General features: G+C 51.7%; 6 protein-coding genes and 1 long non-coding RNA gene across 11 annotated transcripts; 5 read left to right on the top strand and 2 right to left on the bottom strand.

Annotated features, from left to right (window-relative positions):
* The first annotated feature begins 1,742 nt into the window (after positions 1–1,742).
* RPE65 (retinoid isomerohydrolase RPE65) lies at positions 1,743–8,811 on the top strand. 2 transcript variants are annotated; one of them, XM_053984477.1, is made up of 14 exons: positions 1,743–1,774; positions 2,570–2,652; positions 2,991–3,141; positions 3,418–3,525; positions 3,618–3,759; positions 4,341–4,488; positions 4,742–4,823; positions 5,021–5,153; positions 5,271–5,410; positions 6,257–6,386; positions 7,237–7,351; positions 7,456–7,550; positions 7,641–7,752; positions 8,244–8,811. In XM_053984477.1, the coding sequence occupies exons 1-14, from the start codon at positions 1,764–1,766 to the stop codon at positions 8,393–8,395; spliced, it is 1,602 nt and encodes a 533-aa protein (XP_053840452.1). In that variant the 5' UTR covers positions 1,743–1,763; the 3' UTR covers positions 8,396–8,811. The 2 variants fall into 2 exon arrangements, with proteins under 2 accessions (XP_053840452.1, XP_053840453.1); XM_053984478.1 differs by lacking the exons at positions 4,742–4,823; positions 5,271–5,410; positions 6,257–6,386; ... (2 more) ...; positions 7,641–7,752; positions 8,244–8,811 and having other exon boundaries at positions 5,021–5,111.
* Positions 8,812–9,143: 332 nt separating this feature from the next.
* Positions 9,144–19,892, bottom strand: LOC128811151 (biotin-dependent 3-methylcrotonyl-coenzyme A carboxylase beta1 subunit-like). Its single transcript, XM_053984486.1, has 13 exons — positions 19,148–19,892; positions 18,768–18,949; positions 16,447–16,643; positions 15,378–15,556; positions 14,505–14,585; positions 14,143–14,321; positions 13,231–13,423; positions 12,199–12,290; positions 11,869–12,025; positions 11,231–11,353; positions 10,716–10,858; positions 10,298–10,379; positions 9,144–9,360 (listed from the first exon to the last, which is right to left on the bottom strand). Exons 1-13 carry the CDS (start codon positions 19,577–19,579, stop codon positions 9,277–9,279), a joined length of 2,124 nt encoding a protein of 707 aa, XP_053840461.1. The 5' UTR covers positions 19,580–19,892; the 3' UTR covers positions 9,144–9,276.
* Positions 19,893–23,179: 3,287 nt separating this feature from the next.
* LOC128811152 (uncharacterized) lies at positions 23,180–31,193 on the top strand. Its single transcript, XR_008438252.1, has 3 exons — positions 23,180–23,240; positions 24,749–24,850; positions 30,882–31,193. It is a non-coding gene; the product is annotated as an uncharacterized LOC128811152 (long non-coding RNA).
* Positions 31,194–41,520: 10,327 nt separating this feature from the next.
* WLS (Wnt ligand secretion mediator) lies at positions 41,521–67,160 on the top strand. Its single transcript, XM_053984476.1, has 12 exons — positions 41,521–41,695; positions 52,740–53,012; positions 58,125–58,249; positions 58,696–58,857; positions 59,583–59,719; positions 60,038–60,206; positions 60,365–60,462; positions 60,965–61,028; positions 61,239–61,382; positions 62,667–62,750; positions 64,241–64,394; positions 65,011–67,160. Exons 1-12 carry the CDS (start codon positions 41,590–41,592, stop codon positions 65,118–65,120), a joined length of 1,626 nt encoding a protein of 541 aa, XP_053840451.1. The 5' UTR covers positions 41,521–41,589; the 3' UTR covers positions 65,121–67,160.
* A 4,565-nt stretch (positions 67,161–71,725) lies between these two features.
* On the top strand, positions 71,726–73,057 carry DIRAS3 (DIRAS family GTPase 3). Its single transcript, XM_053984479.1, has 2 exons — positions 71,726–72,011; positions 72,166–73,057. The coding sequence occupies exon 2, from the start codon at positions 72,251–72,253 to the stop codon at positions 72,845–72,847; it is 597 nt and encodes a 198-aa protein (XP_053840454.1). The 5' UTR covers positions 71,726–72,011; positions 72,166–72,250; the 3' UTR covers positions 72,848–73,057.
* A 9,382-nt stretch (positions 73,058–82,439) lies between these two features.
* On the top strand, positions 82,440–102,028 carry GNG12 (G protein subunit gamma 12). Of its 4 annotated transcripts, XM_053984483.1 has the most exons (5): positions 82,440–82,514; positions 89,964–90,021; positions 97,935–98,051; positions 98,863–99,033; positions 101,844–102,028. In XM_053984483.1, exons 3-4 carry the CDS (start codon positions 97,956–97,958, stop codon positions 98,986–98,988), a joined length of 222 nt encoding a protein of 73 aa, XP_053840458.1. In that variant the 5' UTR covers positions 82,440–82,514; positions 89,964–90,021; positions 97,935–97,955; the 3' UTR covers positions 98,989–99,033; positions 101,844–102,028. The 4 variants fall into 4 exon arrangements, with proteins under 4 accessions (XP_053840458.1, XP_053840456.1, XP_053840457.1 ...); XM_053984481.1 differs by lacking the exon at positions 101,844–102,028 and having other exon boundaries at positions 98,863–99,887; XM_053984482.1 differs by lacking the exon at positions 101,844–102,028 and having other exon boundaries at positions 97,932–98,051; positions 98,863–99,887.
* Positions 102,029–102,092: 64 nt separating this feature from the next.
* GADD45A (growth arrest and DNA damage inducible alpha) lies at positions 102,093–104,093 on the bottom strand. The gene is made up of 4 exons (XM_053984480.1): positions 103,985–104,093; positions 103,800–103,901; positions 103,500–103,713; positions 102,093–102,799 (listed from the first exon to the last, which is right to left on the bottom strand). Exons 1-4 carry the CDS (start codon positions 104,026–104,028, stop codon positions 102,686–102,688), a joined length of 474 nt encoding a protein of 157 aa, XP_053840455.1. The 5' UTR covers positions 104,029–104,093; the 3' UTR covers positions 102,093–102,685.
* Positions 104,094–109,552: the final 5,459 nt, after the last annotated feature.

The following is a 109,552-nucleotide window of genomic DNA, read 5'->3' as shown; positions in this document are numbered from 1 at the left end:
GGGACCTTAAAGCCCCTCCAGTGCCACCCCTGCCATGGCAGGGACACCTCCCACTGTCCCAGGCTGCTCCAAGCCCTGTCCAGCCTGGCCTTGGGCACTGCCAGGGATCCAGGGGCAGCCACAGCTGCTCTGGGCACCCTGTGCCAGGGGCTGCCCACCCTGCCAGCCTGGAATTCCTTGGTACGTCTGTGATCCTGAGCCTGTCAGTTCTCTCCCGAAAAAGTATCATTTTTCTCCTTTTTTAAAAAAGATTTTGTAAATGAGAAACCGAAATTAGCCTCATTTTACCCTGTATTAATGATGCCTTAACGTCCTGTGGGTAACTTTGTGCTTTCAGGGCAGGGGGCAGCTGTTCCTCCCCTGGAACATCTGTAACCAGCCTCCTCCAGCACTCAGCACCTGCCTGAACTCGCTTCCAGTGCTTCCTACCCCATTCCATGTTGCATAAATGCTTTGTTTATGTAGTGTTCCAGTTAAGTAACTTATTAGGTGAGAAGCTCACATTTCCCAGGATTTGGCTTTCAAAGGCCTGCCCTCATTACTCCCAGTTCTTGATCCAGGTTATTTAATGTTCCCTTCTAAGGTTTTGACAGAACTTAACCAAAATGGGAATAAATAGAGAAATTATAATTATAGTTCTTCAATGCAAAGGGTTAATGGGAGGCCTCAATCAAGATCTCAGTGCAGTATCCTGGTTTTCCTGTGAGAAGGCTTAAATTAGCCCTTGTCCAAGTGGAAATGCTGCCTGGAAAGAGGGAGCAAGCAAACAACACCAGGGAAAGAAGCCAACCCTCACGTGCTGGTTGTGGCAGCGAATGGAGCAGGGGATATTTAATGTCTTTTTGTCCCTTCACCTCAGTTTGGGTCCCTGGAGCTGTTTCTGCATGGAAGCAGCATGTGAATGCATGTGGTGATAAAACACCTTCATCCTCTGCCTGTGAGGGGACAGCAGGAACCTCGGACCTTGTTAATCTTTGAAATTGCTCTTTACAGCACTGTTGTTTTTGTAAATGCTGACTCTTACTAGAGGTGGTTCCTAATGATGAGTCTGGAGGAGACTGAGGGAGACCACAAGGGGCTGAGGGACAGCTCCAATCCCTGCTCCTGTGATAGGGACAGGACCCAGGGAACGGCTGGAGCTGGGTCAGGGGAGGTTTAGCTTGGATTTTGGGAAAGATTTCTCATCCAGAGGGTGCTGGGCAGTGCCCAGATCCCCAAGGAATGGACACAGCCCTGAGGCTGCCAGAGCTCCAGGAGGGCTTGGAATTGTTGGGGGGTCTGTGCAGGGCCAGGGGCTGGATCAATGATCCCTGTGGGTCCTTCCAGCTCAGGAGCTTCCTTGATGTTTGCCACTGGCATTTTCTCCTCTCTTGGTGTCTCTGCTGTCACACCACTCCCGGGTGAGGCTCTGGAGGAGCCGGGATGGTCCCTGCAGAGCCGAGTGCCAGCTCCCGGCACGGCTCCAGCGCGCTCGGTCTCACTCCTCCCTGGGCTTTTTTTCTTTGTAATCACTTCTGCTTGGGAAGAATTTAGGTCTCAGAAAAACAGTGAAAGCCCCTTTTTGTATGAACAGCAGGACAAAAGCTCCCATAGCCCGGGGAGGATTTTGGTGCTGAAAGCCGGCTCTGTTCCCAGGGTGCTCTCATTGGTGGGGGCTGTTTTGGGATGGGGCTGCCCTGGGCAGGGCTCAGCACCCCATAAATACCCAGCACGGCTCTGGCTCCGTGCTTGGCTCTGGAGGCTCGGGCCCTTCATCAGGGAGGATGTACAGCCAGTGAGTATTGCTGCAGCTCCTCTCTGTGGGATCACAGCCCAGGTGGAGCATTGGCTGGGGCTGGGGGGCAGCAGGGTTTGGAGGGGAGGAGAAGTGGGGACATCTTCATGTCTTCATCTCACATCCCGTGCCAAGGTGCAGTTCTGGTCTGGAGGAACAGGCTCACCTCCAGGTTCCAGAGGATTGACCAGAATTTGGAGTAGAATAATGGAATCCTGGGATGGTTTGGGCTGGGAGGGATCTCAAAGCCCCTCCAGTGCCACCCCTGCCATGGCAGGGACACCTCCCACTGTCCCAGGCTGCTCCAAGCCCTGTCCAGCCTGGCCTTGGGCACTGCCAGGGATCCAGGGGCAGCCACAGCTGCTCTGGGCAGAGTTCACCAGCCTGTGCCTGGTGTGTCTTCATGGGCTTTGCAGCAGATAAAATTGGAACCCAACAAATTATTCTTTGCTTAAAAAAAAAAAAAGGCAAAAAAGAAAAAAGAAAAAAAAAAAAAAAAAACAAAAAGAGCTGGGAGAAACAAGCTGGATTTTGCTTTCTGATGATTTGGGTGTCCTGGTTTGTTGGGCTGCAGTATGGGCTGTCCCCTCAGTGTCCCTGTCCCTTCTCGTGCTCAGGACAGTTCTCAGCAGCTGTTTGGAGCCTCAGAGCCTTTCCCCATGGAAAGGTGCTTCTCCTTCCTCCCTCAAGTTCTTTGTAAATCATGGATCATTCCGTGCAGAAGGATCCATCCGTCCCTGGGAGGGGGCTCCCAGCTGTGCCCTGCCCCGGGCTCACCCAGCTGTGCCCTTTCAGGGTGGAGCATCCTGCTGGAGGCTACAAGAAGCTCTTTGAGACAGTGGAGGAGCTGTCCTCTCCAGTGACTGCCCACGTCACAGGTCGGTCTGGGCCCTCACCTCCTCCTGCTCTCCTTTGCTCCTGCAGCTCAGGGGCTTCCAGGGCTCAGAGGCTTTACAAGGCTGGATGTGAAGGAGCTCACAGGGCTGGTGATTTGGGGTAGAGAAAGGTCAGACTGGGTGGGGAGACCTTTAGATATTTCAATACTGAATGTCTTGGTCCACAGCAGGTGTGAAGAAATCAGAGCTTGAAGAGCTCATGTGTGTTGAAACACTAAATTTAACTAGAAAATGAGTTGAAGTTTTGATTTTCTTGCTGTCACAATAAAGATTCCTTGCTCTGATTTGCCGTGCCCATCCCAATGCTGGGTCTCCCACAGGCAGGATTCCCACCTGGCTGCGAGGAAGCCTCCTGAGATGTGGTCCTGGCTTGTTCGAGGTGGGCTCAGAGCCCTTCTACCACCTCTTTGATGGCCAGGCACTGCTCCACAAGTTCGACTTCAAGGAGGGGCACGTCACCTACCACCGAAGGTATGTGCCAGTTTTCCAAGAAAAAGGAATAAATACAGAAGCATTTGCTTGTCTGAAATGCTGGGAACAGGCTGTGCCTGTGGGAGATCCTGGTTATTTTTGACTCCATGTGGTTATTGGAAGAGCTCTAGCAGTGATATCATTAAAGCCAGCTCCAGATGCAGCGTGAGCTTCTGGAGAGCTCCCAGAGCTCTCATGAGGCTCCTCGATGAATATTTGTATTTATTGCATGGCCTGGTGTCACGTGTCACAGACTTTCCCCTCCTGGCCCCCCAGGTTTGTCCGGACTGACGCCTACGTGCGAGCCATGACGGAGAAGAGGATCGTGATAACGGAGTTTGGCACCTACGCCTACCCAGACCCCTGCAAGAACATCTTCTCCAGGTACCTCGGGGTGGTGCAGACATTGCTGGGATGTCCTACGGAATTTCTGCTTCCCAGGAGCCCCTGACTGCCTGTTGGTTTTCTCTGCTCAGGTTTTTCTCCTACTTCAAAGGTGTGGAGGTGACAGATAACGCCCTGGTGAATGTTTACCCTGTGGGTGAGGATTACTATGCCTGTACTGAGACCAACTTCATCACCAGGATTAACCCAGACACCCTGGAGACCATCAAGCAGGTGGGTCTTTGTCCTGGGCAGACAGAGGTGTGGGGAAGTAAAACTAAAATGAAAATCACGGAGTCACAGAATGGGTTGGGTTGGCAGGGATCTTAAAGCCCATCCAGTGCCACCCCTGCCATGGGCAGGGACACCTTCTACTGTCACAGGTGGCTCCTCCAAGGTGTCCAGCCTGGCCTTGGGCACTTTCAGGGATCCAGGGGCAGCCACAGCTGCTCTGGGCACCCTGTGCCAAGGCCTGCCCACCCTCACAGATATTCTTCCCAATATCCCATCTAACTCTGCCTCCTGTCCCTCCATCCCTTGTTCCAAGTCTCTCTCCAGCTCTCCTGGAGGCCCTTTAGGCACTGGAAAGGTCCTCCCTGAACCTTCTCCTCTCCAGGCTGAACGCCCCCAGCTCTCCCATGGCAGAGGGATCTTCAGGTTAGGGTTGGAGTTTGCAAATCAGAGCTCAACTGCAGACTTTGAGAGGATCTTCCCACATGCAGGGCAAGGATGTATTGGCTCACAACACCTTGCAGAGCTTGTGCCTTCCCACCTCCTGCCAGGGAAGCTCCTGACTCTGTCCCTGCTTTCTCCAGGTGGATCTCTGTAAATACGTGTCCGTCAATGGGGCGACGGCTCATCCCCACATTGAGAATGATGGCACGGTTTACAACATTGGGAATTGCTTCGGGAAAAACTTTTCCCTGGCCTACAACATCATCCGGATTCCTCCTCTGCAGGCAGGTCAGTCAATCCCACCTCTGAGCCAGCTGGGAAACTTTTCCCTTATGAGTCATTTCTTTATCCTTTAAATGAACTTTGTTATCGATAGAGTTAGGTTTTTTCCTAAGCTCCTTTAATTTTTTTTTTAATATTGTATTTAAGCCACTTGCAGGTGGCTTCTAAATGTTAAAGGCAGAAATTTGCTGGGTAGATGCTGTAAGTACAGACCAAGTGTGGGTGAGACCTCCATAACCTCTCACCTGTCCCATTCCAGACAAGGAAGACCCCATAAACAAGTCGGAAGTGGTGGTGCAGTTCCCCTGCAGTGACAGGTTTAAGCCTTCCTATGTCCACAGGTAACACTCCATGGGGTCAGCAGGTCAGCTGGAACCAGGGACTAGTTTTCACATGTAATCAGCAATGAAAATTAGGTGATTAACCAAAATCAGGGTCATTTTGAGCGATGATCCATGTGTTTAAGACGAGCGATTCCATGTTTTTTGTCCAAACTGACCCCAGTGAGCCTCATGTGCTCCCCTGCCTTTCCCAACAGCTTTGGGCTGACCCCAAACTACATCGTGTTTGTGGAGACACCAGTGAAAATCAACCTCTTCAAGTTCCTCTCCTCCTGGAGCCTTTGGGGAGCCAACTACATGGACTGCTTCGAGTCCAACGAGACCATGGGGGTAAGCATGGGGTCATCCCAAACTGGGCTGGACTGGGCAGCCAGACCTGGGTTGGGAGGTCTGTTGGCTTCACCTTCATTTCCCTGAGCCTAAGCCCAGCTGCTGTGTGGTTTCCAGGTGTGGCTTCACGTGGCAGAGAAGAAGAAAGGCAGGCTCCTCAACCTCAAGTACCGCACCTCGGCCTTCAACCTCTTCCACCACATCAACACCTACGAGGACAATGGGTTCCTGATTGTGGACCTGTGCACCTGGAAGGGGTGAGGCCAAGGGTCCCTGGGCATCACAACTGCCCCTTGCACCACACACGCCACTCCCTGCCCTGCCATATCCCTGCTGGGGCCTCTGGCCCTTCCACCAACCCATTTTACACGTGGTGACATGTAGACTATACAGCACTGACCTCTCCAGAGGTGCAGGGAGCCTGTTTGGCACTCATAATCCAGGAGAAAAATATTTTTATCTTTTATTTACTTTTATCTTTAAGAAATGTTAGTGACTGGTGATGGGTTGATGCTATGCTGGCTCCTGGGGCTGCAATGAGCAGGGTGTGTGTGAGGCTTGAACGCTGCTCTTCATGTAAACACAGAAATGTGGCACTGAAATGATGAAGCTCAATCCTGTGTTGGCTGCATACCCAGGACACCCTGAGCTGAGCTGATTCTGGCATAGGATCATAGAATTCCAGACTGCTCTGTGTTGGAAGGGACCATAAAACTCATCTTGTTCCACCCCCTGCCATGAGCAAGGTTGCTCCAAGCCCCTTCCTGTGCTTGTGCTGAATACCAGCAGTTGCTGGGTTTTCCTGACAGGGGCTGTGGTGCACACACAGCTCAGCTCTGCTGATGAGCTGGACTGCAGCTTCTGTCACTCTGTTTTGCCCCATCCCTGGCAGTATCCAAGACCAGGTTGGACAGGGCTTGGAGCACCCTGGGACAGTGGAAGGTGTCCCTGCCCATGGCAGGGGCTGGGATGAGATAAACATTAAGGCCCCTCCCACCCCAAACCATTCTACACTTCCATGAATTTTGGTCAAAAACCACCTACACTTCCCCCACACTTGCAAAGCCCAGCTGTGTTTCTCTCTGTGGTGCTGTTTGGAGCAGGTTTGAGTTTGTCTACAATTACCTGTACCTGGCCAACCTTCGGGCCAACTGGGACGAGGTGAAGCGGCAGGCGGAGAAGGCACCGCAGCCCGAGGCCCGCAGATACGTCCTGCCCCTGAACATCGACAAGGTACTGGAGCCTGCTCCTCTCCCTGCCAGGCCTCCTGCCCCACTTACTTCAAATTCAACCTTTTCATTATGAGGGAAAACTTCAAGTATGGGCTTTCAGAGAAACTTTGCATTTTCTTTAGCTGATCAATGTTTTTCTAGTTTATTTCTATGGTTGCCAAGAGAGGTTGTGGCTGCCCCATGCCTGGAAGTGTCTAAGCTTGGGCTGGGTAGAGCTCTGGGCAACTGGTCTAGTGGAAGGTGTCCCTGCCCATGGCGAGGAAAATGAGATGAGCTTTAAGGTCCCTTCCAACCCAACCTCTTTGATGACTCCATGTGTCACTGTTCATGGCAGAGCCTGTGGGGCAGCAGTTAATACTGGATCTGCTCATAGCACAGAAGGGAGCAGCCACAGCCCAAGCATGTGTGGTTAAATCCTCCAGCCCTCGGTGTGAGGTCCCTGGAGCTGCCAGCCTGGCACAGACAGAGCTCTCTGGCTGGCAGCTGCTGGGTTCCTTTCCATGACGCCGCTGGTGGTGGCTGGCGGGTGGGCCAAGGGCTGCAGGGCACCGGTCAGCAGAGCCTCTCACGGAGCTCACTGGGCTGTGGATCAAGTGAGAAGTGCAAGCCCACGTGGCAGTGCTTAATGAAACCTCTGAATGCCTTCAGCAGGGAGGGAAATTGTGTTTAGGCTGAGGAACAGGACAGCTCTTGCAGCACTGCCAAGCACACGGCAGCAGTCGCCTCCTGCCGCTCCTGAGGCTCTGCCACACGTCACTGCCTTCCCTGTTCAGTGCTGTTTGCTACAGTTCTGTGCAAATAAACCAAAACTTTTCTCCAATCTCTTGGGTATTTATTTCTCTTTGTCACAGGCTGACACGGGGAAGAACCTGGTCACCCTGCCCTACACGACAGCCACAGCGACGCTGCGCAGTGACGAGACCATCTGGCTGGAGCCAGAGGTGATTTTCTCAGGGCCACGTCACGGTATGGGGACACCCCAGCTCCCCCAGGCCACAGCAGCCAAGTGCTGCCCTCACCCCGTGTCCCACTAACCCTCAGCATTTATACATAGTTATTTTTCCTTGTAGCCTTTGAATTCCCCCAGATCAACTACAGCAAGTACGGAGGGAAGCCGTACACGTACACCTACGGGCTGGGGCTGAACCACTTTGTCCCAGACAGGGTAACTATCAGCCAACGGGGGATGGCTTCAGTTTGGGGACAACAAGGAGTATTCCTGAGCTCTGTGGTTGTGTGTTGTCCCCACCTTTAGCTTTGCAAGCTGAACGTGAAAACCAAGGAGACCTGGGTGTGGCAGGAGCCGGATGCGTACCCATCGGAGCCGATCTTCGTTTCCCACCCAGATGCGCTGGAGGAAGATGATGGTAATGCTGGGGGGGTTGGTGGCATTGGCATTGAGATTGGGATTGGGAAGGGCTGTGCCAGGCTGGCTGCAGGGCTGTGCCACAGCTGGGCAGGGCAGAGCCTGCAGGCAGCTCCCGGACAGGAGATGGGACAGGTGCTAACACTGGTGGGAAATTTCTGAGGAAACACGGGAAAACTAAAACTAGAATAATAAAATTTTGGGGTTGGGAGGGACCTTAAAACTCATCCTGTTCCATCCCCTGCCATGGGCATGGACACCTTCCACTGCCCCGGGTTGCTCTAAGCCTTGAACCTGGCCTTGGACACTTGCAGGGCTGGGGCAGCCACAGCTTCCCAGGGCAGCCTGTGCTGCGTCCCTGCCCGTGCCCCTCAGCATCGATGACACTCCCGGGATTTCTGGTGCAGCCAGGGCTGCTCTCGCCTCGCCCAGCCGGGGTCAGACACAGCCCACAGCCACCTGGGCCACAGCCACCGTGTTCTCACCTTGCAGGGGTGGTGCTGAGCATCGTGATCAGCCCGGGGGCGGGGCCCAAGCCCGCCTTCCTCCTCATCCTCAGCGCCAAAGACATGAGCGAGGTGGCCAGGGCCGAGGTGGAGGTGAACATTCCCGTGACATTCCATGGGTGCTTCAAGAGAGCGTGAGCACAAACAGCAACACCTGACCCAGGCTTCTTGCAGCTCCCAAAAGGTGCAGTCTCCGTCTACAGGCGACCCAAATTCCTTCCACAGCCCTTTGCATTTGTGGGGCTGCTTAACTCAGATCAGGCAGTTCAGTCTTGTCAATGATTCTTCAAAATGGTTAATCAGGTATTTTTTAAATGCACCCTTTGGTACCATTTCCAGTTAAACCACAAGTTGGGGGTGGTGGAGAGACTCTGTTTATGCAAAATTAAACTTTGTAGCTGCAGCAGAGTGAAGAGGCTGAAAGAGCAGAGAGTAACCTCAACACTTTTACATGTGGTAACCTTGTGTACAACCGGCTGTGCTCTGTTACACGGTTGAGATTTTTTAGCCTATACTGAAGGATTCTGGATTTAAACATCATCCTGGCCATTGCTGTAGTATCCTCAGAGCAATCCCAGTGGAGCTTTGCCACAGCTGCTTTGGGAATCCCAAGAGGGTGGCAGGTAGAGTTTTGTTCTTCACCCAGGCTGCAAACTGCACACCTTCCCTTGTGTGTTTGCTCTTTTCCCTTTCTTTTGTCCAAGTGCAGCTCCTTGATTTCTGGATTTCATGTTAAAACATGGACATGAAAAAAGCAAGCAATTGTTACCCCCTGGGCTGACTTTGCTTCCTTAGAGTGCTACAGATGTTCAGCTTAATCCTTCCTTCTCCCAAAATAAACTTTCAGCTCATGTTAAAAAAGGCTATTGTTGAGAATAAAAACTTCCTGCCAGCAGATTTAAAATCTGGGATTCTTGTTTGTCTTCAGTTGTTCAACACTTTTATTAATGGTATCAAAGAATTAGAAAATGTTAATACTCAGAGTTCTGGTAGAGGGCTCTGGTTTGAGGGGGCTGCAGTTACATCCTGATGATGGGTTGGGGACGGGGAGACACAGCCTGGTACTTCTTCTGTTCCATGATCTCCAAGCACTGGGCAATCACCTAATTAAAAACAAAAAAACAGTATAAACAATGAGCCTCAAACAAACAAACAAACAAACAAAACAAAAAAAAAGTCACCAAAAAAACAGTACAACTCAGTTCTGTGCTTATTTATTTGTTCCTTCTGTTTGTGAAATGCTGAACACAGTAAAATGAACAGTTCAACTCTCACTTATTTTCATGTGTAGCTCATAAAGTGGGAATTTCAGGGCTCTAGGACTAAAAAAATTTCTTGGTGCTCTCCCATTATCAAAGTTCCCATAAACTCCATGAAAATATTTACCATCCACATAGTTCCACAAATATGCACCATATTTAGAAGGGTTGTGTTGTGATTTAGCCCCAGCTGAAGCCAGGACAGATTGAGATCTTCAAGTAAACAAACTTCAGAACTGCAGAGAAGATTTTTATTGCTAATAAACAATCTAACAAGGAAAAATAAAAGAACAAAGGCAGCAGCTTTCAGAAAGAACCTAATGGAGGGAGGGATGTCTGCCAATTTTAAATCAATAAAAAGGCAGGGGAGCATCCCAAATGTACACAGCAAATTTAAAGCAGGAAGAGAAAATTGCAACACGCAACATCCCAGGATAAATGGAATGTTTTGGAAACAAAAGGAATTCTGAGGAGCTTGAACTCCAAAGAGTGAAGATACAGGTAATTATATGGAAAAAAAGGGATTCAGATGCAGATTCAAATTATGGTAAAGTCAAAGGAGAGGCTCAGTGTGGAAATGCTGTGGTCAAGTAACCAGAATTCAAGAGAAACTTTTTTGATAAACTAATGGGGAAGAGACAGGCTGAGAATTACAGAGAGAAATTCCATGGAGTGAGGAGTGGGAGCCCCAGGTCTGGAATCAGCACATTGGCAACCCTGAGTGAGTCATGTTTGCCCACTGTGAGACTGGAGAATGAAATGGCCTAAAAGGAAAACCCACCTTCCTGGTGTCTTGAGGTAGAATGATCCCATCATCCCAGAGCCTGGCAGAGGAGTAAAAGGCACTGCTTTCTTCCTCTAGCCTGGAGAGGGCAGAGAATTGAACAAGCTTGAAAGCACAATACAAACAGCAGAGCAGTGAAAAGAAATTACAGATGAAACAGGCAAATCCATAGATCTGAAGAGAATGGGCAGCACTGCTGTTAAAATTGGTCAGAAACCAGCAAATAACAGAGCTGACCATTCTGCAGTAATGGGAAGACCCTAACACAAAGACATCGAACAACGCAGAAATTTAAAATATTTTTGCAGTAGATCCATGTTTGTTTCATTAGTTGGGATGTGTTGCTTTGTAAGATGAACAAAAGTAGGTAATTTAACAATGAAATCCCTGTCAGGTCTATACTGAATGTCCTTACTTTGCCTTCAGCTGTTTTAGCTCCAGTTCCTCTCCTGTCCAGTCCCCAGCTGGTGGAACTGTGGGGAAATGCTGAGAATCAACAAGACCAACTCTTGCATTAGGCCACAGGAAAAGAAAGTTTGGACTGAATGATCTCCCACACTACAAGGAAAAAAGCAAAGAACAGAACAAACTCACTGAGAGGAATCATAAAGAGGTGTCTGTGGGATGAAACAACCAAGGGCAAGGCAGGATGGAACACAGGTGGATTTGCATGAGAACAGACACCCTGTGCTAGGAACCACCACCTCCCCACTGCCTTCAGTATTTCTATTTTAATATTTCATTTTGAATTCCAAGCACTTCCATGTTTAATTCTTCCCTGTTAACTTTTCAGCAATCACATGCAGTGTTGCATTTCTTACTCAGATATGAGTTCAGAGCTCGAGTTCCCCAGCTGTGTTTTAGAAATGCACTGACACTTGAGCAGTGTGACAGGTGTGTCCCCAAGCCCTGGGCTGGTGCCACCCGTACCATGATGTAGCTGTCACTCCCAAAACAGCCTCCAATGACAATGGTTATTTTGGGAACAGCAGCACAAGCAACTGCAGCCATCATGGAGGCCTGGGCCTTCAGCCTGTTGGAATGAGCCTCTGCCTGGAATAAAAATAGATATTTTAGATCCTTTCAGAATTTATTTTAGATTCTCTCCACCCCCAACAAACTTGTATTTCTAAATTATCTATTTATTTATTTACAATTCTGCAGAATCAGATCTGGGATCTAATGGAGGTTTTACTTTCCTTAGCCCAGGAGAAATCCTACTGGGCTCTAAAACCTTCACTTTCAAAAGAGAAATTGCCAATTTTCTGGAGTGCAGAGTTAGCAGAGGAATCAATAAGCTGTATTTCAATGTCAAAAGCACTGCAAATCCCAAACTTCCCAGCCTGCCTTGCTAACTGAACAGTATAATTTTATATCAGCATCCAGCCCTGCTTAAAATTCAAGTGAGAACATTCTTAAATCTTTCAGTTAGCAAAGTCATTACGAAGCTTCATCAAGAGTGGTTAAAAAAACTAGTTTTCCTAACAGTTAACAATTCTGAAAATGTAACTTTAGGCACAACAAGAACTAAGAGTTGTTTGAAATACACTGAAGCAAACACGCCATACCTGTGAGATGCTTGCAGGCCCTGCTGGCTGTGGAGCAGTGTTTTGGAGGAAGAGGATGGGAATTCCTCTCTGGCCACAGAGCTGGACAAAGTGGCTGCCCTTGAGAGCAGCATCGTGAGCCAGCTCCCCATTGTTGGCCACTATCCCCACCAAGTGCCTACAGAACAAACATGGACAGTTGGACTCCATGATCTCAGAGGTTCTTTCCAACCTCAGCAATTCCATGATTCTCCCTTTTGAGCCCTAGGAATGATTGGAATGGTGTGGAACCTAAAAGCTGTTGAGAAATGCACGTCCACCCATTTGGATGGGGACTGTTCCCAGCCATACCCTTCCACGTGGCCAAATCCTGTCACTAGTGTTGTTCCATAAGTAGCCTTGAATTCCTGGAATCTGCTTCCATCCACCAGCCGGCTCAGAACCTGCAAAGAAATACACAGACTTGACTTTACTAGAGAAATAGAGGTGAAAATAGGAGAGCTCTGCTAAAAGAAATGCTCTGTTCAAACAGTACCTGAGTTATGCAAGATGGATAGAGGGTCTTTGGGTGACTTGCTAAATGCTCAATATGCACAAACCTTCCAATATGTGTTCACTTTAATTCCCAACTGTGTATTTTAAGACAAAGGCCAACTCCAAAATTATTTTAGTTTTACAAAGCACAGCTGTTCCTGTGCATAAAAATGCAAAATAGCAAAAACCAAACCCCAGTGTGTGCAGTTTCAGATTTTGTGCAGAAGAAATGCTTGGTTCATTTGTCTCATACTTTTTTCTAACATAGTTAAAAGCGGCTTTCAAAGCTTTCTACAGTCAATTCCCTCAAGTGCAGGGATTTACCACTGGAAAAGATACTGCATTCACATCCATGGAGACAAAATCTCATGCAGAACACAATGGAAACAGCGTGGGCAGCTCTGCATGTCTCTGCTTAAGCTTTAGTGTCTGTCCCAACCTCAAACAAGTTTGATTTGAGCTGTGTTGTTCTTTCAGTCAGTAATGTCACCATTTCTTTTACATCATCTTGAACACTTGGGGAGAAGAAACAAAAAGGCAGGGGAAGGGAAACACAGACATTAAAGGGCTGTATGTTCTCAAGGCAGCTATCACAGTGAAAGACAGAAAGAAAGCATCCCAACAGTGCATGGAAACAGCAGGGCAGCACTGGCACAAGCTGGGATTATTATATCTCCAGCAGGATTTCAGGTAAAATATTTTCTATAATCCCACAGAACTGTTGCCATCCTGCTTTGTTTCAGGCTTAAGACAGGCTGGCAACAGATGAGGTAATAATTCAGAATAACACCTGGAGCTGTGGGATGGAGCAGAGTGAAGGATGCAGGAATGAAATCCCTGTCCCCTTACCAGTTTGACAGGAAGAGTGCAGCTGTAACCCAGTGGTGCCAGGCCCAGGAGCTCCTCAGGGCTGTACAAGGGACTGTCAGGCTCCCTGTCCTGCTCTGGCACTGGCTCACAGTTTAAGGTAGAGACAACATTACGAATGCACTCATAGGCCTCCTCTTCTGAGGGTGCAAAATGGTCACTGCAGCCACTGACTCTAGGAGACAGAGACATTAATTAGCATCGAATTAATGAGTTCTGAATGCTGAGGGAAAACCCAAACTCTAGGGAAAAAGCTGAGACTGCCCTGTGGAAATACTGTGTGATTTGTTTCTGCATGAATGGGCTGAAAGCAGTCACTCAGTGGAATTTTTGTGCAGTCCAATCCCAAATTAAATTCACAGTAAGGAGTTCTTCCCCATGACTTTTGTGTTTATCTGGATTAAAGAAACACCTTGGCATTTATTTTTGTGATGCTGTTGTTGCAGACAGTATCAAAAAGGGAAAAGAGGAAAGCAAACTTCAGGAGTTATTTCAAAATAAGTGGTTGCAGCCAAGATACGAAGACAGGAATGTATTCCATGTAGCATAACTGGGTTAAATATGTGTATTCTGGAAAACACTTGGAAAAGAGGAGATAGCATCCCTCCTCTGTAGCTGCTCCCTGTGAGGCACAGAGGAAATTACTTGCCTGAAGTTGTTCAAGAAGTATGTGGAACAATAGAGATCCAAATCCAACCTGTCCAGTCCCTGCTTCACCCCATCAATAATTTCATTTTACTTCCATTTGGCTGATTTAACCCAAACCCCTGAACCTGAGAAGGCAAGCCAGTGTAACCACAGGTTCCACTCCTAGCCCTGCTCTGAAATGCCAATGCCACATTCCTTTCAGGCTGAGCATGCTGAATTCCCTGGTTTTGAGAATACTCCACATACTGTGAGTGAAGCCTGGCTCCTCCAAGGTCCTCAGGAGAGACATCTTCTCCCGTGGCAGCTTTCACCAGGGGTGGCCCAGCAAGGAACAGCGTCCCAATTTTATCAATGATCACGGATTCCTCAGCCATGGTGGGCACGTAGGCACCTCCAGCCACACAGGAGCCACACACCACGGCCACCTGAGGGGACACAGACACAGCAGTGCTGGAGAGGGGACAGGAAAGGCAAAGCCAAGGCCAAAGTTGTTTCAGAAATGCAGGAAGTGCTAAATCACAGCTTGGGGAAGAAACCAGAGACAGAACAAAATTTACTACACATTTACACCTCTCCTACACCCCCGTGCACTCCCCATGCCTCTGTACCTGAGGGATTCCCATGGCAGACATGATTGCCTCGTTGTAGAAAATCCTGCCACCGTGCAGCTTGTCAGGAAACAGCTCTGACTGAGGGAAAAGAGAAAGAGATTTTTAATGTTAACTATGGAAGTTGATGCTTCCTCTTCCCTCCCTTCATTCCCAAACACACCAAAACCAACCCTGGAAATGTCCCTATTAATAATCACTCCTGAACCTTTCATTAACAGCATTCATTATGTTCCTTCATACATAGTTAAATCCCCCAAAAATACCCATTTGCTTTGAAAACTTAATCTGAAACAGGTTAAGTTTTGTGATTTTTTTCTGAAATCAATATATTCTACACAAACTGACTGCAAATGTGGAGAAGGGAAGGGTGGTAGCTCTATTTCATCTGTGAAATGCCTTCAGTGGTTTCCTTTTTTTACTTAGTTTTGGATACAATTCCACGTAAACTTCCAGGTAACTTTTAAAGTTTGATATCTTTAAATAACTTTAAAATTCCAGGTAACTTTTCCTGTGTGCTTTCCCTCAGTGTGGATAGAGAACACCTACTGTCTCTATGACAGAATGATTTCTGTATTTCACCAAAGAACTTGTTCAAATTCCTATTTTGCAGTCAGAATTGAAAAAACTCAATTTTTAAAGGCCCACAGAGCTTAGTGCACCACTGGCACAAACAGGACAATAAAATACAAACACTCTAGAGATTCTGGAGTGAAAATAGACACCTCCCACTATGTACTCATTTATCAGACACAAAAGCAGTTCAGCACACTCACTGGAGTTTCCAGCCTCTGATCAGGTGGGAGGTGCAGGACTAGCCCAGGTGATGAAATAAATACTGATATTTTCTGCTCTGCAGAGTGCCAGCAGTACCTGCAGGGGCAGGAAGGCTCCCCCACTGTCCACCAGGTGCACAGAGAGCAGCCTGTTCTCCATGGCAATTTCCTGGGCTCTCAATTGCTTTTTCACTCCAATTGGGTAGATGGTTCCTCCTTTCACAGTGGCATCACTTGCAATGAAGACACACCAGACCCCACAGATTCTGCCAATTCCTGCAAGCAGTACCACACATATTTATCAGGACTCTCTAAAGCAACAGGCAAAGCAAGGGGGGAAAACTTTTAAACTTTTTCAGGAGTTTTTCTCAGTAATGCTACATCAAGAAGGTCCAAATTAACGTGAAAATACCACACAAGGAAGAAATCTACACTCTTCTCTGGAATTACAGTATTTAAAAAATTAATGTAAATGACAGAAGAACCTCAAATAAATTTACTTACATCTGTTGACAATGTAACAGAAAAAATACACTGTGACTCCCAACCCTTGAGATAAAAAGGAAGGCAATTAAAAATTACCCCTGTAAAACTGAAAAATATAACAATCTGTGATGAAAAAAGGGTTTTCCTACCGTTCTTCTGCTTACTTTTTAAACTGGAACCACTCTTCTAAATGCAATTTCGCTGATAGTGAATGAAATTGAATTTCATTGAATTTCAATGAAATTTCATTTTGAAGAGCTGTCCCAGTTTAAACTGTTCCAGTTTAAAGAGACAATGTCTGCAAAGAAAATGCAATTGTCTGTGATTTGAAAAGCACTTCAAAATGTATGTCACAGCTCCTGTTTCTCACAGTAACTTTGTCCTCTCTCCGTTAGGAGGCAACAGCTGATTTGACACATTTTTTTGAGACAAAAATTAGTAAGTGGTAAGTAGAATTACTAAATCTAGAAGAAATGAAAAACCATTTTTTTCAAAAGTTTCTCCCATTATAGTAATACAGAAGTGGCTGAACTCTTCCCTTTTGGGAATAAGAACTTGATAAAACCAGCGTTAACTTTTCCTAGGAAAGCACTTCAGCTACTAAAATACCCCATAAACTTTATTCCACGCATCCTTTCCCCCCCCGTTTCCCTTTCCCAGTGCCCCCAGCATCCCAGTACCCGTGAGGCAGCCGGCAGCAGGGACATCCCCGTAGGGCATGTCCAGCCCTGCCAGCGGGGACAGCTCCAGGAAATCCGCACCGTCCAGCAGCAGCCTCAGGCGCTCCCGCACGAACACCTTCTTGTTGCGCTGCGTGTGCCGCAGGATGGCGTGTTCTCCCCCTCCTTTCTTCACCCTCTCCAGCAATTCCGAGTACCTGATGGGGAAAAAAAAAAAATCCCAAAGTCGATGGGAACAAAGCTGTGGGGTGCGGTCACACGCTGGAGGGGAGGGGTGGATTCCGGAGGGACACGGACAGGGGGAGAGGTGGGGCTGGAGGAACCTCACGAGTCCAACACGGCCAAGGGCAGGTCCTGCCTTGGGCCGGGAAAATCCCAGGGACAAACACGGGCTGTGGGAGAAGGGATGGAGAGGAGCCCTGGGAGGATTTGGGGTGTTGGTGGATGAGAAGCTCACCCTGCCCTGTCCAGAGGAGGCCCCGGGGCTGCTGCAGGGCTGGAGCCCCTCTGGAGCCAGGCTGGGAGAGCTGGGGGTGCTCCCCTGGAGAGGAGAAGGATCCAGGGAGAGCTGGGGGTGCTCACCTGGAGAGGAGAAGGATCCAGGGAGAGCTGGGGGTGCTCACCTGGAGAGGAGAAGGATCCAGGGAGAGCTGGGGGTGCTCACCTGGAGAGGAGAAGGATCCAGGGAGAGCTGGGGGTGCTCACCTGGAGAGGAGAAGGATCCAGGGAGAGCTCAGAGCCCCTGGCAGGGCCTGAAGGGGCTCCAGGAGAGCTGCAGAGGGACTGGGGACAAGGCAGGGAGGGACAGGACACAGGGAATGGCTCCCAGTGCCAGAGGGCAGGGATGGATGGGACATTGGGAATTGGGAATTGTTCCCTGGGAGGGTGGGCAGGGGCTGGGATGGAATTCCCAGAGCAGCTGTGGCTGCCCCTGGATCCCTGCAGTGCCCAAGGCCAGGCTGGAGCAGCCTGGGACAGTGGGAGGTGTCCCTGCCATGGCAGGGGTGGCACTGGATGGGCTTTGAGAGCCCTCCTGACCCAAACCATTTTCCTTACAAGTTACCCTTTAGCAGATTGAGCTTAAATATATTGCAGTTTTCACACAAATGGCATGAAAATTAAGATAAATTCACATTTTCAGATTATTGTTTTTCCAAGGTGTAATAAAAAGCAAAGGTCTGTTATTTAAAGCAATAATTTCACTTTAGTTAGCCAAAAACTGTTTAATAAAGCCAATAATATAATATATAATAATGAGGCTATCATAATGTGCCTGTCCTAATTCAGGATGAACCTCCATGTTTCGTCTACTCTAAGGAATAATCCAGCCAAGAGCTTCCTCTGTCAAGTTTATCTGACAAAAATCAGTAACTGTGAAGTGGAATAAATTATTAAATCTGGAAGATATACTAAAAGCAGGGAACACTGCAGTGTCACAAGGAGGAGGTGATTACCCAATGGTATTGTCAGGGCAACACCAAGTATAGGTAAAAAACTGAGTAAACTGTAAACAAACACGGTGTCTCAACTTTGGTCTTAAATAAACCAAGTTCTTCCTTTATTTCAGACATTTTTCTCCCCCGGTGCATCACCTTTAACTGTAAATGTTTTTTGACACAAAGACTCACACAGCCCTTTGGGTGTGACTCTGTGATCTGAGTGCGGCTCCCTGCACACTCTGGAGGCTGGAAAAACTTCGGAGGAAAAGGATTTTAATCATGTCCTCGATGCCACCACAGGAGGGCACAGTGTGTTTTCCAAAGCTTTGCTTCCAGCTCGTGGATCACTCCCCTGAACAAAGGCCTTTGCAATTGTGCCGTCTGATCTTTCGGGACAAACACATAAAACACATTTTGTCGTTTTATCTGTAAATGATGACGGGACTGCAGCACCCATCCCCTACTCCATCAGGAGTGTGCGAGTCACCATTTACGTCTTTGCATTCGAAATGCAACACGAAACAAACGTTACGTAGGTCTGGAAAAAGTATTTCTTGGCAATATATGCAAAACAACACATGGCACTGCTTTAAAATAGTTTGCACCTCGATTTGGGTGTTTCAGTCAACATTTCACGGACTGGTTTGTGTTGGAAGGGACCTCAAAGCTCATCCAGTGCCACCCACTGCCACGGGCAGGGACACCAGGCTGCTCCAAACCCCGTCTAACCTGGCCTTGGACACTTCCAGGGACTGGGCAGCTGCATTGCTCCATGGGGCAAATATTGTCCCATGTTAAAAGTCCCTAAAGTGCCCATAAGTGACTCTTACACCATGTCACAAATAGCAATGCTCTAAAAACCCCACGAAACCGCTTTATTACCTTTTAATCACAGCCTCGCTGTTCCTTAAATTCTCTTCGAACACGTGTCGGTACACGGCTGGGACATGTCCATCTAGAACCGGGAATGTTTTGGGATGGCGCTTGGATTTGGGTTTTTTACTTAAAAACCGGCGGGGAGGCAGGTGCTGTATCCTTCCCCAGCCCTGCCCCGGCAGCGTCGGCTCTCGATATTCCCTCTGGAGCAGGCAGAAAGCGGTTTTTGCCTCATATTCCCTCTGGAGCAGGCAGAAAGGGGTTTTCACCTCATATTCCCTCTGGAGCAGGCGGGTCGGGGTTTTCGCCTCATATTCCCTCTGGAGCAGGCAGAAAGCGGTTTTTGCCTCATATTCCTTCTGGAGCAGGCAGAAAGGGGTTTTCACCTCATATTCCCTCTGGAGCAGGCGGGTCGGGGTTTTCGCCTCATATTCCCTCTGGAGCAGGCGGGTCGGGGTTTTCTGCCGATATTCCTTCTGGAGCAGGCAGAAAGGGGTTTTCGCCTCATATTCCCTCTGGAGCAGGCGGGTCGGGGTTTTCTGCCGATATTCCCTCTGGAGCAGGCGGGTCAGGGGCTGCAGCGGCGCGGAGGGGCCGGGGCGCCGCCGGCCCAGGGCGCACAGCGGGGCCGGGCTCCACATCGCCCCGAGAGCTGAGGGACAACGAGCGACAGGAATTACAGAGCGGGTTCCCTCGGCTGAGTGGCAGCGCGGGTCATGAGGGGACACCCTGACTCCATTCTGCCGTGAGGGGACACCGCCGGTGCCTGGCCTGCCGCGGGGGCCGTGAGGGGACACCCTTGTTCTCGCAGGGGACATGAGGGGACGCCCTGACTCCAGCCCTGCATCGCGGGTGGAGAGGCGACATTCCCGACTCCCGTCTTCCCGCAGGGGTCGTGAGGCGACACCACTGGTTCCCGCTTTGATACGGGGGTCGTGAGGAGCGACTTTTACTCCAGCCGGTCGTGAGGGGACCGTGAGGGATCCTGCGGGATCCGTGAGGGGACACCCCGGTTCCCGCGAGGTTCGTGAGGGGACACCCCCGGTTCCTGCGGGAGCCGTGAGGGGACACCCCCGGTTCCTGCGGGATCCGTGAGGGGACACCCCAGTTCCTGCGGGAGCTGTGAGGGGACACCCCCGGTTCCTGCGGGATCCGTGAGGGGACACCCCAGTTCCTGTGGGATCTGTGAGGGGACACTCCTGTTCCTGCGGGATCCGTGAGGGGACACCCCCGGTTCCTGCGGGAGCCGTGAGGGGACACCCTTGTTCCCGCGAGGTTCGTGAGGGGACACCCCTGTTCCTGCGGGGTTCCTGAAGGAGACACCGGTGTTCCTGCGGGATCCTTGAGGGGACACCGCCGGTTCCTGCGGGAGCCGTGAGGGGACACCCCTGTTCCTGCGGGGTTCCTGAAGGAGACACCGGTGTTCCTGCGGGATCCGTGAGGGGACACCCCTGTTCCTGCGGGGTTCCTGAAGGAGACACCGGTGTTCCTGCGGGATCCGTGAGGGGACACCCCTGTTCCTGCGGGGTTCCTGAAGGAGACACCGGTGTTCCTGCGGGATCCGTGAGGGGACACCCCTGTTCCTGCGGGGGCCATGAGGGGACACCCCGGTTCCCGCGAGGTTCGTGAGGGGACACCCCTGTTCCCCGGGGTTCCTGAGGGGACACCCCCTGTTCCTGCGGGGTTCCTGAGGGGACACCCCCGGTCCCTGCCGTGCCACGGCGGCCGCGAGGGGACAGCCCCGCTCCGAGCCGAGCCGAGCCGGGCCGGGCGGGCCCAGCCGGGCCTGCGGAGCGCGGCGGGGCCGGGACCGGGGTGGCCCGGGCCGGGTAGGGAGCGCGGGGCCGCGGCCTCTCCGCCGGAGCTCCCCGGCCCCCGCTAGCCCCGCTCCCCGCCCGCCCCGTGCCCGCCTCGGCCCGGCCGGACCCTGCCGCCACCGCCCCTTCCTTACCCCGTCCGGTCCCCGCCCGCCTCTCGGGGCGGCTCCGCAAGGCGGCCCGCCCCCGGTGTCCTGTGCCCTCAGTGTCCTGTGCCCCGTGCCATGTGTGTCCTCTGTCCCCGGTGTCCCATGCCCTCTGTGTCCTGTGCCCCGTGCCATGTGTGTCCTCTGTCCCCGGTGTCCTGTGCCCTCAGTGTCCTGTGCCCCGTGCCATGTGTGTCCTCTGTCCCTTGTGTCCCGTGCCCTCTGTGTCCTGTGCCCCGTGCCATGTGTGCCCTCTGTCCCCGGTGTCCTGTGCCCTCTGTGTCCTGTGCCCCGTGCCATGTGTGTCCTCTGTCCCTTGTGTCCCGTGCCCTCTGTGTCCTGTGCCCCGAGTGTCTTATGCCATGTGCATCCTTTGTCCCTGCCATCCCATGCCCCGAGTGTCCTGTGCCCTGGGTGTCCCCTTCCTTGTGTGTCCTGTGCCCCAGGTGTCCTCTCTGAAATTAAGTTTATCGTTAGAATATTAAAACGAATTTGGTTTTTCTCCTTCCACGCCTCATCCCATCCCTGGGCTGCTTTGGTTTGCTTTTGTCAACCATGGCACAACCTTCTAGAAATTACTGTGTGTTGCCTTTCAGTGCCTTCATTAAAATGCATCCCTGCCAGCGTGCTCTTTATCCGTAGTATACATATTAATAAGGCTGGGTAGCAATAATTAAGGGATGACTAATATGTTCGTGAGTGAAAGTATCCAGCATGGGCTGGAATTCGTAGGCAAATACGTTATATATGTTATTAAAAAAATCTTGAGGGTAATAATTAAAATTTCCCGAGATATAATAATTTAAAATAATATTTGCTGTCCTTTTACACTTCTAGCAGACAGGGCACTTTTCAGTACTGTGCTCCCTTGTAGAAGCTGAGTTCAGGTGGAGCTGTGGGAGGTGGTGCCGCTGCCCTGGGCGGCTTCAGCTGTCCCAGGGGAGGTGCCTGAGTCCCTGTGGCTGTCCCAAACCCTGTGACAGGGAGAAGTGCTGGACCAGGGAGAGCCCCGGGAGCAGCGGGCAGAGGTGCTCTGCCAGATCAAAGGTAGCACTCAAGGGCAGCACAGACACTGCAGAGTCACCACTGCCAGCCCCTCCCCACCCTCCCAGGGAACAATTCCCAATTCCCAATGTCCCATCCAGCCCTGCCCTCTGGCACTGGGAGTCATTCCCTGTGTCCTGTCCCTCCCTGCCTTGTCCCCAGTCCCTCTGCAGCTCTCCTGGAGCCCCTTCAGGCCCTGCCAGGGGCTCTGAGCTCTCCCTGGATCCTTCTCCTCTCCAGGTGAGCACCCCCAGCTCTCCCAGCCTGGCTCCAGCCCTGCAGCAGCCCCGGGGCCTCCTCTGCACTGAACAATGACATTTAACAAAACCACTGATCCAGACTTGTTATGGGGTCTGATACACCCACAAGAGGTTCCCGTGCATGAATTCAGCAGCTGTTGCACCATTCAGGCTGCTTTGGGGCATTTTTGGGGACAGCTGATGCTCGCTCCTTCCCTGGTGTAGCCAGGGCTCTTTTCTCCCAACACTTTGAGAAACTTGTGAAGAGCTGAAGAGGAGACAGAGTCACTGTGCAGCTTTACAGAGATCTTTTGCATTTCCTGTGGGATATCATGTGAATTCTTGTGCTCTCTGTGGTGCAGGTGATAATGGGGAAGGAAGAAGTGGTGACAGAAATCCATGTAAAGCAGAATACATTTGAAGAAGTCTGAATTTCAGAGACTTGGTGGTGCTGCTCAGCTTTCTGGAGGAGGAATTGCAGATGCAAACACTTGGATATGTGTTTGAAGAGAGATTTGGGCTCCCTGGTGTTTCTGGGCTCCTTTTAAACTTGACCCACATATAATTTCCCTGGATTCATAAGATTTTTGAGTTCTCTGTTCTGTGAATATATCAGTGACTCTTGTCCAATTATATTTTCATGCTTATTTCATTTTCCATAGTTGTTAGGCTTCCATAGGAGACATTATTTCTGAAACACTGGTGTTGCATAGCAATTTCATTATACGTGATTTTAATGAGCAGATTTTCTATAAATACCATTTGCTGTTAATTTCTTGGCTTATATTGGTGATGGCTTTGGCAGTGCTGGTTTAACAGTTGGGCTTGATGACCTCAAAGCTCTTTTCCAGCCTAAATGATTCACTGATTCTTTATTATTTTACAGGTTTTCCAGTAGATAGAATCAGTGGTCACAGGCAGAATTTGCTGTAAGTAGGAGAAGGGTTTTTCACTCAGGCTTAAAAGAGTAACTTAATTTCATTCCTCATGAAAGTTAAATGCTGTTTGCTCAGATTAAAGGAGTAAGAAACAGCCCCCACATTTCTGAGTGCCTGTTTATTCCAGAGAGAAGGCGTCAGCCACCAGTTTGTACTGGGAGGCAGCCTGGGATAAATAACAAATCCTCTAATTAAGAGCCAACGGATCCTAATTGACTTATGTTCGTCCTCCAGCTGGGCTCAGCCTTCCTCTCCTGTCATGGCATGGAGCATCCTTTGTTTAAGGCACCCTGAGGTAAGAAAACCCAGCCCCTGTGAGAGGCTGCAGCCTTGTGAAGTGTTTGAAGTTGTTATTTTAGGAGCTTATTTTAGCAACTCCTGAGCTGAGCATTGAGAATATATAGAGCAGCATTTAGGGAAAACGTTCATGTGGTGGTGGCTTCCTTTACCATGAGCTGCAGCTCTGCCAGCCAAGCTGAGCTGTGCCATTTAAGGAACACTGAAGCTTTGAGTGAAGCTTAAACTTAGAAACTTTGCTGGAGTGCACCGGATGCTGGGGGAAACCAGAACACACTTTTTGGATTGTCAGACCAAAGGCAGGAGGGTTCCCACAGAGCCCTCCTCCTTGTGGAGCTTCTGTTTCATATTTAGATTTTGTTTTTTAGTGCCCAAAGAGCTTTTAGTTGGGTTCTGACCATGGTGGCCTGGAAATTGGGCTAAATTAAAGCAGGGGTTTTTTGTTTACTTAGAAGTGCTAGCAGACTTGGACAGTCCTGCAGCGTTTTTTCAGGACTTACATCATTCTAAAATAGATTTGACTCAAACCAAATTTGATAAGAAAGTAATTCTATCTTGATGTGTGTGAGAATCTCACTTGTTTGCATCTACCCCAAAGGAAGAGCTAAGCCTGGGCAGGTGTGCTGAGGGAGAGTCTGGATTTGATAAGAAATATTTTAAAAATTATTTATTTTAATTGCTGGAAGATCCAAGAGAACACAAGGAGTTAAATGAAGTAGTTGGAAGATACAGGAGAAGTTGGGAGCCTGACCCTCAATAAGTAAATGCCATTCCCACTGAGGGTTTTATCAGATGCTCCCATACTACTCCACTTCTTCTTTTGGGTAGTTTGAGATTTTATGAATCCCCAGACAGAGATCCAGGGATGTCTTCCCGAACTGTGCCAAAAGATGAGGGTGATCCATTGAGTCATGGAAGTTTTGTGCACATTTGTTCATCACAGCTGTATGAGACAGCAGCTGTATTACAACACCTCTAAAAAACTGTGTATTAGCATCAAACCCTTAACCACAACTATTTTCCACATCATTTACCAGTATCACAGTATTTTTAACTCCAGTTTAGCCTTCCCTGCTTCTCAGCCTGCTGCCACAAAGAGTTGACAATCCCAAGGAAAATCCCGTAATAACTCCAATTGTGGAATCCCAGCTGACTTGGAGAAGACACAGAATGTGTCCTCTTGCATCCATCACAGAGAAATGTGAGGTTCTGGTTTGCCTTACTCCTGCAAAAAAATGCATAGAGCAAAAAGGGAAGAATTATCTTGGAGGAACAGAATTATCTTCTGATTAAGGCGTAATTAATAATGTGTACACAACTAACAGTGTGTACGTAATTAACAGGGTGTACAATTCCCTGTTGCAGGGCCAGTCTGTCCTAAATTGCACTGGTAAGAACTGAAAAGAACAGAACTTTACTCTGAGAATGCAGGTAACTGGTGATGATACCCAAATCAGAAGAAAAATAACTTTCATGGGCCAAAACCTGTTGGTTTTACCTGCACAGGTGTGTGAAACCTCTGAGCGGCTGCTCTTGTACAGCTTGAAATGCAACAACTGTGTGAAGATCTCCTTCCTGTTTCAAAGGCCTAACCAAGAGTGTTCTGAGGTAATCCAAAAGCTCTTTGTGGGTGAGAGGAGATGCAGATTCAGTTGCAAACTCCAGGAAAGTGCTGATGGATTTATTCCCCTGTGCAAAGCCCTGGCACCGAGCGCTGACACCAAAGCCTCAGCCTGTGCCCGAGTGTTTGGAGTGCCTTGCCCATGGGTTTGTAAGGCCATTCCCAGCTAGTAATTGGTGACTGGATGTGGTCAGGGCAGGCAGATAAACACTGGAGGAAGGGGGTGAATCACTGAGTAAATATCCTATCGATGCTGTAGGAGCTGCTGTTACTCACAGCACCTTTGGGGGGATGTGACGTGTTTGTTTTCAGGAAAATGTTACTTGAAAGAAGAATTGAGGTTAGATGTGTCCCAAATCTGCAGCTCAGCACCTTCCTCATGCACCTCTTGTCTCCTTCAGAGCAGTTTAACACCCCCCTCCTTCCTTCCCGTCCCCTTAGAGCTTATCCCCCACTCTGAGGTCACAGCAGAGAAGTTCTCATTCTGTAAATGCCAGCGTGGTTGCATCATTAAAAGCCCCCAAAGCAGATGGTCTGGGTTAAAGCAAAAAGGCTTTTTTTTTTTTTTTTTTTTTTGCCAGTGAAGCAGCATTATAGTGATTAAAGCAGCCTGTTGGCAGTTTCTGTCAGCAATTTTTGCAAGCATGTAATATATAAAAGGATAAAAATACCATTTACTGTGATTTGCTCACCACAGAAAGAGGCCAGAGCGATACAGTACCAAAATCAGGAAAAAATGCCCTGCAAGTAGTTTTCTATCCTCTCTCCTGCACTTTTCCAGGATCCTGGTGAATAAATAAGACTGCTTGAAGAGTCTTACCCTCCTTGTGGATGCTGGGGCACCCCATTAGCCAGCAGCCCCACTCTGTGTCAGCGAAGTCCTCAGCAAAGCTGGATAGTTTTGAAATCATGGAGCACATTTTTAAAGACAAAAACCTCATTTCTGAGCTTTGAACTCCATGAAATTTGCCATGATTTGTAAAATATCTCTACCATGAGTTATGGCGCAAAGTTTCAGCAATAAAACTGAACATTAAGGAACAATACATAGAAAATCACAGACAAGATGCTGCAGTGATACCAGAAAATCCTCCTCCAATTCCTGCTTTCCTGATCCACTTGGCATGAAATGTTTTCTTGACTTCTACTTACTATTCTCATAAAAACCACAGGGGTTTCTTCTCACTGCTACTTGTTTTGTCCAAGATCCAGTAATTGGTACCATGTGAATTCACACTTTGCAGGGACAGAACAAAAATGGGGTTCCAAAAAATCACTACAGCGTCTCAGCCTTTGGCAAAGATCAGGGCTAGAACCCCCCCAGCCTCTAAGAATCCATAGATTTACACATCAATTAGCTTATTTTACTCCTGCTGGTAACCCCTATGTGAATATTTATGGCTCAAATGGAATCATGATTAAAAATTAGTAGTTGTTAGATTTTTGTGACAACTCTGTTGCCTCTTCAGACTGGAATTGTTTTACTCTTGGTTTGCCTGCACTCCCTTGATATATGAGTAATAATTTTAGGTTTTGGTAACATATAAGTTTGGTGCACTAAAAATTATGTCTGTGGTATGAACCAGTGAACAATTAATGATGCCAGAAAAAGAGAGAAAAATTAAAATCAGAGGTAGAGCACCTTGTGAAGTGTTAAGGTGCACTTTAAAGGTTTGGTGGGAGGATCTGATTTCTCCAGCCCCCTGTGGGTCACCTCTCCTCTCCAGGACACTTGGATCATCTTCTCCCTGGTTTAACTGAGCTTTGTGTGAGAAACATTTGCTCAGCAGGGAGCTCTTCAGCTGGGCTAGAGAGGGAGGGGTGGGATTCTCAAGGGAAAGGCCTCCTTGGAGCCCCTAATGCACAGGAGAAATCCTTTGATTCAAAATCTTTCTGAGCTGGGCTCACTATTGCAGCTCTCAGCCTTGTTGGTGCATAAAAGAGGCTTCAAATTTCCCCTGTTTTTTTTTTGACCAGAGCCTTTTTCCAGCATTCAGCCTTGATGGCCACAACTGAATCATTTCAGGTGACAAAACCCCCTAGCAGTGGGTTATCCATTCTGATGGAGACATTTTTAGCTGGTATTGTTAGAAATGAAGAAAAAAAAAAAAAAATGAACACAGGCTTTCAAATAGGAAGCACAGCAATACTTCTAAGGAGCTGTTCTGGATAACTGGAAAGAAATGGAAGGAAATTTCAGTGTGCTGGCAAGTGACTTTAATCCAGTAAAATCAGGACTGTGAGAGCAGGAGCTGGATGTGGAAATTCACTGGTTCCAGACCTGGCCCATCACTTGATTACCTTGTCCTGGTGTAGATGCTGGATGAGGAATTTCTGTGAGTAAGGCAGAACACATCCATAGGATGGGAAAAAGGGATGGAGAAACAGTTCTCCTGCTGGCAGGTGTCACTGAGAGCTTCCTGTGGCACATGGAACTGGCACTTTGGATGTGCAGCTCTCTTTGCCCCCCCAGTAAATCCAGTCTTGATCACCCAGGCAACAAACAGGGAACTTTGGAATATTCACAGAGATGATGCTACAGAAATTCCAGAAACCACAGTGGGATTAGCAGTTAGCAGAGGGAACTTTTCCACAAAAACTTCCAAGAGATTTCCAGCTGTAACATTTTAAACTTTGAAAATATAACCAAAATTTTCATTTTTAGTATCTGAGCATTATCTTCTAGTCTCAGCAGAAGAGCAGTGGTGTAATTAACAGCTTCATTAATGCCAGAGTAATTATGAACTGCAGGAATGGCTATTGCAGCAGGAATTCTTCTTGTAGAAGTGCAGCAGTTTTTTGATTCTTCAGAACTCAGGAGAAACATAAAGGTAAAAGAAATAGTGAAAAACATTATTTAATCTAAATCTATTTAATCTAAATCTATTGAATCTAAATTTATTTAATCTATTATTGAATCTATTTAATCTGAATCTACAAATACCAATATGTTAAAAAAGAGGAAATGATGCAGGTGGATTACACAGTGTCTGTACATAAATTTCAATTATAACAGTGTTTAAAATTATTAATTTTCATTTATTTCCTTGCTACAGTATGATCAAAATGTGTCTGCTGTGAATTTTTTCAGTGCAAAATTCAGAATTGTTCTTCGTATTTATAATTGGCCAAATAATCCAGATGCCAGATGCTATTTGCTCTGTTTATTGCATTTATACTTATGGATGTATTGTGTAAATATTCTCAGAGTCACTCCACTAGATTTCAGGATTAAAATCCTCACAGAATCATGGAATAGAATCCTGGAATGGTTTGGATTGGAAGGGACCTTAAAGCTCATCCAGTTCCAAGGGCAGAAGCCCCTTCCATAGACCAGGTTGCTCCAAGCTGATTCCAACCTGGCCTTGAATAATTAGAATTTCCATGCACATTTGCACAGAGTACCGAGGTACCTGGTTAATCAGATTCCTGAGTGACTTTCCAAGTCTGGGATGAGTTTCTGGGAAGTTTAACACCTCCAGAGCTTTCCCACCACTCCTACATTTGCTCTCATTTTAAAAAGAGTGCTATAATTTGATATTTAATTATTGTCCAGCCTGGAGAGGAGGGAGCTGGGGAGGAGGGTTTGGGGCAGCTGCTGAGGGGTTGGAGCAGCCACGGGGCCTGGAATTTCCCTGTTTCTCCAGAGCCCACCTGGGAGAAGGAGTGATGCCCTGAGAAGGCTGACCCAGAACAGAGGCTAGATGGAGATAAAGAATAAAGCAGGGATTCATTCAAAGGATCTCCTCCATGGATCCACCTTGGGCAGCACCAGAGCCCAGCCAGGGCTGCAGCCAAGAGGAACCAAAATGGTCCCAAAATGCACGAGCGCTCCCGGGGGCTCTCACTGGGATCAGCTCTGCTCCATTTGCACCTTGCAGTTCATTGTCCCATTCCAGCTTTAGCCCAGGCACTCCCATCCTGCTTGTTTTTCTCTCTCCAGCCCACGCTGTTTGTGCTCCTGGGCCTGAGATTTGGGTCATTTGTCCTTGGTGCCCAGCTGGAGCAGGAATTGTTTTGTGTCCCTGCTCTGTGCAGAGAGCTCAGCATCCCCTGATGTGAAGCCCAGACCCACACACTGAAGCAGCTCAGAATGGGAAAATAGAAAAGCCAAAACCTGAGGCATCAGGGGCAGGGCAGCAATGGGACTGAGCTGAGGGGCTCTGTACCCCGACCCTTCTTTGCTCTCTGTGTCACTTCTCCCCAGCAGCTCAGAGGAATCAGCAGCTCTCCCTCCCCAGCAGAGCTCCGACTCCCAGCCCAGCTCAATGAGGCGCAGCGGGACCTCCGGGATTAATCCGAGCGGGAATGCTGCGAATTCCTGCCTGCTCTTCCTTTGCCGGGCACGGCTGGTGCTGGGACACTGCCAGAGGAGAGCAGGGCTGGCAGCTCCCGGCATTCCAGGACATGGATTGGCCCCAGCAGGTCGCTCAGGTGCTGCTCCCTCTGCCAGGTTAGGCACAGGAGCAATCCAAGTTCAATGCACCTCCCTCGTGCAGCTTTTGGGTGATTTTTTGGAGTTGTCAAATTCTCCGAGGCAAAATGAGAATGGAGATATTTTGGAATGTTGGGCCTCAGCATCACAGAACCCAGGGGCTGGGAGAATTCACTGACAGCCCATTGTCTTGCCACTTGGGAGCTGCTCTTTTCCTGATCTTAAGGAGATTTTCATGGGGAATTCTGTTTTCTTTAAATTGTTTATTTACTGAGACCCTAGCACAGGGTGCCCAGAGCAGCTGAGGCTGCCCCTGGATCCCTGGAATGTCCAAGGCCAGGTTGGACACTGGGGCTGGAGCAGCCTGGGACAGTGGGAGGTGTCCCTGCCATGGCAGGGGTGGCACTGGGTGGGCTTTAAGGTCAGTTCCATCCCAAACCATTCCATGATTCCATGAGAACTGCTACTCATGCAGCAGAAAGAAAGAATTGGTCATGAACTCCACCTGATAGAAAAGTCACAGAAATAAATGCTTCTTCTTGTGCAATGATATTTCCAATGAATTTGGCTTTTTTTCTCCAGGTATATTCACCACTGGTGATGCTGAATGTTTCAGCACAGTGTCTACCACAGTTAATTAATTAAATCTTAAACTCAGCACTAATCTTTAACCCAAATCTCTTAATTTTTACCGTTCTTGGTGTGTGCAAAAGAAATAGGAATAGGGAAATTTATTTTTTTACAAACATTTTTAAAGCTTATGATACTTAGTTCTGAAGGCTTCATCTTCTGGGTCTTATAAATACCTCTCTCAATCGAGAGGAAGAAGGAAAATGAATTTTTACAGTGGACATTCATCACCTTTAAATCAGAACTGTTACTAAGACAGACCCCTGCCAAGAGAGGTCCATTAAATGTACTTAAGATTCATAAAACTTTCACAAGGAAAGAGATCTAATAAACCCAAAGAGGTCTCTTAGACAAGGAGAAAAATCAGAGCTCTCCTGGTCCATTTGCACCCCCAGCTGAGTTTCTGGGGTTGTTTAACTTGCTGGTCCCTCCCTGAGTTTGAAAGCCTGTTCAGTTGTAATTAACCTGTTGTCTATTCAAATTTGGAACAAGGTGGGAGGTTCAGGGTGAAGTTACAGAGATGGAGCAACCTGATCTGATAGATCCTTACTGGGGGAGGAACTGTTCCTCCTCCTCCCTGCATTCCTGGAGTTTATCCTGTGCTGGCTCTGCTTGGGCCCCTCCAGCTGCAAACCAAGCAGAAAACACAATTTTTATCTGGCACAGCTGAGAGCTCCTTGCCAGACAGGGAATTTTATCAGCTCACTGAAAACTCTAATGAGTGCCATCCTTGGAATATCAGAGTGGAAGCAGAGCCACACTGGAGCACAGGGGAGCCCCAGGCAGAGGAGATTGCAGGGCTTTCCACATACCTCTGCTCCTGCAACAAGGAATTCAGGATGGGCACAAATCCCTTCTGTGAGATTTGCTGGACTGGGAAAGCTCCTGGTACAATTGGTATTCCCCAGTGGTGGTTCCCACCCAGTGCAAAACCCAGCTGGTTTTGATTGCAGGACGTTTTGTTTGTGCCAGAGGTCTCCTCCATCCCTCTGCCCTCAGGAATGGGAGCTGAGCACACCAGGGCTGGGACATCCCTGGGCCCTCAGGCATCAAACAGCGCTGAGCAGGGAAAAAAACTCCCAGCTGGCACAACCTTTACAGCAAAGAGGAGAGAAAAAAAAGCACAGTAAGTGTCGCCTGTTGAACAAAGCAGGGATTTCTGACTGATCCCCAAAACCCTCCCCAAAGAGCCCCCACAGCTCCTGCCAAGGGCTGAGAGGGCTGATGGGACAGCCCCTGACTGCAGCCTGCCTGAGCAGCCAAACCAACCTGCTCTGCATCTTTTCCACCATTTCTTATCAAAACACTGCCCTGATACAGGGAGGCTCTTACAAAACATAATAAAGCCTGCTGGTGCCAAGGAATGATTGCTGCTAGCATTTATTTTTCCACAATTATTTTCAGGGTTGTCCTTTCGAGGCAGACCAGATCAAGGAGTGGTGCGTGCAGTACCTCATCCCAGGATAAATCCAGGGAGGCTCTATGACTCAGGAATGACTCACTGCTCCTCCTCTGTTCCTTCCAGACTCTTGGGGGTGTGCTAATTTATTGTCAGTCTGTATCTGCGGTCAATTATTCCCCCCAGCTCAGCTCTCCTGTGCAGGAGGAATTCAGGCACGTTCTGCTCATTGCTCACCTCTCCAGAGAGGCAAACAGGTGAGCAGACAGTGTCACCTTCACTCTGGCATTCAGAGAAAAAGGGGAGGGATTTTTCCTTCCTTGAATAACATGTCCAGGTTAATGATTTGGAACTAGAGTGTTCCTACCAAACCCCCCAAATCCCAATTACTAAACTAAGATTGACCTTTCAGGGAGTTATTTCGAAAAACTTGGATAAAATAAGGTGGGTATGACTCAAACAACAGGAGGAAAGTGTCTGCATCACAGCTGAGGCCCACAAATTGCTTTCACTGTCAGAATCAAGCATTCAGAATAAAAAACACAAAACAAGAATGATTAATCTCTTCTTTCTCTTTAGCAAGACAGATTGAAGCATCCCAGTGGAGCTGCAGGGGAAGTGTTTAAACAATGCCTGCTTAGTGTCCAGCAAGTCCTCACTGGTAGGAATATAAGAAAAGAAAAAATAACTAAAATATGAGATTTTGACATATGCATGTACAAGATACATAAGCCCAGAGAATCAAAGAAGCATGAAAAATACTGAGTACAAATAGGCCTTTTCAGCTCTTACCAGCCAAGTTTTGTGAGCCTGAGGACACAACAGATACAGTAGAAATGCATAAAAAATATTTTTCCAGTGGCAATGCTGATTTAAAAATCCCTTCCCCCATGTCATTCAGCTCACCCCCATCTGATTTTTCCAACTCCCTCCTCCCAGGTTGTTTTGTGAGACATTTTTCAGTGGCAGCACTGGCTCAAGATACATCACCTTTATCACTTCCAACTGCTCATTCCCTACATTGTGTTATCCTGGCATGAGGGGCTGTGTGGTAAATTCTTGTTCTGCACAGACTGGGGCTGAAGTGGTCCTGAACTGGCCTTGCAAATCAAAGAGAGATTGAAAACAAAAGTGCAGAATGGCAAAATAGCAATGAAATATAATTTTGGAATTATATACTTTAAAATGTAAACAATTCCCCACGTCCTAAATTCATGGAATTACAGAATCCTGGAATGGTTTGGGGTTGGGAGGGACTTTAGTGATCTTGTCCCAGCCCTCTGCCAAACACTTCTCATTAAATGTTCTAATCAGCCAAACCTTCTGAGGCAGTGACAAGCTCTCAGAAACCACACGATGCTGCAACTTGACATTGTTATATATTCAAATAATTTTATTAAGCACAGTGTGGGAAGCTTGGCTGTTTTTCAAAATATCTGCATCCAAAAGAAGTCCCTACACCTACAAAAATAGCAGTTGCAGACAGACTCCAGATCAGAGTGTTATTCACAACATCAGACTTGTGATCAATAGCTGGGAGAGTGTTGCCAGAAATAGTCCTGCCCTGGGAAACGCTTCCTGCTGCCTCAGAACAGGTTGTGCTCCTGTCCTACTGCAGTTTCTCCTGGTTTTATCTCCGAGTACACAGAGAAGAAGCAAAGCTGCCTGACTCTGGTGTAGCCGTGCTGTGAATCAGGCCAGAGGCACCAAAATCACCAACACCCAGCACCCCCTGTGTATTTCTGACAGGGATGAATCCCTCATCCCGTTCCCCCACTTGCACAAGAATTCACACAGCCTCTTGATGAACCGGATGGGAAATCGATCCAGCTGGAAAAGCAAAGACCCACATCCCCATTCCAACACAAAAAAGGCTCTCCCAGCCAGATTGCTGCTCAGTCCATGCTGTGTGCAGACAGGACAAAGTGCTGAGTTCTGCCTGAAGCAACCCAGCCTGGGAATGCGACACAGTCTGAGGCTCCACCTGGAAACAATTTTCCTCCCATCTTTTTCCCTCTCTCTTTCCCTGCAGCCTTGGTTCCCCTGTGGAGCACCACAAACAGCTTCACAAGCACGGAGCAGGGACCACTCCTGTGCCCAGGGCTGGGGAGATCTGGGGCTGCTGCCAAGGAAAAGTCTTTGCAACTGCTGCCAACTAATCAGGTAAATGCTTCCAGCCTGCCCAGGCCAAGCTGTGTCCTTTGCTATTCTCCAAATATTTATGTCTTTGTTAAACACATAAACATTTCATCAGAGGTCTCTTATTCCCAGCATTTCATGTGAAGTTTTTGTTTCCATGCTCCTAAACCCCCTTCAATATGACTAAATCACACCGGGGGAGTTCTTGACTTGCCTTACCAGAGTCACGGAGCCCCAGAACCCAATCCAGAGATCCAAATCCCCAGAATCCAAGCCCCAGATCCACATCCAGGCAGGGAAAGAATGGGAAGTGGTGACAGAAACTTCTGCACTGTTGTGTGTTCCCTACCTGCAGCTGAAGATTCTGATTCCTGTTTTTCCTTCTTTTTTCCCCCCTCTATCCATCAAAAAGTGCTTGCCTCTGAACTTTCCGAAAGGAACAAAAACACAGGAGCAGTTTGGGAAGTTCATGTAAATCAGCTGGTGAATGTAAATTTAGTCATTCACTTCATGTAAATTCAGCTGGTAAAAGGCAGTTTGGTGTTTCCTCTACTAATTACTAAGAATTTACACACTTAGTATATCTCATCTTAAAATTCTGAGCTCCCCACTGATCTACACCAGCAAACACATCAGAATCTTCCCCGTTAGGATGAGTAATTGAGGAGCTGAATTATTCAGCATTGTGTGGTCTGTGGCAGCCGGGAGATAAAATTCCCAAGTCTCTGTTCCTTCATTTACTTTCTGCAAAAAGCCTTCCCGTGGTAATTTTAGAGCTCAGAGCATGGCAGAACATAGCAAGTTCCAGCTAAATAGCACACTCCCCAAAAGTTTGCTGTTTCCTTAATGTTCATGAATATTTCAGGAACTCTGCTGAGAGGTTTCGGTGCATTCCAGGACAGTGATTCTGGGTTTCTCTTCTGCCTGCACAGGAAACGTGGCTGGACTGTGCCACACTCTGCATTATTCTTTTAGCCAGGATTTATTGCTATAACAGAATCAGATCCCCTGAAAATATATGAAAATATAATCCTTGACATGAGATGGGTGCAATTTGTGACTGTTGTGAGAGCAGAGTTCTCTCTAGAAATTCATTCATTCCCTTAAACCATGAGCAGTGCTGGAGTTAAGAAACAGAGTTTGCTTTTCTTACCCTTTCAGCTCATTGTTTTCCATTGCTTGAGCTGGTAAAAACACTCCGACAAAAATCTGAAATAACAGCAACACACAAGATCAGCAAATCAGTCTTTTCCAGCTGAAATTTGATTTCTTGTAAAAAAACTACAGTGATTTACATCAGCATGTGTATAATTTGGGAAATACTCAATTGTGGTAAAAGTGAATTTAAGTATTTTAATGTGTTGTTTCATTTATCTTTTTTTTGCTTATATTGGAGCATTTTTAATATGCTATAAGAAGTCTTAAAAATAATGTCCTGTTTAACAAATAGATTTTCAGGTCTGTGTTCTGAGAAAGCTGAATGAGCACTTAAATGACATAAAAAATTCGTGTCAGGGTATACAACACATGCTTATCCTGAGTGCTTTGCCTTTAAAGAAATGCTGACAGCAAACCAAGGAAATTATTCAAATTTTAAAAACCCAGAATGTGAGAGAAGCCAATAATAAAAATTATCTGGGTCATTTCCTTCTGCAGTTAGAGCAGAGAGCTCACAGAACCTGAGCTCTGGTGAACCCCCACATGGGACTGTGACCTTACAGCTGCTGTGAGTGGGTTTGCACAAAACCCATGGAATTTTCAGGCTGGAAAAGACCCTAAATAGGGAGCTGGGAGTTGAGTGCAGTGGGAGCAGCGAGGCTGAGGGCTCACCAACCACCCAGACTGCTGGGCAAGAGCAGGAATCCCTGTCTGGAACTGGAGACCACAGGTTATTCCCCCTAAACTCTCCCTCTGCCTCATTACCTGCCTCAGCCTGGGTAAAACGAGGATGGCAGGACCTGCAAATGCAGAGTTCTTTCAGCACCCGGTGTTTGTGTCCCAGCTGAGTGAAATGCTGCTGGAACAGTCACAGGGACAGCAATTTACTGCTGTAAACCCACGGAATTCTCAGGCTGGAAAAGACTCTAAATAGGGAGCTGGGAGTTGAGTGCAGTGGGAGCAGTGAGGCACTTCCCTGCCCAGGGACACGGAGCTGTGGAACTCCTGATTACAGGTGGATTCTTCTGTGCCAGCTGCACCCTGCTGCTGCCAGGGATCCCCCCTCGAGGTCTGGGATGTGTCTGTGCCTCCTGGCCAGTCTGAAATCTGTGAATTCAGGGACTGTGGTGCCCGGGGGAACAGGAGGTTCCCTGACTGGGATGTGTCTCCAGGGATGGAAAGCTCCAAGGAACACAGCTTAGTAACTGCTTCAGCCACCCCACCTCCAACCAGCTGCTCTTGGAGTACAAGCCCACACTTGGGCTCAGATGGAAAATGCCTAATAAGAAAACCATTCTTATTTCTATTTTCTTTCCTGTTTGAGACACACACTTTTATTTAAGAAGACAAAAGCCCTGACTTGCTAATTTTAATTGAGTCCCCAGTCTGTGGGGCAGCTTGCCTTCATTACATTGTACTAAATTACTCATCCTGGACAGATCCTTCTCTTTATTTTCTCCTCCAAGAGCCAAAATATGATATTGCTTGGCAAGAGGAATGTGCATCTAAAATGTCAAATTACAGCTCGTAACTATTACGGGATAGTTTTGGCCGTAACCCTTTGTGAGTGTTCCAAAAGAGATTTCTCTTTCTAGGAGATCCTAAAACCTAATCCATGCTTCGTGTTTGGGTTTAGGTGGCATTTTGGGCATGTGTTGCTTTGAAATTTGAACTTGAACTTGAAATTTCTAATTTCTGCAGACTTCCAAAGTTTCAGTTTACATGAACTGATAACTCTGTGTGTACACACACAGTGCAGACATTGAGAACTGAAGAGAATTTCTTCCCAAATCCAAAATAGCCACCTACTAAATGCACATTATTTAACATAACAGAAGAATAAAATGAGGTTCATATTGGTCAGCTTTTCATCTGAAGACAGCACAGGAACTTGATTAAATCTCTGCCATTAATTAACTGATATCAGCGTTCACTGAAATTTAATGAGAGCCTGTTCCTTGGTGTTATAATTCTAAACCAGGTGCCACTCAGACCTCTGGAGTTCACTTTTCATGGGAACATGAAGAAATTGCTTTAATTTAATTTAATTTTATTTTATTTTTAGTTTAGCATCTGCTAGTTTGTTCTTCAGTACTAAATTTCCAATAGATTGGAGTCATGGAAATATAAAGGCTTAACAGAGAAATGGAATTCAGTCTTTGTATTCTGAACATGGACAGGAGTGATGGAATCATGAAGATTTTGCTATAAATGTTTGTGCAATTCAGATTTTACTTTTGCTGTGCTAAGACAGGATGCTGGACATCATTTTAAATATTAACATGCCCATATCTGTTAGCAGTACCAGTTTCACTGCTTGCTTTTGATGAGGTCACACTGCAGGGAAAGGCAGATTCCAGCCTGGAGGGATGCCTGAAGCCATCCTGATATCCCATGTTCCTGCCTGTGGAGCCTGCTGGGAGACCTGGCTTTTTACAAACGGATTTTGTGGAGGTGAGAGGCACTGATGGGTGGAGGGGGAATGTTAGGAGTGGTTTTGATGAGACAAAACTTACAGGCCTCCAGATGATTGCTCAATCAAACTGAAGGATTCAAGCAGAGCTGCTCCTACTGCCAGATGATCATTATGTTATGGAAGAGGTTTGGATGGAAGAACTTGGGAATTCAGTGATAGAGTAATGATGAATCCTCCCCAGACTTGTCAGATATCCCATGGCAGGAACTCTGCCTTTTTGCTGATGATTGAAAAAGACATCTTGGCAGACCCAAATCAAAGACTTCCACAGCTTTGGAGGGCTTGAGCCTTTTAACCACATGGTAATTATAAAGACTATAAATAACACTGAAAAATCCAGTTCAAACAGTCCTCAATAAATTATTTTAATGTGCTGTTATTGGCCCCCTCCTTCAGGATATCACAAGTCTGCACAGTCAGTCTGACAGGCTGAAATGTGCTCTATCAAATCAACAGCTCAGCTGTCTTACAGACTGAGGGAAGCCTTGCTTCCCTGTTTGTAGATGTGGCATTTGGGGACATGGGGCAGTTCTGGGGGAGCAGCTAGACTCGATGGTCTCAGAGATTTTCCAACCGAAACCATTCTGTGATTCCATCGAAGCTTCACCCAGTGTGAGGAAAGTTTTGTCACCTGAAAGGATATTAGGGAAGAGCCATCAAAAGAGTTGTCTGGACTGTTCTCTCCATGTTTGTCAGATGAAAATGACTCCAGGAACCCAGGAATAGTGGCTTTTCTTGCCTGGTTCCTTGCTGAGGGAGCCCAGGACAGCTGAGTGCAGACAGTGGCTCTGAAGGACCTAAGCTGGGCAGTGTCACCCACCCAGAGCTGCTCTGGTGGGCACAGCTTGGACTCAGTGCTCTTGGAGGTATTTTCCAGCCTCAGTTAATGTGGCATTCTGTGAAATATTATGTCCAGATCCAAGTTCCCAGATGTAGGAACAGTGGCAAAATTCAGCTTTCCTGCCTCCTAATCAGTGATGAATGTTTGCCTTGGAAGCCTCTCCAAGTATTTACACTCTGGAGCGGGGCTGCTTCAGCTGGAACACTGCAGACCTGGGGATTTTCTTCCTACTCCCAGCTGCTGTGGTCATTACCAGCTGTAAGTCTCTGTCTGCTCACCAGTCTCAACCCTCCATGCTTGTTTTGATGTGTGCCACATTTGAGTATCTTTCCAAACCACAGGAAAGGTTTTTCCATGTTCCAAAGAGAAAATGTCCCCCACTATCTGTGTGCTGGAAATGACGAAAAACACTATTTTCCTGTTCAGGGAGAAAATGTTCCATGTTATCAGTATTTGCAGGAGAACAGAACTAAGAATTTACCTTTCAAAGCAGTCCATACTGAGAAGTAAGAAGGGCCTTTGAACACTTTTAATCTTCTTTAAACTGCACATTGGAGCATCTTTGTAATGTTTTAGGTGTACAAAACAAACAAGAACCTGCATCAAGTAACACCACCCTGAAAACAGAGCTCACAGAACCAAAACTTAGGAGGGTGTGGAAACCCTGCTGAGCTCTTACTGCACCTTTAGGCAGCAAAATCCCTTTGAAAATCTGGGCTTTAGGCCCAACCCTGCCAAGAGTTCTCTGTGGAAAGCTCCTCCTCCTGCCCGGGGCTGACCCTGGCACAGCTCTTGTAAAGGCTCGGCTTTCCAAACAGCCTAAAGCAGGCAGGAGAAAATCATGTCAGAAGTGGCAAATAGATGAGTTCCCAGATGATTGATTCAGATCCTTTCAGAGACAGGAATTCTGACTGTGAATAGCTGGAAAGCACTGCTGGCTCCTCTCTGGTGCCAGTCTGTGTGTGGTCACTGTGGAATGTGCTCCATATGCCCTTTGGACACGTGTCAAAAGTCACATATCATTAATTTCTCCAGACTTTGCAGTATTAAAGGTGTAGGAAGGTCACAGAAATGGAAAGTGCCTTATAAATGTGAAGAATTGCTTCCTGTGGTTTAGTTATTTTACTTTTTTCAATCCAGAATCTTTTCCTGATGGAATGATTTGATCTCTACCTCAGAGATTCTTGTCCCAGAAATAAATGTCTTGGAACAAAAGGGACATATAACAGAAGATTGCACCGTGTAACTTTTGTAGAGTCATTAAAGGCAGATTTGATTTAGTGGCACTCGTGGCTCCAAAGTTGCTGCCCAGAGAAGCTGTGGCTGCCCTGGATCCCTGGAAGTGTCCAAGGCCAGGTTGGAGGGGGATTGGAGCACCCTGGGACAGTGGAAGGTGTCTCTGCCCATGGCAGAGGGTGGCACTGGGTGAATTTAAGGTCCCTTCCACCCCAAACCATTCCAGGATTCTGCTTGGTCACACAGGTCCCTGCATTTGGATAAGCAGGACCTCAAAGAGTGGCTGGGACTTGTCTGACTCCTCATCAGCAGTGCTTACAGACTATGAGGGAACAAACACAGTTCCAAGGCTTGTTCCATTCCCAACAGAGAAAAGAACAAAATCATCACTCAGAATCAACACTGTGTCAGACAGACATCCAAAAAATTATTATTAGATATTTCAAAAGAAGCATTTTTAATAGCAATTGTTCTATGTGGGATTTTTTTTTCTTTTTTTAATTTCAGTATGAAGTATTTGGTATTTGAAGTCTTTAACTGTGCTGGAAAAAAGCCCCTAAGAGGCTTTGATTTTTGGAAGCAAACCCATGTGACTGATCCGAGTGGGATCATAATGGCTACAAGGACCCGTCCATTAGGAGCTATTTTTAACAATGAAGTCAGAACTGGATAATGTGAAAGTAAAGCTAAGACTAAACTACAAAAAGGTAAAACTCGCATTATTCTTAAAGATGAAACTGTCCTGCAGTTACAAACTAGCTAAAGTTGTTCCTGGTGCCTATATCCCAACCTATATTATCCCAAGTTATATTACTCCTAAACATCTACCAACAAAACCCCGAGTACGGACAGTGCTCCTGCACTGAATGGGCAAGGTGTGTTGGAGTCCTTCCCAACTTTTTTTCCTGACCCTTTTTGCTTTAGTTCATTATTGGTTTGTGTTTCTACATCTTTGACCTGTCTTTCATTTTGTTCCTGTCTGTGTTTTTGTTATCAGTTGTCTCCTTTCATGGCTTATTTGTCCTCAAGTGTTTCTGGCAACTCCCTGCCTAGTTTCAGCTGTACAGGATGATGTTCTGCATCCATCACTCCATGTGCAACAGGGAGCAGAGCATGGATCCTTGAGGTACCCAGTAAACAAAAACCAGAGACGGAATCCCAGACTGGTTTGGGTTGGGAGTGATCTTCAATCCCATCCAGTGCCACCCCCTGCCATGGGGGGACACCTTCCACCATCCCAGGCTGCTCCAATCCCCCTCCAGCCTGGCCTTGGGCACTGCCAGGGATCCAGGGGCAGCCACAGCTTCTCTGGGCACCCTGTGCCAGGGCCTGCCCACCCTCAATGTAAAAGTCTGTCTAACATCTGATCTAAATCTCCCCCTCCTTCAGTTTAAATCCACTTCCCCTTGTCCTGCTGCTAAAATGTGATGGCAGGGGGTGATGAGCTCTTTCTGGAACATACAAAGGACTCTGTGAGCAGACAGAGCTCAGGGCAGGAGGCCGGCAGCTTCCAGAGGGTGGGATGGGTACACAGCATCCTCCTCTGGGAAATGGGGATAGATGGAGGGGAGCAGAGCTGGGAAAACTGCTTGGTGTGAGCAACTGGTGTGAATCAAAGTAGGGCTGGGGGAAGGACAAAGCATTGCCCAGAGCCATGGGGATGGGAGAGCAGTGGGGAAAACGTGATGGTGAGCTCAGGCTGGAAAGGAGAAGGCTCCAGGGAGAGCTCAGAGCCCCTGGCAGGGCCTGAAGGGGCTCCAGGAGAGCTGCAGAGGGACTGGGGACAAGGCAGGGAGGGACAGGACACAGGGAATGGCTCCCAGTGCCAGAGGGCAGGGATGGATGGGACATTGGGAATTGGGAATTGTTCCCTGGGATGTGGGCAGGGGCTGGGATGGAATTCCCAGAGCAGCTGTGGCTGCCCCTGGACCCCTGGCAGTGCCCAAGGCCAAGGACAGTGGAAGGTGTCCCTGCCCATGGCCGGTGCCGGCCGGGCTGATCCCCGTGCCGGGCTGATCCCCGGGCTGGTGCCGGGCTGATCCCCGGGCCGGTGCCGGGCTGATCCCTGTGCCGGTGCCGGGCTGCTCCCCGGGCTGGTACCGGGCTGATCCCCGGGCCGGTGCCGGGCTGATCCCCGGGCCGGTGCCGGGCTGCGGCGAGCGCACGGCGGTGCCGGTGCCGGTGCCGGTGCCGTTCCCGATCCCAGCGCCGCTCCCATCGCCGCCGCCGGCGCTGTGGCGGCCCGGGCGGGGCGCGGGGAGGGAGGGGCGGCGGTCACGTGTGGCCGCCCGGTTAAAGCGGCCGCGGGCGGCGGGAGCGGCACAATCACGGCTGGGGCGGCGAGCGGGGCCCGCCCGCTGCCCGCGGCCCCCGCTCCGTCCGCAGCGCCCCGGCCCGCACCGCCCCGCCAGCATGGCCGGGGCCATCATCGAGAACATGAGCACCCGCAAGCTCTGCATCGTCGGGGGCATCCTGCTCGTGCTCCAAGTCATCGCCTTCCTGGTGGGAGGGCTGATCGGTGAGTGCCGGGGGCCGCTGCCTTCCTCCTCCTCCTCCTCCTCCTCCCGCCGCTGCCCGCTTGTTTAGTGCTGGTTACAGTATCGCTGACTCGCTCCCATGATCTCATTATCCGCTTTTGTAGCCGAGCGATCCCGGCTCCGGGCCCTTTGTGCCCGTCCCGCGGCTGCTGCGGGGGGAGCCGGCCAAGGAAAAGTTTTTGTGTTGCTTTTTTTTCTTTTTTTTTTTTTTTTTTTTTTTTTTGGCCTGGTTTCAGCCTGGACTTAAAGAAAGAGGGAAGTGGGAAAGCTTCAGTATGGCGACGGAACGCGCAGGGAGCCTCGCGTTTCAAAGTTGGCTTAGAAAATAATAATAATTTATTTTTTTAAAAGGATTTTTCCTCCCTTCTTGGCGCTGCACCTCCCCGTGCCTCGGCCTCCGAATCAGCCGCGGGAGGAAACCTCCCCCCCTTGCCAGAATGAGAACAGAAAAAAAAATATTAATAAAAAATCTAAAGCGGGGGGGGGGAGGAAGAAAAAGGGGAATGACTGGTGGGAGGGAGGGTCCCGGCTCTGGGTTTATTTTGGGACTCGCTTTGTCCGGGCTCGTTTTTGCGGGGGATCCCCCCACTCCCTCCCGACCTCTGTCAGGACGGGTCCCCTCCGTTCCACCTCCCGCTCCCGCTGCAGGAGCTTCCCCCACTCCCGATCTCCTTCCAGGAGAAGCTCAAACCCGCGTGGGCTCGGCCTGGGTTTGTTCCTGCCCGTGCAAAACCCTCGTGGCCGCCCAGGGAGGGATTTCATCCCCGTCCCCGGCTCCCCTCGGCTCTGGGGCCCCAGCTCCGCACCGGGCACTCCGAAGCTCAGATTGTGTTTGTTTATCCCTGAGCATTCCCAAAGACAGGGAGATGGGAACTGGGACACAGCCCTGCGCGTGTTTTCCCTGGGGATGGAAAGAGGAAGATGGAGGAGAGCGAGTTTGGGGCGAGCCCTGGGATTTTTTTAAATTTTTTTTTTTTTTTTTTTTTTTTTTTTTTTTACTAGAAAGCAGCTGAGTTCTGCGCCGGCTCCTTGGAATGATGGGCGCATGGATGTGGCTGCTTTGGCCATTTCCAGGGTGGGAATGTTGCCCTTCTGTCCGGGAAGGACCTGCGGGGCATCCCCCGCTGCCTGGGGCAGGGCCGGCTCCTCCGGGCCCATCCCTTCCTCCCGGGCAGGATCCCTGCGGAGCTCGGGGGGTTTTCAGGAAGAATCGGGGTCAAATTCACTCTAAAACTTTGTTGCACTTCGTTGGGAGAATAAAGTCGAGCTGTTCTCTCTGTTTGAGAGGGATTGAGGGAATAGCTCTGGCCGTTCCTCAGGAAGCAGGCTCTGTGCTCCTGGTGCCCATCACTGCTTTGCCTTCGTGGCTTTGAATTATCAGCCTCTAATAACCATAAAATTCCACTAAACATAATTTTGGAAAACTTCAGTTTCCCTCATTCTCTTACTTCCTCACCTCTGTCACAAGGGAGTTGCTGGCACATATTGACTAAAACTCATTTTTCCTGCTCTTGCAGGCCTGAAACCACATGAAGTTTATCAGGATTAGCTTTTTTCCTTCCTTTTTTTTTTCTCTCTTTAAGAGCTGGTTCAAGAGCAGGTTACTGAACCCACTGCTGATTCCTGAGATAAAATGTCTTGGCCTGTGCTGTGCAGAGAAGCCAGACTTCATCTTAAAAGGGTTCTAGCAGTTTCTTTCTGGTAAATTGAAATAGCTGTGTTTTCCAAAGGTTGGTGTGGCTCAGAAAGCCTTGTTTGTGCTGGCATCCGGGGACAGATGTGACAATCAGATGTTTATGGCTGGCTTTACAGGGAAAAGACAAATGTTTCTGCTCAGTTTTGAACAGATTCAGAGACTAAAGAATTTAAATTATGTTAGTTCAGTTTTCCAGCTGGTTTATGCCCTGCTTTATTGGCTGGTGCTGCTGCTGGGCATCCAGCTCAGGCCCTCTCATCCTGGATGGGTCTCCCAGGTGGGGCTGGAAAGCTGCAGGGACAGGCTGGATGGGCTGGGGCCAGCAGGGACAGGGATTTGGGGCTGAGTTCAATGCCCTGCTCGAGCTCAGTCACTGCATCCTGCTGAATTCCTGCACAAGCTCAGTCACTGCATCCTGCTGGAGTAAATGCATCTTCTGTCTGAGGTGGAGTTCTAGGGGGTGCTGCCCCAAAAGTTCTTTAATTCCTGGAAATCCCCACTTTGATCTTCCCTCAGATCAAACTGCTCTAATCAATCATCCAAACTGTTCTTTCCTCTGCAGCATTTACCCCTTCTGATGCATTTAAGGAGTTTAGAGGCTCATCCCTGAGGCAGCAGCTCCCAGCCAGCCCTCCTTAGGAGCTGGAAATCCAGGGATATCTGGTGCTTGTGAAACACTAAATTCCATGTGTTACCTAGGTGTGGTCCCCAACATCTGGCAGGGTGACACACAGCCTGGGAGGCTGAGCAGCTCTTCCCAGGAACCTGCCTTGTTCTGGGCTCCCTTTATCCCTGGAAACTCTGATCCAGGGGCTTGGGACCGACCCCTTTAGTGATTCCCAGGCGTGTGGTGTTTCCCACAAGGAGACTCCTCGTGGTGAGCAGCGGGTCGGTGGCCGGCGTTCCAGAGGGATCCGAGCCGTGCTAGGAGAGCTGCCAGTGCCACCCCCCAGCTGCTCCCAGGGGTGACACCAGGTGGGCTGGGAGCAGAGGTGGCACTGACACCGTGGCCCTGCTCTGGTTTGATCCAGCGCACCCAACAGACACCAAAATCCGGTTATTTTGGTGTGCCCAGGTCTAGACAACCCAAAATACGTACACGAGTGGGACAGGGCTGCACAGCCCAGCCAGCCTTTCCCCTCGCAGGCACTTAGGTCATGTTTCAAAACAATGACTAAGTGCTCTATTTTAACAGATCCCTCGTGCCAGTCCAAAATACCCAAATGCAGCACGTTGGTACCTGATACAACCACCACAAAGCTGGTTTTCCTCACATCAGGGGGTTTCTGCCACTGCTGGTTCCCAGCTCGCTTTTGGGCAGTCAGTGTGTGATGCCAGAGTTTTAATGCAGCTTCCACATTTCCAGCAGCTCTTTTATTTAGCAGCAGGAACCTTATCAGCTCTCAGGTGGGATTTGCTCAGAGCTGTCTGTTGGCAAAGCACCAGATGCACACGGATGGGAGAAATTCCTGTGCAGGAGGAAGCTCCTGTGCCAACAACTCCCTGACAGGAGCATGCAGCCAGGTGGGGGTCAGGCTCTGCTCCCAGGGAACAAGGGACAGGATGAGGGGAAACAGCCTCAAGCTATGCCAAGGGAGCTTTAGGTTGGATATTTGGGAAAACTTCTTCATGGAAAAGGCTGTCCAGCCCTGCTGCAGGCTCTCCAGGGCAGTGGTGGAGTCCCCGTGCTTGGAGGGAGCCTTGCAGAGCTCAAAAGGGAGCAAACACACAAAAGAGAATTTTATTGGGCTGTTTCTTTGCCGTGCTTTGGTAATGAGCTGTTGGCTCCAGAAAGTGGGGCTGTCACTACTTGAAACCCCACAGGATTCCTGGTGTCTGCTCCCTTCGTGGAGAACATCTTGTTTAAAGGTCACGCTTCTGGGCTGTGTGTGATGTGTTCAGTTGGGATGCAGCAGTGGGAGATAGAACATGATCCACAAAATTAATCCTAATGCAGCCTTGTCTCCACTATCCTGCTGTAAATGATGGCACGTGTGGATTACAGGAGAATGGGATCGCCAGGAATGGTTTGTGTTATCGTTTGTGAGGAATGGGGCTGATGATAATTTACAGGCATGCCGGCATTCCCGGGAGCCCCTGCCTGCTCTGCCTTCCCTGGATCCAGCGTGGCTGTCCTGGGATGCCACCAGGCTTGTGACAGCCCTGGACAAGGCACGAGGACAAACCTTGCACCTCCAGTGCTGGGACAGTGTTGGGTCTCTCAGGACAAGGGAGAGGGACTGGGGCGAGTCCAGGGCAGGGAACAGAGCTGGGGCAGGGTCTGGAGCCCCAGGAGAGGCTGAGGGAGCTGGGAAGGGGCTCAGCCTGGAGCAAAGGAGGCTCAGGGGGCCCTTGTGGCTCTGCACAGCTCCTGACAGGAGGGGACAGCCGGGGGGGTCGGGCTCTGCTCCAGGGAACAGGGACAGGAGGAGAGGGAACGGCCCCAGGCTGGGCCAGGGCAGGATCAGGGTGGATATTGGGAAAATTTCTTCATGGAAAAGGTTCTCCAGCCCTGGCACAGCTGCCCAGGGCAGGGGTGGAGTCCCCATGCCTGGAGGGATTTAAAATCCCTGTGGATGTGGCACTTGGGGACATGGGACAGTGCTGGCCTTGGCAGTGCTGGGAACAGTTCAATTCCTGGCCTAAAAGGGCTTTTCCAACCTAAACAATTCCATGATTCCACAGCTGGACCAGCTGCAGCATCCACTTGGCTGTGCCTGCTGCTGGGAATTTTGGCTGGGATGTTCCAGTGGAGGTCACCACAACTGCTCCAGGCCAAAGCTGAGCTGGGACACACCGGTGTCCTCCTGGCAGCTGCCGGGGTGGAAGCTGTGTGTGCAGAGTCTGACTGGATTTATGTGGGTTTGATGCCTCTTGGTTGTTTTGAAAGCAAAGCTTTTGATTACAAATTATCTTTCTCTGTGGGAAGCTGTTGGTGTCCCTTTCTAGTTGCCTTTTCATCCTGGAATTTATATATATATACAAAAAGGAAAAAAAAAAAAAAAAACCCACATCTCTGTGCAGCAACATCCCAGCTTCAAAAACTTTTTGAAAGGGAATTTTCAATGATTTATTTTATATGAGTTACTTTAAAGGTCCCTTCCAACTCAAACTTCTGTGATTCCAAGGATGCCTTACCCCAGATCACAGATCCTTGGTTCAAACAAGCCCAGGGAGTGCAGGAGAGCTCTCTGTGCTCTGGGCAAACCCAGAGCAGGCTCACACCCAGAGAAGTGCTGTTAGTCCAGTGCCCACCCATACACTGTACAAATTCAACTGATTGGAAAAGTGGAGGGATTTATTTAGCACATGAGTCCTCTGGGCTGAGGGGATGGATTAAGGAGGTGCAGGTTCACTGCTCCCTTCCCTGGCTGAGGCTGGAAAAAACAGAATTGTTGTGACTGGAGGAGCTCAAACTTCCTTGTGTGTCTGGCCTGGAGAGATAATGAGTCATGTGTGGCCATGGCTGAGCAGCTCTCCACAATCCCAGCTCATTATCTAAATGTCTGATTTGGCTCCTGAGCCCCGAGTTTCCAGGATTTCATTTTCTTTCCTGGGATTTCATTACCTTCCTTGGGCTGAGCTGATCTTTTGACAGAGAAAGCACTCAGATTTCCAAGGTGTGGATAGGAAAGAGTGTTTCAGGCTGGGGATAAAGAACATTTTTGTGTGCCTGACTTCCTTTCATGCAGGGCCTCTCCAGGAGCTGGTCGGTGCTCCGTGGCCATGAATGCCAATGGATCCTGTGTATAGACACATTCCTGCAGTGCTGCAGCCTTGGCAGAGGCGCTGGGAGCCCAGGAGAAAGCAGACACGAAAGGTCATGTCTGTTTAGTTTAGGTCTGCTCAGTTCTTCTTTTGAAGAGCTGTAACTGTAGCTGAATGGGCAAAAGTGCCAGAAATGGAGAGTTCCCAGGCAGGGATGGCAGCGCTGGGGCCTGAGGAGCTGGGAATCCTCGGAGGTGCTGGGTTTTTCTCTTTGCACAGCTGCATCACTTCCAAACCCAAACCTGGCAGAGCTCAGGTGACAAGGTCAGTCCTCCTGCTGCTCCCCCTCTGTTGATTTAAATGTGACCCGAGCACTTCCCAAGCACTGCTCCTGCTGCCTCCCTGCCCTTTGAGAGGGAAAATCTCTACACAGGAAGCCTTTTCCTTGGTAAATAACATTTGTGGCCTTTGAAGTCGCTGATAGCCTGGGAAAGCCTTTGAAGGCTGGAGGTGTCCAGTGGGGAAGGGCCTGGACCAGCCCATTCACATGGAGATGAAATTCCTCACATATCTGAGCACGGGCAGTTTCCAAGGTATCTTATCTTGGGGAGTGTCAGGCTCAGGAGAAAAGCAGCTGGATAACAACAGCTCTTCCTGCTCCTTGGGATCTGCGTGCAGGATTTCATACCTTGGCTGGGATCTACAGGAAATGCATCTCATTCCACTGGAAAACTGACTTGGAAGAAGATCAGGCTCTCTGTGGCAATTAGTAAATCAATCTTACCTCTTTTTTTTTTTTTTTTTTTTTTTTTTTTCCTCTGTTTTCTTTTAAAGTTTGAATATCCATTTCTGCATTTAGGGAGCTCTACTCATGCTCACCTCATTTGTATTCGTTGCTGCTGTTGAATATGGATGTGAATTATGGAGATCATTCATTCAGTTCTCCCAGCAAGTTGTGCCTCATATGATTTCCCTGCTTTGTGACTTGCCTGGGGCTGAGGGAATAATTCCTTATCTCTGTTCCCCAGGAGCCCTTCGCCTGCTTATCAGGGAGCTGGGAATCTCCTGCTCCCTCAGTCCTAAGGGCTCTGGGCATGCTGCTCCTGCAGCTCCTTGGGAACTGATTTACTGGGAAAAACCTTCAGTTTGAGCTGCTCTGAAGAGGCTTTGCTGGTACCAAAGCTGCAAAAGTAGCACTGGAGAACAAACCTTGAGGAAAAACACAGCCCCTGGGACATGAGAGTACCTGGCAATACGTGCCTGGATTGTAGAGTCACAGAACCCCAGGATGGTTTGGGTTGGATGGACCTTAAATCTCATTTTATCCCACCCCTTTCATGGCAGGGACACTTCCACTGTCCCAGGCTGCTCCAAGCCTGTCCCTGTTCCAGGGATCCAGGGGCAGTCACAGAGTTTCTGTTCTGATCAAGCAAACTTGGGTTTGATGGTTCAGACAGGTTCATTTTTATGCTCTGAAAAAAAAAAAAATAAAAAAGAGAAATCCATAGTACTGAAAAAATGTCTCTGAAACAACAGAAATATTGGTGTTCAGCTGCAACAGGATATCTGGAAACTCCCACTGTAAATCAGGATGGAATTGGGGCCCCGGGGCTTTAAAGGATTTTATTCTGGATAAAGCTTGAAGTCAAATATAAGAAAGAAAAACCTTTCCCAAGGGGAGTGGGCTTCCAGTAGGCAGTGGGGTTATTTAAATATACAATTATTCTGCATATAAAAGCAGCTGCAATGTTCCAGAAAGTTATGTGAAATAAGAACTATCAAAGAAATAGTCATTAAAAGTCTCTGTGTCACTGAAATTTATTAAACTGGTGCCATCGAGGTCAGGAAAGAGGGAGACAGAAAAAAATCATGCTGCAATAAATATATATTTTTATAATCCTGAGTGCATAGATGGTGTTATCCAGGTTCTGGCTGTTCCAGTTGGAAAAGCTGGGTCTGTCCATGATAAATTAGCTTGTTTATTCCTACCCTGCAGTCGCTTAGGGTAATGAAGCAGAAGCCCTTTGTGTGTGCTCGCTGGGAAGTGCTGGCTGGCTCCGAAGGGGGTAATTGAGTAGAAAAGCAGAATGCTCCCGGTGCCGGGAGAAGTTAAATCCCCCCGAGGTCAGGGGGATTCAGGCTTTAATCAGTGTGGACACAATGCAATTGAGAGTTTCCAAAGGGCTTGTTTATGGTGCTGGAGCAGGGGTCGGTGGTTAATGGGAGTGCTGGAGGTGCTGGGATGAGAAGGTGCAGGATGTGATTCCCAAGGTGAGGGCTGGTGGGGAGCTGAGAGGGGGTGGAAATCCTGGAACCGGAGGGCAGGAGGAAGGAGGTGTTTGAGGCTTCATCACAGGAACTTTTTGAAGATCTGCTTAATTTATTGAAACTGAAATACCGAGTGATGGTGGCTCTTGCCCAAACCTAGGTGTATGTAATAGCCCCCCCCAAAATGCTAAAAAATTGAGCTCGCTTGTCTCAGTAATTTTTTTCCCTAAAGATTTAAGTCTAAAACCAGAGAAGCAGTGTGGTGTTTATGTCTTGGAGGACTAGCTCCTGAGGGAAGCCCCTTGGACCTTGTTTTCTGCTGTCCTGGTGGGATCAGGCCCTAAGCACCCTGCCCTGACCTCCTGGCTGAATGGAAAGGATGAAATTCTGCACAGGAGTTGTTTCAGTCAGTGAGGCACAGCTGAGGTGGCCCTGGCAGTCCATGGGAAGCCCTCCCTGGGCAGTGGTGGCCACACTGGTGAAGGTGTCCAGCTTCCCAAGTATTTGCTGCCTAAAACCATCGCAGGGAGCAGCAGGATCTGCTCTGCCCCTGTAATTTGGGATTTCTGCAGCAAGCTGGGCACTTTGGAGGCCCAGCTGGAGGAGATGCAGAGGCAGAAATTTAGGGGAAATACAGATAAATAGATAGTGGGAAGGAATTGTTCCTGGGAGGGTGGGCAGGCCCTGGCACAGAGTGCCCAGAGCAGCTGTGGCTGCCCCTGGATCCCTGGCAGTACCCAAGGCCAGGCTGGACACTGGGGCTTGTGGAAGGTGTCCCTGCCATGGCAGGAGTCTGGAATGAGACAAACTTTAAGGTCTCTTTCAGTCTGGGATCCTGTGGCAGTGCTGGCAGCTCCAGCACCTCCTGCCCATGGCTTTTGGCACTTGGCACTGCTGGTGTCCAACCCCCTGGCACAAGGGGTCTCTGCCCCATGGCTGCTGCCAGCCCCTGGGGCAAGGACTCCCTCCTGGGGGCTCCTGGCTGAGCTGGCTCCCAGAGAGCTGCACTCCCCTGGCTCCTGCCAAGCCTTCCTCTGGAAGCTCTGCTCCCCTCTTACTCCAAGTGGTACCTGCATTCCTGCAGCTCTCATGGCAGCGAGCAGCACAAGGCTGCTGCACTGTGCTGTGCACACAGAGCTGTTCAATTATTCAATTATTTACAGGCTGACAGAGATCCTGGGATCTGTGGGGCTGCTGCCCCCCCCGGGCTGGGGGCAGAGGGGCTGGGGCAGCCCTTGGCACCACAGCGCAGCCCAAATCCCTGGGTGCGAGCTTTGTTTTGCATAGCACTTTGTAATGCTCTTGGCTGAGTTGGCTGCAGCTCCACAAAGCATTTTTTTTCCACTTGGTTCAACGCTCACTTGGATTTAATGGGCCAGGAGCCAAATCAGTAATGGAAGCCAAGTGCCGACGTTTGTTTGGTGCGCGATTCCCGACGAGGAATATGTATAGTAATTGTCTCATGCTCCTCAAAGCTGTAACTTTGGCAGAGGGGAGGCTGCAGGGAGCGTGCCAAGTGTTTAAAATCATAATCAGGCAGTGATGAAAACATGTATTTATGGCTATAATGAGTTGCATCAAAGCAAGAAACGTTCGGCTTCTCTGTAGAGGGAACGCTGTCTCTTAATTCAGAAATGCCTTCGAAATCACCCAGAATGTGTCAGAGTTAAAGAGCTCAGAGAGCTCGGCTGAAATGCCTGGTTTACTTCACAGCAATATTCCTGATACTCCCTTCCAGCTGCAGTTTTAGCTCTGGTTACTGGGCTCTGCATCGAGGCACGGCGGAGGAATCGACATTTATTGCAGTGTTTTATGCACTGTGGGCATGTCGTGAGTGTCCTGCAACCTGGGCTTGCAGCTTCATTTGTGTTTGTTTGTTGAATGCTTTGTTTCATTCTTCTTTGCTGTTTCTTGATGCAGTATTTAGGGTAGTTATTGGGAAAGGTTCTTCCCCCAGAGGGTGCTGGCACTGCCCAGATCCCCAGGGAATGGGCACGGCCTCAAGGCTGCCGGAGCTCCAGGAGGGTTTGGATGCTGCCAGGGATGCCCAGGGTGGGATTTTGGGGTGTCTGTGCAGGGATAGGGGCTGGATCAATGATCCTTGTGAGTCCCTTCCAACTCAGGATATGTCCTGATTCTGACATCAAGAACTTGTTGAGTTTTGGGGTTGTTTTAATATCTGAGTATTCTGTGGTTCCTGCATGCAGCAAGGGTTTGGGATGCAGCAGTGCAACAATGCATCCCAGAGAGCTGGGACCAATCTGGGAGTGCTTCTGGCTCCTTTCAGTGGGAAAAGCTCTCTAAGGTCAGCGAGTCCAACCATTAACCCACCTGCTCATGCCAGTCCCCTGGAGCCCACCCTTATCCCAGCATCCCTGTGCCTTTGGAGCTGGAAGAAACTCAGTGCTGTGAAAAAATGGAAAAAATGCAGTTCATAAACATTTGGCTTTTGAGTAACTTCCTCCCGCCTGGCGTTGAGTCACCGCTCCGTGCCCGTGGGAAGCCGTGTGGATGTCACCCTGTGCCGAGGTGGCACGCTGGGCAAGGTGCTCCACAGGGCTCCTGGCTGCCATCCCAAACGGCTCCAGAGCTGCTGGGATGATCCTGCTGTGCCCAAATTACAAAGGAGCCAGGGCTGAATCATCTGGGTGTAGCAGTGCGGGGCTGGGGGCAGCCAGGAGCCCTGGCTGGGAGGGTGAAGCTCACTCTGGGGTTGTTTTCCTCCTTGGAATATTGGGAGTTTGTAGGGTGGTGTTATTGCTGCTGGGGTTTTGGGGGGGGTCTGTGATCTGTAAGGGAAGTCCTGGATGATCAGAATGAGGATGGTGACAACATGACAATCACTTTCTGCAGAGTCTCACTTCCCATGCCACTCACTGCCCTGGAAGAAAATCTTCCTGCCCGAGGAGATGTGTGGCCTTGCATGGTGCAGATCCCCGTGGTAAATCCTGCCCTGCCCTGCAGGACCACGAGGTTTGGGATTAGTTTATCCATCCAGGTTTCTCTGGGCACATGCTTTCTGTGTGGATTTGCTTGAGTGAGCACAGGGAAAGGAAAAGATTTCAGTAAATCAGGCTGATTTTGTGTGACCAAGGTATCTGAGACTGAACCAGCAGATCCCAGCTCTTCAATTAATCCTAATTTGATCCCACTACAAAGTCAGTAATACATCTGTGGATGTAATAAACTTAATTACTTGACTGTGAGATCAAAGAGCTGTGAAGGAGCAGCACTGGGTGCATTTGTTTTAAATTGCCTTCAAAGAGTCGAGCGGGGAGCTGCGAGTTTTGGTGGGGAAACCGCTGTATCAGATGTCTGCAGATGCTACAAGTGTGGTTCTCTTGCACTGCCAGCTCCCAGCCCCACGACAGCTGTTCCCTACATGTCAGTGAAGTGCATTGACGTGAGGAAGAACCACCACAAAACCAAGTGGCTGATGCCCTGGGGACCCAACCACTGCAAGAAGCTGAAGGACTTCGACGAGGCCGTGAGCCGGCAGATCGAGGCCAACGACATCGTGTTCGCCGTGCACATCCCGCTGCCCAGCAAGGAGATGAGCCCCTGGTTCCAGTTCATGCTCTTCATCATGCAGCTGGACATCGCCTTCAAGATGGACAACGACCTCAGTAAGTGCCTGGCAGAGGGAGCTGCTGCCTGGCTCTCATTTCCCAGTGTGCCTCCCCTAAAGGGGTTTTCACCTCGTGAGTTGTGCTGGTGCCGCACAGTGAGGTGCTGCTGGAGCACTTCCTGAATCTGGTTTGGGTTGGGAGGGACCTCAAAATCCATCCTGTGCCATCCTGGCCATGCCAGGGACGCCTTCCACTGTCCCAGGCTGCTCCAAGCTGGCCTTGGACACTGCAGGGATCCAGGGGTAGCCACAGCTGCTCTGGGCACCTGTGCCAGGGCCTCCCCACCCTCCCAGCCAGGGATTCCTTCCCAATATCTAACTTTAATTTCCCTTCTCTCCGTATGAAGCTATTATATAAATACTAAATAAATATGTAACACACAACTCCACCCCCAAACTCAGAAGTAATCCTGCACTAAAACCTGCAAAATTACGTTGAGAACAGCAAGGGCAGGACTGCTCTGGCCCTCCCTGGAAGGGAAGTTGTCCATGTGTTTGCATGTTTTAAAGTGTTTGGGGAAAATCCCTCTCTAACTGTAAGCTACAGTGAATATATAATTTGCTTTCCAGACTGGTTGAGCTGGGTGTGTGGAGCTCCTGCCCTGGCTCCAGCCTGGCTGTGGGGCTGGCTCCATGCTCAGGGATCCACGGGGTGGAATCAGTTCAGGGAGTTAGTTTGGGTTAAGAGCTTTTTTAGCCATCTCTGTGTCCTTGGCCCCTTCCTGCTCAGTCTGGAAGTGTTACTCCAGCTATTTATCCTAAAATCCCAGACTGGTTTGGGTTGGGAAGGATCTCAGAGCTCCATTTCCACCCCCTGCCATGGGCAGGGACACCTTCCACTATCCCAGGCTGCTCCAAGCCCTGTCTAACCTTCAGCACTTGCAGAGATGGAGCAGGGATGATTTAATGCATTATCATTAAGATAAGTTAGAAATCAGATTGTAGAAAGCTTTCACCTGTGTCCTTATCCCTATAATTATCTCTGAAATACAGAGAGAGCAGCTTTGTGCCTTTATTAAGGCCTCACCTCCTTCCACTTGGACAGATGATTGCATTAGGGAAACAGCTCTTTATCCCAAGGATTTTCAAGCTGAAGCACCGTGCTGGAGTCAGGAGCTGGCCGAGCCCTTGGAGCAGGCTGCTGGAATGCTAAGCCAGCCTCTGGCAGCATTTCTGCTGCAAGAGCACAGCCTTTGCTTCGGCTTTGTGCCCTTCAGTGACTGAGTCCTGCAAAGGTGGGAGGTTTTTTTGAGATCTCCAAGCAGAACAGCTCATCTAGGGCCACCCCCTGGGTAATAAAAAGGGGGTTTGGGGATTGTCCAACACTTTGTACCAAACTGAAGGCAGGTGTAAATTCAGTGCAGAATCTCAGGACCTAGTAACACATTTCTTGCTTGCTAGGTTGTGTTATGACACCTCTTGAAGAAACAAACAGCAGACTTGTTAAGCTGAATTAATGGCACTTGTGTGTCTGTCCCTTGCTGTTAAATGAAAGGGCCTCACTGATCAGGTGATTTGGGATCAGCTCCTCGAAAGGGACAGTGATAAGGATGTGAAGTAACCTCAGTTCTTCCTTTAAAGCAACCATTCAAGTTTCTTCTCTCTGGGGCTCTGAGCCCTCCAGGCCTCCTCCTGCTGTGACTGATGCCAGCAGGGGCTGGTGCCAAACCAGGGCCACTCCTGGAAGGCACCACAGCTGCTGAAGCCTCAGGTCACTGTCCTGAAAACTGTTGTGGAGCTGCCTCAGATCATCCAGGAAAGCAGCACTGCTGGGAACTGCACAAGCTTTATCCTCCTGAAGAAGCTGCTGCCTGGGACACATCCTGCCCTCCTGGCTCCTGTAGCTCCACTGCAGGGTCTGAAGGTGCTGTGCAGGGTCCTGGGCTCTGCCAGTTCCCCTCGGCCTTCACCAGGGAGGTTTCTGAGCCACATCAAACTGTCCCCTGCTTTTTTCCTCCAATGCCCTTGCTTGTCCTCTTCCCCTGCAATTCCTAAGCAAGGCCAAGGCACAGAGTAAACCTGCATTCAGTTTTTTCAGGGTGCTGGGTGCCAAAACCCTCCTGGGGCAGGGGCAGCTGGGCTGTGCCTGTTGGGAACTGTTGGTGACTCATGGCTGACTCCTCATCCACAGCGAGCTGGAGTCAGTCCTGTGTCAGCTCTCCCCATCCAGGACCTGTCAGCTCTCCTCATCCAGCCAGAAAGGGTTTTTCTGGGACAGAGGGGAAGCACAGCCCTGGTAAGGTTCCCTGAGAGAACCTGGCAGGGGCTGAGCCTCCTGGAATACCCAGTGGGATCTCACCTTTCAGAGGAGCAACCAGCCCTAATCACCTTCACCTTGGGAACTCCCTCTGCACTTGCAGTGGTTTTGAAACACAGATTTTTTTGGAATGCAGATGTTTAGAAGCTGAGTTTATCCTTCCCAGAAAGCTGGGAGAGACTCAGGCTGTTCCTCTGAGGAAGAGGCTATTTCTGTGCTGTCCCTTTCCTCTCTTGATGCATTGTGCACTCAATTATTAAAACCCTTCCCAGAACTGGGAAAGGAGGGAGCCAGAGGAAGGAGATGGAGTTTCTTTGCAGCTGGAAAGCAACTGTGTACAGTGAGAGGGCAGAGTGCTGCAGCCTCCTTTTCTAATTTATCCAGCCTTGGGCTTTTTGGTAGGTTTTGTAATTTTAGGGAGCTAGTGAAGCATGGAAGTGTATGGAAATAATTCCAGCATTTCAGCTTGCCTGCCATAGGCTTCTCCCCAGCCAGCTGTGTTAGTGTGCAGCTGGCACAGAGCCCCCTCCTGAAACAACTCCACTATTTTTAGGTCATTGTAATGTAAGTGAAGATATCCTGGGCAAGTATTGTCCTATAAAGTGATTCATGGAAAAGCTCCTGGGCAGTAAAATGCCAGTGGGAAAAATGACACTGGTGGTGCTTGGAGCATGAGCAGGGGGTCCTTCAGTTGGGGGGGGGGGGTGGTCACAGAGCTCAGGGCTGGGAAACCTCCAGGAGCGTGTCTTGTCCTCATTTGGGTTGGAATGGACCTCAAAACCCACCCAGTGCCACCCCTGCCATGGCAGGGACACCTCCCACTGTCCCAGGCTGCTCCAAACCCATCCAGCCTGGCCTTGGGCACTGCCAGGGATCCAGGGGCAGCCCCAGCTGCTCTGGGCACCTGTGCCAGGGCCTGCCCACCCTGCCAGGGAAGGATTTGTCCCTGATAAATCTGATCCTGCTCCCTCTCAGTTTAATGCTGTGCAGGAAAAGGACACCTTCCCCTCTCCAGAAAATTGTCTATTCACCATCTGATTAATGGGAATAAGGCACGAATCTTCTAAAGATTTGGTTCTCTGTCAGTGTCCTCATTTGTTCCTCAGGGACAATGGGAGTTGCTGATGCAAGGCTGGTGTAGGGTTATCATGGAATCATTTTGGTTGGAAAAGACCTTTAAGATGGAGTCCAACCACTAACACAGCTCTGCCATCAGTCTGCTGTGCTGAAATATATGGATATATCTGTGTTTTATGTTGACAGCCCTGAAGGGTCTTTGCACAAAACTCATTTCCAAGGGGAGGTGTCACCCCAGCAGAGAGACTGATGGAATTCCAGAGGGAGCCTCTAATCCATTGGCCTGGAAAGGCACGCAGCAGTTCATCTTCTGCCTTCTGGTTTTCATACTCCATGGCAGCAGCAACATTTGGACTGCAAAAATGAAATACTGAAAGCTGTTTTTCTTGGATTTAATCCCAAGCATTCCAGTTGGTTTTATGGCTTCTGAAATGGAGTTCATGGTTCTTTCTAGCCGGGCCAAGTTCAACCTTATGTTCCCATTTATCTGTTTTGCTGGTCTCCTAAACAGCGGATCTGAGATGGCAAATTCGTGTTTCATGGAAACCCAGCTCCTGGCAGCTCTGGAAAGGGCCTGCATATGGATCTGGATGGCAGAGATCACGTGCACCAGAAAATGCTCAGAAAAATCCCGAAGTGTCCACATCAGATGCACAACCCGGCCACCTCCGAAGGGTGTAAAAATAGAACTGCCAACCACAGATCCCATCCACGCCCCTTCCCATCCGGTGGGATGAGTGTGCCACCACGTATTCCCAACAAAAATATAGCTGAAAAGATGGGCTCTGGAGCCATCTCCCCACACTTCTCCAGGGTGGATGGTTCTGGAGACATCTCCCCACACTTCTCCAGGGTGGATGGTTCTGGAGCCATCTCCCCACACTTCTCCACAGTGGATGGTTCTGGAGCCATCTCCCCACACTTCTCCAGGGTGGATGGTTCTGGAGCCATCTCCCCACACTTCTCCAGGGTGGATGGTTCTGGAGCCATCTCCCCACACTTCTCCACAGTGGATGGTTCTGGAGCTTTTCCAGCAGCTGTGGCTGTTAAGGGTTTGGTGCCCTGCAAAAGGAGGCTGGGCTGTAACATGCACATGCTCATTTTGGAGCATGTTCCTCGTTCAGAGCCTTCCCTGGGATCTGTGCCTGGTAAACAGGAGGATTTTCCAGCTGGTGGAGCTGGTACAGACTTGCCTCAGGTTTTTAAACGTGTTGATGCTCCTTGGCAGCCTCAGCTGCAGCTCCAGTGCATGAACTCGCTCAGTTGGGGCTCCTCAGTGAGCCTGTTCCAGCCTGAATGAGCCTGATCCAGCCTCATTCCCTCCTGGCAGTGTCCTGCCAGGAGCACCTTTCCCTGCCAGCAGCTGCATCCCAGACTGTCACTGTGCACCCAGCCAGGAGGGGACGAGCTGCTGGTCCCACAGGGATGTGTGACCTTGCCAGGCCATGAGCTCTGTGTGTGTCACTGGCGTGCGAGCTGGGCCATCTGCAGAGGCAGGAACAAGTCAGGGCAGGTGTGGAGCAGCAGGGGAGGGCTCTAAAATGTTCTGTAGGTGAGGAAGGGAGAGCTCCAAAACCCTTCTGTAGAACAACTGAAGCTAAACAAGATGTATAGAAAACATCAATGCTGTTGTGTGTGACTGGTTCTGAGTTTTTTTCCAGCTAGGCCAGCATAGCTCAACTTCAGTTTGTTAATTATCTTCGTAAAGGAACTTTGTGTCATGTTTTTTAATAACTCTGGGAACCTTCTGAGCCTCCTGTCTCCTTGCTGTTGCAGAGGAAAACGCAGAGATCACCCTGGATGTGTCGCTGGCCTATCGTGATGACATGTTCGATGACTGGGAGGAAATAGCACATGCCATAGAGATCAGGAAGCTGAAGTGCACCTTTGGCTCTCCAAAAGTAAGGAATCTGAATGACACTGGTGGTGAGGGTGAGTGGGAGTTGTCCTCTTCCAATCACAGAACCACGGAATCGCCCTTTCCATGAAAAAATTTTCCCCAATATCCAAGCTAAACCTCCCCTGGCATGACCTGAGGCTGTTTTCTCTTGTCCTGTCACTTTTTATCTGGGAGACAAGGCCAATCCCCACCTGGCTTCCACCTCTGTTAGGGAGCTGTAGAGGGTTCGTCTTGGAAAATTCCCATTAAAGCCTGAAATGTGAACCTGTTTGAGGTCAAACCTTACCTACTCAGTGATCCTAAACAATCAAAACCACGAGGAGAAGCGTCCCTCAGCCACTGTCTCCCGCTCAGGCTCTGGGTGCTCCCAGTGCTCCCAGCTGGAGGGCTCTGTGCTGTGCTGGTGCCGGGGGCTGAGGGCCGTGGTTCTGCTCCTGCCCTTTGCAGACCGTGGAGTCCGAGGGCCGGCACTACGACTGCGACTTCCTGCCCTTCATGGAGATCGGCAGCGTGGCACACAAGTACTACCTCATCAACATCCGCCTGCCCGTCAACGACAGGAAGGGCATCAACGTGGGCATCGGCGAGATCAAGGACATCCGCCTCGTGGTGAGCGTCCTGTCCCCCCTCTGCCACCCGGCATCTGTGCCCGGGCTGCCCCAGCTCCTCTGCCTCCAGGGGGACTGTCCTCCTCCCTGGGAATGCCCTGCTCTCCAGGCCTCCAGAGCTGGCCTCTTCCCAAGGCTCCGAGCTCCCCGTGTCCTCTGCTTCCCACCACAGCCTGCCTGGGATGCAGAGTCCTTCTTACGGACAGGAGCTAAGGAGGAACAGGAGGGTTCAGAGGGAGCCTGGTCTGTCCTGGAGTTGGCTGTGGCCATGTGTGGGAAGGCTGTCAGTGATCCTTGCTCTGCCCACCCTCGAGGCTGGGTGAGCAGAGATGCTTTTCCCTCCCACCGCGGCTGTGGTGGCTGCAGACAGCGGTGGGAGGACGCGTGGCTGGAGAAACACGTTAATGAGCCAATGCTCTTCCCACCAGGGGTGACTTGGCTCCATGAGGATCTTGTTACTTGTCTGGGAGTAATTCTGCCAGCTTTTTCCATGCTGTGTCAGAATTCCCTCTCCCCCTCGCCATGGAAGCTGTGTCTGCTGGCCTTTGTTCTCAGACTTTCTGGAACCTGCCCAGGTGGCCTTGGGGAATCAGTGGGCACCCCTTCTTTGTCCATCATTGGCCAAACCATCATTGGGAAGCACTTCCACGTGTGTGCCTCTCCTGACACTCCATGAGGAGAAGCACAGGATGATGGTGTCAAACCCTGTACCCTGGTTTTCCTCAGGGCATCCATCAAAACGGAGGCTTCACCAAGGTGTGGTTTGCCATGAAGACCTTCCTGACGCCCAGCATTCTGATCATCATGGTGTGGTACTGGAGGAGGATCACGCTGATGACGCGCGCCCCTGTCCTGCTGGAGAAGTGAGTAGGGGCCCGTGGTGGCCCAGGTGGTCATTGCTCCCAGGCAGAGCCCATGGTTGGGAGATAGGAATTGTCTCTTCTCCATCCCCTCCCTCCACCCAGGCACACTGGGCGCTGGAGACCTCCACAGCTTCTCTCTTCTTTCCTGTTAAACCCCTGGAGAAAAAAGAGTCCTAGGTGGTTTGGTGGCAGTAGGTGACACTTCCCAAAAAGTGCTGGATTTCCTTCTGTTGCTCTCCACGCACAGCTTTGGCTTTTGGGGCTCTGTCCTTCCCTCGCACACTGGGATGTGCAGAGATGGTGTTTGTGCCTCTCCAGGGTCATCTTTGCTCTGGGAATTTCCATGACGTTCATTAACATCCCCGTGGAGTGGTTTTCCATCGGATTTGACTGGACTTGGATGCTGCTCTTCGGAGACATTCGACAGGGCATCTTCTATGCCATGCTGCTCTCGTTTTGGATCATCTTCTGCGGGGAGCACATGATGGTGGGTACCACACCCATGGGAAGGTGGTTTCCAGCCCCGCTTCCAAGAAAACCTGGCAGCTGATGGTTGGAAATGATGCTGGGGGGACTTGCACCAGCTGAGGGGATTCCAGGCTAACTTGCTTTTCCTTTTCCTCCTCCTCCCCGCCTGGTGACCAGGACCAGAACGAGCGGAATCGGCTCTCGGGCTACTGGAAGCAGGTTGGCCCCATCGCTGTGGGCTCCTTCTGCCTCTTCATCTTCGACATGTGCGAGAGGTGGGTGCAGCTGCGCTGCCCAGGCTCGGCCATCCCCGAGCAGAGCTTCCTGGCCACCTCCTGCAGCAGGGACCAGTTCAACCCCATGGCTGGGTGCACAGCCCCATGTCCCAGAGCCAGGAGAGGCTCCTGTGGATGCTCCCAAGTGTGCTGCCTGTGGAAACACTTCCCACCTTCTCCTGACCCACATGGGAAAGCAGCACAGCTGGCTTTTCCCCTGCAGAACCCTGGGGAAAGGTTCTTCCTCCAGAGGGTGCTGGGCACTGAACAGATCCCCAGGGAATGGGCACGGCCCCGAGGCTGCCAGAGCTCCAGGAAGATTGGGACAACGCTCTCAGCCACAGGGTGGGATTGTTGGGGTGTCTGTGCAGGGCAGGAGCTGGATCAGTGATTCCTGTGGGTCCTTCCAACTCAGGATGTTCCCTGATTCTGTGATTCCCAGGCTGCAGAGTGGTCAAGGGCCCCTCTGAGCCCTCTGACAGTTGGTGTTTTCTCTCTGCAGGGGAGTGCAGCTCAAGAACCCCTTCTACAGCATCTGGACCACCGAGGTGGGCACGGAGCTGGCTGTATCCTTCCCCTGGTCTGTGGGAGAGGGAGGTGCTCCCTCCTGCCAGGTCCCTGGGGGGGTGTGGGCAAACTCCCTGCTTTTGGGGGGCAGGGGCTGGCTCAGGCACTGCAGGAGATCACTGGGGAACTGAATATGGCAATTACCTGGATAGGGTTTTCTAGGATTTCCTGTTAGTTTGTAGCATGTTCCCTTAACTTCCTCTGCACAGATGGCCTTTATTATAGTCGCAGGGATCTGCCTGTGCCTCTATTTTCTCTTCCTGTGTTTTATGGTCTTCCAAGTGTTCAGAAACATCAGTGGGAAGCAGTCGAGCCTCCCTGCCATGAGCAAGGCTCGCCGCCTTCACTACGAGGTAAGGGTCCTCCTTGGGGCACAGATTCCTTGTTTTTAAAAGACATTTTGGACCTCAGAGTCTGTTCTGAGACCCCTTTTATCCATAATCTCCTCATACTTCCATTTCTCCTCCTCTAATATTAGTTTTTGCGTTTAGTAGGAGGTCTTGCTAAGACCATCTGGTTTTTCACAGTATAAATTTGGATTTTTGGGGTCATCGTTTCCTTATGAAGTTGCTGGAGGGTCAAAGCACAACACATTTCCTCCATTGTCCCCATTTTTAGCCCATGATTTTATACGTTTTTCTGTCCTACCTGATTTGCCTGCTGCCAAACCCGAGGAGCTCACTCTCAGTGCTTAACCTGCTTCTATAGGGCTACAAATATTTATCCCCAAAGTCGTTCTGTTAAATTATGGTCACTTCTTCTTTAAACAAGTCGTTATCACCCATCAGGAATGCACATAAAAAATTAGAAAATTGGATATGAAAGAATTGGAAGCAGATACTGAGTGTTTTTCCCTCTAGCAGGAGGCACAGGGGTTCAGCTTGTGGTGCAGAGCTGCTGCTGCCACACTCCCACACCCAGACATCTGGGGAGCACGGATCTGGTGTGGAAGAGTTAAATTAATAGTCCTTTGTTGTCGTGGTGTGGCAGGGTAATTACGCAGACACTGACATTTCCACCTAAATTCCAGAACCAGGTTAAAAAAACCCACGCACTCACCCAAAGCCAAAAGAATTTGTAAGTAAAAATGTAGAACCAGTGAAAGCAGGGGCGGTGGGCAGTGGGATTGCCAGCCAAGGAGTTTGTCTCGGAATCTCCGTTCCGTGCTAGCCAGCCAGGTTTTGCAGACGTGGGAATCGCTGCAGCCGGGCTGGGGGTGAGGATGAGTGTGGTGAGACCCCGAGCCCACGCTGGGGCACCGACCCCGCCACGTGTTTGTTTTACAAGAGCCGTGAGCCGTCGGGCCGTGCTCCCTGCAGCCCGCCGTGCCACCTCTTCCACTTAATTAACTGCTGCTCAATCAGTCACCGGGCAAATGTCATGGAAAGGCAGCGCTGGCCAGACGTGCCCACCCCGCGCGGAGCTTCCGGCAGGAGCGCAGACGTGTGGGGAGCGGAGGATATGGGCTGTGCTGGGCACGGCACAGGAGTGGGTGGAGGTTGTTTTGCTTTGGGGTTTCGTGGGTTGGACCCTTGCTTTATTTTTTATTTTTTATCCTCGTGTCTTGTCTATCCTAAAACCAAAAATGGGTTTTGTGGATTCTGTTAATGTGACCAGTGACATTTCTCTCTAAACAGGGGCTGATTTTTAGGTTCAAGTTCCTGATGCTCATCACCCTGGCCTGCGCAGCCATGACCGTCATCTTCTTCATCGTGAGCCAGGTGAGGGGTGGCTCTGGGCTCCCCGGGAGAGCATCAGCCGCCGCTTCCCAGCCGCTCCCGACGCCGCTCATCGCTGGTCAGACCGGACTGGCCTGTTCTGAGCACGTTCGATAACAAGTTGCTTTTGAAGAAGTTGTTTTGGTTTATTTGAAGCTCTGCCACGCAGTTGCTGAGGCTGGAGCCGGCACAAAGGCCCTTGGCTCCCAGGGAGCGTTGGGGCCGCGCCGTGCGGAAATCGGCCAACGGGCTTTAGTCATTTCTGAGAACTCAGCGAGAGGAAAATGTTCTGTTCACACTGAAACACCCGGGTGGCTTTGTGTGCCCACGGAGTCGTGACAGCATCCAGCCTTCCCTGGGCTGACTGCAGCCCTGCTGTGCCCAGCAGTAGCTGTACCTGTTTGTCCTGAGCTCCGATGTCACCTCTGCACCAATGCGCTTTTATCACTGCTTCAGTCATGGAGTCACAGACTGGCTTGGGCTGGAAGGGACCTCAAAGCCCATCTCATGGGCAGGGACACCTCCCACTGTCCCAGGCTGCTCTGAGTCCCAGTGTCCAGCCTGGCCTTGGGCACTGCCAGGGATCCAGGGGCAGCCACAGCTGCTCTGGGAATTCCATCCCAGTCCCTCCCCACCCTCCCAGGGAACAATTCCCAATTCCCAATGTCCCATCCATCCCTGCCCTCTGGCAGTGGGAGCCATTCCCTGTGTCCTGTCCCTCCCTGCCTTGTCCCAAGTCCCTCTGCAGCTCTCCTGGAGCCCCTTTAGGCCCTGGAAGGGCTCTGAGCTCTCCCTGGAGCTTCTCCTCCCCAGGTGAGCACCCCCAGCTCTCCCAGCCTGGCTCCATGGCAGAGGGGTTCCAGCCCTCAGAGCATCTCCATGGCTCTCTTTTTAAGCTACTGTAGTTTTCTTCTTGGTCTTTATGCTGTTCTTTAGCAGAAAGCAACAGTGCAGCCTGAGCAGTCTGTGTATCTTCAAGGAATATTAATATTGATGATATTTTCATGGATGTTGACAGCCCTCAGCGTGTGGCAGGTTGGTGCTGTCAGCCTGGCCCCTCCTCAGGCAGCCGTGCTCAGCACATCAATTCCCCCATTATTCACGCTGGTTTTCCTGCTATAAAAGGTCTATTTTTAGCAGGTGGATGTTTTGGGATGTCAGTGGTGTCCCCAGGTAGTGCCCTTTGTGTGCCAATCTGTGCTGAGCACATGCTTGTGGCGGGGGTATCGCAGAGCGCAGCGGTCCGGTCACAGTAAATGAGACATCAGAGCTGAAGAAGTCCTGAGGGAATCACTCTGTCAGGAGCATTTTCTCCCTGCAGACTGAGTCTGAAGAGGAGAATCCCAGCCTGACTTCTGCCTCACTGAACCTGTTACACTCCATTTCCTCCGTCCTGTTGAACTGATGCTGTTCTCGCTGATTTACTCCAAGGCCGTGTCTTTACGGAATTTGCTCTTCCTGATGGCCTGTCCGTGTCTGTTTTCCCTGGACAGGTGACAGAAGGCCACTGGAAGTGGGGGGACATCACAATCGAGGTGAACAGCGCCTTCTTCACCGGCATCTACGGGATGTGGAATCTCTACGTGTTCGCCCTCATGTTCCTCTACGCGCCATCCCACAAGAACTACGGCGAAGACCAGTCCAATGGTAAATGTCTCCAGATGACCTGAGGGCTCTCATGGGGACAAAGAGGTACAAAGTAGGGGCTGCCTTCTGTGCCTTTCTTTTTGGCCCAAGTGCACACTCAGCGCCTTGAAAAGTTTTGCAGATGATGGTTTGGGTTTCCAAGCAGGCACTTGAATTAATAGCTGGGTTAGACAGGTTTGACTTTTAGCCAAGGCTGGCTGGAACCTTTGGGGTGGTTTTTGTGCCTTTTAGCGTTGCCCAGATGGAACTGCTTAGCTCAGACGGAGGGATGAGGAGTGGAGAAAACAGACCCTCCTGTCAGGGAGTTGTGGAGAGCCAGATGGTTCCACCTGAGCCTCCTTTTCTCCAGCCTGAGCCCCTTTCCCAGCTCCCTCAGCCTCTCCTGTGTCTCCAGCCCCTTCCCCAGCTCTGTTCCCTTCTCTGAACATGCTACGGCCCCTCAATGTGTTTCTTGTGCTTATATTTAAATAACTCTAAATAAAATAACTTATAGGAAAGTCACTGGCCCGTGGCTTAGGCAGCTGAGCGGCTGGAGGGAACAAACTGGATCTTTTCCTTTGGAATAGTCCCATATTTTATTGTGAGGCCACACTGATGGAACACCTTTGTTTCTCAGGTGACCTGGGGGTGAACAGCGGGGAGGAGCTGCAGCTCACCACCACCATCACCCACGTGGACGGGCCCACGGAGGTGTACAAGCTGGCTCGGAAGGAGGCTCAGGAGTGACACGGAGGTGCCTCAGCAGGGACCGGCCTGGGGTGGGGAGCAGAGGACACACGAGTCCCTCTGGCTGGAGACCCCTCCGGCCGCATCCGCTCCTCGAGCACCCCGTCCCTGGTGCATTCACAGGGCAGCGACAGCGAGCAGAACATTTGTAACTCTTTACTATGGTGTAGTTATTCCTGGGGGGAGGGCTGTGTATATTGTGTTACACTCGGGCACGTAAAACCCTGCTGGAAGGGCGCTGAGGTTGCAAAGTCGCAGGTCCGGACGTGGGGCCGGGGCAGAGCTGCCGTGGGGCTGGTTTGATTTTGCTGGGTGTGCTGGTGCATAAAGGTGCTGCAGGGAGCTGAGGCAGGAGCACGTGCTCAGTACTCTGTGTTTGCTCCTGTGTGCAACTTGCTCAAGGTGTTGGTTGCAGGGGGGAGCCTTGTTGTAAAAGCATTTCATTCCACCACTGTAGCTGTACTGACCCTTGTCTGAGTCTTTGGGGCAGCCCTGCAGCCACCCCCTGTTGCTGGATGAAGCACAGCTGGGAGAGGAGTAGGCTGTTAGTAAGGCTTTAGTAGAAGCAGCGACTGCTTTCTCAGCAGGTTTTACAGCTGTTTGCTGGATACAGGGAACGGCCAGCCTGGATGCTGAGCTGAGTTGGAGGAGAACAGAGCACTCCTGACCCAAGTTCCCAGCTGGCTGATCCCACAGCCAGCTCCTCCCTGTTCTCAGTCCCTTTGGCTTGCCGTGCTTTTGTGGCTTCCTCCACCTTCCCCTTTTGTTACAGTGCATCCCTGGGAGCTGGGCAGCCTCGCTCTGTGCGCTGCCAGGCTGGAGCAGAGCTGGATTCTTCCAGGGATTATCGGACTTGAAAGGATCCGCTGGTCACGCACTAATGTGGATCTTTGCTTTCCCAGAGCAGACGCGGGCGCCGGGCTCACTCAGCCCCGTGCTGGGAGGCCTTTGGCAAAGAGAGGGGAGTGGGAACTGATCCGGGCTGGAGGCTTGAGCTGAACCCTGCTGGGCCCAGTTCAGAGAAGCGAATGGTGGGGAAGGGTCTGTGCTGCCCAGGGCACACCTTCCACGGCCTGGAGCGTGCAGAGAGCCCCGTGAGCGGGCAGGAGTAAACGTCTGTGTTAACTGCTGGTGACATGTAACTCACCCTCCCTGTTCTGGCCCCACAAGATAACAATCTGCTGCTGCTGTGTGTTGCTGAAGCATTACAGGGGAGGCAGAGAAGGGAAACTCATTTCCATCAGCCCAGGTACCATAACAATCCCCACCCCAGAATTTATTCGTTTACCCTCATCCATTTATTAAAGCTCAATGCTATGAAGAAAGAGAGGGTGGCACCACAAGATCACCTTGCATGGGTTTGATTGCTGGGCACCACCACATGGGGCTCCTCCAGTCAGGACGTGTCACACCGGGCAGACCCCTCTGCCAAAGGCCTGCTCCCTGTGTATTAATTGCAGCTCCTACTGGATTTTCTTAAAGCAATTCCGTTCGTTGTGTTTGCCCTCCCCGGGATCCCCAGCTTCCCCTGCCCCTGGAGGCAAAGCAGGTCCAAGCAGTGTTCCTACTTGTAGTAGCTACTCCATTAGGAGTGAATTAAATCGACGCACATCCCTGTAACCCCGGAACGTTCCCAGCTGAACACTCGACTTTGCAACTTTACCATCCCTTTTCCCTTGGGTTCTTACGTGATATTTATGTTGTTCCCATAGCTGTGTCCGTGGGTTCTTTTCCAGCTTAGACTATAGCATTGCGTTTTGTAAAGGCCCCCACGAGCAGGGAGCTGCAGCTTTCAAACCAAATTTTGTGTCAAACACTAACAATTTGTTTACGGGGCGTGTGTGCGTGCGTGTGTGGGTTTTTTATTTCTTCATTCCTCAGCCCAACTCATATGTCTTGGAAATAGTCCCTGGGTCTTATTAAAATATATCCTTTTGGGGTTTTTTTTGTTTAGGTTGAGTTCAGTTTTTACAGAATGCTTTAAGCAACCTGGAAAACATGTAGGTTTGTTAATTTAAATAAAATATACAATATTGTGGATTTGTTGTAGGAATTTCTCCTCATCTCCAATCTCCTCTGGCAGTGGGAAGCCATTCCCCCTTGTCCCGTCCTTCCAGACCCTCATCCAAAGTCCCTCTCCAGCTCTCCTGGAGCCCCTTTAATTATGGGAAGGGGCTCTTAAGGTCTCCCTGGAGCATTCTCTTCTGAGGCTGAACAGCCCTGCAGGGTTTTCCTTCCTGTCCCTGCCTGCCAGCCCTGGAGTTGTCACAGCTGTGCTGTGACCTTTGTGTGTTGGCCATCACCCCGCTGCAGTGTTGATTTGGGCCTCGCCCTCCATCTGCTGCCATATTTCAAGGTGCTGCTGCCCACTGCTTGGAGCCTGCTCTCCCCATGTTGTCTTGCTGTCTATAATCCAGGGAAAGTAAATTTCAAAAAAGTGTTGGTGTCTTCTTCCCAGGGAACAAGTAACAGGACAACAGGAAACAGGGGAGGTTTAGACTGAATATTTGGGAAAATTTTTTCATGGAAAGAGTTGCCCAGCCCTAGCACAGCTGCCCAGGGCAGGGGTGGAGTTCCTATCCCTGGAGAGATTTGAAAGGCGTGCGGATGTGGCATTTGGGGACACGGGGCAGTGGTGGCCTTAGCAGTGCTGGGGGAATGACTGGACACAGTGGTCTGAGAGGGCTTTTCCAACCTAAATAATTCTTCGACTTGCACTCAGGAAGTAGTGGAAAATTTGATGAAAACAGACGAAGTTCAGCATCAAGAGCCTGAAGTCCCCTTGCAGGAGGGGCTGCCCTGGTGAAACAGCACCTGAGAGTGGGCCCGGGTGTGAGCTTTAGGCAGAGCCCGTGGCTCCGTTCCCGCTGCAGCTTGTGCTGGCTGCAGCCAGGCAGTGCAGCTCTTTGGGACCTAAGGAGTGTCAAAAGAGCAAATAAATGAGATTTCAGTGCCTGTAGAACCGCCACCCCCTCGCACACGCTCCTCTCCCGGGCACACCCTGCCCTGGCAGGGCTCTGCTGCCACCTGCTGCCCCCAGAACCCGGCTCCGGGCTGGACTGAGCACACACCGGCGATCCCTGGGCAATGAAACGTGGGAATTCGGTGATGTGAGGGAGCCACAGCTGCCTGTAAGGTGCTGCTCGGGGTCCGGGCTGTCCCTGGAGCTTGGTGTGTCCGCGCCGCTGCGCAGGGACACAGTGAGAACAGGCAGGGATGGGAAAAGCCACCGGAGACTGTCAGCACTGGCTGGGCAGAGGGAGCTGCCGGGGTTTAAACCCGCTCCCAGCAGCCCCCAGGCTGTGGTAAGCACACTGTTCTCTCTCTCAGGATTTTTCATAGAGGTGCACAGAGAGAAAGAAAGAGAAAACGATTTCTATTTCTGCTCCTTGTTTTGCCCATGTGGAATGTGCTTGGAGAATTGTTTACCTGGGGTGATTGCTTGGCTGGATTCTGGTGAGGATTGTTTGAGCCTGATTGCCAATCCAACCCACCTGTGGCTGGACTCTCAGAGAGAAGGTCACGAGTTGTGCGTTAGATTTAGTAGTTAGAAAAAGTAAGTATGTAGTTTTAGTACCTTCCTTTATATAGTATATTAATGTATTATAACATAGTTATAATAAAGAAATCATTCAGCATTCTGAACTAGAGTCAGACATCAGCATTTCTTCCCACTGGGTTTGCCTGCATTTTACAGTACCAGACAATTCCAGTGTTGTGGGACACTGAAAGATGTCCCCTCTCCCAGCCCAAATCCTGCAGCCCAAAGCTGTTTTCTGGGATTTTGTTAGGATGCCAGTGAAGGGCTGGGGACAGAATGGCAGGAGATGGAGCTGCAGGAGCTCCAGTTCTGGTTATAATGACAGTCACCTGCTCTCGATGACGGGACAGCGTCAGAGCACTTTTTGGGGTAAAATAAGCAATGAGCAGCAACAGATTTATTTTTGGAAGGTTTTGATCCGTGGTGGGCACATGGACGTGTCACGGGTCTGCTTCCCACTTAGCACCTGACACCACACTGTGCAAGAGCTCTTAGAGTTCTTCCCTTGTCAGAGCCTATTATGGGAAATCAATCCCAGCTTCAGGCTTTGGATCTGGAGGTTTAAATAAAACACCTCTTAGAAAGAACCATTGGAAAATGTCTGAAAATAGGATAACTGAGCAAAAATGGCTAGCACAGAGAGAGAATTAGCTACTCATTCCTAGCCAGCATTTCATTGTGGCTAATAAATACCTCATAAACACCAGGAATGATGGTTTAGAAATACCCCATAAACACCAGAAATGACGGTTTGTAAATCTGCTTTGAAAATCCCCAATAATGATGGGATTCAGGCAAAGTGAATGGCTCGCAGGTTATGAGCCTTGCCACAGGCAAGTCACCCTGCCTGGAGAGACAGGAACCGTAAAAGCAGATGTAAGATGAACAGGATTTTTTTCCAGCAAAAGGAAGGTGAGGGGTGATCCCTGACTCCATGTTAACCCCACTAATGTTGATTAGTGGACTTTCACAGTTCTGCTTTATCCCCCTATTTTCATTATTATCATTCAGACAGGAACTGTCAAAGCATCTCAGTACAAATGGGCACCTGGTTTTAAAGAGGCCATTTCTTTTTTAAGGTCTCAGGTTTAGCTCCCCTTGCATGGGGATGGACTTGGTCCACGTTCTGTCCCAGGTATTTTGGCCTCATGTCAAGATTGAAACTCCTCTGGGGTTTTTTTTTTTGTGTTATACAAAAAAAACTCCACAGCAGTATGAAATAGATCTAAAGAGATACTTTTTGTTGGTCTGGGATAGAAGCATTACAAGGCTGATAGAAGTGGATTTAAAATAGGAGAATACCACAGCGTTAGAAACGCAACAAGGATCAGAGAAAAAAAGAAATGATAACCCGGAAAACCACAAATGGTTTGGGAAGAATGAGCTTGGGGAAGGACTGGGAAGTGTTCCTCCACAAGTGCTGATTTCAGCACAGTTACTGAGTTGTTTTTATGAATTTCTTCCTCATCTTGGGAGTTCTGCCAAATGTCCTTGTGGCCCATAAATCCTGCATTCCCTGTGCCCACTGTCAATGGTTCATCTTTTTTCCCAAGCTTTGTTCAACTCCCCCAGGTCTGAGAGCAGAGAAACATGTCCAGCCCTAACCTTAACAATTCTACCGACAATTCATTTGCTTTTTTAATACCGGGGTATCACTTAGAGCTTGTTAGAGCGTGAGGGCAGGCTGCTGTTTCACAGATTCAATCTCACTTTTTGTTGATTAGGCTTGAAAGCATGCATAGTTCAAACATCAGAAAAAAAATCCTTTCTTAAGGAAATTTTACATATCCCACATTTTGCAACGTAGATGACCCACAAACAGAAATACTTCCAAAAATGCATTGATTTCGGACCGATCCCCTCAGAGGCCGACGGCCATTTTGGGGCGTGAGGGCGGGCGGTGCCTGGGCGGGAAGGCGCGGGCGGGAAGGGGCGGGAAGGGGCCGTGAGGGCAGAGCTGAACCCGGGGCGGGAACCCATGGACGGGAAGGGGCCGTCAGGGCAGAGCCGAGCCCGGGGCGAGAAGGGGCCATGAGGGTAGAGCCGAGCCCAGGATGGGAAGGGGCCGTGAAGGCAGAGCCGAGCCCGGGGCGAGAAGGGGCCATGAGGGCAGAGCCGAGCCGAGCCCGGGGCGAGAAGGGGCCATGAGGGCAGAGCCGAGCCCGGGGCGAGAAGGGGCCATGAGGGCAGAGCCGAGCCCGGGGCGAGAAGGGGCCGTGAGGGCAGAGCCGAGCCCGGGGTGGGAAGGGGCCATGAGGGCAGAGCCGAGCCGAGCCCGGGGCGAGAAGGGGCCATGAAGGCATAGCCAAGCCTGGGGCGAGAAGGGGCCATGAAGGCATAGCCAAGCCCCGGGGCGAGAAGGGGCCATGAAGGCAGAGCCGAGCCGAGCCCAGGGCGAGAAGGGGCCATGAGGGCAGAGCTGAGCCCGGGAGGGAGCGGGGCAAGGAGGAGCCGGAGGTAGCTCTCCTCCGGGCGAGGAGGAGCCGGGGGTAGCTCTCCTCCCCGACCGTGCCGGAGGTGGAACGGCGGGGACACACGGCCGCCTGCCCCTGTCAGGCACCGGGTGGTGCGAGCTCCGGTGTCCCCGCGTGAGGGCGTTTGGAGAGACTGCGTCGGGGGAAATGCCTAATAAACGAGGAGAAATACTGCTTGTGATTGTGACACACAACTACTCTTATTTCACCCCGCGGTGTGAGGGAGACAAACCAAACAGTGGAATCACAGGATGTCCCGAGCTGGAAGGGATTACAGGGATAAGGTCCTGAGCGGACCTTGCTAGCCATGGCCCCAGGGCTCGGTGGCTTGCCCGGGGAGGGCTGAGAAGCTGCACAGGGCAGCTCTGCCCCGCTTAATCCCAGTGGGGGCGAAAATCTGACCCGGATTTGAAGTTTTTTAAATTAAATCAGCCCTAAATTTAAGCTGAGAGATGCGCAGGGTGGATGAAGGACGGCAGAGCCCGGCAGTTCCTGGGGGTCTGCGGTGCGGGGGGCTGAGGGAGGGCGAGACTCCCCTTTGTGCACGGAGTGAGGGATGGAGCGGCAGAGCTCGGCTGCAGCGGCTTTAATTCAGGCGGCTGTGTTGAGTATTTCTTTATTTTCACGGGGCGGTTGAGTGGAAGGCTGGGTTTACGAAGGCACGGAGCCTCCCCGCCCCTCCCTTGGCGGCGGCGGCGGCGGCGCTCCGGGCGAGGGTGGTACCGCTTCCCGGGGGCTGGAACACGCCTTCCCGGGGGCTGAGCGCGGCTTTCCCGGGGCTGGAGCACGGCTTCCCTGGAGCCGGAATACCTCTTCCCCGCGGCTGCCAGGAGATTTCAGCCCCGTTTCGCTGCTCGGTGGAGCTGATGGCTGCAGGTGAATTCTTATTCTCTTCTCGTAGCGTTAAACGTGTCATGGGCTGCATGGCTGGGGTAGGGAGGAATAGTGGTTTATTTCAAGGGAAAAGGATGGGAGCGATTTATTAACTGCTGATTTCAATAACGCACCCTTTCCCCCTCCCTCTCCGCAGCCCACCTCTGCATAGGGGTGTGTAAACTTGGTGGAACTCGGGCTTTTTGTGTGAAAACCTCCCCTCACGTCTCGGCGCAGCCAGCATGCCTGAGCAGAGCAATGATTACAGGGTGGTGGTGTTCGGAGCAGCGGGGGTCGGCAAAAGCTCCCTGGTCCTGCGCTTTGTGAGGGGCACTTTCAGGGAAACCTACATCCCCACCATCGAGGATACGTACCGGCAGGTGATCAGCTGCGACAAGAGCATCTGCACCCTGCAGATCACGGACACCACGGGCAGCCATCAGTTCCCTGCCATGCAGCGGCTCTCCATATCCAAAGGGCATGCCTTCATCTTGGTGTACTCCGTCACCAGCAGGCAATCCATGGAAGATCTTCACCCCATCTTCGATGAGATTTGTCAGATCAAAGGCGACATCCAGAAAATCCCGATAATGTTGGTGGGGAACAAAAGTGACGACACGCAGAGGGAGCTGGATGCCAGCGAGGGGCAAGCGCTGGCCAGCAAGTGGAAGTGTGCCTTCATGGAGACCTCAGCCAAAATGAACTACAACGTGCAGGAGCTCTTCCAGGAGCTCTTGAATCTGGAGCAGAGGAGAACTATCAGTCTCCAGGTGGATGGAAAGAAATCCAAACAGCAGAAAAAGAAAGATAAACTGCAAGGCAAATGCTCTGTTATGTGATTGCCTTTGGCTGGACTTGCTGCACGGCACAGCTGGAGCGTGGACTCCCACAGAAAATACATTCCTGCTGGAGATTTTGGAGGAATCCACGCCTTGCAGGGTGGTTGCTTTCCTCTAAAATCCCCACTGGGTAATTGTATGTGTTGTTTTTAAGGAGGATGGCTTCTGCATGTTTATTTTTTTAAACCAATAAATGTTCCATGTTAGCAATTACCTGTAACTAGAAGTTTTTTAATGTAAGAAGTTTTCCAGAGGGAAACAATGTCTGTCAAAACAAACCTCTCTATTCTTGTGAGTACATGCCAGTTTTTAAATATCTCCAGCCTGTTAACTCAGAGGAAATCATCTATAATGTGTCGAGTTAAATTGTTTTCAGGAACCTATTGACCAGAGCAAATCTCTAACAAAGTGAGGCATTTGCTCTAAAAATGAACATGTGTGTGGCCCTGCTTGCCTAAATTTTTGATGGACAGACTGGGTTGCCCACCAAAGCTGCAGTTTTTTGCATGACGGAAGTGGAGTTTTCCTGTGTGCTGTGCAGTTCCCGAGACTTGTGCAGTTCTGGGAGTGATTACAGCTGTATAAAATCAGGCTTTCGTTCCTGCTTTACTTTTTCATTCCCGACTTCCTCTGTTCACTGAGGCAGGACTTTCCACGTGCTCTCACTCCCAGTCCAGGAGTGATCCCTGGTGTCCTTGAGCAGGAGCTGCCTGCTGATGAAGGTAACTGGGAGATTCTGAGTGCCCGCTGACGTAGAAGCTGGTTATCTTCTCCTTGCCCAACCATCACCCTGGTTTTGCTGTCCGAAGCTCCTTTTCCCAGCCTTCCTGGAATTCTATCAGATATCTATTTTCCTCCCTCCATCCAAGTGACCCAGCTGGCACCTGGGATGAGTCAGTTCAGATGACACTGCCTGGGGAAGGAGCAGCTACACCTGGAAGCAAACCCCTCTCTGATGAGAAATTTTGGCAGACACTTCATGTGAATGAAGGGACTGGAGGGATTTAAAAGCTATGTGGATGTGGCACTTGGGGATGTGGGTCAGTGCTGGGGAGCAGTTGAACTCCACGGTCTTAGAGGGCTTTTCAAAGCTAAATAATTCCATGATTCTGTCTCCTGGTTTGGGTGTGTTTTAGCCCAAGCAGACGACTGCAAGACTTCAGTGTTCCACCGTAGGCTTGATTTTTACACAGCAACGTGGTCTTGACACATGAGACATGGGAGGAGAGGAATTGCTACTTTTTATAGCACTTTTCTGGTGAAGTGATTTCATTGCTGAGGGTGAACACGATGTGGAACAGGAGGTGCTGGAGGCTTTCAGGCTCTTTCTGTGGATGTATTCGTGTCAAGAATGACCTGAGGGGAGCCTGTGAGAAATAGGGGGTCACTGCCAGAGGGCAGGCATGGATGGGACATTGGGAAGAAATTCCTCCCTCTGAGGGTGGGGAGGCCCTGGCACAGGAATTCCCACAGAGGCTGTGGCTGCCCCTGGATCCCTGGAAGTGCCCAAGGCCAGGTTGGACAGGGCTTGGAGCACCTGGGGTAGTAGAAGGTGTCCCTGCCCATGGCAGGGGTGACACTGGATGGGCTTTAAGGTCCTTCCCATCCCAGACCAGTCTGGGTTTCAGTGGAAGGTGCTGTAGAAGGGCCTTTTCTCCCAGACCTCTTTGTTCATGTTGCAGGCTAATACGCAAACCATGACATTTGCATCCATGTGAATACATGACATTTGAACGACTCTTGGCACCTGGTGCTCCCCTGTCTCCTGTGCTGTCCTGAGCTGCTTTTCCAGTCTCCTTAGGCTGTCCCTACACACTCCTGGGGTCAGATGGCTCCATGTGAGCCAGGGGAGTTTGCCCCAGTTTCATCTGGAGCCCTCACACCATTTGATTCAGCAGAAAAATGTATTACTTATGATTTCAGAAACCATCTGCTGCAGGAGGGTTTGGAGCTGTCCAAAAGTTAATGCTCACTTGCCAAAATCAGCCCAGAGGCTCTGCTCCTGATTTTCCCTATTGGAGAAGGGACCCCCCCAGGCTCCCAATGCTGGACCTGTGGTGCTGGCTGGTGCTGTCCCCTGTGTGTGACATCTCCTGAGGCAGTCAGTCAGGGGGCTGTGGGAGCAGCCCTGATGGCTTTGCTTGGACATAACTCTTCCTTTCTCCTCTCTGGCTTTGTGCATGGATTTTCTGTCTCTGATCACTCGTGTCCAAGCAGTTACACAAAGCTCCTCGTGGGTTGTTTGGTTATTATTACAAAAACTATTTCTGTTCCATTGCAGCCTTTGAAACCCCTCAAAGACGTTTTCTGTCTAAGCCTTTTTAAAATGTCAGGAGACCTAATAATGTCTCTACAACTCCCACTGCCTTCATGGAGATGCCTGTGCAAAGGATCTGCAATTACTCACACAGCCAGGATGTTCTGGAATGTGTCATTAGCACTGCTGTGTGTTCCCTGTGCGGGGTGTGGAGGTCTCCGAGGGCTGGGATCTGTCAGAGCAACAATCCATTGGAACAAAACAGGCTCAGGCATTCCTGCACCCGGGAGAATCCCTGAGGGAGCTGGGAAGGGGCTCAGCCTGGAGCAAAGGAGGCTCAGGGGGCCCTTGTGGCTCTGCACAGCTCCTGACAGGAGGGGACAGCCGGGGGGGTCGGGCTCTGCTCCAGGGAACAGGGACAGGAGGAGAGGGAACGGCCCCAGGCTGGGCCAGGGCAGGCTCAGGGTGGACAGCAGCAGGAATTTCCCCATGGAAAACGTGGTTAGACATTGGAAGGGGCTGCCCAGGGAGTCCCCATCCCTGGAGGGGTTTAAAATCCCTGTGGATGTGGCACTTGGGGACACGGGGCAGGGGTGGCCTTGGCAGTGCTGGGGGAATGATTCAGCTGGATCATCTAAGTGGACTTTTCCAACCTAAACAATTCCACGATTCAAAGCTTCTTTGGTTGCCATGAGACCAAGACTGTGTGGCAATGGAGATGCTGGGGTGCTCCTGGGGGTGCCCCAGTTTAGAAACCCAAACCAGCTGGGGAACAAGGGACACCTGCTGTGTCTGCCTTTCATGCTCTGTAAATAATCTATGTCTTGGGTGTGCAGCTCAATTGTGCTGTAAATGAAAACTGTATTAATAAATAAATTACATAATTGGCTGTTTCCATATGAACTGAACTAGCTTGGCTTTTGTGTGTGCACTCTATTGTTATAGGATGGGAAATCCATTTCATCGGGGTGGATGCTGTGTTTTGGAGTGAGGGTATATATTGGAAGGACTGGAAGGATTGAATAAGTGCAGGTTAGAAAAGTAACAGACCTGTAGCTTTTCAGTTGTTTTTTTTTTGATGAAGGACATTCAGGTGAAGCCATCTGTCAGCAATGAAGAAGCAGCTCTGCTGTCTGATGGAGCTGTTCTGGCCTTACCTGCTGTTTCCAGCAGTGCTTTTCCAGGAGCTGGTGACAACATGTTTTTTTATGGAGCTTTTTATGCATCCTGTAAACCTTTCAGCTTGGAGACATGCCCTGACACATTGTCCGTGCCTGGAGAGCTGCATGGGAACTCACTAATAATTCTCAAGTTGGTTGTTTTATTCTCTTCTTCATTTTGTTCTACCCCAGAACTCTCTGGTTTTCTGGAAGGTTCTTCATGAGGTTAGATGGGGTAAGAAAAGGTCACAGAAGATGCTGACACAACTTGTTGAGTTGCTTTTAATGCCTCCATAGTGCTTCTCGGGATGACGAGTTGAACACTCTGAAAATTCCCTCTGGGATATCCTGAAGGAATCCCCAGACCCGCTGTTGCCTGGGTGGCTGGTGAAGGCTGAGACTGTGAGGGCAGTGAGTGACTTTGAACTGAACCACAGAATCGTGGAATCATTGAGGTTGGAAAAGCCCTCCAAGACCATGAAGTCCAATCTGTGCCCAGTCCCCCCCTTGTCACCCAGCCCAGAGCACTGAGTGCCACCTTCCTTGGATGGGGACTCCACCACCTCCCTGGGCAGCCCATTCCGACGTCCAGCCTGACCCCCCCCTTCCATGATGGAAAATAAATCCTTTTCCTCTCTGGGATGCTGAATTTCAAGCGTTTCTCAGTCACTACTCCTTATTTCCATACAACACTCGTTGACAGGCTTGAGGCAGTTCCCTTCCCGAGTTCGATGAACAAAATCAGTGTCAGAAGAAAACACTGGGGAGGAGAATCACGAACAGCTCTTCTTGCGAGAGAAAAATGTGAGCAGTAGCTGGAGTGTCCACCCACACATGTATTTTAAAAACAAGCAGACAGAATATTGCTGTATTCCAATTCCTCTTCCCAGAGCAAAGCAGGCTCATGATTAATGGAACGAACAGCTCGGAATAATAAGCAATATTGCTTTATATGCAGGGTCCGTAGCCACGAGGTACCCGGCGCACTCCAGAAGAGTAAAAGCTCGTCTTAATCATTGCCTGCCTCCTCTGCAGCGTCTGTGTCGTAAATAAGGGACATCAAAAGCTTTGGAGAGCTAATGAAAATGCTAAAGAGGCTCCAGACCAACGGCAGCATAGCAGCCTCCTGCTTAATGGTGTTGCTGTGTGCCAGGCTAGACCTGCCACCCCTAATTATTTCCTTTTTTCCCACTTTGGGGAAAAACGATGGCATAAAATCCTATTAGACAGGAGCACATTTAATAATGCAAAAAGGATGGAGGAGCAGAGGAAGGAGGGGAGCCCAGCACTGCCGTGGCTCGGCTGGGTTTGTTCACAGTCCCGTGGTGGTGGAGCCAAACCTCGCTGGCACAGCTGGGCACTGGAACTGGGTCTGGCTTGGGCGGCTGCCTCCATCCTCATCTTTGTCCTCTTCACACTTCCAGCAAGCCTGGAAATTAGAGGGAAAGGAATGATTGTGTTTTCCTGGATTAGCACAGAACCAGAGTCTTCCAGCCCAACCATCCCAACTGCCCCTCCCGCTGCCCTCAGCTCCTATCCGGGTGGGAAGGGGGGTGTGGGGTCCCACCAGAGCCCATCTCTTCTTGGCAGCCTGTGTTGAGAACTTGCTCCAAGCCTTGAGCAGAGGGCAAATGCAGCTGATTTGCCGTGAGAGGGGCTTTTCACGAGGGGGATTGGACTTAAACTGAAGAAGAGCAGGTTTACATGGGATTTTGGGAAGGAAATTCTTCCCTCTGAGGGTGGTGAGACCCTGGCACAGGGTGCCCAGAGAAGCTGTGGCTGCCCCTGGATCCTGGCAGTGTTCAAGACCTGGATGGGGCTTGGAGCAGCCTGGGCTAGGGGAAGGTATCCCTGCCAGTGATGTCTCCTCCAGCTAAAGGCACGTGGCTTTCCCACACCTGGATATAGGTGCCCACAGGTACCTCCTCCAAAGCAGGCAGAGCACTGCTCTGAAGCCTCTGACATGGAGAGCAGCAGGGAGCTTTCCTTTCATAGCTCAGTGATGCACTTGTGCCTTTCAGACTAAAAATATCTAAGGATGGAGATGTGAAAACTCTTCTCTCCTACGCTGTGGTGTTCCTTTGTTCCTACATGTTTTCCTCCAACCCCTGCATGCCATTATCTGCCTCAGGCTGCCCGTGGGTGAAGGATGAGCAGCTCACACCCAGGCAGTGAAAATCCCTCCTGGGAGGGAAAAAACCCACCCATCACATGGAGTCCTTGGATCAAGACCAAGGTCTCATCTGGGATGGGAGTGAGGAAAAGGCTTCTTCTGCCAGCGCTGGCTGCCCACAGCCTGCTGCCCACATCCTCCTGACTGCTTGGAGCGTCCCTCGAGCAGGGATGGAGCAGATCCCAGCCTGCACCCACGTCCAGCCCTGTACGGGCCCATAGGGACCTGCTGGGATCGATATGGAGGTGAGGGAACAACTCCTTGCACCCCCGAGGAAGAGCACACCTGAGCTGCAGCACTCAGGTCTGTCCCTGGGCGGTTCTGACGTGTCATTTCAACAACAAAAAGCCCAAAAATAGGGAAGAAAATTAACAAACAAGGGAATGCTCATGCTCAGATTGTTTTAGCCATTTCTGCTGTCAGATGCTTTACCAGCTGGCCAAGCTGGAACTAGGGGAGAGTGGCTGGTTTTGTGATTATCTGGAAAGATGAGCCAGAATATGGCTCAAAAATGGGAAATATTTGTATGAACTGTAAGAAATTACTCATTCCCACAGGCATAATTCCAGACATTGATTCATTTGATTAATTTGTAGTGGAAAAAAATAAGTCTTTACGTCCAAGAAAGAGGACGCTGAAGGGTGGCTGGTGTTTGCTATGTGGAACACAAGGACATTTGGTGTTTAATAATTTTTGTTGCATTAATGATTGCTCCAAACAGCCTTAGCAAGGCTCTTCCCAGGGGTGTCCAGCGTGGACACCCAGAACGGGACCGTTTATCACACTTGCTCCTTTTGGACAGCCTTTTCCAGGGAAGGCTGGGTCCGGCTGCCCAGGGATGGGGATTTAAGGGATTCCTTTGTGGAAGGAATACATGATAAATAGTAAGGGAAAATAAGCATTGGGTGGGTTCAGACCATATCCCTGTGGGCTGCTTCTTTGGGACAAGGGTGGGAAAAGCCAAGGGAGCCTGGGCTCCCGTTCCTTCTCGATGACACTGGAGGGAGAGAGGGAATGGCAGCTGTTGATGCAGCAGGGATGGAGATGGGAGAGCGGGAGCTGCTCCTGGCCAGGCGCACGGGGACAGGCACAGGCTGTGCCCTGCAGAGAGGAGAGGTGAGGGATGGCTGTCCTGGAAATCACATTGTGCTGTCTCCTGCACCTCCGCTTCTCCCACGCGGAATTCGATTACGCTCCTGCTCCAGAGAAAGCCTTCCTTGGCTGCTGGCTGTGCCTTGTTTGTGAAGTCCCTTTCTGTCACTGCCACTCCGGATTCCATGCCCAGGGATAATCCCAGGGTTGCTGGGAGCACCCCCTTCCTGAAAGGCAGGACAAGGACCTCCACCCCACACCGGCCTCTAACCAGGAGCGAGCCCCTGCCTGCTCCCAGCTCATTTCAGGATTGTGTTTCTCTGCATTTCTGGTCAAATACAAGCTCAGTGAAACCACCAAACCAAAATTCCTCCATTCTGCAAAGATCCTGGGAAAACCGAGTCAAAATCCCCGTTCTGCACAGATCCTGGGGGAAAATCACTGATTTTGAGGGGTTTTTGAGGGGGAACGTGGTATAATCTTGATGATTTTATCCAAGAATTAAGATTTTCTGCTCTGCCTGCTCTTGCCAGGATTGCTGGGGCCAGGAGCAGTGTGGCTCATTTTCTGCAGCATCAGAGATTTCCATGATCCCTGTGGGAAAGCCCCCTGAGTTCATTCAGTGAATCCCTCATCTCCCTGGAAGGGGATACGGAACATCCAAGGTGGGAAGGAGCAGCAGTGCCAAACAGGCAGAAGAAATCTGGCTTTTTTTTCTCTGGCCAAAGCTCACCCTGAGAGCAGAGCTGCTGCAAACCCTCCCGGGCTGAGCAGTGCAGGCAGCCCTCGGCTGAACTCTGAACCTCGCTGTGCAGGAAATAACGAGAGTTCACAGAGAGAAATGGTGGTGGGGGACGGGATTCCACCCTGGATACTGCTCCAAGGCCTGCTCCGAGTCCCTCCCAGCATCTCACCTCAGACTGGCTTGGGGTGGGAGGGATCTCAAAGCCCCTCCAGTGCCACCCCTGCCGTGGCAGGGACACCTCCCACTGTCCCAGGCTGCTCCAAACCCATCCAGCCTGGCCTTGGGCACTGCCAGGGATCCAGGGGCAGCCACAGCTGCTCTGGGCACCTGTGCCAGGGCCTCATAGGGAACAATTCCTTCCCGATATCTAAGAGTGAGTGCCCTGATCTAGGCTACTACTACACACTAATAACAATAATAAACATTTACATGTATATTTGTGCTTGTAGAAGAAAGGGAAACCTGTGCTTGTATCACCAGGATCCAAAGAAGTCCGTCCTGCCTTCAGACAAAGGTGAGACATCCACTGGGTGAATGTCTGGGAGGGAGCAAAAGGAAGGAAAAACAGCAGATCCCCTCTTGCTGAGCCTTTATCCCGCCCCTGGTGGAAAGGAAAATAAATGTTTAATAGAGAAAATACAAAGTTCAAACCAGTGTGCCCTCCCAGCGTGTCCACTGCGTGTCCCAGTGTTCCCAGTATGCGCAGTACGAGCCCCGGGGCAACCAAGGTGTGCCCAGTTCCTGCCCCAGGGTGCCCTCCCAGTGTGTGCCCCGTGGCAAACTGGCCGGAATGGGACGGGAGCCCCAGCAAAGCTCCTGGGAATCCCTGGCAAGCTCCAGGGAACCCCGACGAGCTCCTGCTCGGGTCAGGTGCTGCTCGCCTGGGAGTGCTGCGCTCCCAGGTAGTTAATTAAGGCTGGCTAATTAAGCTCTCGGTTAGGACGGAATGGTGGGAAGCTGCTGCTTTAGCCCACGAGAGGGCAACGCTTCCCGCCTGGCTGGTGGCCACACTCGGGAAAACCTGATTCCTGTGCTTTTAAATAGGAATCGAACGAGGAATTCCTTCCCTTTTAACAGTCTTCCCAAAGGCTTTGTTTGGTTTTTTTTTTTTTTTTTTTTTTTTTTTTGTTTTTTTTTTGTTGTTTTTTTTTTTTTTTCACTGGGGCATAATGCAGGACAAGGTCCTCCTGTGCATCCCTGCGTTCCCAGCTGGAAGGGCAATCGAGAGGAGCCGGGCAGACTGCTGAGCCCATCTCCTCTCCCATAAAAGCTGCTGTGAGACAGGCTGGAGCCGGGGCAGCAGCAACCCGCCTGTGCTGGCATCGGGCAAAACCATGGAAAAGGGGCGAGGAGAGGTTTTCCTGCTGCTCTCAGGACAGGGATGCTCCGTGGGGACGCACTCTGGGCAGAGGCGGTGATGGGGATGAGCGCAGCTTCTGCCCCAGTTTTCCTGGAATTCTGTAGAATCCCAGACCGGCTGGAGTTGGGAGGGATCTTAAATCCCATCCCATTCCACGCCTCGCCGTGTGCAGGGACACCTTCCCAGGTTGCTCCAAGCCCTGTCCAGCCTGGCCTTGGACGCTTCCAGCGATCCAGGGGCAGCCACGTGTTCCCCGGACAATCTGTGCCAGAGCTTCCCTCATTTCCCAGCCCTTCTCCCTCCTGCGGCTCCCAGGCAGGAGCCCGTATTTAAATTTCAGTCCACACCCTCCCCTGCCTCTGGAGACAGATGTATTCCCAGGTGATCCCAGGATCAAAGCCCCGCAAGCACAGGCACGCCGGGCTCGTTCGGGCAGCAGACAAGCCTTTGCAAATACCACACCTGCCCCTCCCTGGCGACCGCCGCAACCCCTAACTCCCCAAATTCCCAGGATATCCATGCTCCAGCGCCTCCATCCCGCCGGATTCTCCCCCACCGCCACCCCCAGAAGCCCCGCGTGTTGCTCCCATCCCTCGGGCGCACGCTCTTCCCACTCAACACCAGCGCCCTGAATCCACCCTCGGGAACGGGACAAGCGGGATTTGGCTCTGGAATTCTGCACGGCTTTGGGAGAACCGCGTGGCCACGCCCACCATTCGCATGGCCACGCCCGTTCATCCAACGCCACGCCCCGTTCAGGGCGGGGCGGGACCACGCGGAGGGGGCGTGGTCGATGGGGAAACAGGGCGTGGTTTCGCTCGGTGGGCGTGGCCTCCGCTCCCGCTCCGGTCGCCCGTGGAGACACCGGGAGCGGCGCTCGGTGAGTACCGGGAGCCCGGGACAGGGGGGTTCCCACCGGGAACAGCGAGCTCCGCCGCCCGGCACAGCGCGCCCGGCACCGCGGGGCCCGCGGGAAGCGCCAGCCCGGCCCCTTCGGCAGCCGGGCCTGGCGGGGCGGGCCGGGCCCGAGCGGTGCCTGGCTGCTTCTGGGCTTGCTTTGGAGTTTTGTATATTTTTTTCTTTTTTTTTTTTTAACCGATTTTTTTTTTTTTTGTTGTGCCGAGGAGGGTTCCCGGCGGGAGGCAGCGCGCGGGTGCGGTGTGGTTCAACAAGTGGCGTGCGGCGCGGGAATGAGGGAGAAATCTGCTTAATTGTGTAAAAAAAAAAAAAAAAAATCCGCTTAATTAGGCAGAAATAATTCTGAAACAGGCAATTTCTTCTTCCTTTCCTTCTCCTTCCCTCCAGAGCTTCCCCCGTGGCACCGGTGGACACCCAGAGCTGGCGGCTCCAACTCCACGGGGGCCGCCCCAGCTTTCACCTAAATCCTTTAAATTTTCCCAGTTTTAGCCTTCCCAGCCGTCGGGCCGTGGGTTTTCCGCGGAATCGCCGAGCTCTGCTTGACGGAGGAAGTTTCCCACGTGCGGGGAGTTGTGGGCCGAGTGTGGGAAGGAGGTTAATTAGTGGGAAGCGTCATTATTCCAGGAGGTTTCGTTTTGATACTGAGATTACACACCCTGTTGCAGTAATAGGTTTGCTTGGAATCATGGAATTGCAGAACATCCTGAGTTGGAAGGGACCCACACAGATCATTGATCAACTCCTGGAAGTTTTTAGTTCCTTTAGTAACTTTAAAATTGCGATTCTCTATTGCAAGCTTAAATTCTTTACTTTTTTTTTTGGCGGGGGGGAAGGGGTTTGAGTGTATATTGTGATTTTAGGAAGGAGCTGGAGCTGTGTCAGGAGGGGTTTAAGTTGGATTTTAGGAAAGGTTCTTCCTGCAGGGGGTGGTGGGCACGGAACAGATCCCCAGGGAATGCCAGAGCTCCCTGAGGCTTCCAAAATCTCAGGGTGAGATTTTGGGGTTGTCCTGTGCAGGGCCAGATGTTCCTCGTGGGTCCCTTCCAGCTCAGGATATTCCGTGATTCTATGACTTAATTAGCGTGGCAATTGGAAAGTGCCAAAATGGAATTCCCAGCAGTTTGCCAGGCGATTATCCGGGGTTTTAATTGGCTTGGAACCCCCAGGACCAGGGACACGTTACTCGTGTGTGTGTCTGGGGTGTAAATTGGTTCAGAAATTCTGAACTGGCACAGTTCTGGGGGTAGAGGGTGAGTAGTGGACAGTGGCAGGATTTTGTGCTGCTCGGTGCCACTAAATGAGCTTGAGGGATTAGTGTGGAGTTAATGACTCCTCAATCCCGTATTTCAGGGGTGCACCACAGCATCTGGGATATCTCTAATCAAGGAGCAATCAATTCCAGAGAGGAGCTCTGATGCTGAGGGCGAGCTCATTCCATAATCACCCAGCTGATGGGGGGATTTTTCCTAGAAAGATTAAATTCTCCTCTTGCCCTGAAGGAGCTTCTTGGGCTCCCAGGCAGCAGAACAACTGATCTCTCATGTCTTGCTGGTGTTAAATCAAATTATTGACTTGTGCTGTAGGGTTTTAGATATTTTTTTTTATTTCAAACGTAACGCGATAACTTTTTAAGTGCTGAAAGTTCTTAAGGTGTTAGGTTCTGTTGCTAAAAAGACTCGGGGCATTTGAACCAGATTCATGTGGAGCTGGGGTGACACAGTAGAATTATGGAATCCCAAATGGTTGGGGTTGGAAGGGACATTTTTTACTGTCCCAGGCTACTCCAGCCCCAGTGTCCAGCCTGGCCTTGGGCACTGCCAGGGATCCAGGGGCAGCCCCAGCTGCTCTGGGAATTCCATCCCAGGGAACAATTCCCAATTCCCAATGTCCCATCCATCCCTGCCCTCTGGCAGTGGGAATCCATTCCCTGTGTCCTGTCCCTCCCTGCCCGTTTAAAAAAAAAAAAAAAAAAAAATCCCTCTCCCTCCTTTTTGCAAAAGAGCTGCTGGGTGCTGAGCGGGAGATGCCGAGCAGGGGGCTGGGTGGGGTGGGAAGGTTCTCCTTCCCTGGACACGGCTCCCCGAGCCCGGCGTGTCCCTGCGGGACCCGCATCGCTCCAGGGATCCGCGCTGCGGCCCCAGAACCGCTCACCCTCCGCCCTTTCCCTCTGTCCCCTTTGCCGGAGCGGAGATCGCGGCGGGGGCGGAGGGAATCGTTTCCAAAGGTTCGCACTCGTCGAGGGGAAGCACCGGCACAGCCCTGGCCCGGCCGCGCATTCCGGGGAGGGTTGAGTTGCTGCAACTCCATCTGTGCTTACACAAAGCCTGGGAATGGGGGAAGGCTGCTGCCTCCTGGCACAGAAACACCCCTGAGCAGCGGCAGGGGTTGGGGTTGATTATGGAATAATTAATGGAAACTCCGTTAATTGGGAGGGGACACCCCCAGTTCTTGAAAGTCGCCGCGCGCTCGCTTTTTCTTGGGAAATGGGAGCTGCAGATGCGTGGTGACTCCAGGGATTCCTGCTCTGCTGCAATTGTGCAGCTGTTTGGTGAATTTTGCACTGTTACACAGCTGGGGCTCGTTTTCCCAAACCTCAGTGCTTCCCCTTGCACTCAGTGTTGGGAGCTCTTGGTCCCACATCATTTCTGCTCTCGGGAATCACCTGGGGGGAGCTTGGAAGGGTGAGACAGCACTGATGACACAAAAAAAAAAAAAAAAAAGGAAGTTGAAGCTTCCATTCTGAGTTTTGCAAGGATTGATGAGAAAGAGCAGAGGCTGTGACAGAATTCCTCAGGGGTGTGGTGGGACTCTCCATGGGATTTTAGGAAGAAGCAGGAAGGTGGGAGTGTGGTGGGGGTACATCCAGCCCCTGGAGAGACACATGGCTCTGGGGCATGAGGGAATGCTGAGCCCCTTCCAGCCAGGTGTCCCTGGGGAGGAGAGGATCCACTCCTGGATCTCTTGGGGTGTCACTGGAAGATGCCTCCAGCTCTGGGACCCTCAGGAGAGGAAGGACCGGGAGCTGCTGGAGGGAATCCAGAGGAGGCACCAGGGATGGAGCAGCTCTGCTGGGAGGAGAGGCTGGGAATGTTCACCTGGAGAGGAGAAGCTTTGGGGTGAGCTCAGTGTGGCCTTGCAGGGCCTGAAGGAGCTGCAGGAAAGATGGAGAGAGACTTTGGACAGGGATGGAGGGACAGGACAAGGGGCAGAGATAGATGGGATACTGGGAATTAGGAATTGTTCCCTGGCAGGGCGGGCAGGCCCTGGCACAGGTGCCCAGAGCAGCTGGGGCTGCCCCTGGATCCCTGGAATGTCCAAGGCCGGGCTGGATGAGGCTTGGAGCATCCTGGGACAGTAAAAAGTGTCCCTGCCATGGCAGGGGAACAGAACAAGATCTTTAAGGTCCCTTCCAAGTCAAACCAGTTGGGATTGTGTGAAAGCTGAGGCCTGGGGTTCAGTGTGCCCCAAATCCCAGCTCCCTGGGAGCCCCAGGCAGCGTGGCTGGGGCTGGATCACAGCTTTGGGATGTTCCTGGACACCGGCAGCTGAGTATTTTTAGTTGTGTTCCTTTGAATATTTGGTAAAACAGGCAATGTGTTTATATTCAGCTTCCTGTGTCCGTATCAGCGTCTTGGCATGTGCTGGAGTTCCAGAGGGAGGAGGGAAAGGGAAGAAAGTGTGTTGTGAGGATTATTTGTGCTGCAGCAGCTGAGGCCTCTGGGATCAGCTCCTTGTTTAAACCCTGGGCTCAGCTCAGGCTTGCTCCCCCTTTGTTTTCCCCCTTTGTCTTCCCATCCCTTCTCCCGTGCCTTCCCAGACCTGCTGTGCAGGGATGGGTGAGTTTTTGGCACCCTTTGCTGTGGGATGTGTGATCCAAGGCCTCCTGCCCCGCTCTGACACGCGGCACCAGCCCCCAGCCCTGCTCTGGGCTGTTCTCCAGCCTGGCTCTCGGGGTGTTTGCAGGTGGACAAGCCCATCTCAGTCCTGCTGGGAAGGGAGCAGCCCGAATTCCCAGCCTGCATTCCCAGGCTGCTGCCCTGATCCAGCTGCTCTGTGCCATCACCCCTCGCCCTCCAGAGCCATTCCCTGTGCAGAGCCAGTGGGAGCACACGGGGGAGGTTTTGTCTGGTTTTCCCATCTAAAGGAGGGTTTTCCTTGTGCCCAGCCTCCCTCAGAGCCCATAGCCAGGAGGTTTCCTGGTGCTGTAAGCTGAGGAGGGAAAATTCTCCCTCCCACTTTCCAGGAGAATGCCAAGGGGATGCCCTGGGACCCAGCCCTTGCTGCCTGACCCAGGGAAACATCCAGAACTGGTGGTTACCATAGAAAGGGAAAAACAGGGCAGGTTTGGATGAGATATTAGGGATAAATTCCTCCCTGTGAGGGAGGTGAGGCCCTGGCACAGGTGCCCAGAGCAGCTGGGGCTGCCCCTGGATCCCTGGCAGTGCCCAAGGCCAGGCTGGACACTGGGGCTGGAGCAGCCTGGGACAGTGGGAGGTGTCCCTGCCATGGCCAGGGGGGTTGGGATGAGGTGAACTTTAAGGTCCCTCCCAACCCAAACCAGTCTGTGATTCTGTGGTTGCCGTGAATAATTTTGAGCAGATCCCAAATTACATTTTCAGCTCTGTAGCTTCAAGCCCCCTCCCAAAGTCAGGGATTTTGGTCTGAGCTTGGAGCTGGGGTCAGCAGAAAGTGTCCCTGACCTTTATGGAGGACCATCCTTTTCCCAGCTGAATCTGGTTCACGTTGCTGTAGAACTTGCAAGGGATTCCTCCTGCAAAGCAGGGATGCTCCAGCTGGAGCTGGAACTCCTGCAGTGCAGGAGGAGCTGGCTGGTGCTGCCAGCCTTGGCCAGGGGCACTGGGACCCATCCAGCTGTGGAATTTCCTCAGCCCACGTGCCCTTCCCTGATTTATTCCTTCCCCAGCAGGGCCCGGCCTCCGAGTGGAGGCTTTTGCAGGGGGTGCATTACTCCAGCCTCAAACTATGCCAGCAATGCTGGGTTTGTGGGTTTTTCTGAGTGGTTTGATAGGAGCTTTGATTAGGCAGGAATATCAGTGTGGCTCCGGGCTGGAATTACTGCTCACATGAACCAAAGATGGGCTCGGGCTGCCTGATCCCTGAAGGTCTCTCCCAACCCAAACCATTCTGGGTGCTCCCTGGTTGTTTTGACTGTGTTTTCATCCCCCTCAGGATGCACAAGTCAATTTAAAAATACTTAAAATCGATGAGAAAGAGCAGAGGCCGTGACAGAATTCCTCAGGGGTGTGGGTGGGATTCTCCATGGGATTTTAGGAAGAAGCAGGAAGGTGGGGGGAGCACTAGGGGTCCCCATGGGAGGTGGGAGTGTGGTGGGGGTACATCCAGCCCCTGGAGAGACACGTGGCTCTGGGGCATCCAGCATTCCCAGGGGATGCAGCATTCCCTGTAGGAGCCCTGTAGATGGGCTCGGGCTGGCTGATCCCTGAAGGTCTCTCCCAACCCAAACCATTCCAGGTGCTCCCTGGTTGTTTTGACCGTGTTTTCGTCCCCCTCAGGATGCACAAGTCAATTTTAAAGTTCTTCTTATTTTCCCCTGACGGTTTCCAGGGGGTGTGAGCAGGTTGGGACGTTGCACAGATAAGCAGAGCAGCAGCTTTTCCATTCTGGCTTTGATTTTGTGCAGCAGCCACACGTCCCTGGAGGAGGTTACGTGTCACGTTGATTTATTTTGGTTTCCTTGCTGGATGTGGACAGGACAAGCCTGGCACGGGGACAAGGACTGTGGCAAGGCAGACTGTCCTTAACACAATTTATTTTCCTCCTCCACACAATGATCTGACCAGCACTTGTTAGAAGTGTGATCCCGTCTCCAGCACGGGAAGTGGGGTGTGATTACAATGGGAATGCTGCCCCTGCTGCCTGTTGGAATCTGAAATGCAGGGAATTCTCAGAGCTTTGGGCCTGGAAGCCAAAGCTTAGAATTAAACCCAGGATTTGACCTGAGACCTTGGGAAAGGTTCCCAAACTGAGGGGCTAGAAGGGAGAATGTGGATTTATAGTTTAAAGCAGAGACATGTTAAGCTAAATAAAAGGAAGTTTAGAGTTTTAGAGTTTAAGATAGAGAAAAAATAAAAGTAATTACAGAAGTAAACAAAGAGTTTAGAATGCAGCACTGTAGGTTTGTGTGCCATAACGTGGTTGGCTAAGGAAGCTTACACTGTAGCATGAGTCCATTTAAAGATTGAGTCAAAAACATAAATATCCTTGTTGACAGTGTTTTATTAATCAATAACTCCTTAAAAAGTCTTACAACTAAGAGTCTTGAGACCTTCTAAACCATACTGTAACAATATGAGCCAAATTCACCCTTCCTGCCTGTGTAGAAGATAAGAAAAATAAACCACGTCATCAAAAACAATTCAGAAGTCCCATCTCAAATTCCTTCCAAAATTCCCTGCAAGTAAATTGTCACTGCCTGCCTGGCTCAGGACCATCCCTGGGCAATTTCAGGTGGGTTTTTCCCTCCTTCTCCTCTGGGAATGAGGGAAGGGGGTGGCTGTGGGCCGGGCACGGAGCAGCTCCAGGGCTCGGTGCCAGGGCTCCAGCAGCCCCTGGCAGTGCAGGTTGGATCCATCCCAAAGGCTGAATTGCCAGGGGCAACCCCGGATCCGGCCGTGCCCTGGCTCTGCCAGCTCAGGAAGTGCCTCTGATCCCCCTTCCACGCTGGGAACCTGCACTGGGAATCCCAGGAGAGGGTCCCATGGGAATTGCCAGCCCCTGTTGGACCGGGAGGTGTTGGAACCTGACCTGTGTCTGTTTGCACACCTGTGTGTGAGCTGCAGGGGTTGTGCAGCAGCACGGCCAGGAGAGTGAAGGGAAAGGTGATTTTACTTGTAAATCCCCTCCCTGCTCCAGCTCTCACAGAATTCCCATCACCTGATGGTTCCCATCACCCTCACGGGGCTGGGCGTGCTCACCTGGGGAGGAGAAGGCTGCAGGGAGAGCTCAGAGCCCTTCCAGGGCCTAAAGGGGCTCCAGGATACGAGGGCTGATACAATTCCAGGTTTCTTTCTGGGTGTGCAAGGCCCCCACAGGGAATGTGAGCTCTCAGATTTGTTCAGGCAGTGATTTACACCCAGCTGTGAGGACACATCACTGGAGGCTGACAGCTCCGAGTCTCCGGGGACAAAATAATCCTGGAATGGTTTGGGTTGGAAGGGACCTTAAATCCCATCCAGTCCCACCCCCTGCCTTGGGAGGGGACACCTTCCACTATCCCAGGCTGCTCCAAGTTTGAGGTGGATTTTCCAATCTCAAATTAATGTTTTTGTGATTGGCATTAAGCCACAAGTGCCAACCCCCCCCTCCAAAGAAAGCTTTGACTTTCTTGCACTGTGACATCCTTGTAATTTTGATTTTATTCTTATTTCAGGATCATTACACCGATAACATCAAGGCAAGCTGGACAGGGAGCAAGTCTGCCTATGTAGGTGAGTTTCCAGTCCATGCTGGTTCTTTTATTCCATGCAAAATACAAAGCAGCATGACAGGTCCCAAGCCCTGATGATTTAATTTTATTCTGGAGCAGAACAAATATAAAGTCCTTGGCAGGATTGCTGACGCTTTTCACCTCATTCTTTTAACTGCCTGACTGCTTTTGGGTTGAGTTTAGGGGGCACAAAAAACTGCTTTTCCCACAGAAATTAAGCTTTTCCTTGTTTATTTCCCTGATTAGGGGACAATTTTTACCAGCCTGCAAATCTTCATCATTTCTGTCTTTGCTGTGCTACACGTGTTTTGCATTAAAAAATGCAAATTATCCTATGTTCCCCCCCATCCTTAAAAACAGGCACCTGGATAAATTCCTGCAGCCAAGGAGGTGGTGAAATCCTTCCCACCTTCCCAGTTCCTGGAGCTGAGCCCCGTGGGGCTCTCCCCAGAGCATCCCTGGCTTTATCTGTGCCAGACAAAGAATCTGCTGAAGGTCACAGAACCTGGGGCCAGGCTGGAGCTTTCAGCACAGCCCTCTCCTGCTTTGCAGCCTGATTTTCATGCAGCTGAAAGTCTCCCTGCAAATGTCTCTTTGGAGTTTTTCCCTCTTTCCCTGTGGGGAGGAACAGGGACCTGCTGTGGAGAGGCTGCCCTGCAGTTCGTTGCCTTTTCCAGTGGCTTCAGGCTGATGTCTTTAAAATAACACTGCTCAGATGTTTTTCAAAGTTACCTTGATCTAAAAGTCGCTTTTAAAAGTGTGTGCTAAAGGTATAAAAAATGAAGTCAGGAGAAATGCAGAGGAAAGCAAAAGCAGGTTTTTCCACTGCTCCTCTCCCAGAATGTACATTGGGTTTGACAGAATCCCACAGTGGGGGCTGACTTGGAAAATCAAAGGGAGCTGCAGCCCAGTTTGATCAGCAGGATGGTGCTGGAATAACTGAGGAAGGGGAGGTTATGGAGGAGCACAGTCTTAATTAAACACCCAGAACACCAAGTCCAATTGAAGATCTTGGGAGCTGCCTGTTTCCTTTCATTTCACATCATTAAGGATTCTAATCCCCAATTAAGACGCTGGCAGCATTATTTGTAATTAAAAAAAAAAGACCTGTAGTGTAGAATCTCTCATTACTCTCAAGTGTAAATTCTCTGAAGGAGGAAACATCACAAATGGATGTTCTGTGCTTCAAGGGGCTTTGATTCTGTGTTTGCACTGACAGGCACCCTGTGCAAACCAGGTGGATCTGCCTGGCCAGAATTCCCAGCTCTCATCCAGCCCTGGCTGCTGCAGCTCCTCCAGGAGGGGGGGTGGCAGCAGAGCTGGGCCTTGCTGGACCTTTTCTGCTGGAAAATTTGGTTTGAAATCTGAGCTGCCTGAGCTGTGGAGCATCCCAGAGCAGCCCCATTCTCCCCAAAACCACTGCAAGCCCTGCAGCTGCCAGATGCTCCAGCTTTCCTTTTCCAGGCTGTGATCCCTGGGGGAGGATCCTGTCTGGGGAGGATCTTGCTTTCTTTCATCAAACCTAAACTTTCTCTAGCTCGTATAAAATATTTGTGCCATGCCTGTAAATCTCACCTGAGTCCTGCTTAAAAATCCAGTCCTGCTTAAAAATCCAGCCCTTCTCACCTGCTCAACCAGGGAGCTGCTACTCACAGCTTGGTTTGGGGTAGGTGTGGAAAAATCCTCCTCCTTCCCCGTGATGGGAGCAGGGAGGTCATGGGTGGCCCCTGTTGCCACTTTTCCTGGGAAGTTTGCCCTGTGGATGTTGTGTTCAGTCTGCAAAGGGCAGCAGTGGCTTGGGGTGCTCCCAGAAATCTGTGGAATATTGTGTGGGGAATAAGGATCGTGAAATTCCAGAATTTGGGTTGGGAGGGACCTCAAAGCCCATCCAGTGCCACCCCTGCCATGGGCAAGGCCACCTTCCACTGTCCCAGGCTGCTCCATGCTGGCCTTGGACCCTTCTAGGGATGGGACAAAAACACCATCAAGAGAGAACCGCCCCAAAAGCATCTCAAATCCCTGCTTTACTGCACCCTCAGCTCTGTCTGCTGGCTGAGGGCAGGACCCCGGTGCTTTCCTGCTGCCCAGCTTCGTTTTCCATTCTCTTTGGCAGAAGGAAAAGATTCCAGCTCCGGTGCTTCCACTGGGTGTCAGCACGGCCCCACACCGGGCCAGCAGAGCCCTGGGCTTTCCCTTGGGCTGCTGGAAAAACCAGGCTGGCAGCATGGCTGGGGCAGGGAGCAGCTCTGCCGGGCTGGGATGGGCTGCTGGGCTGGAACTGAGTTGGAATTCCTCTCCTCTCCTCTCCTCTCCTCTCCTCTCCTCTCCTCTCCTCTCCTCTCCTCTCCTCTCCTCTCCTCTCCTCTCCTCTCCAGGACACCTCAGCTCTCACTGCGCCTCCAAATCCTCTGCAGCACTTGGGCTGAAAATAGAGCCAGGCACACTGAGGTTCCTCCAACAGATTCTTCCACTGGAGGCCTAAAAAATCAGAGATCAGATCTAGGGAAGGTCACACTTCCAGAGGCTTTGTGCTGCTCCTGTGGAACTGTTTCGGCTCTGCCTGTGGTTGTGCTCCGATGCCTGCTCAGAACTGAGTTCTTTATTCCTGCCCCCACCTTCAATGCCAGCAGTGGCCTCCTGCCTTGGACTGGGAGCATTTTCAGGTTCTGCAAGTCATGACAAACCCTGAGCTCCCCAGGGTGCCCTGTAGGAAAACCAACCCCCAGTATTCAAGTCCCGACCAGCCCCGGCTCCCGCAGAGCTGCTGGGAGCGCGGCCCGTGCGGAGCACCCCGAGACCATGGGAGCCTCACCCCACACCTGCCCTGCCCCTGGAGTGGGGCACGAGGGTCAGCCCAGGCTCTGGCATCACCCCCTGCTCGTGCCACCCCTCCAGGGGCCCTGGGGGCTCTTTTTCCCTCTCCTCCATAAGGATTTCCCTCAGCTTGGTGCCACTCTGTGCATCCCCTCTTCCTCTTCCTCCTCCCAGCACCTTCCTGCCCGACAAATCCCTGCATTTGCAGGAGCAATATTTTATTCCTTTTATTCCTGTGAGCTCTGGGGGGTGTGAGTTGCTGCGAGGAGGCAGCTGGAGCTGGGATTTGGGGGTTGCTGGTGTTATTCCCAAATTGTTTGCAGGGTGCCAGCTGAAGGCAGTGGGGTGAAAGCGTGCCAGGGAAGAAGGAGGGAGCAGAATGGTCTCGCAGGCAAGGCTGTGAAGCAGCAGCCAGAGCCTGTGTCAGTGGTGGTGACAAACCAGAGCCAGCTTCAAAGTCTCCCAGCAAACAGCAGGGAATGGGAATGGTGTCACTTGGAGACCTGCAGCGCTCGTGTGGAATTCCTGAAACCTCTAACTCGAGCTCCAGGCTGGGAATGAGCTGGGAACAGCAGCTCTGAGCTTGTCCAGCTGCTTGTTTCCCTCTTTCCCCCCTATTGCTGTGTATTTAAGAGAAGTGGGATCATTCCCATGGTGGAGATTGTTCCTGGTTTATCAGGCAGCAGCAGCCAAACATTTCCGGGCTGGAGCTGCCCCAGCACGGATTCCCTGCAGCAGCAGCAGTGACTCCTGGGGCTCCCTCCTTCCCTCCCACCCCGTGGGGCTGCAGGGTGTGCAGGGCACCCACACCAGGGGGAGCAGGGTCAGTGGGGGTGTTGGGAACACCCCTTGTCCTTCTCCTGCCCTTTCCTCCTTTCCATCCTCCCCAGCAGGGCTCCAGTGGCTCTGGGAAGGGAGAGGCCTTTGGAACCTGCATTTGTAGGCTAGCTGTAACTTTAAATCCCTGCTGGCAGTGCTGGGAAACCCAACCAGGGGCTGGAAAACCCAACCAGGGGCTGGGAAACCCAACCAGGGGTTGGAAAACCCAACCAGGGGCTGGAAACCCAACCAGGGGCTGGGAAACCCAACCAGGGGCTGGGAAAACCCAACCAGGGGCTGGGAAACCCAACCAGGGGCTGGGAAACCCAACCAGGGGCTGGGAAAACCCAACCAGGGGCTGGGAAACCCAACCAGGGGCTGGGAAACCCAACCCAGGCCTGGCGGGGTGTTACACGGGTGGGTGCTCTCGTTGTCACTGGTGTTGGTTTGTGTTTTGCCCAGCCTGCTCTCTTGATCCAAGCTTTGATTTGTTCACCTCAAAATCTGCTTTATTTCAAAAGAAACCGTTACAAGACACCTTTGAGGGCTTATCCTGCTGCCAGCCTGGCTTTGCTGCTCCAGTATGAGCTGGCTTGGCATAACTGGAGCAAACTGGGAGCTGCTGGGATTTCCAGCAGATCCCCAGCCCTGCTTTAGCAGTGCTGATTTAATTGCCTTTCACTCAGCAGGTGCCTCACAAGTCCTGGATGTAAGAGAGTAAATAAGACAGTCCAGAGTTTAATTATCCCACTGGAGCTGGGCTTTGGCAGGCAGCCCAGGCGGATCCGGGGATCTGCTGCGTGGCAACCCCGCTACCTAAAGCCTGGGGAAAGAAATAGGGCAAGGCCTGGAAAAACAGGGCTTTTCTGTGGAAGGGGGGCAGCTCCACCTGTCTGCAGGTGTTTCAAGAAAGGAAAAAATGCAGGTGTGTGCCTGCAGGAAGTGCACGGGAAGTTTCCTGTGGTTTTGTCTTTTTCCCGGCAAAGTGCAGCTGGTGGGAATCCTCCTCTGCAGAGTTCTGTGGGTAAATGAGGAATAAATCCTTCCCTGGCAGGGTGGGCAGGCCTGGCACAAGGTGCCCATGTTGGAGATGCCCTTGGATCCCTGGCAGCGTCCCAGGCCAGGCTGGGTGGGTTTGGAGCACCTGGGACAGCAGGAGGTGGCCCTGCCATGGCAGAGGGGGGACAGGGGAGGCTGTTCTGGGTCTGATCCTTTTGTCTCGTTTTAGGCTCTGAGTCCAACCCAAGGGAGAGTTGCAGCCGTGCCTGCAGCTGCCCTGGGCTTTGGGAATCTCTGTCACCACCACCCTGGGTCCTGCTCAGCTCTGTCACACCCAGGGGACTGAACTTGTCACCACGTGTCCCTACAGGGAACCCCCTCCTGCCTGGAGCAGCGTGAGGTCACAGCAGAAATCCTGCAGTGCTCTGGGCTGGAAAGGACCTTAAATCCCACCCAGGGCCACCCCTGCCCTGGCAGGGACACCTCCCTCTGTCCCAGGCTGCTCCAGCCCTGTCCAGCCTGGCCTGGATCACCAGCCACGTTTTGGTTTAGGTGGTGAACGGAAAAAAACTTGTTGAAAGTTCATTTTTGGTGCATTTAGCACCAGAAGGAGGAGCTGTGGCTGGGAGTGCTGGGACACGAGAGATCCCAAAGGGAAAGTGTAGGGGATGGGGGAGGCTCTCAGGGCTGCCTGCTGAGCACCAGGGATCATTTCCTAGAAATCAGAGCCCTGCCCTCTCCCACTGAGGGGTTGTTTCTGCAGGGAGCAACTTCTTCTCCTGGCAGATCCTCCTAGCCCAGAAAACCCTGCCCAGGGCTCTGAACCCCCACATTCTGCAGGATTCTGGCACCTCCAGCTTAAATCTGGGGAGTTCTGGGACGTCCAGGGTGCCCTGGGAGAAATCCCATGGCTTCAGCAGCTCGGATCCATTGCCAGGAGCTGGGAAGGAAAACAGATTTATTGGGAGCTGACCTAGTTGTTGTAAATCTCCCTGCAGAAGAGATTTAGTAATCTTAGGAGGGCTATTAAAGCTCGTGTTTGTTTGGAGATGGGCAAAGGCAGCAATTTAATTTTCAAATCTTACGGTTTGGCTTGTTTTGTTTTGGTTTGTTTTTTTCCAAACATCTCATTTATTAACAAAGCTAAGCAGCTGGGAAAATAAGCACTGGAACTTTCCTAAGGAGGTCAGTCCGTGTAGGGTGGGAAGGGATCCAGAGAATCCAACAGCTCCAGTGGCAAAAGGGGGTTTGGGGCTGGGGGAGGGAAGGCTGAGTGTGACCCTTCCCCAGTTAAATGACAGGATAATGGTTTATCTCTTAATTTTGCAACTTTTTTAACCTCTAAAAAAAAAAAAAAATTGGAGAAATCAGCAGCTCCTGACCTGTCCTCTCAGAGCTGCATTTGTTACTGGGTAACAATAAATTGCTTTTTGTTGGGTTTTTCCCACTGGGGTTGTTGAACATTGTGAGGGAGACGTGCAGGGAGTTTGGGCTCAGTTTGTGGTGGATCTGTGCCTCTGTGTCCGTGTGAAACAGCTCCTCGTTGTCCCAGAGATGAGGGGCTTGGGGCTGCGTAGCTGGAGCCCGTGGGCAGAGCCCCTGCTGAACCCAGCAGCTCCTGTTGGAGTTTCCTGCTGGGAAAATTCATTTTTCATCTGAAGGGGCTCCAGGAGAGCTGCAGAGGGGCTGGGGACAAGGCAGGGAGGGACAGGACACAGGGAATGGCTCCCAGTGCCAGAGGGCAGGGATGGATGGGACATTGGGAATTGGGAATTGTTCCCTGGGATGTGGGGAGGGGCTGGGATGGAATTCCCAGAGCAGCTGTGGCTGCCCCTGGATCCCTGGCAATGCCCAAGGCTTGGAGAATCCAGGGCTCTGCAGGGGGAATCTCTGACCCTTCCCTGCAGGAAGTGAGCTTTTAGTGGCACCAAATCTGAGGAGGGCACGTCCCTCCCCCAGCATTCCTGCCTCTCGGGAATTGCTCTGCCCAAAGCTTTTCCAAGGAATGTCCCCTGCACACGGGGCCTGGGAGCAGGAGAACGCTGTTCCCAGCCTGCTGGGCTGGCACGGGCACCAGCTGGAAAACAGCCCTGCTGCCAGGCTGGGGCAGAGAAACCTGAGCCCTGCAGGGGCTGCTCCCAAAGGTCAGGAGCTGCCTCGGCTCCTGCAGGGCCCCAGGGGCTCCAGCCCAGGAGGGGCTCAAACACACACAAACACAGCTCCCCTGGCCTCCTGGAGCTGGGCAAAACCAGCAGAGCCCTGCTCCAGCCCGGGATGCAGCACGGGGACACGGCCAGGCCTGGGCTGAGCTCTTGGGATTCCTGCAGACCTGAAGAATTTGGAGTGCCAGGCTGGTTTGGTTGGGAGAGAGCTTAAAGCCCATCCAGTGCCACCCCCTGCCATGGGCAGGGACATCTCCCACTGTCCCAGGCTGCTCCCAGTGTCCAGCCTGGCCTTGGGCACTTGGGACTAAGCCTAAGGTGGAGAACCAGCCTGGGGTGCTGGGATCAGCCCGTGCCAGGATGTGATTTCTCCCCAGGATGTTTCTCCAGGCCTGGCACAGCTGTGACCCCATCCCTGGAGGGATTTAAGGCCCTGTGGATGTGGCATTTGGGGACACAGGGCAGTGCTGGGCATGGTTGGACGGGATGGGCTCAGGGAGCTTTTCCCACCCCAGTATCCTGTGCCTCCCTCCTGGCTCACTCCACTCCTGGCTTTCACCCTGCTGGGCTCAGGAGCTGTCCCCTCCCTTGGGGCAGCTCCTGGGGACGTTGTGGCTTTCCAGAACCCTCTGGGATCCCTGGAACCCCAGGGGAAGCTGCAGGTGGGGGGATCCAGTGGCCCAAGCTGTGCTGCAGAAACCTGCACAGTGTGGGAAATGAATGTGTGGAGAATTCTCCAACATATAAAATAGTCAGCTTCTGGTTGTGATGGCATGAATTGTAACATCTGTGTTGTTTCACCCTTCCCATGAGACTGAGAATGGAGTAAAAGTTTTTCAAACACCTCTCAGTTGGTCAGAAAAGGGCTTAATCTGACAGCACAGCAGCTCCCTGCCTTTCTCTGGAGTGTGTTTGACCCCCAGAGCTGTTTTTCAGCTGATTGGTCCTGTTGGATACAATAATAATAATAATAATAATAATAATAATAATAATAATAATAATAATAATAATAATGTTTAAAGATCACTTTTTGCAGTGTGTAGCCTGTGTGTAACAGCAGGTCAGGGTGCTGTGCTGCCTTCTGGGATAACAAACAGCAGCTCCCTGTCTTCCCAAGCAGAGCCTCCCTGCTCCACTGAAAATGTCAGGCAAGACAGCCACCAGCACCAACAACATCGCCCAGGCCCGCAGGACCGTGCAGCAGCTCAGGATAGAGGCCTCCATCGAGAGGATAAAGGTGAGCACAGCCTTCTTCCCCCTCCTTTTCCTTGTTTTTCCCCTCCTGGCTGTAGGACAGGGAGATAACTCTGTGTGTGTTTTGTGTCTCTGTGCACCCACAGCTCAGCGTCCCCCCCCCACTCCAAACTCAACAAATCCAAATAAATCCATTTCTTGTGGCCCACCCAACCCTGCCCTCTGGCAGTGGGAAGCTGTTCCCCCTTGTCCTGTCGCTGCAGGAGAGATGAAAATCCCTCTGGAATTATTTTGGAGCCCTGTGGGAAGCGGGTTTGTAGAGAATGCTTAAAGTCTGACAGAAGGCTCACACATAGTGTGTGTTTGTGTGTAAACTTTGAGATAAGAGATGCTGATTTAGAAATGGACAAGGACAGACGCTGTTGAGAGAGAAAGGGAACTAGAAACAAGTTTTGGGTTTTGTGGATTGGACTGGATACCGTGGAGAAACAGAACTGTGAAAGGTGGACTCACGAGGGTCATTTTAGATGATTGGCTTTAAGGTACTTACGGTGCAGTGTGGCAAAAGTTGATGGGGTAAGGAACACTTACAAGGTGCTGTAATTAGGGAACAGCTGCTTCTGATTGTGATGGTGAGAAGTTTGTTTGCAGTTCCCTGCTGGGGCCTTTGCCTGGCATCACAGCCGGCCCCAGGGAGCGCCGGGCTCCATCCCTGCCCTCGCTCCCTGTGGATCAAAGCAGCAAACCCTCGGAGCGAGTCCATCCCCCAGCAGCCCTCCCAGCCCTCCCAGCCCTCCCAGCATTTTACAATCCATCCCCTGGCAAGCCCCTCTGTGTGCTGATTGCCCCCACAGGTGTCCAAGGCCTCGGCAGACCTCATGCTGTACTGCGAGGAGCACGCCAAGAAGGACCCGCTGCTCATGGGAATCCCGGCCTCCGAGAACCCCTTCAAGGACAAGAAAACCTGCATTTTGTTATAGGGCAGGGCCAGCTCCTCCTCCTGCCCAGCACCGCCGCTCCCCCAGGTACCTGCAGCCCCCGGGCACTCCCTGAGCCTGCCCAGGGCATTCCCTGAGCTCCCCGAGGCATTCCTGCTGGTCCCTGTCCCTCTCTTAGGAGCTTTCCCACTCGATCCCTGTCTGTCCTGGCCGAGGGAATGGGCTCCAGGGTCCCTGCACGGGGGGTCCTGGTGGCATTTGCCAACTCCAGCACGACCAAAGTTGCCTGAGCTTTGCAGATACAGCAAAGCTGTAGAGACCTGATGGAATCACTGGGTTTACATTTTATAAAATTATGGATTTTTTGTTTTTTTTTTTTTTGGGGGGGGGTGGGTGTTGTGCCTGTGCTGGCAGCACCTGTTTGTGCACAGGCATGCTTAAAGTGCATTTTCTAGCAAAATCTACCTTGCAAAATGATTGTAGCAGCTGCTGGGGAGCTCTGCCTCAGCCTTCCTCCTGCTGGCCTCTCAGCCCAGGGCTTTTAAAGGATGAAGTTGGGAATCAGAGATGCTCCCCCTGCTTTCCATGAGTTGGAAAAGCAGAATTTCCAGCTTGGATTCTGCTGCGTTTTCTTCTCGAATTAAAAAAAAAAAAAAAACCTGTGTTAGTAGAAAACACACCCTCAAAGAAATGAAAAGAGAAAGAGAGGCTGGAAGTGCCCTGGCAGAGCTGGAGGAACGCTGCCCTTGCTCCCAATCCCAGCTGGGTTCTGAGCAGGGAGTCAGAACTTGACTCGTTTTTATAAAAAAAAAAAAAAATCCATTTTTAAACAGGAAAAATGCCAAATTAGCTCCAGCTTGTGGTTATGCATTTATAATTGAGGGCCTTTCCATCTAGTATATATTTTATATATACATGTAATAAAAAAGTCTTTCTCTGTGTGTGTGTGTGTAGACATATAAACCTTATATATTAACAGCAAATTTTGAAGGGTTCAAAAATAATCCTGCCTTCAGCTGGCTGCAAATGTCCTTCTGTGCAGGCAGCTGAAGTCATCTGCCACAACCCTGCATTTCTGGGAGGATATTTGCAGAATTTGTGAACCACTTGTCACTTACGTTGCGTATTTGTCATTTCTGTATGAAATTATAGACCCACTTTTGATATAGAATAAAACAATTCAACTTTGTTTGACAAATCTCTTGGGCAGAGCTCCGAAAATCAGCCTGACAGAGAAACCTGCTGCTTACCCCGTGCTTGCCTGCAGATTATTTTTGTAATCAGAGCACTTTTTCTAGTGGCAGCCAAAAAAAAACCAACAACGTGGCTCTGCACTGATTCCTTTTCACCGTGTCTGTGTCTGTTTGCCACACACCTGGCCAGAATTAATGAGCTCTGTTAATTGCTCAGCGTGGGCTGAGGGGAGTCCAGCTGTGCCCAGCTGTGCCCAAGAGCCTCCTGCTCTTGGTCCTTGTTTTTCCCAGGGAGCTGGGAAGAGATTGGAATTTTTTGTTTTGTTTGGTTTGGTTTGGTTTGAGATCCCTGCTGTGGCTGCAGGGATGTTCTTGGTGTCTGCCCTTCAGTCAAGCTCGTGGCAGGGTGCTGATCCTGCCTGGTGACCCAGCACAGCTGCCCAAGTCTGACAGCGTTTAATTTTTGGTGAAAAAATTAAACACCAGTTTTGAAAATACAATAATGCACTGAAATCTGGAGTGGTTAGGTTTGCTCTTCGCTTTTTGCCATCAATACCCCCAGAAAGAGCAGAGATGGTAAAATCTGGGGAAATGCAGACTCTGCCCTTGTAGATTTTTTTTTTTTAATAAGTGAAGCCATTGCATCCACAGGTGCTGGGAGAGAAACCCGTGGTGAGACCCCACCGTGGTGCATCACTGGGCTGCCCCTCTTGTCCTTGGCCAAGCTGGCTGATCTGGGGAGAAAAATGAGAATTTGTGTGCTGATCTGAGGAGAAAAATGCGAATTTGTGTGCTGATCTGGGGAGAAAAATGAGAATTTGTGTGCTGATTTGAGGAGAAAAATGCGAATTTGTGTGCTGATTTGAGGAGAAAAATGCGAATTTGTGTGCTGATTTGAGGAGAAAAATGCAAATTTGTGTGCTGATCTGGAGAGAAAAATGCAAATTTGTGTGCTGATCTGGGGAGAAAAATGCAAATTTGTGTGCTGATCTGGGGAGAAAAATGCGAATTTTTGTGCTGATTTGAGGAGAAAAATGTGAATTTGTGTGCTGATTTGAGGAGAAAAATGCGAATTTGTGTGCTGGGCCAGGTTCCCCCAGGACCCCCCACTTTGTGGTGTGGGGTCAGGGCTGGGGGTGACACTGGGAGAAACCAGAGGGGTTTGGATTGAATCTGAGCTTGGAGAAATAAACCTGCTGCTGCTGCTGCAGTGTCCCCAGGCACAGGGTGGGACCTGGGCTGGGGACAGGGACAGGGACAGGGTGGCCTCGTGCTGGAGCATCCCAGGAGTGGGAGAACAGGTCCAGCCTCCCGTCCTGGCACGGATCCCGCCAGGGCTGGGGACAGAGTGACCCCGTGCCCTGCTGGGGCACACGAGGGTGTCCTGGGGGGGGGGGACAGCGTGGTGTCACCGCTGTCCCCGGGCAGTGCCAGCAGCAGGGGCTGGGGGTTGTCCTGCCACGGGGAGAAATGCCACCTGTGCCAGCCCGGCTGTGTCATTAACGAGGAACTGGGAGCTGCCAGCCCCGGGCTGGGGGTGCAAACAGATCCCGGGGCTGTGCAAGGAAACCCCAGGCCAGGTTTTGCTCCCCCAGGGAATCAGGATTCCCACCTGCCAAGGAGGAGCTGCAGAAACCTCGGCAGCAAAGCCCCTTTTTTTTTTTTTTTTGGCGGTTTTGTTTGTTTATTTTAAATTTTTTTTAGCGCCTGCTGTAGCAGCGTTCAAGCAAAATAAATAAATAAATAACATTCCCAACATTTCCTGCAGCACATGGGGCTGCTTCGGCGTTTAATTGCTTGGGAGGGGCCGGGAATGAACCCACACTGGAGCTGCACAACAGGACCTTGCCCATGGCCAGGAGGAAGCAGCTGCTGCTCAGCCCTTGTGTCTGCACTCGTGGAGTGAGGAAATAAAAGCCTGGGCCAAAGGTTTGATTTTACACTTTATTTCAAAAAAAAAAAAAAAAAAAAGAAAACACAAAACAAGAACACCATAACCCCAGAAAACACTCGAATTTCAAACAATTATATTAATGGCACTGCTTTTGCAGCCAACTGGGAGAAGATTCGTGGTTGCAGACCAACTGCTTGAGGGCGTTTCGGTTCTCAAACCTCCAAGTATAAATAATTTTTCCATTGATATCAGAAAATAACTTATTATTATTATTATTATTATATATCTTAGCATAAAAACGTGAGAATTACATCCCAAAAATACAACAACATTGCTGGCAAAAGGCCTCGATTAACCTTGTTTGCTCGTTAAGGTGTTTAAAGCAGGAACTTTAAGTGGCACTTAAGGACAGGAGGAGTGAGGGGAGTTCTCGGGAGGGCTCCGGGGCTGGGCTCGTCCCTGTTCTCCTCAGCTCCAGCCCCACTGCAGCCAAACCCTCCCCCCCCCCCACCAAAATGACATCAGTTTTAGCTTTATTATTTTATATCTATTTTTCGCTGTTGCCGTCGGGTTTTTATTCTCCCCTCCCCTCCCGGAGCCGGGGCAGGGAGTTCCTTCCTGAGCGAGAGCCTTGCGGCGGCCGGGCCCGGGGTCACCGCTCCGGCAGGTTGATCACCGGCACCCACTGGTCCAGGTACCGGCTCTCCCGGCAGAAACACATCAGCTGACTCAGCGCCGGGTCCTTCCACTGCGACGCCTGCGGGTTCTGGAAAGGGGACGGCAAAAAGCTCCAGCACGGCAGCAAAAACAAGCCGAGAGCGGCGCGGGGGGGGGCGGGGGGGAAGCACAGCAGAAAGCGCAGGAGTGTGAATCATCTTAAATTGCTGGCGAGGCAAACAAACAAGTCAGGCCTGGGAGCATGTGAGGAGTTTAGCTTTGGACTCTGGGGCAGAGTAGGGAAGGGAAAAAAAAAAAAAAAAAAAAAAAAAAAACAGGAGGGAGAGATAAAAGTGGGGGGAGGGAGGGAAAAATAGAGGGAGGGAAAAAGGGAAAAATAAAGAGGGAAGGGGAAAAAATAAAGAGGGAATGGAGGAAAATAAAATAAAGAGGGAATGGAGGAAAATAAAATAAAGAGGGAATGGAGGAAAATAAAAGAGGGAATGGAGGAAAATAAAATAAAGAGGGAATGGAGGAAAATAAAATAAAGAGGGAACGGAGGAAAATAAAATAAAGAGGGAATGGAGGAAAATAAAGAGGGAATGGAGGAAAGGAGGAAAGCTGAGGAAAGAAAAGACAGAACAGGAGAAAGAGCGGAGGAACAAAGGAGGAGGATGGGGAGCACACAGCAAACGAGGGGCGCACGCAGCCGGTGCCCTGGCCGCGGGTTCGAGCCCGGGGTGGGGGGTCCCGAGCGGCACCGGGGAGCCGCGGGTGTTCCCCGCCGGCGGCGGCAGCCCCGGGCTCACCGTGACGAGCACGCAGTGCAGGTCGGCGGGCGGGTCGGGCCCCGCGGCGGGCAGCAGCAGCTCGGCCAGGCGCGCCGGGTTGCTGACGCGCAGGATGTTGATGTCGTTCTCGCAGCAGAAGGCCCGCAGCAGCGTGAAGTGGATCTGCAGCGCCGCGTCCCCCGCCTCCTCCTCCTCGGCCGCCAGCAGGCACAGCACCACGTTATCGGGGTCCCTGCGGGGCACCGCCGTCACCGCGGGCGCGCCGGGGGTTGGGGGGGGACCCACGGGGAGGTGCGGTGGGGAGGGGGTGGCACTCACACGTTGAGCAGCTTGGCCGCCTCGTAGACGCCGAGGGTGAGGCTCCGCTGGCTCAGCGCCTTGCTCAGCACCTCCTCGAGCGCGTCCCCCGCCTGCTCCATCCTGCGCCGGGACACGCGGCACCGGCCGTCACCGGCCGCCCCGCGCCGCTCCCCGCCCGGCCCCCGCCGCCCCCCCGGCCTCACCTCCCGGCGGCGCGGCGCTCCCCGGGCAGCTCCTCCAGAGTCATCACGGGGCCAAGGCCGGACAGGGACACGGGCAGGGGCGGACACCGCGCTCCGGCCGCTCCGGCCGCTCCGGCCCCGCCGCCCGCGCCGGACAAAGGCGCCCCGCGCGCGCTGCCCCGCCCGCCCCGGCCAACCCGCGCCGCCTCGTTTGCATAGCCCCGCTCCCATTGGCTCATGCAAATGAGACCACGCCCACGGCATGCCGAGTCCGGCCGGGCCCCGCCCCGCTCGGGACCGGGAATGGCACCGGGACAGTGACCGGGAATGGGACACTGACCCTGCCATGGAACAGCCTGCTCCCAGCCCCGGTGCCCAGCCTGGCCTTGGGCACTGCCAGGGATCCAGGGGCAGCCACAGCTGCTCTGGGAATTCCATCCCAGCCCCTCCCCACATCCCAGGGAACAATTCCCAATTCCCAATGTCCCATCCATCCCTGCCCTCTGGCACTGGGAGCCATTCCCTGTGTCCTGTCCCTCCCTGCCTTGTCCCCAGTCCCTCTGCAGCTCTCCTGGAGCCCCTTCAGGCCCTGCCAGGGGCTCTGAGCTCTCCCTGGATCCTTCTCCTCTCCAGGTGAGCACCCCCAGCTCTCCCTGGATCCTTCTCCTCTCCAGGGGAGCACCCCCAGCTCTCCCTGGATCCTTCTCCTCTCCAGGGGAGCACCCCCAGCTCTCCCTGGATCCTTCTCCTCTCCAGGTGAGCACCCCCAGCTCTCCCTGGATCCTTCTCCTCTCCAGGTGAGCACCCCCAGCTCTCCCAGCCTGGCTCCAGAGGGGCTCCAGCCCTGCAGCAGCCCCGGGGCCTCCTCTGGGCTCTCTCCAGCAGCTCCAGGTGCTGCTGATGTTGGAGCCCAGGGCTGGGGCAGCTCTGCAGGTGAGGCCTCACCTGGGAGGAGCAGAGGGGCAGAATCCCTCCTTGCATGGATGCCGTTCTCTGCCTTCCCTGCCCCCGCAGGGGTTGCACTCTTGCAGTGCTCCCCTGTGCTCAGACTCAGCCTCACCAGCCTTCAAACACAGGGCCAGTGTTTGCCACGGGCAACCACGTGGCTGCCCCATCCCCAGCAGTGCCCAAGGCCAGGCTGGACAGGGCTGGAGCAGCCTGGGACAGTGGGAGGTGTCCCTGCCACGGCAGGGGCGCCACTGGGTGTTCCTTAAGGTCCCTCCCAGCCCAACCCAGTCTGTGGTGCTGTGATCTCTCCCTTTGCAGCTCTCCAAGAACTTGGTGCTCCTCCGGGGAGCTGCTGCTGCTCCAGATGTCCCGTGTCAGCCCCGAGACCTCCGGGCAGGATTTCTCCTGATGGCTGCTGTGTCAAAGCTTCCTCAGCTGTTGCACCCAAACCCCTCCATCCTCCCACAGCCGCTGCCAGAGCTCTTTCCCAACCTGGCTGTGGGCTGGCACATTCCCACCGGCTCCACGGGCTGCAGTCAGGACCCTTGGTGGTCCCTCACAGAGGTTTGGCAGCGTGTGCTTTAAAGCTTGGCTTGTGTCAGTGTTTTCCTGCAGCTCCTGAGCTGCAGGAGCCGTTTTGCACAGCACAATGTGCACAGTGATGCCAGCTCCATGCAGCTCCTGCAGAACCCCTGGGGGAAATGGGATATCACAGAATCCCCGCTTGGGAGATGGGATATCACAGAATCCTGGAATGGTTTGGGTTGGAAGGGACCCCGGGGATGGTTTTGTTCCAACCCCCTGCCATGGGCAGGGACGCCTCCCACCGCCCCAGGTTGCTCCAAGCCCAACCTGGACCACTTCAGGGGCATATCAAAGCGTTTCTGCGGCAGAATAAAGAGGGTGATTTCTGTGCCCCCCGGCTGTGTTGGCTCCGGGAGGAAACCTCCCAGGGCTTTGTTCTGCCCCCCCGGCCCGGCTCTGTCCTGTCCTGCTGCTGCAGCCTGGTGAGACCCGACACGACTTAATGAAGCCCACGGCGCCGGGGGAAAGGGAGAAAAGCCCTTTTTGCATCAGGTGGAGGGGCGGCAGATGGCCGGACCGCAGCAAAACAGGTGGGAGCATTGTGTGGTGACCCTCCGAATTAAGTTCGCTTAATTTGCTCTATCTCTATTAGCAACTGCGGCCTCCGCTCCGCGGCGAGGGCTCCGCCTGTGGCTCCGGCCCCGCAGCCCCATCTGTGCCGGCCCCAGAGCTAAATCTGTCTCGGAGGCAGCTGGGAAGCAGCTGAAGCCTCTTTTCCCCCTCCTGGGCGGCGGCAGCTCCCGGAGCCGGCGGGCAGCGCTCTGAAACTGCGCTGTCCCGGCGGCTTCCCCGGCTGGGCGCAGTTTTCCCGTGTCTCCCTTCTCCCGAGGGGCGGCGGGGATGCCGGGTGCCTCGGCCCCGCCGCGGGGACAGTGGGTGGCCGTGCCGGGGATGTGCCGTGGCCGCCGGCCTGGGCAGCCCGGGATGGAGCCGGACCCGCAGTTGTCCCTCCGTCAGCTCCCAGCTGGCAGCTGCTGCTAAACCTTCCTTTCATCGCCTGCCAAAAGCGGCCGGGGTGTTTGGCTTCCCCCCACCCCCCCCGCCCTTTAATCCTGACTTTCATCATTCTCTAGGCCGGGCCTGCCCTCCCCTCCGTGTTTGGCATCGCAGGGTCGGGGCTCAGGGGCTGTGTCGGGCTCAGAGGGGGCTCAGCTCTTCCCCCCACTTGGCAGATCCTCACCCCCAAATGTTCTCTGGGCTGCGGGGCTGAGCTGCCCGTGGTCGGAGGCAGCTTGGAGAGCAATGGGTTAACCCCCAGGGATGTGGGAGATGCCCGCTGGAGCCCTCGGTGGGGGAGGACGTCTGGGCCAGCTGCAGAGGTGCTTCCTGCACGTAAGAGCATCATCAGCTTGTTTAATTTCAGTTTTTGGGAAGGAGACCAACCATCAAACAGCGTCAGTGAGAGGCGACAAAGCCCCATCCCTCCGGAGCCCCCGGCAGCCGCCCGGGGCCCTTCCCGGGGGTGCCTCGGGGTGGTCCCGGCCCCTGAGCCCCCGCAGCAGTGCCAGGGGCTGCTGCTCCCTTTCCCTTGGCTCCTGCTGTCCCTCGTTGGGGTGTCCCCGATCCCCTCCCTCGTTTCCCTGGCCCGTCCCGCTGGGACCTTTGTGCAGCCCCGCTGGCCCCTTGGCCGTCCCGCTGCTGCGGAAAATCCGGCCGTGTCCGTTTGCTGGGACACCCCAGCCGTCCCCTGGGCACCCCACGCTGCTGTGCCAGGCCCAAGAGCCGCCGTGCCCCCGGTGCCGCCCGTTCCGTGTCACCGAGCTGACCCCGCTCCCCGGCTCCCGCAGTGTCCAGGCACATCCGCCTGCCCCGGAGCCGCGCAGGAGCAGATCCCCCGGCCTCTGGCACCCAGGGAACTTCGGCTTGGCCTCCCCGTGGAGCAGGGCAGGAGCCTGGGATTGCCCCAGGATCCGCCCGCCCTGGCACCATCGCTGCCGCGTCCCCTCCAGCACGGGCAGCACAAGAGCAAGAGGACATTTTCCCCCTTTTCCTTGGAGTCCCTCCAGCCCTGCTGGAGCTAAAAGCGGGGTTCAGCTACAGCCACCCCTGCTGCTGTTCGGGGTTTGGCTTTGGCCAGCCCGGGAGCGCAGGGCACAGCCTGGGCCCGCCTGGGTTTGGCTCTGGAGCTGGGCACGGTGCCCGCAGCTTTCTCAACCGCCCGGGTCACGGCAGTGCAGCCGAGAGCCCGGCTCGGCGGCACGGAGCAGGGCTGGCACTTCCCTGGCACGGGCGTTCTCCTCCTGCCTGGCCCAAGCTCCCTTGCGGGCTCCTGAGTGCAGGGTCAGCTCCCCCAGAGGTGGGAGGGCAGGGGGCTGGGGGGCTGGGGATCTGGGATGTGTTTATCCCAGCCGGTTTGCCCGCGCTCAGCACATTCCTGCAGCCCTCCGTGGTGCTGGAACATCGCCGAGAGGGAGCCGGCTCTCCCTGGCTGCAGCACTCCGGGCTCGCAGCAGGAGCTCTGCAAACAGGGAGCACGAGTGGGAGCCTGGGAGTGCTTCCGTGGCTTTAAACTGAAGGAGGGGAGATGGAGATTAGAGATCAGGAGGAAATTCTTGGCTGTGAGGCCCGTGAGACCCTGGCAGCTGTGGCTGCTCCATTCCTGGAAGTGCTCAAAGCCGGCTTGGACGGGGTTTGGAGCAGCCTGGGATAGGGGAAGGTGTCCCTGCCTGCTCCCCAGGGGAGTGGGACTGCTTGAGGTGGAAGGTCCCTTCCAGCCCAAACCGCTTGAGGATTCTGTGATTTCACGGATCACCCATGTCCCACCACCCTGGGTAAATATCTGAAATGTCTTTTCCTTCTGCTGAAGGATATCTCCTGCTGGAATATCCTTTCCTTCCCCAGCCCATGAGGTGCTCCCCAGCAAGTCCCTGCTCGGCTCCCAGCAGCTCCTCGTGCCTGTGGGTTCAGGGCAGCAGAACGCTGCTGCGCTGCTCCCGGCAGGGACATTCCCTGTGCCCTGCATGCACCCTCCATCCCTTCTCCCTGCAGGGACAGGCGTGTGTCCCACCCTGCCCACGCCGGGCACACGTGGCAGCCCGGGTGGGAATCACCCGGCCGGGCAGCGCCGGGCAAAGTCCAGCCTGGGGACAGAGAGAGCTGCGCTAAGATGAAAACAAACTTTGTCCATTTACTGGCAGCGCGGGGCCATAAAGCAGCGCACCAGTGGCACTTCCACGAGGGAACGCTGTCCTACATCACAATGAATCACCTTCCTGTGCCGTGCGGGAGGCAGCCAGCAGCCCCCGTGCTGCCTCCCGCAGGGAAGTTCCCTGTTTCCCAGGTGCTCGGCTTTCCCCGGGCATGCAGGAGAGCTCCGGTGTGAGCAGAGCGAGGGCTGGACCCTCCCCAAAGCAGCCCCCAGCCATGCACGTGGGATCGGGGAGCTGGGGTGGTTCAGCCTCCAGGCACGGTGACCTTCACTGGTGCTCCTGTGAGCTCAGGGGGGACGTTAAATCATTCATCTGGATTCATTTGGTCTCCTATAAATGCTTGGAGCGGGAAGAGTGTTTGGAAAGCAAAGAGGAAGGAGCGTGGAGTGAAGCCCAGGGTTTGATGGTCATTGCAGTAGAGATAATGAAACCGAGGTGTTTATTTGGGAACAGATTTAAAAATATAAATTCAAATTAATAATATAAAATGTATATAATTGTTATGAGGCCCTATTTCAGAGCTGCATCCGGTCCTGGGCTCCAACATCAGCAGCACCTGGAGCTGCTGGAGAGAGCCCAGAGGAGGCCCCGGGGCTGCTGCAGGGCTGGAGCCCCTCTGGAGCCAGGCTGGGAGAGCTGGGGGTGCTCACCTGGAGAGGAGAAGGATCCAGGGAGAGCTGGGGGTGCTCACCTGGAGAGGAGAAGGATCCAGGGAGAGCTGGGGGTGCTCACCTGGAGAGGAGAAGGATCCAGGGAGAGCTGGGGGTGCTCACCTGGAGAGGAGAAGGATCCAGGGAGAGCTGGGGGTGCTCACCTGGAGAGGAGAAGGATCCAGGGAGAGCTCAGAGCCCCTGGCAGGGCCTGAAGGGGCTCCAGGAGAGCTGCAGAGGGACTGGGGACAAGGCAG

The sequence above is a fragment of the Vidua macroura genome, chromosome 9, assembly GCF_024509145.1.
Source record: "Vidua macroura isolate BioBank_ID:100142 chromosome 9, ASM2450914v1, whole genome shotgun sequence".
NCBI classification, from domain to species: domain Eukaryota; kingdom Metazoa; phylum Chordata; class Aves; order Passeriformes; family Viduidae; genus Vidua; species Vidua macroura.
This window is presented reverse-complemented; position numbering and strand designations above follow the sequence as displayed.

Excerpts from the sequence above, each read along its gene's own strand:
- LOC128811151 (XM_053984486.1), bottom strand. The coding sequence starts at position 19,579 with ATGTCCCCTGCGAGAACAAGGGTGTCCCCTCACGGCCCCCGCGGCAGG. Across the intron at positions 15,557-16,446 it reads TGCTGCCGGCTGCCTCACGG|GAATTGGCAGAATCTGTGGG; the intron begins GTACTGGGATGC and ends TACTGCTTGCAG. Across the intron at positions 10,380-10,715 it reads CTAAAACAGCTGAAGGCAAA|GCTAGAGGAAGAAAGCAGTG; the intron begins GTAAGGACATTC and ends TGCCCTCTCCAG.
- WLS (XM_053984476.1), top strand. The coding sequence starts at position 41,590 with ATGGCCGGGGCCATCATCGAGAACATGAGCACCCGCAAGCTCTGCATC. Across the intron at positions 58,858-59,582 it reads TCAAGGACATCCGCCTCGTG|GGCATCCATCAAAACGGAGG; the intron begins GTGAGCGTCCTG and ends GGTTTTCCTCAG. Across the intron at positions 62,751-64,240 it reads TCTTCTTCATCGTGAGCCAG|GTGACAGAAGGCCACTGGAA; the intron begins GTGAGGGGTGGC and ends TTCCCTGGACAG.
- RPE65 (XM_053984477.1), top strand. Across the intron at positions 4,824-5,020 it reads AAGCCTTCCTATGTCCACAG|CTTTGGGCTGACCCCAAACT; the intron begins GTAACACTCCAT and ends CTTTCCCAACAG. Across the intron at positions 7,551-7,640 it reads ACCACTTTGTCCCAGACAGG|CTTTGCAAGCTGAACGTGAA; the intron begins GTAACTATCAGC and ends CCCCACCTTTAG.
- DIRAS3 (XM_053984479.1), top strand. The coding sequence starts at position 72,251 with ATGCCTGAGCAGAGCAATGATTACAGGGTGGTGGTGTTCGGAGCAGCG.
- GADD45A (XM_053984480.1), bottom strand. The coding sequence starts at position 104,028 with ATGACTCTGGAGGAGCTGCCCGGGGAGCGCCGCGCCGCCGGGAG. Across the intron at positions 103,714-103,799 it reads GCGGCCAAGCTGCTCAACGT|GGACCCCGATAACGTGGTGC; the intron begins GTGAGTGCCACC and ends GGTGCCCCGCAG. Across the intron at positions 102,800-103,499 it reads TGCACTGCGTGCTCGTCACG|AACCCGCAGGCGTCGCAGTG; the intron begins GTGAGCCCGGGG and ends TCCCCTTTCCAG.
- GNG12 (XM_053984483.1), top strand. The coding sequence starts at position 97,956 with ATGTCAGGCAAGACAGCCACCAGCACCAACAACATCGCCCAGGCCCGC. Across the intron at positions 98,052-98,862 it reads CCTCCATCGAGAGGATAAAG|GTGTCCAAGGCCTCGGCAGA; the intron begins GTGAGCACAGCC and ends TTGCCCCCACAG.